We start from the raw sequence: 118,235 nt of genomic DNA on the forward strand, positions 1-118,235 counted from the left end.
GAATTACCTCAAATACTTCTTTCCATTGCCATGCTGGGTTCACCGCCGGCCACCTTCCGGTCAAAGCTTAACGCTAACCTTTCAAACTCTACCTCCCAGATCGTCAGGAGACAGCAAGGCAATAGGTAATAACATCACTGTTGGACGTGAAATCAAGTGTATCACAGTATCCAATGACAATCAAGGGTCACATTAATAACTTAATGTGTATGGCAGCACAATCTGTGCTCAGGGAGTATTGAGAATCTGTCTCTATGGTTGGTAATGAATTTAATACAGCTGGAATGGCCCCCATGAGCAGTTTCAGCTGGATAATTACTGTGGAGTCTGCGTTTTTCTTTTTTTTTTCCCCCCCTCCGCCTGCAGAGGAGAGAAGGATGTGGTGCGCTGGAAGGAGTGGGCTGAATCAGAAAACAGGAGAAAAGAATGAAGAGAAAGAGGCAGACGATCCTGAGAGAGAAGTAAAAATCAAGCATGACTGCAGCGTATGATTCTACCAATCAGCTCGACCAACTCTACCCCCATCTCCACGTCCACGTCCATCCTTTATGACATTAACAGTTTATTCAGATGGTCGTGTTTGAACAACAGCTGTCTGAAGTGGCATTCTTTGATCGCGGCACCATGACCTCATATGATGCTGAAGATGGACGTTCTTCATAGGGTGTTCGCACGGTTACCAATGGAAACGCAGAGCAACAAGATGCAACAAGCTCAGTTTACAAAAGCATTGAAGTCCAGGATTGAAAAGTCTCAAATTGTGGGACAGGATGATTAAAATATTTAGTTTTGTGGTCAAACATACCAATTCTTTGAGAACCTTTTTTGTGTTTTGTGATCTACTGGTAAAAAAAAACCCACAGAAATACCACACTGATGTTCTCTGTTGCTGGCTGCGTCATATCTGTTCAAGTTAAACTGTTACGCAAGTAAGTGCCAGTAAATACAGCACAGGTCAACGAGTGAACTACTTCCACGTAACACATTTACTGGGCTCTAACATGATTAACTACATTTTATGAAATACAAATGTGTCAGCAAAACAGCTGGCTGACTCAGACCAAGCACTGGAAAGATGACATGACCAGCGAGGCTGCTGTTCGTTGTTATCTGAACATGTTAGCACCGTACAGTACTTTGTATCATGATATAAGTCACAGTGCAGTAAGTTTCTCCTTTCCGCCTGATGCTGGGAAGTGCCACGAGATGACTTCAACAGAATAGTCAAACTGCAGGTCAGAGTATTTTGGAGTAGAAGAGACAGAGTACCCTCCTGTGCTGCAGACAGACTGACTCAGACCGGGAGGCCACAGATCTCGTCCACAGAACGTCACGATAGATCTGGGAAGAGCTGAGGACTCGCTCCCACGTAACGTGCAGCTTATTAGCTGAACCTTGTGCCCTCCATGAAAAAAAAAGAAATTATTTGGGAAACACTTTTGTTCCCAGACTCCAACGTCTTTTCAACCTGATAAGTTTTTTTTTTTTTTAGTAGTTGTATAAAGCCTAATTAACTCTACCAAACAAAAGTCTGGGCACCCAGGGTTGTGAATGCTTATTTAAGAGTTCGGCAGCCACATCACAACAAGCATTTCACGCCAGATCTGTGTTGCCAGTCTAGTTCACAGATATTCAGACAGTATTTGTGGGAAGTCAATTCCTCCGTCAACCACCGGCATGAAGCCGACGGGCCTGCAGGCGGATCTGTGCACAGCCTCCATGAAACATATTACATAAAGGCTGCCATACCCAGATTGAATGTTCTAATCAGAGGTGGAGGAGTTATTGTTGTATGATTATGTTTACGATGATCAGGCAGCGGCATCATTTATAGTGGATGACATGTTTACTGCTGCTCGGTTTCTGTCCCTCTGTAATAATCTTCGCTCTTCTTCTTTTCCTCTACTTTTATTTTTTGGTTCTCTTCCTTTTCTCTCTCTCTCTCTCTCTCTCCCGAGCTGAAGAAAACCGAGGCCCGGAGGAATGTGCTGATGGCTTAGTGTTTCATCTTGGTCTCCCATTACCGCCCAGACTGAACCTCACTGACCCAGCACCACACACACACACACACACACACACACACACACACACACACACACACAGATGCTGGTATTTGTCATTGCGCCTGTATTTTGATGCCCCCCGTCTCCAGGGTAACCGGTGTGAGCGCAAACAGCAGGATGGAAAGATGGAAAGCTGTCTTGTAAGCACAGTGGTGGTTTCTTTGGAGTTAAACCTGAGTTTATGTGACCACAGTCACTGCTTCTGATCCTCCATGCACTGCTACACGGGGAAAACTCTGAATGCTTTCTCGACTGTGCATGTTTAAAACATATCCCTAAGAGTGTGAAGGCCATTTGCAGATTAGTTCACCATTAAATGAGTGAGATCACTGTTAGTAAGCTGCATAGTTTTCCACTGTTTAGCACATATTGCTACAATCAATATTTCTGCAGTTCCCCATCAGATGTATGGACTGTTTTGGTTTAAGGGACTTGCAGTGTTTGTGTTTTGGGGCTGATATGATGAGTGTAGGTCGCAACACCACATGTTGAAAATAGGCCTCTCTGCTGATGCACTGAATTTATTCCACCTGGCCGTCAACTGTGACACAAACCATTTGCTGTTCTTTAGTACATTTTCCAACACTGATGAAGTGGTGGACTCTGGAAAACCCCCAAGTGCCACAGAGGCCGACCGAGTCATCCACAGAAGACTACATGAAGACTCACATTCCTGCCAAGCGTGTGTGTGTGTGAGAGAGAGAGAGAGAGACTGAGAGAGCTAATCAGATGTTTTCATTTGTTTCATTTTGACATTAAAGTTTAGTTTTGGTTTTCATTTCATTTTTGTTCCATAGCGGTTCAGTTTTCAGTTACAGTGAATGAAATGAATGCTGTAAATTATACATTTGATACTAAATGTTAGCTTGAAATATTCCCAGTTACATTACACTTCTTTGAATGCAAAGATTCACCAGCTCCATAGACAGATGTAATCTATCTAGCAATTAAGTCACAAACAAGCATCAGCAGAGACATGTTGTTCAGTGTGACTGCACGCGTCCAATTAGACTTGATATCGTGCAATTTTCCTCATCTTGGGAATCTCAGAGTGCATGAACACGGTTATTAAAAGTGTTTTCACGGGCAGAGATGCACTCAGTTGTTTGGTGGTTGGTTTGTTTTGAACATGATTATGTGTGTGTGTGTGTGTGTCACTTGGTGCCAGTTGGTGTGAGCATGTCCGTGCATCTGTTTGCTCGGATCGGTGGTTTTCGTGTTTTATTGACAGGAAATAACTAATGTGACAACAAGCAGTGTTTGGATAACATAATAACAGAAAAACATGTTCCATGCACAGTTTCTGGACCATAGTGTTGTTTATTTTTAATGATTGTAGGAGCGGGAAACGACAGTTTGCTGATCTCTCTCTCCCAAAGACAGATCAGGAGCTACTGGAAGATGCAGCTTTGCCTTATTGCATGAAGTGATGTGCAAAAACAGAACAGAAGAAGTGTTAAGGAGTGGATTGTGTTTATGTGCCAGATGACCCACAGGTTGTTTGTTTGTTTACTGTACACGGTTTCCAAGTATGCATTAAAGAGTAGAGTACATGTGTGCTACCTTCCAAATTATAGATTTATAGAACATGGGTCGGCATACATATAAATCTAAATTAAAATGCATTTGCATGTTTATGCTTTTGTTTATACAAACACACACGAGTCTTATGCATCTGGCCCCTGGTGTGCATGCACGTCATTTGGCACAAAAGTAGCCTTGCTGATTTAATGTTGATGCTTTGTTTAGTCCTGTGTGAAGTAAATTGACTCATTGTTTCAAAAACTTCTAATAACCTTTAAGTGGACAATCTGCCCCAATGTTGGTGGTTTTTTAAAAAGTGAACCAGCCCCGGTGCCAGCTCTGCTTTGCTCAGGGCTGAATGGATTACAGTTCTGTGATGCAAACGTGGCACCAAGAGCTGCCCTCAACAACCCCTCCCTACCTCCACACACACACACACATATCCCCCTCCTCCATGTTTCCTCCTGCTTCCTGCCAAGCCCACACGACCACGGGCCCCAGGGGCAACTTGTGTGGCACAGAATTCCCTCCCCACGTCTACTTCTTCATCTCATTCTCTCCTCACATCGACTCATGTCATGGCCTGTGATCACTTCAAAGTACTGCAGCTATTTGTGATTTATTACTCGAGCTCCGTAATTTGGTTCTCCACTGCATCACAGTGGGAAAACAACATTGTTCTCTTGTCGCCAAATGATTAGGAAATAGTGAAGAAGCACTGAAGGTGGTCCAGGTGAAGTTTAGTATCATCCAGACTGTCTCCACTGAGAGTGACTGTACATTGAAACTTTTATTACCACGCAACCCCCTTGACCAGGAAGTGGGAAGAACATGAAAGATAAACAAGGATCACAGCTTGTTCCAAGACTCACACATGGATACACACATGCACATATGGAGCTAGTTCACAGAGATCAAGACAAATAAGGGGTGGGGGCTGTTTTAAAGGGAGATTTAAAGGTGTATTTCAGTAGCATGTAGTACACAGAGATAAAGTTGAAGTGCACGTAAACCAAGATAAATAATGTTACATTTCCTTTTTCTTGATCTATCTGACTCACTCAAACATCAACCATAGCCAGTATTTTTGCGCAGTAAAAGCGGAAAAACCTGTGTCACTGCTTTGTTGTCTTTAACTGATGTCACAATCGAAAGAAAAAACACTTCCCTAAAACCTCCCATCATAAAAATAAACGCATGACACGTCCCCTATTCTGCCCCCACACCTTCTGAGGAATTTTTGGACAGTCCCTAAAGAGCTCCCAGACTTGTAAATATAGCCCAGGAAACAGAGGTGGTAACCAGCTAAGTAGATTTAATTGTGTGTGTCATTTTTGCATTGTTAGATTCTTGTAAAATAATAATTATATATTAATAAAATGCTGATGTGTCATTTATGGATTAACCTCCTTTCACTATGTGAGGTGGTTCAAATCAGCCTCATCTTCACCGGCTGTCGTTATGTTGTTATAACACACTTCAGAATTTTCACCTTTGACAAATACACAGTTTTCTTAGTGGGTACTTCCACTTTTGTGCCTTCGTTATCATTTAGAGCTGGTGCTATCACTTGTGTAGGAAAATTAAAGGGTAGCTGTATTAGCAGTGGCGTATTTGTCTGGGTGAGTATTGAGTTTGTGTACTTTATGCACCTCTGCCAGGAAGGCAGAGAAAACAGCGTGCGGCTTTTCATTGTTTTGGGGGGAACTGTGGACGCCTCAAAGTATAGAGACACTTGACCAGAGACTGGAAGGGGGAATGTCGTGACCAAAGTCTCACAGCTCCGTGGTGGGCACATAAAACCAACGGAGCAGCCAGGACACCCACAGTCTCCTGCATCTTGGCTTACATAGGATCAGTTCTCATCCCACAAATGTTTGCCAATGTGCCAACTTCCTGTTCCCACTGATCTACAGACGGCATAGTGCAGGGCTCAGCTTCATTAAGCCTCGTATCCAATTGTAATGCCTTTTTATTTTTCATGTACGGCAAGTGGAGGAGAACTCTTTGCCTCGTGAAATTTCATCTGCTGCTTCACTGCTTTACTCCAGCGGGGGATGTAATGAAGAACCTCGGGCTTGTATGACTGTTTCCACCATGTTTAAACATATCGGTTGCAACCTGCCATTGTGAAGTAGACAAGAAATGTAATTATCGATCCAACCTCCACATTAGCATCCAGCTGAGTTATATAACTGCACAGATTTTCCCAAAATGTGCAAAGTAATGCTTAGTGGGGAACGTGCCGCAGCTGAACTCGTGTCATTGGGACCAAATTTAAAGTGCAGATATGGAAACAGAGAGAGTGCTGGATTGAAATGACACGGTTGATATTTATAGTCTGAGGCAAACGAACATAGACTCAAGCAAAAGTGAAGGTGTTGTATGAGTGGACGGAAAAGATGCACATGCTGCTCTGCACAGGTGGAGCCAGTCTGACAGTATCAATTCTTTAATACCATCAGCAACTAACTTATAAGCAAGAAAGCAAATAGATGCATTTCTCTAATTGCCAGGACAAACTGGCAAAGTTCAGCTGGCTGTTTAAACCTAATGCAATCGTCACACCACGGCTTGACTGAGAGACACCAGCAGAATAAAACTCTCTGAGCGCCGGAATCCTCCGCCTGAGCCACATCGGCCGTCACACATCAACACCTACCGCAGAAAGGAAAAAGAAAAAATAAACAACACTGCAAGCTGATAGGACAAAATCCAGAGACCTTAACTGTCATCCCTCCACTACTCTCTGCCATGTCATGCGGTTTGGATGAAGCATTATGTAGGCCAGTTGTAATTAGGCTACATTGAAACTGTGTGTGTGTGTGTGTGTGTGTGTCTCAATCAAGAACATTAACTGATTTACACAGCGTGTCGTGAAAACATGTGCAGACATCAACAAATTACACGTCATGACACCACAGTTTCTTCTTTGTTTACGTGGTATTTTTTATTAAGCAGAATTACAACGTGCATCCTAACTGATAATAAAAGAGCACAGAGCGAGTATACAGAAGAAATAAACAGATAAATCACCATTTGTTTTGTTTTTTTTGCTTTGTTGCAGTTTGTGCTCCAGTTCAAATGGAACCCCTGCTGTGTGAACATGTATTTCAATTCAATTTCTGTTCATTTTGTATTAATGATGCAGGATAATATCTTAAAACTGGCCTTGACCAGCTTTCAGTGCAACATTCTGGCTTCATTTTTTGTCAGTGAGCGTCATTATTACATTACGCTGTGGTTGGACGCACATGCTGTTTTAAAATAAAACAATATGGTGAGCAACACAATCACACCGGAACACAAAAATATCACCAGCTTATACTTTAAAAACACTTTCTCCCCAGCGTATGAATGCTACCATAGTGGAATTCTTTCCATGCTTGCATCTGTGTTCCCATTTAATAATAAAGTAACATTTTCGAAACGAAAACCAGACATGATGTTTAATGTGATGGATTGCTTGTTTGGACCATGTTCCTGCTCTGCGCTTGATATTTTTTGGGCCACACTGAAATGAGTGGCTTCCTGGAAATGATGACAAAAAAAAAAAAAACAAATCTGGACACGTAAAAGCTACTGGTGTACGTAGGAAACTTAGGCTAAGTAGTGATGTTAAGTTGAATGCAGCCTGACATGGCTGTGCTCGGTGGCTGGTTTGCCACCCAAGTGGCAGCAGAGGCACCAAGAAAAGAGTTGAGCAATGAAATGTCTGTCTATCCACACTTCATCTACTCATTACCAGAACAAATGAAGCTCTAACCACCATTTGAGTTCTGTCAGTTGCTGTAAAGCATCTCGGAGCGTCTCTGTTTCACCTTCCCTGCAGTCTGACTCCTTGTGCCCCTCTAATCGGAGAGATCTGTTTCTCTGACCTCCAGGTGACCGCTGCCTCGTGTTTTTTTTTTTCCCCTCTGCTGTTGTGGAAAAATCTGTCTTTGATAGAGCTCATATCAGCGTCTAATACCCTCCTAAGCTACAGTCTGGTACAGTACAAGCCCCAAGACAGTCTGCTGATCAGAATAGGGCTATCAGGGAGCCTCCTGATTGGCTGCAGGGAAATGAGGAGATGGTTACTGCTGAGATTGAATCAGCCCCCCCCCCCCCTGCAATCCCGATGGATAAGTGGGTAGATCGAATCAGTGCATCTTATACAACATGTCTACATTAGGGCACACTTGGCCAGCTTTGTGGGGGCACAGAGGGCCAGAGTAAGGTCGGCCGGGCTCTGGCAGGTGAAGACGCTGTCTGTTGTCATCCCATGTGTAGCTGTCCATGCATGCACATGTCATCTGTGTATCTAAAAGGTCTACATCTACGCTGCTGAGTTGTTTTAATGCGTCTCCTTCTCATCTCACAGCTTATGCTTCTCAAGTGATACGGTTTTCATTTGAAAGTTGTGATCCATGACGTTGGTGCTGGTGTATTGAAAACTAGATTGGGTTACGACAGCCCTTCATATTTCCATTTTTAGTGGGTTTAAGTCCTTCATAGGAAATAAATGAGACTTTACTTCGGTTAGAGATTAAGTGGTATAGTCTCACGTCTCTCATCACTGTGTTTCTTAATGTCATGTAAATCAAAAACACATAAACATAAAAAAAGATCCCAAATCAATGTTGCAGCAAACATCCTACAGACATGAAATTCACCTAACGTGTCACACATTCTGACTCTATACATGCAAATGGCTGTTTCAAGCCTTCTCTATCAACACAACAGTTTCCTTCACACTGTATTAACCCTCTGACCTTTAATGTCTAAATCCCCCCCCCACCTTCCACCCATGCTAAGTCCAGCTCCCACCACACACTGTGACGTGGTCCGTCAGGCCATGGGGTGACCAGGTTCGCAGTTTCAGTTTACGCTAGAAGGTATTAGGTGACTCACATAAACACCACAGCATTAGCCGAGGTTTAGGTGTGCACCAGGTGAGTGTTAGGTAAGTGGATGAGAGCAGGGGTCAGGGGATTATTTAAAGCCACCATAACTAGCCCCCGGCGAGCACGCGCGTGCATGTACACGCCGGCCACACCGGCTCTGTGCTGAGAGAGGATTTGACTTCTTCATTTATTCTGGTTCCAGTCCGGTGTTATTTACAGTTACGCACAGGTCTTTCATAAACATCCTGATGACTCATAAGGCGTCCGGTTCCTGTAAGTCAGCGCAGCAGATTACCGTAGCTTCACAAACATTAAGGACACATTACGCTGAAGACGACCAACATTAGAATTAGTGGTAGGCTTTTTGAAGAACCGGACCACCATGACACCAGGAGCTGCAAAATGGGCCATAAATCTGCTAGTTACTTGCAAATTGGCTAAACTGATTAACAATTGAAGAATGAAATGATCATTATCAAATTTCATTAAATAAGAATGTTGCAAAGTTAATAAACATTAAAAAAACAACAACCTCTGATTGGTTGGAAGGGTGAGCCTCGCTCTAAAACATTTCAAATGTTGGGCCCCTGTGCGCCTTCATTGCTAGCTTTTGCAGCAGGAGTGAAACAGATAGACGTCATAATTACAGCCTATAGAAAATGGGATTTTCCAACTATGAAATAACGCGCTTATGTCTTATGGTGGGGGTGGAGAGGAAGTTAGTCAGAAAGTCTAGCTATATTTTCGGATTCCAAATCCGATTTTTCATTCACCGCATGGTGTGAGGCAGACTTTTATTTGGTAATATCAGAATTTTGTTTCCCACTCAGTAGATTCAGTGTGACGAGGCGGGTTTGTTTTTAGATTTTTCAACTGAATTGACTGATTTGATCTGACCAACAGCCAGACAGAAAGCAGAACTTATTTAGCCCTGTATATGCATATAGATATAAAATAGAGAAGTGAATCATGTATATTACTGACATAACTGTTATTTGGTACATTTGAGTACCGGGTAAAATTTCAGACAGGCAGGCGAAAGAAAATAGTCACAGACATTATGGTGATGTGGGAGTTTCATGGAATCATGAGTAAAAAAAAATCATAAGCCTGTCACAATGTTGTGACCCTTTAAACATTGTGGGTTTCTGTCCAAAGCCTCCAAAATCTCCGCTCTGGTGTCAGGGTCATCCTGGGACTGTCTGTGGGGGAGTTTTGAATAAGGCTGACTGGCCGAGTGACCACAAACACAGTGCTCCCTGTAAAATTCCACCGTCAATGGGGGCTTTTTCCAGGCCCGGTGCACCACAACCCTCCAGAGTCCCTGAGTTTAACTGTATTTGCAGAAAGAGAAAGAGAGAGAGAAGCGCACTGCTTGAAAAGTGTCCTCTTCATTTACTGATAGGATAAAATTAGCTGCTGCTTCACAAACAGGAAATGGGGATTTTTTTTTATTTTATTTTTGACAGTTCTGGACTAATTGTCATGACCCGCTGAAGCTCACCGCAGCTCTGCAGGCAAAGAAAAGAGCGCCACCTACTGAAACCCAAAGTGCTTGCAGAGAAACTTCCAGAAAGACGTCCCATTACGTTCCCACCCGCCGGTTGATTGACAGGTGGCTGCTGGGGGACTGCAGTGCAGAAACATGGCAGCAACGTGCCCTCGGAAATTTACATGGAGATGTACATATAGTGCCTGTAAGTCACTTGCAACACTTGCAAGCCATGACACGAGTCATATATGCCTCAAGTCTAATGTTCACACCCTTATTTTAAGTGCATTTTGGGAAATGTAGTAAGGAGTTTTTGCACCTCGTGCCCCATAAATCACCTTTTAACCCTCGTTGAGAAAATATGAAGATCCAAAGTTTTTCCTTTTGTTAGATAACTTCACACACTCACAACACATCCTCATTCTTTCATTGTTCATCCCACAGCTTTCAAGGAACACACATATGGTAAATCATCTGATTTATGCCTAGGAATATTTGAAACAAACAAAGTGACGTGTTTTCCATCTCCTCATGTTCCCAAGAGGGCCTCGGTTCAGCCTTGCGTTTGCCCAAGAGCAGAGCTCCATCTTGTGGTAACGAGATGGAGCATGTAGTGATCGTTTCCCATCAGAACATAATGAAATCAGGCTTTTTTTTTTTTATTATCATTCATCCGACACGGAAAAAAAAGCAGGAGGATTTTTTACAATAGTTTGATTTTATTCAACAGTTTAAAAATATGATTTAGAATGAAATCAGCATATAAATGAACACACCAAGTAGTAAAATAATTTTGTGGGTGTAATTCATCATCAAGAAATCTCCATAGAATGACCAGCTTTACTCTTTAATATACTTTTTTTTTTTTACACACATGTAGTGTAGGTGGCATAGATATTATAATAATAGAATTTAAAAAACTGTTTTTCCATTTGAGTGGTTTAGATCTGGACGTCAACAATGAAAAAAAGATGGATGTTACCGCAGTATCTTCTGGGAAATTGACTTTCTGTGTTTTTTGCCTTTTAAAGTGTAAATGACATTGTTCCTGCGCATTATGGCTTTTACTGTATATCCAGCTTAACACACTACATCACATGCTGTGTCAGTGATTTCTTGTTTTTGTCAAGTCTAATCTGAAAGTGATCAAACGAGCAGAAGTCCACATACATTCGAACGAGTGCAAAACGATGTGCGTGGCATTTTTATTGGCGATGTGGTCAATGTCCGTTTGCACTGCTCCTGATAGTAGAAAACAGCGTTGTAAATAAATGCACTGAGGGTGTAGGGAAAAATGAAAAGAGGTGAATGTCATTATCTTGATTTGTTTTCAACCACTTCTTTCAAAAAGAAACAGCTGAAACTTGCATAAGATTGTTTCGAGTGCTACGTCTACAACATCTCCCTGCTACTATTCCTGAAGCATCTTTTGAGCTTCTTGCTAATTTGTTTTCATTTAGTAGTATTTAGTAGTCACAAAAATGACGGGTGCCACTTGCACTTGCAGGCTGATTGACGTCGGTGGGCTCGAACATTTACAAGAACGTCAAGTTCAATTCACAGCTTTAAACAAAGCAAGAAGGCTGCTGAATAAAACCTCTTGTGCTGTTGCCTTTTCATTTATTGTTGACTGAGGTTAAAAAAGAGCAGAGTCCCGGCTGACAATGAGTCAGAATTAGCATCTGATTTGCTAAAGGGGAATTTGACTATAGGACTATGTGCTGCATTAAGGGCGGAGAAGAGCATTTATTACACAGGAGTGTGAGGAACAAATTTGTGAATCATCCCAGGGCTCACATATTATTCTTCACAGTGGCAAAACATTCTGCGATGTAACATTAACGACAGACGACTTCCATTTAGCTTCTTTCTTATTGTAAGAAGTCAAAATGTTTGCCCGTGGGGAACACTTTACATAACCCATCACATCCACAAGCTGACATACACTGAAGTTCCACCGAGCTACTTGAAATATTAATTTGCAGACTATGACTGTTCAGAGATGGCTTTAGGCAACAAAACAAAAACAAAACACAACTTATAGTGAAATGTCCACACATCATTTAAAAAAAAAAAAAAAAGAAAATCTCATAGCACATTTAAAGGTAAACAGTGCATCATGTACAGTAACTGTGAGCAAGTAAGCAAACTGCTAGTATTAACTGTTTTATCATGAACTGCTAATCGACAACAAGTGGGTTCCTTTTGTAGTTCTGCGAGGGAACCTGAGGGGCACACCAATGTTCCTCAAGCCCTTTAACATTTTATTAGCATGTTGCACCTTTACATCAGTGTTACTTCTTCACTTGGTTAAAAAAGAAGTCAGTCTCCGTCTATGCACATGATCTATGGGGACAGACACACATGGCTCACTAACAGGAGAGCTATTGATGAAGTTGTCAACAGACCCTGAGACTCAATGACAGCTACGACGTGCAGAGCAGAATGCTAAATGGACGCGGGGAAGTTCTGTGGGCATTTAAATATGTTGTCTGTGAAAGAAAGTTCATGTGGGCAAGGAGACTAGAATAGATTTCAAAGTGACAAAGTGAAGAGTCAACAGAAGGAGCTGATTATGTGACACAGGGATCAGACCGCAGCAGGCATGTAGCTGCTGCCTGACAACAATACTCATAGCTGGTGCTCTGTGACATCCATACAGTCAAACACAAACAATATGAGGTCTATGTCTATTGTATTGCACATACAGAGAAGATGTGTATTCAAGTTTGCATACAATGATCAGGAAATATCCTCAAAAGAGCCACTGGTAAAGGGAAGCAACAAAAGAAGATGAGTGTGATGAACTACATACTTTTTTCTTTATGTGTCAGGGTGCAGCTCAGTTAGCTTTCATTTCCTCAGTGCTCGAGGACTGTGCAACAGGAGCGAGTGAATGAAAACAGTGTTCATCAAGCTGTGCGGTTGTGTGTTGGGTGAACTCTAGACTGCCGCAGCACGGGCTGCACAATGCAGGTCTTGATGCTCAACCCCGATTTGCCTGAATCTCCATTATGGGATCAAACGCAAATCTGACGCTAATGATATACAAGTGGCAGAAGACGAGATTTGAATTCTACGTCTCGATTCTTAGGTGGGTCACTAAGTTGTCAACTTCAAAAACTCTCAGATTATCTAAACTGTACAATTTGAGCGATGGTGCGAATGCAGCCACAATTTCTTAGGGAGAATTTTTCTGGCGGGTATTTTCCATTTAACACAATCAATTTGGCTGCAAAATGCAGTGTTTGTTGCTGCACAACAAAAACTGTATCGTGTCTGCATTACTAATTTTAGGAGTATAACTGTACTCCTTGCCTTGTGCACACACATTGTATACTGTGTTTTTTGACCTAATGAAAGGTTAAATAAAAAGTCTGATGGCTATGCAGTGACGCAGAATTAACAAAATGCTGAAGGAGAAGAAGTCAGGATAACCTGAATTCTATTTTCTAATATTGCATCAAACTTTATTAGCAAAAAAAAAAAAAACAAAAAACAAAAAGAAAGAACAAATAACTCCACTGTCACTCTACTGTAAACAGGTTGTTAGTACTGCCAGACCCACTGAGAATCAACACACACCTCACTGTTTTGGTTCACTGCTCCATGTGGCCGATTCCTAATGGCTCTCACCAGCCCCCAAATATTAAACTTGTAGGGAGACATTTCTGGCAAATGAGCTCAGTCAACCCATCTGTGTGCTGGTGAAGAAAATCAGACATCTAGAAAACAAATATGATCTTTTTTTCTTTCTTTTTTTTAGTTAGTGGACTACACTGAGGATAAAAAGTGACTGAACACTGTATTTACATTCATTAGGTGGTCTAACAAGGAGCCCTATGCAACTGCACTGATTATACCTGGGTGGTGACGCTGCCCCTGTTAATCTGAGGATCAGTAAGTGGTCAACAATGCAGCTTTTCAGACCATGGTAATTTGCATTTCCCTCAACTATATGATACGATTGCTTGCAGAGCTATGAGTGGTATACAGAGAAAACAGTCCTGTCTCTGTGAGCTACGATAACTGTATTATACGGGTCAAATACATATTCCTTTTGCCCAAACACACATGCACACACCTGCCAACAACCATACACCAAATGTTCCACGAAATGATTTTAAAAGGCAGCAGTTATAGCTTGGATTGGTCTAAAGGTTCCTGAATCTACAAAAATATACGAGGCTTAGCCTAGACCAACATCAAACTAGCATCTTTCAGGACATGAACCCTTTTTTGTTTCATCGTGTAGAAGGCACACAAACTACCACAAAAGACTAGTAATCATCTTCAAATGTGCAAAAAAAGCTCAGTTTACATTATTTCCTCAATAAAAGAAAATAGGGACAAAAAGAAGTGGTTAGTATCTCACTCTTCCCCCCTACCACATCTTCACTACCTGTTGTGGAGGAGAAAGAAAAACTGCAGTGCAGACTCTAGGAGCATCCCAATAGAAATGAACACAAACAGCTCAGCTCTGGGTCTCTTCCACCGACACTCAGCAAGCATCTGTGCAGATGAAAGGTCAGAGCATTTGCGTGTGCAGCACGATGTGGTTGATAAGGCTGTACATCAGTTCTGCTTTTTATCCCCAGATGGTTCAAGATGACGAATGCTCCAAGGTTCATGTGGTGACTGGACTCACTTTAAGAACAAAGCAGACCTCAAAAATACATTGAGACACCACAGATGAAAGAAAGCAGCACGTTACAGTTTACAGATTTGTACGCCCAGAGTTCAACTTTATTCCAAAAGTGTTCTCAAAAATGATTAAGTTATCCAGCATTAGGAGGCACCGCTGGTCCTTTAGTGTCTTCCACCCACTGCATCATCCCTGACATACTCCTCCTCCTCCTCCTCCTCCTCCTCAGTTATTCAGATGCGGGTGAGGAGGCAGTGGTGGTGTTGGGTGATGGCTTGAGGACATGAAGGGCCTGCGGGTTGACAATGACTTGGATAACAAAGTCCTTCTGGATCTTAGTGTCTTGCAGCCGTGTCTTGTCCGTGAGCAGCTTGCCAGAGAAGAACCAGCGTTGGTGGGCAATGTCTATGTCCTCCTGGGCCTGCAGCTGCTTCTTAAGTTGCCCGATAGTCTCAGCCATGCTGGCACTGAGGCGCAGGTCTTTACCCGTGGACAGACGTACCTACAGGAGAGCAGGGAATGTACAACCAAACATGATGAAACAATGCTGTATTGGTTTCAGGGAGTCTGACAAATGAGGAGGTTGATGATAAAACCTTTATGTTCTTTGCAGCAAGAACAAACTACAACAAATATATTTGTCTAGTAAAAAAAGTTGGACACATACATGATTTGAGTTAATAGTCACTTTTCTCAATTAAATGAAAAGTAAAAAACGAATGAAAACAACTTGTTGATTCTCAAGCTGCCATATATTTCTGCTGGTATATCATTATCCTGCATGTTTACATTTACATTTAGTTATTTGGCAGAAGCTCTTATCCAAACTGTTAATGTGACTGTAATGAATGAGTTACATTTCTAACTAGGGTATAAGGAATTCTGGGTGACCATCAGAGGTTGCGTCTGGGCATTTAAACGTCTGAAAACATCTCAGATGTCTTGGTTTAGGGTGTCTGGGTGTTAAGTCCTAATGAAAGCAGATGAACTTGCTATGGTACCTTCAGCTGGAATTCCTTTTTGGGTGCTGCAGGCGGCTCAGGGCTGTCGCTGGGGTCCTCGTCACTGCGCTCTGAGATGAGGTTAACGGGGGGAGCCAGGCAATAGACAGGCAGCTGGTAGCGATTCCCGAGTTCATCGTAACACTCTGTGAGAGTACCTGAATGAAGGTGTTGAGCAGAAAAGGGAAAGCTAATATATTAATATATGTAAACCTCTTACTTTCCCCAGCTTCTTTACAGATATGATATGAACAACTGTGTATACTTTTCTCACCATGTGGCAGTGTGATACTAGCTCCATCCACTATAGCCTGGGCCAACTCGTGGTCATTAGACTCCAAAGCCAGTGTGGCGGCTTTCAGGGCATCCCAGATCTCCTTTCGACCCTCGAAAGCTGGTGCTGTGTCCCAGAACTCGTCCCGCTTGCTCCGTAGCTGACCCTCTGTCATCGGGTAGTCGCTCTTCCATTTGGGACGATCTTTCTTTAGCGGCTCATTACGCCCTATTATGAGGAAATAAAATTATGTTTTTAAATTACATGGGATTGTTTTTATTTATTTTTTTGTTTTAATTATTTTTTCTAGAAATCATGACAAGGTAATATCTCTTAACACACTGAAGAAACTTTTGTTCAGCAGGTGAATTTAGATGTCTATCTGAAGTAACACACTATGTATGTGTGTGAGTGTGGTTCTATCTTTGTAGAACCAGTTCATTTTTATGGTAAAAGGGAGAGGCCTCGTTGTGAAAGGCCAACACATTAAGTAAACTACATACATAAAAAGACACAAAGACACTTAGTGCGAGCATGCAGATTTTCAGGCATGTGGTTGATGAGACAACAACAGGAAGCAGACAAAAGGAGCATACAAGATTAAATATACTGCTTGGAAACAGGGGTGTGTATATGAAGTACAGAATGTCCAAAGCCTAAAAATATCTGTAACATTTACATATGTACACCTATGTGTTAGTCTAAAATACTTTAACAATACAAACTAATAATACCTGAAGACAGGCACTGATTTATATGGGAAGTAATTGTTGCTGATGTTAATTTAGTGCAAACGTGACGTTTAGTGATTTTAAAACATGAAGACAAATTTTAAAAAACTATGCTGCTGTTTAGAGAAAATGCTAAATTACAGTGTCACTGAGACCTGAAATGAATTTCTGCAGTTTAATGTACCACATTAAAGGTGACCTGAGGAGTTTCCCTGTAAACTAAAGTCAGATTTACATTCAGTGTTGCTAACCAAAACGAATCGTGTGTATGTAGAAAACATGGTGAATGCACGGGAGACTCCTAAAAACAATGCTCATAGCGTAACCAGTGGTCAAAAAAGTATTACTTTAAGTATTGATTTTTTTTTTAAATCTTTATAAAATCTATAGACTGGTTTTACAGTTAGAAATGATGAAGAATGATTTCAGAGGATATTTAATCTGCCTAACGAAGAACACGATCTTTTTATACAATTCATATCTCATGCTTTCATCTCTTAAAAGGCATAAACAGAAGAGGCAGCAACGCTAGCTGTCACCAGAGACAGAGAACGTCTCACCTCGCCCCACTGAGTCGTCTGAATCTAAAATTAGGAGGTCATTCAGAGTTTGCAATATGCATGAAGCATGTGTACCCTATATCTGTCTATGTAATCTTATCTGCGTTTCTCACCATACAATATTAACACAAAGGCCAGGAGAGCACTTGAAGTGGAGGCAAAACCTGAGGTTCTTACACTCACTTAATTCAGCATAGACCAACGTGTCTGACACTGAACAATCCTGCCGTAGTAATTTGTCTCGATGTTGGTGAAACATCTTCAACAGAACTGGCTGTGTTGTAGCTCTGTACTACACAGGGTAGATATTTTTCCAGATGAGTAGCAACTATGTAGAATAATGTTGTCAAAAAAGCACAAAGCTTATATATATAGCAAACGCCTGAGAGGCACAGATACCAGTCACTGAGTGTTGTCCTTAAAATGTGATGGGAAATGAAAACGAGCAGCAGACATTCAAGAGGTTGACGGTCTTACAAACAAATCATTTATAGTGTGGGTGGCTTAGGAGGAGTAGTTTGGAGAACATGGGGTGGTGTTGATTTAGCACTTGAAAATCAGTGAACCCCATGTGAAGCAAAAGGGCTTCTTCAATACCACTCAGCAGACGCTGTAGTACGAATATTCTTTGTTTAACAGATATCCAAAACGGTCACACTAGTTTCTGAGATTTTTAAATTATACATAAGCTGCACTGTACATCACAGAGTCGAACTCTAGTAAAATAATATCATAGTGCTGTCCTGTGAGCTACCTTGTGATTCCTGCTCTACAGTTTTAGTGACTCTCCGTTCCTAAAACGAGGTCTGACTGACAACTTGGACTGGTTATCTGTCAGTGACACATTCAGTCAATGTGATTTCTACTGAGAGTTTTTCCTCTAAAAAGTTCCAACGCCATAATAAGCAGAAGCAGATATGAGAAAGCTAAAAGGAAAGAAAAATAACGCAATGCACTACACCATGTGGTAGAAATACCACGAGGTCTTGAACCACCTATAAGGATGTAGTTTAAAAAGGCACCATTGAGGTAACATTGTATGGAAAGAAATCTGAAATGATAGATGGTGTGTATGAATGTGTGCAGGGACAAAGGGAAGTGATTCAATAAATGCCCCTGTTGTATCAACACTTTAACTGCAGCAAACCAAAACAGAGAAATGAACCAATATGAGGGTGTTTTCATCCTGCTGAGCAGATGGCATTTAATGACGCTACAGTGAAGTTGCATTCATGAATGTAAATAAAAACCACTCATAAACAAGGGTCAAGGATCACATGAGGCTGCCTCTCTATGTTGTATGCCAGGACTTAACACACCCCACAGCCGTGCAGGGCTGCAGATGTAGGTGGCTGTTACTGGATTAACTGATTCTGGGAAAAGAACAATAACGCATAATGATATTTTGGCCCTGTAAAGATATTTAACAGTCGCTAACACGCCCCTGACATGAGGCAAATAATGAATATGGGCTGTTTTCTGTATTTCCCAAAAAAAGCAGACAGCAGTGAACATGCAATGGAGCACAAAGGGGGATATAGCGGAGGTGTTCTCTTTAAATGGACACAGTGCATTTCCTCATGACACACAGGCACACACACCGATCAGCCACTGAGTCGAGGTAGCTCTCCAGCCTTGAGGATGCAAATTAGACTTTTTTTATAACCTTCAGGCCAATAATATGCATAAACAAAATTCATTAAAATTCAACAGAAATCCCATGATTGTGCATGACTCTGCATGAGTGTGTCAAGCTGAGATATACACTTGTTAGAGAGGCCAGTCAATGAGGGAGCAGGACATGATGTGACTTGTTCTGCCTACTCTAGGAGGGAGTGTCTGTTGATACCAATCTGGGTGGGATATTATCAGGAACCACAGCCAAACAAGCCAAAAAAAAAAAAATCCTGGGGGAACTGTGTTTAGGCCAGTCTGGAATGTAACAAAAAGACAAATTACTGTGAAGGTCATATTGCACTCTGGAAATTTATAATAGATGCCTGCTCTGCAATGTATCTAAGTGACTATAAGTAAAAACCGCCTCCTTCTTTTGCGATACAAAGCTGGAATAAATCTTGGTAATGTCCTGTCTTTCTCATGTAATCTGGACACTGTTCACGCTGCAGAAGACAAAATGCAAAACTTTGCATCAGTGAGAGACAAAGGGGACGGAACCTGCATCCAAATGAATAACAGACACTTTGATTTCTAAACATTCACTATAAAGGGAATTTCAGTGCTCTGGATATTCTCAAAGTGACTGCAACTACCTCGAGCTGAACCTTATGCCAATTTAACCTGATTAAGGGGGAGTTTTAACATGTCAAGAAATGAATCAGGAATGTTTCACTGGAGAGGTGAAGTGTGTGTCATACTGCCAAGTAAAATAACATCTAGCACATTAAGGTTACTGCTGGACTATTTGGGAGAACTGACAAGCTTTTTCTATCAAAGGTAAGTTTATAACAATAGTTATAAACATGTAAAGCATCTAATCAGCCAATAAACCGTAAGCATTTTACATGTCACACCATCTATAATACAAGGCCATGCTAAAAATAACTGATATTGTTGTCTGGGGTCGTTACTATGTCGATATTCCAATTCGGCAGTGCGTCATTCAGTTTAGTCTGGTTGTATATATAACATTTTCTCTTGCTAAGTGCTAAAGCAGCAATCCAGATTCCATCTGTCACCATCAAAGACTAGTGTGAAAGAACAAAACATGGCCTTTGGCCAGTGTTTATATTCAGAGGAATGTTATCTTCCGGGAAGGTAATGGACATGAATACAAGTCCCTAACGTGAATCACTGAGACATCAGCAACTTCAGCCATCAATGTAACCTCCTTTGCTTGGCAGTTACACTAAGCACGATGTTCTGCTTGGTCCCTAAGCATACAGATATGTGGTGGATACTACATATCAGACCATCATTTTAAAAGACAGTGGGTCACCAGGCAAGGTCATTGTTGTGGGATTAAGGCAAGGCTTGAAATGGCTGGGTGTCTGTCTTATATGTGAGATGTCAGGCAAGTGTAGGTGTGGTACAAGTGAATTTAGCTGACAGAGCTGCCTAGCTGCTCAACTTAAACAGCATAAGGAGTTACACCACATTGTGTGTCCTGGTAAAATATGTAAGGAACTTTCTCCAAGAAAAGACAACTGACTGGTTCATCTTAGAAGAATGTGACTCCACCAATCCGACTCCCTGTCCAAAATGTATGTTAATGTGAGAAGACCTATGGTGCACTGTGAAAGCAAATGATATAATGGTGAAAGAGACAGACCACCCAGAGTGATGTACCAAATAATGGTATGTGTCTTATTCAGCTACATGGATTTGCCTGGAGGTGTATTTTTTCTGTTTACCGGCAGTGACGGTTTCCACCTCAGAAAAAAAAAAAAAAAAAAAAAAAAGGTGAAACCCAATCACAAGTAGTTATTTGAGATGCATTTGAGTCACACTCAGACTCAGGAGTAGAATACCTTTAACTGAATGAGTCTGTCATTTTGTGCTCTTTAAATGTGCACTGGCTGTACATCCACTCCGTGGTTTTTATGTTTTGGACAGGGATCAGCACAGGAAACTTTTTTTTTTTTTTTGCTATGCTCGACAAGTGTGAACACACAGGGCAAATATATCTTTAAAAGACTGTCACACTTAACTGACAAAGGATGTAAGCAGTTGTGATGCAAGATTGATAGTTTTTGTTTGTTTGTTTTTTATAACATATATACTAGTAGGCAACTATACACTGTAGTCTTACCTCCTCGTCCACCAGTCCTGGACGAGCCTCGGCTCTGTGTGTCCTCCCATCCTTGCCAGTATCTCCCCACACATCCTCCCATGGTTAGCGGGCAGCTGATCGTTTCCAGGCGTCTCACCAGCTGAGCACGGGGTCCATCACGGAGGAGGAAGATGAACTAGGTCCGATGAGGAGGTCGGGTCGCGGGTCCAGCGTTGCAAGCCTGACAGGTCATCAGTAACAGCAAGGTGGGAATCGCTTGATTGTTTGATAGCTCTGAGGAGACCTAAATCTTTTTCACTGTGGGTTAATGTGCGTTTTCTTTCTCACCCCTGATTGTTATGACCCTACAAGATCTACAGCTCGTGGATCGCACTAACGTTACAATAAGTTGATAGCAACACGCCGCAGTATCAGATAAACTGTTTTTAATATTGTCCAACTTGTCTCTTAGCTTGGGTTAGATGTGAGTGTTGGTGTCCAGCAGTCCTCACAGCGCGCACCTTCCTGGCTAACAAGCTAACATTCACAGGGCCAGGCAGCTAGCTAACACAACATTAGTAAACATTCTAACTTCCGCGCACTCGTCGGTAATTCCCTGTAAGTTGCGTTTCGTCCAAATGCGGTGAGTTGTTACAGGTTCCTCAGTTTTCTTCGGTGAACCACTTCCATTCCCTAAAGTCGCCTCCAGACTTTTCTCTTTAAATCCCCCAAACGTTGCTACTTTCCTCTGGGCTGGTAAAAGGTGACTAGCGAGGCAGCTAGCGCCACCGAACTTTTTTACGCTCGCACGTAACCACGCAGGCAGGTGTTAGATTCTCTTACGTCAGGACGGAAAGACACTATGAATGAACGATTGCAACCGTACTATCACATTGCTATTGTTTTGCTTTGCTAATTAGTTGCTATTATTGTTAATGAAAATTACAGTAATCTATTTGCTTTATTGTTTAGTTGTTAACGGCTCATCGCGAGTAGAAAACTCCACTTTCTCTATGTTGTCCTGTTTGTAGTTTTTTAGAATTCGGACTGCCCCTGAAGGCAACACAAAAAAAAAAAAAAAAAAAAAACGACATATGCTTTTTATTATCATGAAGCAAACTTTTACATTTCATCCAACGTGCGTCTAAACGAAGTGCCACTTAACATGTTGTTCTTAAACTATCATATTTCACGAAGGGTTGTGTAAAATTTGTCACTTTTGTGTCCGCCACAACTTTTCGCGCATGCGTGGTCTCGGTAGCATTAGAGGGGCACGATGGCTGCGGGTAGCACCGCGCTGCAGTCTCTGGTGGAAGAATTTGTCTCGGGGCTGCAGGACAGCAAGGCCAAAGACACTGCAACAGGTACGAAAAGAGCCTTCGTCGCGTTTTGCTTAGTGAGTATCCAGAGCAGCTCTAGGTGAAATGAGCCCTGTCAAAGCTGTTGGGCTTCTACTTCAAGGATGCGCGACACACAGCATTTTGATGAACAAGCTAACGTTGCGCCACCAACAACATCCTGTGTGGTATTAAAACCTCATGATTAAACGCACACATTGTGACATCGGTCTACCCCGTCAGCTAACCAGCACACACTGGAACCCTATCGTTTTGTTCGACTGTCATTAGCCTTGTAGTGTGAATTAAAATGCTAGCGTGAATGTGAACAAAATAACCCCTGTCAGTGAACTCCGTACATCTGACCTCCGTCCTTGCTGCTAGTTAATCTATAGGCGACGACAGAGACTTGGGTGTGCTTGGTTCACTTCGTGTCTCTTCAGGATTTGTTTCTCTACATGTTTTGTGGTTGATTATCTTCGCACAGTCTGATTATAACTCACAAAGCCTGGTTCTTCCTTCCAGCTGTTAAAGATGGACAGTTTTCAGTACTGCAGCTGGTGGAAGCATTGGGGTAAGATGTCTTCAATTTCACTAACATCAAGGACATAAGCAAATACCTGACCACACTCAATCATTTTATCTAATGCACTCTGGTTTTGGATGTAAAACAAGCAACATAATAAAGGGGGTGCGAGTTGCATGTCCTTGTGTGTTATTTGACCAATGTCATCCAGCTGTGAACTTTAATATTGACTCTTTTAAAGTTTTTCACATTATACAGCTTTCAAATAGCTTCACTTTACCATGACAAGAGCTTGATTTGACATCGCAGGCGTCTATTAATAAGAAAAGCAACAGTTATGTTAAATTAGAGGTGCCCTTCAAATGTTATGTTTTCATTTCCACTCAAATTTCCGTCTATGTCACAGACTCAGCTTGACCAGCTCGCAGCCTCACACTCGAGCCAGAGGAGTCCAGCTGCTCTCTGAGGTTTTGCAGGAGTGCTATGGAAATCTCACAGAGAGAGAAGGTGCGCATCTTCACCTGCGTTTTGTTTAGTTCTGCCTTTCTCTCTTCTTTACTCTTTGGTCACAGATAATTGGATCAGCTTGTGAATTGTCTGTCAGCTTTGCTGTCATAGTATATTTAAATAGAAACATGATATTTGGGTCAATAATGAAAAAAGTTATCATAAACATTTACTAGTAAACTGTAGTAAATGAGATTTTAGCAGCATATCTCACTGTTCTTCTCCTCTACAGTGGAAGTGCTCATTGCTTTCTATGAAAACCGTCTAAAGGACCATTATGTTGTCACTCCGCCTGTTTTGCAGGGGCTCAAAGCACTGGTGAGTGGCTGTGTGTGTGTGTGTGTGTGTGTGTGTGTGTGTGTGTGTGTGTGTGTGTGTGTGTGTGTGTGTGTGTCTGTGTGTGTGTGTGTGTGTGATGGATTGCCATCGACAACATTTAAAAAAAATAAAAAAATAAAAAAATTCAAAGTAGCTACTGAGACTCATACTAAAATGAGACTGCACTGACCAGCATGCACAATGTGTGTTTATGCTTTTCCAGACTAGATGTACCGCGTTGCCTACTGGCTCAGCTGTGTCCATGCTGAGGTCTTTGTTCCAGGATGTTCATGTCCAGGTGAAACTTGACATAATAAGAATGTTAAAAATCCAGCAAGCAGGTTTTATATTAAAAGAAATGTGTAAGGAAGCCTGTTATTGGGAAGGGACTATTTTACGTTTGTGCTTATACTGCATCTAATTGTGTCTATAGATAGATAAACACACACCCATGCATGTACACGTAGACTTGACCACACTTCTTACAGTTTGAGATGATGTTCTTGTTTCCTCTGTGTTCTGCAAAGAGCTTCCTCCTTTGTTAAATTTGCTTGGCAGGTGAACTTGACTCATTGAAAACATTCCTAAACCACAGCACTGTGGAGCTCATGTGATCTGTGTATTTTCCCCTCAGTCTCTGATGCTGGCAGAGAGATCATGCGTCTACAGCATGCTCATCAACCTCATGGAGACCAGGGAGGCTGGTAAGAAACAGATAATGAGCCTGTTTTGGTCTGATTCACAGTTAAAACAGTTCCCTATAATGACTAAGAGCTGTGCCAGAAGAAAAAACAATATGTTGGAGACGTTAGTCTTTCAAAGTAATATCGTTGTAGCTTATGTGGGTAACAGTGCTAGTGGTTGTGTAATTCATCCAACTCTCTGGTTTGTCCATTGACAAATTTCTCACCATTCTCCAAACGTGGTGTGTCCAGTCAAAATTATTTTAATGAATCCACAGAACTGAAAGGTTTGGGAGCAGACTTTGTGTTTGGTTTTGTCCAATCAATGGACGGGGAGAGGGATCCTCGCAACTTGCTGTTGGCCTTCCAGATTGCCCAAAACATCATTAACAGAGGATACGATCTAGGTGAGCTCATGCACAGCATCTTTCGCACTGTCCCTTCCCCTGTACCTCTGTATCTCTCTGACCTTTTTCTGTCATTGTCCAGTTTGTGTACAATTCAAGCTGCCACATTTTCAGATAAATGGGTCCGTATCTATTTGGCCTTCTGTTAATTTCCTGTTTGCTGTCACAGGTAAATTTACCGAAGAGCTGTTCGAAGTGACGTCCTGCTATTTCCCCATCGACTTCACCCCTGTGAGTCCGTTTACTCAGCTGCTCTGGAGTGGGAACTGATGAAAGGGGACAGTGTAGCAGACAGAAATGTCGTCACAGACTTCCTGTGACCTAAAATGAACTCTTTAGAAAACAGTAATAAAGTCTCCACTGCTCACGTACATTTTCCATCTGCACATCACAGAGAATCACAGCTCTGGGATCATTTGTTGACTCTCTGGACCAGACCAGCACAGTGACACAGTGCTGCTGGTGTAATTTAGGGATTTTGTATGACACACCGATTCCAATATTTTCAGACTATAACAAAACACGCTCTTCAAATGATATGTAAGTTGTCTAGGTTTGTAGGATATTATTTAACGTCTTATGACAGATTTCAGGTGACGCATTTTACTTGTAATGATAAATGTTCCAATCCAACATGTCTCATCAGTCTAAACCAAACAGAGAACCGACAAAGATTGCACAACACAAATAGTGCTTTTCAGCAGACAGAGGAAGGTTTTGGTTCTCATTTGCAAACTGGTTCGCTTCAGGAACCACAAAACCAAACACCCATAAACTAACACATTTTGATGCAGTCCAAGACTTACTTCTTTTTCTTTCCAGTTTAATGGAAGTCCATATTGAAACTAAACTAAAACTAAAAGTCTAATATCTTCTAGTTTGTGCAGATTATTCGGCAAAACATTTCTTCGCTGTTACAATTCTTTTTCTATTTCATGTATACTGTTGGTAGGCAAACAGCCTTTAGGTGCATTACTGCCACCTTCAGCACTGGAATCCAAAATAATGGAGTTTAATATAATAAAACACCAAGAAAATCTGCAAATACTCACATAGTAGAAGTTGGAAACTGACGATTTGACAGTTTAGCTAAAAATCCCCTGATTAATTCATTATAAAAATACTTGATGATTTCTGTGTATTTATGTTGTAATAGCTTCTTTATCTGTTCCTGCTTTTCCCTCTTGTCCCAAAACCACCACAGCCTCCCAATGATCCTCATGGAATCACCAAAGAGCAGCTAATTCAGGCTCTGAGGGCTGTCCTCGCAGGGACCCCAAAGTTTGCTGAGGTAGTATAATAAAAGTTTACATTTAGCTTTTTGTGCAGTTTTGTGACCTGAGGACACTTGGCTGTCATGAGTGTAATGCGAGGTCATCTGGTCGTCTCTGTTGCAGTTTTTGTTACCGCTCCTCATTGAGAAGCTCGATTCGGACGTTCAGAGTGCGAAGCTCGACTCACTGCAGACACTGGTAAGATTTTTAACTCGTGTCACTCAAAAATCTTCAGTGCCTCTGACCAAAAGTTTAGCTTGTGGGGCTGGACACACAAACAGTTGGCATTTCCCAGCTCGTATTTCCAGCTCCAAGACATTTGGATAAAGGAATGTGACTAATGCAGATTTATAGCAACCACTGTGAAACTGCTTGGAGGCTAAAGGAGAGGGGTATACAGTATTAAATCATTAATGAAGTGTTAATGAAGTTCATTTAGTTTAACTAGTAAGGGATTAGATCTAGGGTTTAGAAAACCAACATGAGAGAGTAACATGTATTTTGCTCTTGATCACTGAACACTTTGTTTTTCAGACTGCTTCTGTGTCACAGTATGAACGCAAAGACTTGGCAGAATTCCTCGAGGGACTGTGGGTATCACTGCGCAGAGAGGTTTGTGTGAAACAACTTTTGCTTTTGCATGCACTGTTCTACAAAAGGTGTATATGTTATGTTTAATGTGCTTGTACGTGGTCTCATAAGCTCTGTTAGGACACATTTGAACATGACAAACAAGAGAGAGACATACTAGGAAAGAACAAGTCTTAGCACATTGGCAGTTCTGCAGCGCAGACTTTATCCCAGAAGCTGATGGCTCCAAGAAGACAAGCCAAAACATATTGTAACATGTTGAAGTGTGCGTTCAACGTGAGCGTTCTCATTCTGCTATTTTCAGTTGTCATTGTTTCACTGCAGGTGTTTCAGACATCCAGTGAGAAGATAGAGTCTGCAGGCCTCGCTGCTCTCACCGCACTCACTTCCTGTTTGTCTCGCTCAGTCCTCAACTCTGATTCTGAAGACTCCCTCAGCACCTTCCTGGATGTTGTTCTCAAAGGTGAAATGTTTTTTTTAAAACCCACTTACACACATCTATACAGAAGCACAATACTACATATCAGCATGTGACAATAATAGACGAGTTACCATTAAGGGATATAGCTGAAGAAAATACTGATTTCACAACAACCAAAAAGACTAGAACTGAAAAACTATGATACTCTGATGCAGTGAAAGGGATGAGAGTATGCAGCAGTGCTTTGGTATGCTATGAGAAGGTATTAGATACCCAAACTGCTGTTAGTTACTTTAAAAAACATCCACAACTCAGCAGCTAAACAATTAAACACAACAGCTGACTCTCCGATGTCTGATCTTTAATAAAAGTCGGTCTGGTGCGACTGTATCCACTGCACCTGTTATGAACTGAGAGTGGGATGTCGTTCCAGACTGCAAGCATCACCTGTGTGAGCCGGACCTGAAGCTCGTGTGGCCCAGCGCTAAGCTGCTCCAGGCCGCCTGCAGCGCCTCCAACAGGGCGAGTCACATCATCGCAGCCAGTGCCATGCCTTCTCTCATCGAGCAGTACAACACCAGAACCCAGGTGAATAAAGAAATCTGACATCCAGACACTCGTTCAGTTTTATATCACCAGGTTTTATTTGTGTGTGACGTTTCACTGATATATTCATGAATGCTGTTGTTGTCGTACTGTAACACAGTGGTAACAGCAGCATTAGAATAAACAGGAGAACATCTGACTTTCTCTGTTTGAGCAGTGCTCCCACAGACGAACATTACTGGAGGTGGTACAGAGATTCATCCAGTCAGTAAAAACCAGCCAGTCGCCAGGGAACGGTGAGTGCTACATTCATTACAACTCCACCTACAGAATAGTAAATGTACTATATTATCCCATTTGTTTGATATTTCAATCAGCACGTCCTTTTTTTTTTAAAGTAACATCTTAAACAAAATAAAACAAATTGCTTTGCTAAACAAGTGTGGACCTTGATAAAATCGGGATGTTTCTGTTTTATTTCAAACATCCTGTAAAAGGCAAGGAATCCAAAGCATGCTTTAGTTTAATGTCTCTTGGCTTTGAATCACAGGTTTTCCACATGCACTCTGCGTGTTTGTGTATGTTTGAACAGCTTCAGTTTGTCATATTGAAACTTGTCTTATCTGTTTTTGTGTTTTGTTTTTTTTTAACTGTTGCCGCTGCATGAACGTGGAGACTGGAGACAGTCTTTTGAAAGAGATTTGAACTCATATGTGTGTCTGTGTTTCATCCCTCCATGTTAGAAGAGAGCGTGTTTTTAGCCTTTCGTCAGTCTTTGTGCAGCATGGTGTTCTCAGCTCTGTCAGAGACCAACTCCAGTCTGCAGATCACAGCCACCTCTGTGCTCACCTCACTGGCACAGCAAGCAGGTGAGATACACTCAACTCCTACATTTGAAGCTGACAGCAGAGTCGGTGTTTGCCAGCAATATACACTCATGTTTCCAGATATTATTCCAGATATTTATATTGTGATACACCATGTCTCAGGTTTGCTGCTGGACTCTGATATTGAGCTGGCTGTAGATCACCTGACCAGACTATTGCTGACAGAAGAGGACGACAGAGTCAGGTCTGCCTCTCCTCTCCTCTCCTCCACCTTTTTTGCTTATTGCTCAGTTTATGTCTTTAAAATACACGTACAGTAGATTATATAAGTATTCACACGTCTTTTTCCTATTTTAGCCCAATTAGAATCATAAGATCTCTGTGTGTATCTGTCCCGTGTCTGCTTGCAGTCTTGCTGTGGTGGAGTGCGCAGGCACGTTAGCAGAGCTGCACCCAGCAGCCTTCACCACTAAACTGATCCCAAGACTAAAGAAGGAAATGTTTTCTGGTAAGGAATCTACAATATGTAGAACACTACACATATACTAATATTTAAACAAAATCACCTGCAAATATTAAAGACAAGTTGATTACATATTTATTATTCTTCTGTGTTTGGTCGATGCAACATTAATAGTAGTGAGTTTGTTCAGTATAAATAATCTTTACAGTGACATCAGTGACCAACCTGTTGCCCTCCTCTTCTTCTCACCTTCTCAGAGCCCATGGAGCAAGGTGACAACAGTAGTACAGCTTCTGAGCTACACTCCCGTCATGCAGTGCGTCAGCAGTGTTTGTCTGCTTTGGCTGCAATATCCATCCAACCAAGTGTTGTCCAGGAAAGCACACCCGTCCTCCTGGAGGTGCTGAGTTCGGCGCACACAGGTAATCTGCCTGGTAGAAACTTCAAATCAAATGTCAAACCACCTTGATGCATTTTTAGCTTTATCTCTGTGTGTGTTTGTATCTTTTTTTTTGGGGGGGGGGGGGGGGGGGCTGGGGATCGGGATGTGGAAACTAATTTACACGTAGGCCTTTTTTTTTAAAAAAAAGACATAAGCTCTAATGACTGTTCTGAAAAGCTGATGCTCAGTGAGGACATGAAGTATGATACAGTAACGTTACCCATCATTAGATGGATCAATGCTATTATCATTTCTTGTTTTCAGGTAGTGTCGGTTTCTCGGTGGAGGAGGTGGTACTGGCATGTCGCAGCCTTCAGAGGATAGCAGAGCAGGTTCAGGACACCGAGGAGGCCGGACGGTGCTTTCATGATGTCATCATCCTGCGCCTGCTGTCTTTGGCCCTCCAAGCAGCACTGCAGGGTAAGCAGCAGCAAATAAACTGATACCACACCATACGTCATGGCTTTAATAGTGACCTCAGGCTGTCTGACACTGGCTCATATTTCCCAGGTGAGGGGTCATCTGGTCGTCACAGTCCACTGGTAGAAGAGGTGGTCCTGTCTGCAATAGTTCCTGTCATCAGTACTTCATGCTCCAGGCTACAGCCAATGTCAGTAAAGTCTCTCTGTCATCTGTATTTTTGGTTTGTTTGCTGTTTGTGAGGTTTCATATCTGTTTCCAAGGACAGTTTAGAAATAATGATGAACTAGTTACTTCATAAACTTTAAAAGCATATCATCTCCATTGGCCTTACAGCCACTTGAAATTTAAAGAGTCATATCTATATCCAGGACCAGGCTGTATTTACCTGCTTTGAGTGTTCTTGTTAATGTTTTATCTTTAAATCAGTTTGATTTTTTTTTTCCAAGCTTGCAGGTTTAAAATCTGTTTCCTGTCTGTTTCTCACTCTCGTCTTTCTTTGTGACTTTCTTTGATTTGTCGTAAGACACATTGTTAAAGCGTTTTTCATGAGGTTTGTTGGTTTCCTTTTTTGGTTTCCACTTTTCGTGTCTTCAGGTTTGCAGGGCAGACGGCATCGAGGGCTGTGTCTCTCTTCCTGGATGGCGATGTCTCCTTTTTGCCCGACAACTCTTTCCCTTCCAACATCCAGCTGCTCAAGGTCTGTACATGTACTTGGATTTGTGTGTATCAGTGTGTTGACGTTTCTGAGGCTTGTTTCAGATACTTGCACTTCGTAAGTGGTTACTTAACTGTGCAGTTAATAGATGCATATCATGTTTTCCAGAAGCAGCAGGGGGACTCGTGGACCCAGTCTCAGATGGTTTGCCTTCTCATGGGCTGCGTGTGTTCATTACCTCGCAGTGTAAGTCGCATGAAGAGCAGCTAAACTCTGCCTTTATTCAAAGTCTGACAAATCATTGTTGCAGCTGTACGCTGACGGTGTTCTGTGTATCTTTTAGGTGGAGGTGCCCCAGATTGACCAGCTGCTGTCACAACTGGAAGAGATGAGCTGCAGCTGCAGCCACCCGCTGTCGTACACCTCTGCCGCAAAGTGCTTTGCTGCCCTGGTTAATAAGAGATCACAGGGTCAGTTGGACTCTTCAAAACCCCGTCACAAGAGCGTCACCTCATTGGTTGAAAGCTGTAGTGATGCTTTGGTTTCTTCTTCAGGTGATTCTCTTGACAGCTTCATACAGAGGACGATGAAGAGGGTGTGTAGTGAGTTGGACTCTCCGTCTTCCCCCGTACGCGTTCAGGCCTTCACACTCATGATCTGGGTAAGAATAATTCTGTTTTTAATGTCTGCTGCTGGCTGTCATTTATTCCTACAGGCTGCTATCAGCTGACAATAACAGTAATGTTTGCTTTTGTCCAGGTTGCCAAAGCACTGCTTCTACGATACCACCCTCTGTCCACAGCCTTGACTGACAAGGTGAGTGTTACTTGAAATATTTTATATTTACTTGATGCTTCTCGTGTTAAACTGGAAATGCCAGCTTTGTGAAGTTGGTTGTCATTGTCTAGTTTTTAAATGTTGCTTTTAACGTTGTGTGTTCTCGAAGCTCTTCTCTCTACTTGACGATGCTGATCTGGGTCCAATGGCTGCAGAGGGCTTCTCGTTGCTAATGAGTGACTCTGTCGACGTTTTAAACCGCGCGTGCCATGCCGACGTTCGCATCATGTACCGCCAGCGCTTCTTCAGTGAGAATTCGGCGAAGCTGGTCCAGGGCTTCAACGCAGCTCCCCAAGGTACAAAACAGCCGCACTGAGTAGACGGCATGTATTAAAAACATGTATAATCTCCAAAAGGAGTGGCTCTGTTATGATTTGAAACCTAATTTTAGACGTTATGTTGACATTTTTCATTATGTGTATTTGATTTAGAGAAGAAGTCCAACTACCTGAAGGCTCTGTCCAACATAGTCAATAAACTGCCAAAGCAGGTTCAAGTCACTGAACTACCAGCAGTAAGTAAACAGAATCCTGCAGATTGATTTTCATATATTCCTGTGTATTCCTCCAATAATTAACAAACATATAACACCTGTTGCAAAATGAACTACAGTAATGGGAAGTGTTTTTTTTTTTTTGTCTTTGCCCAGCTCCTGTCACTGCTACTGGAGGCCTTGTCATGTCCCGATCAGGGTGTCCAGCTGTCCACCCTGTCGTGCCTCGAGCCCGTCCTCATTGACCCACCACCAGCTCTCATACAGCAACTAGAAGCGTTGGTCAGCAGGTTGTTGGCCCTCGTTGGAAGTCCTGCCATGGTGAGTGAGACCAGAGAAAATTGGACATTCACATTTGTCATGATTTGTTTGATTTGAGCAGCAAGTACAAGTTTGTTTCTTTTCAGAATGTAAGGATTGCCTCACTGCGATGTATCCACGCTCTTTCCCGCTTCCCCGTACACGAGGTCAGACTCCAATTCATCCACATTTTAGATGTTGTTGATCTCAAATTTAAAGTTTGAGCAGCCCCTTACGTAAATGTCATCTGTAACATGCACCAAGAATTACATGAATTTGAACCCAAACCATTGTGTCACCGTTTCAGATCTTGCCGTTTAGGGCCCGAGTGCTGCGAGCTTTGGCGCAGCCTCTGGACGACAAGAAGAGGCTGGTGAGGAGGGAGGCCGTTCAGGCACGAGGAGAGTGGTAAGAAACTGACACCACTGTCAACAAGTGGACGAATCACCTTTCACTGCTTTGTTTCAGTGTATTTGCTCATGTGAGGCTTCATGCAGCTCTACTGAAACTATATAGAACTGTGTTTCTAGTTGATTATGTATTTCTCTCACAGGTTCCTCTTGGGAAGTCCTGGTGGGAGGTGATTTAGCTCTTCAAACACAAACCGAGTCTCCTATTCTGTGCTGTTCACGTGCCAGCTCTCCCCAGTCCCTCTCTCCTCCCTGGATCCCAGCAACTCTTATCCCTTTAACCAAAATCCATCTAGCCACTATTTTTCATTCCCTTTTTACTTAAACATTTTCTTTGTAAACGCCTTTTACCTTCACGAATGCACAAATAAGAGGACGAGGACCGACTGTGGAGCGGAGTCTAAGTGAAACGAACGACAACATCTTTCTTTCCACATATTGGAGGAAATATCAAATAGTATGACGACATTTAGTCATTCACTGTGTTGTTGCGGAGCCTTCTACTTGAAAAATACTGCTTTTTAAATCACGAATCTGATTATGTTTTATAACATGGCACAAAAAATATGGTTGATAAACAACATTGAGTTTGTTTTTCTTTTGGCAAGATCCTAAAAAATCTAATCCGCGTTTTAAGTTAAGATTCAAAATGGCTTCCGTTTGTACGAGTCAGCTCCTGCGAGCACAGCACTGAACCCAGCAGGCACCAAGAACCTTTTGTCTTCTCCTCTGGATGAATGTGTAACTGAGCAGTAACGTCTTAAGATGAGGGAAAATGTGGACGTGCTAGTGATCCTCAAGCACAGATTTCAAGATTAATTTGACCTAATAATCTATGTTGAGATTAATGTTCATGAATGGATTGTAAATTATGTCCAACATCTGCCTTGTGTTCTTTCAGTGTTTGAACAATATTGATGCAGTAAATGTCGAGTCATTTCAGAATCGTTAGCAGACTTTGAACCTCACATCAACTTATGCCAAGGACATAGACAATATTTAAAATGTCTAACTTAAGATGTCATTAAAACATTTTGTAATAATACACAAACCTCCTAGTGTCATTTTTACCACATGACAATGGAAACACGATGGAAGCAAGAATTAACAAACGCCTGGTTTATTTAAAACAAACAAGACAACTGGAGCACAGCTCCCATTGGTTACAACTGATATCACAGCTGTAGATCATGTTCCTATGGCAACTACAGATCCAACTCATCCATCACTATAGATACAAACATGTTTAGCTGATAAATCAGATAAAGAATTAAAAATCTGGAATTCACAGTGCCTCTGATCACTCATTTAAATGCCATCATTTAATAGGCTGAACAACCAAAACATCATGAAATATGATCGAATGTGTGCTGTTTTACCAAAACTGGACAGGAATCAGAAGACTCGAGTCAAGAATTCAAGACCAGTGGCTCTTGGTTTTTCTCTCTTTGGCACCTGAACATCAGTCCAAATCAGACAGTGATTCTCAATCGCACTCTCCCCAAAACACTCCTGCGAAATATTGCAGACGTAAACATTGAGTTTTCAGAAATAAGATATTCACATTCATCAAATAGAATAAAAAAAAAAATGTACATGTGATTTCTCCTCATGACTTGCCTCCCCACACGTTAAGACACAGGTACCAGTTCTTAAAGGTGCTATGTTTCTATCATCTCCGAGAAAAACAGTGTGTTGGTCAACAAGTCCGACGCTGTGATGTGTTTGCGACTGAGTCAACAACAACTGTTACACGACTGAAGGCTGGAGTGCTGGTGCAAGAAATGCACAAACATTCTTTGTCGAACTACTAATGGGAAGCAGAGCCAGGTTTGGGCTTGACAACAATGCTGTCCAGCAGCACCACTTAGAAAAAAAGAGAAAGATAAGTCCAACGTCCTGCAGCCAGCAGGTGAGGTCACAGTTTGACCTACGATTGAGAAATGAAGGGATCCTAAGAAACACACCAGCCACGCTGTAAATGGTTGAACACAGGGGGGAAAGTTGACAGTTTTAAAAAAAGGTCAGATGGCCATGGGGTCTCTCCTGGTGAAGGTGCAGTCCCACGTGATGCCGTCCCCGCTGGGCAGATGACTGGAGGGTAAGAGGACCCGTGTGAACCAGTGACTGATGAAGAAGAACAGCAAACCTGGGTTAAGGGCTAATGCATTCATATGACACAGAATGTAATTTAAATTCTTAAGAGTTGCCTCAGTGTATTCAGTTTTTGCAAATGTAAACTGTATCTTTTTTTTTTTTTTTTTAGAAGCTAAGCTCACCTCTTTTTCTCCACACCAAACAGCAACTTCCAGTTGTTCATTTTACCGTGATGATGTGGATTTCTGAACACCTGCGGAAAAATAAACCAACTGTTGACCAATTAAACCGTTTCTGAAGTTGTATTTTCTGAATTAACGGTTGCTTTAGCTTTTTGACGTTAAATGTTGATTTAATTTGTACGTCGGTTTAGGTACCTTGCCCTTCTCCCTCAGTCTTTTGGTCTCTTTGCGGTTGATGTGGCGCTCCACGCTGGTCTCTCCTCTGCTGATGAGCATGGCGTGCCACAGCGTCAGTCCTCCCAGAGCTACGGCCACAGAGCTGCAGTGAGGACAGATTAAAACCCGACTGCACTGTTACCAAACATAACACACTAACCGAATCATATGATTCTTAAGCACGCGGACGTTAGGGGGCAAAAAGCTGCTCACCTGGTCAGTACACAGAGGAAGATGATACACTTGTGCGCAGTGGTTTCACGAAAGGTGTACTCTGGAGGGGGGGTCTGATAGTAGCTCTGAAAAGGGCAGGAAACAAACTGGCATCAAATGTGGACTCACTGTCGGCTGACAGGTGTCATCTCACTGCCTTCTGTTTGTTGACCATCTGGCAAACAAATATCTTTTGAGATAAGGCCATCGTGGATCAGAAGTGAATAAGAGAGCAGAAAGCAAATATCCTTTTCAAGTCTCCTGTTTCGCTGTTTGGCCATCTGAGCCTGAATTCGGGTGTCTTAATACCATCTGGCAGCCGCTACAAAACAATTCATCATAGTTCCTCCCTAACACTTGGGAGGAAGCTGTTGCTAATTCATGCTGTTAACACCAGCTACTTAAACTGGAACACGTTAACGGACAACAACCACACACTGGTTCAAATCCTTCTTCGTTGAGAGTAATCCTGTCTCACCTCTACAGCGCTGTAGGCCTCCAGGAACAGGTTCCTGCTGCTGATGCTGCAGTAGATGCAGCCCAGGGTCATGTACAAGCAGAAGGAGAAGAAGTAACGATGGTTGAAGTGGCCCACGCAGTTGTTCAACCAGGCTGGAGACATATTCAGGTCAATACATATGTCCACAGTGTTGCATTACTGATTTAAAGGTAAAATTCATTGACGTGCACATTTTTTGAGCTTTTGTCTGTTGAAAAGGATACGACAGTGGTGGTCCATCTTCAAAACACAGCTGTAACACAACAAAGATAGTTTCATGTGAGAAATGAAAAAGACAACAACAACAAAAAAAAAAAAACAGAATAAGTTATTAAATAAAGAGTTGGCAAATTCTCTTACATGTCGCAGATGCTACAGTGGTGTGTCCTGGGTGGTTTAGGAGTTATACATTTCTTACAGATGGATACTGATGGAATATGAACTTTTTGCTGAAATAAACCATTAAAAAGGACGAAAATTAACCCAAGAGAAGTCAATCAAACAAGTACAGAGGCATTCCACCTAATGCATATACACCAGTTGCTGGTTCAGAGGTTTAAGGTGTGGATGTGGCTCTTTTCATTTGGTTAATGGCTTTGATACCTTGGGAGGGTGTCCTGGGGAGGTGGTGGTAGCCTTGTAGTAATGGAAGACCACCATAATGAGAAGCCAGTGGCCGCAGCAGAGATGCCAGACAATCCAGAGCACGGGATAGGTGCTGAGGATGGTAGGTAGAACAAACAGGTAGACGATGACCAATACTGAGGTTGTCAGGAGGATGACCAGACAGACAAACACCTGGGAGGAAAGGTGAGGAGAAGGTGAGAAAAGTGCTGAGGAGACAAGCGAAGACAAAAGAAGACGAGGAAAGAACGTACCACCCCAAACCAGCGGGTCACGTTGTCCACAATCCAGTAGACGGGTTCGAACACACAGTCCAGCAGAGTGTCAGAGTTGCTGAGGCTGTTGTAATACAGCGACTTGAGCAGCACCTTACTGTAGCTCCACAGCTCCGACGTCCTCCCACTGATCCACGGCCTGCTCCCGCCAGCCCGCCCTCCTCTCTGCGGGCGGCACAGCCGGCACCAGCGCAGTGCCAGTCGCATGGCCCGGGAGAGCTGCCACCTCCAGCTGCTGCCCATACGCATGCCACCGCTGCTGCCGCCTCCTCCTCCTCCTCCTCCTCTCCTGCACGCTCTGCCTTCCAGGCACACGCAAACACACAGACATAGACACCAACAGTTAGACACACAGGCAGCGTAAAACAGTAGCTCTTCGTAGCGCAGCCGGATCACCACCCAGTCCTCCATCGTGGTCCGCAGAGTTGTGAGAGGTAACTTGAAAACCCTTACTTTCCAACTCAATCAAGTTCAATGACAGCATCCTCTGAGCGACAAGCGTCAAAGAGAACAAGGGCCGGGGCTATCAGGTAAACAGTCCACAGCCTCTACAAATAAACTTCTCCTGTTAATAATTCACAGCAGATGCAGACCTCCACGCCAAAAACATCTTAGACAGAGGGTGGTAACCCTATAGGAGGGAAATGCAAAAGGATGAATGTCTTAAGAAGGAAATAAAGTGGCTACCTGATCCAGGGCATCATTTCATGAAAGTGAGTATTGGTTACACAGATAAGGCTTGTTCAGGCTCTCCAAAATAAAAGGGGCATAAATAATGAGGGACACCATAGAGAGACAACAACAACCTGCCCTCGTTTTCTTCTGACTTCTCTTGGTGACCACTGTTAACTCTGGTCTATATTCTGTCAGTATGTTTGTTGCGTGTTTACAGATTTTCAAAAAAAACTAGGACGTTTGTGAATGTCAGATAAGAAAGAAAGAAAAAAAAAAAAAAGAACACAGAAGACACGTGTCCCATCTGTCCATGTTGAACACGATGACACGGATATGTTTTCAGTTCTATCTGCATTCAAATGGTTTCACATTCAGTATTAATTAAACATGGCCGACAGCATTAGAGTAATCTCTCTAGACAAATGTGTGGAAGTCCAGTTTCATACGGAGACAGCTGTGATGATTAGAAACGAAAATAAATATGAAAAATGCACAAACCACTTGAGACACACACACACACACACACACACCTCTGCTTGTTGCTGACAGGCTGCTGGAGACTACACAGAGTACTAAAAACCATTCAATTCATCTCCATGCTGTGTACCTGGCAGAAGGAGAACATGAAAGAGTGGCACACAGCGGGGAACCACAGTCTCTATGGCAACCCCTCAGAAGGAAGGAAGGAGAAAAGATCACTGCACGTCTGCACGGTTATGAACTGAGGGCGAACATGTGTCCAACCACCTTCACTGTGACGGTCTCTCTTTTCATTTCAATATGATGATTTGCGCTCTTGCACTGATGTTGTCCATTAAGAAGTAATTTACTGAGAAATGCATTCAAGTATTTCATTGATTGTGATTCTGAAGAGCTGTCTTGCATAATCTACAGAGCCCTGTGATTACTTCACAAGATTGTGGGTACTGAGAAATGCCCATTGTTATGATTACTGTAATATTATTTAGAGCTAAAGACATTTGGCAAACACTTATTCAGTAATCTACAACTATTTGATCAAGTGATGGTTTTCAGTATTTTCTGCTTTTGGGCTGCTTTATTTTGATTATTGATTGATGATTATCATTTGGATTGTTGGTCAGAGACATTTAAGGAGACGCCCTAACACATGAGCTTAACCATACTGTAATATTGTGATATAACTAATATCTTTTTCCTGTCTCCAGTTATTACAGTTATTGCACCAGCAGACCTGTCATGTGTGTCTGTAGAAACCTGCATGCGACACAGATGAAACAGTGTATAAGAATACTTCACACACGTACTAAATGGCACTGCCATGTGATATAAACATATAATCAACCAACAAATGAAAGCACCTTTTCTACTTAACGTTGCAGCAGCTAGCTATAATGTGTCATGCTTTAACGTTGGCTAGCTACCTGCTAGCCCCCCGCCACGTCCCGACCGCTCAAATTAAAAGTATCTTCATTAACTATACAGCTCCCCGACTCGGATCGACCTTGACACTGACGTGAGTTACCTGGTCAGGTGAAACTGGGCGGAAAAGCGTGTGTCGCTGCCGTCAGGTCATGATCAGACAGAGATGTTAGCAGCCAGGTTAGCTAAGGGCTTCACGGGCTGCTCACAAAGATTGTCTATTAAAGACACGATCCATCCCCTGGCAGAGAAAACAGCCGGAGCGCTGGTAGGCTGGTGAGCAAATTCTGGAGGACGTTAAATACGTTGTTGTCCCTCTGTTGTCGCCTTGACCTCAATCTGAACCCAAACGTGTCCCGTAATGCCAACTCTCTTTAACAGCAACACATCACACAACGCGTTATTGTTCGCTTTCCGAAAAATCAGGTCAAAGTGGGCCCTCTTCATGCTACAGTCAATGGTCCCATATCTTTATGGCCCCTCGCTTGAGCACGCGCAATTCATCCTGGGAAATGAAGTTTTACTTTTCTGTAGCGTTTGATTAAAACGTCTCCCGGACATAATCGGCGATGCACAAGATAATAGAACAGCCTGTTACAGATTTCACAGTGGCGGTTCTTAGTGTAAAAGCCTAAATATTCAACGGACCACTTTAAATAGCGCTTAATCAGAAGCTGACATAACCAGGAAGTACTGGAGTGTCACATGATTGAAGAAAAATGGCCGCGGTGCAGTGGTAAGATGCTGTTTTCTTATTTAAAAACACCTTTTAATTAACACATATTAGTTAAACGATGTTTCTACTGGCATTGTGAGAATTGCACGAATGTAAGTGCAATTTAGATGGGTGTGTGTTTATAGCGTTCAGGGTTAATTTAGCGTCCCTAATAAAATGTCAACTTTCTTGCAGGTTTTCAACATAGTTAAATGAAGTAATAGGTTGTGGCTGTGTCACAGACTGTGGGGAAGTGTTAGCTCAGAGTGATCATTCTTATATCTTTGTTAGAAGATGCCACTTTGAGCTTTGAGTTTAATGACACCTTGATTATTATCAATTATCAAACTACTTAGATAATCAAGTAATTATTTGATAGTAATTCAAGCCAAAGCCCTACATCCATGTCATCGTAGATAGAAGTGCTCAAAATAAATACAAATAAGTCAAACTGCATCAGCTGTATTAACTGTTAGTACATGAATAATATTCTGTACAGCTGCTGCATTAGTGAACATGTTCACACTGTCTGTATGAACCCACATCATCACTCCTCTCCTGTCTGTCTGTCTGTCTATCTGTGGTGTAACCAGGCGTTCCCGTGGGCGTTACTATGAGGGGGAGCTGCAGAGGTGTCGTCCTGAGGCGGCTCCAGTCGAGTTTGGAGACTACCATCCCCTCAAACCAATCATGGTATAAGAGTCCTGCTGTTGTTCAGTTCAATCTGTCACTATCCCTAGCAGCTCTACACGCATGCAGTTAGAAACATCTTAACAGCGTGTCTGTCACAACATCACAGCATCTGCATTATAAACCTCCCACTACACAATCCATCTTATTGGCTTCTTTCCTCAGCATAGTTTCAACTAATTATGTAATAATCTCATTTCACAGAAACATACAAAACATCGATATACTCCTGTAACTGCTCTGTCCTCACCCTCTCTACTCCACGCAGGTGACAGATACCAAGACCCGCCGTGGGACTCGTAAAGGCAGCACCTCCTCTTCTTCCTCCTCTTCTTCCTCAGTGCCACCAGATCCCCTGAGCTCCATGTTGGACGGCACAGACCCTCTGTCCATGTTTGCAGCAGCCTCGGCCAGTGAGACTCCAGTGATGTCACACAGTGCCTCCACAGGGGTCAGTTCACCCAGTTCACACAGTTCTCATCAATCGCAGAGGTGCAGGCCGATATTGCTGATAAAGTTATTTATAAAGTTACAGGGAAAAAAGCCAGAAATTTAAAATGTTAGCTTTAGTACTGGTTTTAACCACAGATACTACCCTCAGTGGAGAAAGATGAGACCCTGTCTTGAATTTTAAGTGATGTGCTTCCAGGACCTGGGGAGGAAGCGGAAGGAGAAGGAGGAAGAAGTGGTGGGACCAGACTTTGAGCCCTGGTCAGCAAAGCGAGGCGAGATCCTGGCCAGGTTCACCACCACTGAAAAACTCTCAATCGTGAGTCGTTCTCCAATTTAAACTAACAACCAAGTTATTTATTTTACTGTACATTAAACATGGAGGTTCATTTAATCAGCCTTTGAGAACACAGCTGAGCTATGCTGGATAGAAATCTAATTAAAGTGTGTTGTATTTACAGAATCTTTGCATGGGCTCTGATAGAGGTAAGATCTGTGTTTCCTTTCTACTTAACACAAAGGAATATTGTGTCATATGAGGGTGAAATTGAAAATCCAATTTTGGGATAATGTATCATTTAGCAGCTAAAAGGTCAGATATTTCCCTCTGCAGTTGGTGGAGGCCAAAGCAGAGCTACTAAGCTACCTTATGTGTTTTTACAGTGTTTAAAAGCTAACAGTCCTGTGTTTTCTGTAGGTAAAGCTCCCAGTCCAGGATCCTCAGCCGTTTCAGAGAAAGTCCGCACTCGCCTGGAGGAGCTGGATGATCTGGAGGAGGTAGGTTTTCGCCTGCGTCCACATGGGCATACACAGATTTGTATTAACACTCCAGCTTATGTGCACAAAGTTGTGAGTAAAAGATGTGGTTACATCAGAGTAACATCGTTCAGATGGGAGGGTTCATTTAAAAAAGTTTCACTGTCACTGTAAAATGTCTCACAAACTGGTTACCAAACGTTCCTTTATTGCTGTGTGAACGCAAACACACACGTACAGTGGCAAGAAAAAGTATGTGACAATATGTTTGTTATAAAATGTGATCTGATCTTCAAGTTAAGAGTATTAACAAATATGATGTGGCTAAAATAAGAACACAAAAAAAGAGCTTTCATGTCTTTATTGAGGACAACTATAAAAACCTCACAGTGTGAGTGGAGAAAGTATGTGATCCCTTGCAACCCATGAAATTCACCAGTCTACAGTTGGCAAACAATCTACAAATGGAGACACTTTGGAACTGTGGCTACTCTACCAAGAAGTGGGCGGCCAGTTAAAATGACCCCAAGAGACAGCCAAAGATTTAAAGGCATCATTGGAACTGGCTAACATGTGTGTTAATGATTCTACAGTGGGTAAAACATTGAACATGCAGGGTGTCTATGGCAGGACACTACAAAGACAGCTGCTGCTTACTGCTGTTTGCCAAAGAGCACATTGACATTCCACAGCAGTGTTGCCAAAATGTTTTGTGGAGTGAACTGAAGATCAGATTTTTTAGTGTTATTATTTTAGGCACATTATTTTTGTTAATAATCTTGACTTAGATGAAGATCAGATCAGATTTTATGACAAATTAATGCAGAAAACCATAAAATTCCAAAAGCTTCACATACTTTTTCTTGCAACTGTACATTACTTACTTACTTACTTACTTACTTACTTATTGAATACCATTAGATTTTTGTGTGTGTGTGTGTGTGTGTGTGTGTGTGTGTGTGTGTGTGTGTGTGTGTGTGTGTACGCACGCTCAGGGTTCCCAGAGAGAGCTGCTGAACCTCTCCCAGCAGGATTATGCAAATCGCATAGAGGAGCTGAACCAGTCTCTGAAGGAGGCCTGGGCCTCCGACCAGAAAGTCAAAGCCCTGAAGATTGTCATCCAGGTAACACAGCAGTGGAAAACACTGATCATAAAAAACATAAAAATCCCTCCTTCAGGAAACTCAGACTGAAAACTGTGTGTGTTAACTGGCTTTTATAATACTGGTATTGATCTGTGATTTGTTTCAGTGCTCTAAGCTTCTGTCTGACACCTCGGTGATCCAGTTCTACCCCAGCAAGTTTGTTCTCATCACTGATATCCTGGACACATTCGGTGTGTGATGAAGCCCACTTTCCCTCAGTCCTGTTCCCATAGAAATAATTAGTTTACTTAACGTAGTCTTGTTTATCTGTAGGTCGACTGGTGTACGACAGGATCTGGACCATGTGTTTAGACCCCAGACCCTTACCAGGTATAGGTAGTACTGTAGGAACTTCTGGAGCTCAGTATTTTGTACAGCTTCTGGTGAGACACTGCGTTGACGTGTGCGACACTGTGCCCTCCCTCCTCAGACTCGTTCACAGCAGAAGACGTAAACGATACAGCCAAGGAGACTTGCCTCAACTGGTTCTTCAAGATCGCCTCCATCAGAGAGCTCCTGCCCAGATTGTATCCTTTACCAGCATCACTAACTTTGATCTTAACTTCACATAGACCTAGTGTGGTGTCTTCACCCTGATGATCTGGACACTGACATTAGCCTTTAACCTGCGTGAACAGATATGTCGAGGCTGCCATTCTCAAGTGTAACCGCTTCCTGAACAGATCGTAAGTTGTTGGTTCTCTTTTGGGCTTTTACCAGTGAGTGTTAGCATCAATTTTCCATTTTCTGTCATGTCTCCATATACATTTAACAACATTAGAAAGTTAGTTTCACAATATTAAATATTTAGTATATTACATCTGAGGCTCAAGCTCAGATGTGAAGGTACATTTGTAATAATAACACTTTTCTCTCCACAGTGGTATTCAGGAAACACTCCCTCGGCTGACGGCTATGATCCGTGGTATTGGTGACCCCTTGGTGGCCGCGTACGCCAGAGCTTACCTCTGCAGGGTGAGACAGATTTTCATACACCTGACTTTACACATTTCTCTTTAATATTGTTTCATGTGTTGATGTACTTAGAGAAAAATTCTTTCCATTATGCCGCCTGATCACCGGTTACACTGCTTCCTCTCTGCAGGTGGGCATGGAGGTGGCCCCCCACCGGAAAGACAGCCTGAACCGCAACTTCTTCGACCTGCTCAGCACCTTCAAGCAGATCAGCGGGGACAGCGTTCAGAAGCAGCTGGTGGTCCAGAGGGTGGAGGTGCCCGAGTACCTGACCCTCTATTCACCCGCCATCAACTGGATCCTGCAGTGCATCGCCTACAGAGCTCCAGAGGTTCACAGACACACACGTTTTATGTTAATTTAGAAGATGTCGGATAAATGACAGCCGTCTGTAGTTTTCAGTGCTGTCTTTTTTTCTTTTTTTTTATGCTTTATGTATTTCCATTTCAGCCTCTGCTAACGGAGATGATGGAGAGATGTAAGAAACTGGGGAACAAGTGAGTGTGACTTTAAAAAACACACTGATGATGATTTGAATTGAATTCCTGTTGGCAAAAAATAGGGTGTTGAGGTCATAATTTCAGCCTTGGTGTAATTTAATAATACTGCTCACAGCCATGTGGAACCAGCGACAAGGACAAGCTCAAAAGGCTTTGAACCACACAATGAAAAGTGAAAATCCAGTTTATGGATCCAGATGGAAGAAAATCAAATGCTCAGCCATAGTTAAATGTTTCACTGAGGGTTTATTCAGTGGTTTCTGGTGGTGGTGGAAATCAGGCAATGTCCCTTTAACAGGAAAACTGTGTTTCCCACAGTGCCTTGCTGCTGAATTCAGTTATGAGGGCGTTCAGGCCGGAGTTTGTCGCAGCCAGAGCCACGGACTTCATCGGGATGATCAAAGACTGCGATGAAGCCGGCTTCCCAAAGGTCCGAGGACATGAGTAGCTCTGATAAATGCGTCCGTTAAATGCAATTCATATCTGTCACATCTGTCATATATAATGGCACAATCTGCTTGTAATGTGTGTCACCAGCATCTGCTGTTCGGATCTCTGGGTCGCAGTCTGGCCTGCGCCGACCCTCCAGAAATCGAGAGGCTGACCATTCTGAACGAAGCCTGGAAGGTCATCACCAAAGTCCGCAGCCCTCAGGTACAGTGAGGTTGAACCCGGCTTTCACAGAGACTGTTCTTTCAGTGAACGTGTTCCCGAATGTCAGTGGGAATATTGATTGTGCTTTCAGGATTACATCAACTGCGCTGAGATCTGGGTGGAGTTCACCTGCCGACACTTCACCGTGAGTCAAACACATTTTATCATTCAGAATTCAACTGCTATCTCCCACTTTATTCACCATCCTGCTTCACTGTCTTTTGCTAAGAAACGGGAGATCAACACCGTTCTGGCTGACATCATCAAACACATGACCCCTGACAGAGCGTTTGAGGACGCTTATCCCCAGGTTGGAAGCTGAAATGTAACTTTTTCTTTCTTGCTGCTATCTCTTCTGTAATGACTTTGTTTTATTTTTGTTGTGTGTGTGTGTGTGTGTGTGTGTGTGTGTAGCTGCAGTCAGTGATCAGGAAGATCCTCACTTACGTGCACGATTTCTCCGTCCTCTTCTCCATGGTAACCATTCACCACTTCAAAGCACATATGAATTAAACTTTTTTAAAAACTGGAAATAACCAGTGACTTCCCTTCGTTATCACTCCAACAATTCTTATTTTTCTGTTTTTGTGTTTTGTCTCCCAGGAGCGATTCCTACCTTTTCTAGACATGTTCCAAAAGGACAGTGTGAGGGTGGAGGTCTGCAGGTCCATCATGGAGGTCTTTATCAAGTAAGAGCTGCGTCCTCCTCCAAGTTCGATAAAATAATTACGTTTGTTTGCTTTGGGACAAACAAACAAACAATATTCAGATGTGATATTAAGTAAATAAAATATTTAGTTTTCAAAATCACTTATCTCTGTCCGTGTGTTTGTCTCCTGCAGACACCAGGTGGAGCTCACTAAAGACCCTGTCATCCTCAACGCCATGCTGCACATCTGCAAGACCATGCACGACTCTGTCAAGTAGGGTGTTTTATTGTGTGTGTGTGTGTGTGTGTGTGTGTGTGTGTGTGTGTGTGTGTGTGTGTGTGTGTTATGACACTGTGATTATTGTCAGAGTTGTTGATTAATAGATGTTTGGTTGAACTGTAATGGATTTTTTTTCATTAAGGCCTCTGCTCTTTGTCTTGAAGTGCTCTCACTCTGGAGGACGAGAAAAGGTCTTTATCTCTGCTGATCATTGGCTTCATTCGCATGGTGAGTAGTTAGATTTTGTTTTTCTTTTTAAACATTATTATATTTTAAATGATGAGCTCCTGAAACTGTTTGGCACAGCAGCTTAAAGAAATCATTACTTATAGGAAAGAGGAAAGAAATGCATTTGTTGAGGTTTATTTTCAGGTGTGGATTAAAGGTGCAGTGTGTAGACGTACATTTCTACTAGCAGAAATAAAGTGTTCGTAGGATAGTTGTCTACCTTCCTCAGGGTTGGTGCTTCTGCTCCTGGTTCCCCCAGATTCCTAACTACATGTGGAAGTGTCCCTGGGCAAGACACTGAACTCGAAAGCCTTTAAATGTGGCTGCCTGTTTTACATTTTGCTCTGTCTCTTCATCAGGTTTCCTTTGGCCGCGACTTTGAGCAGCAGTTGAGTTTCTGTGTGGAGGCCAGAGCCACCTTCTGTAACCTGGAGCCAGTACTGGTGCAGCTCATTCATGTCAGTATAAACCTGCGTGTGCGCATTTCAATCACACTGTCAGTCTCCTTCATGCTCACCATGCTGTCCTTTTTTTTTTTTTTTTAAGACTGTAAACCAGCTGGCAATGGAGACCAGGAGGGTGATGAGAGGGAGTCACTCCCGGAAAACAGCAGCATTCGTCAGGGTGAGGCCACACACACACACACACACACACACACACACACACACACACACACACACACACACACACACACACACACACACACACACACACACACACACACACACGGTCCTCCAGGAAAGTCCAGCGTCAGGTTGCACTAACCTCACCAATGTTCCTCTGTCTGTCTGCTGCAGGCGTGTGCTGCCTACAGTTATATCACCATCCCGTCTCTCAGCAGCATCTTCACTCGTCTCAGCCTCTACCTGCTGTCTGGTCAGGTTGCTTTGGCCAACCAGTGTCTTTCCCAGGGTAAACAGCTGCTTGGTTGTAGATTTCTTTTCTTACCGTTTTTTGATGATTCCTAACTTTTCTCTTTATCTCTTTCCCTCTCTTGCTTTTTCTTTCTTATGCTGTTTCTTCTTTCCTACCTTCTCTTCTAACCTCTCCTACAGCGGATGCTTTCCTAAAGGCTGCAGTCAGTATTCTTCCAGAGGTTCCTCGCTCCATCAGCGTGGAGGGAAAACTTCGCTCTTCTGAGAGCTTCTTGCTGGACTTCATCAACAACTTCTTGGCCACGCTGCTGGTTGTCCCGGTAACACTCTCCATCTCTCTAATCAGCCTCCACATACAGAGTGGAAGCATTTAGTTGCGTTTTGGCTGCTCAGTTAGGGGTTCAGGTGTTCTATAACCTTCACTAAATGTGTATTTACAGGACCATCCAGAGCACGGCGTGCTCTACTTAGTCCGCGGTCTGCTCAACATGGTGCAGGATTACACTTGGGAGGACAACAGTGATGCCAAGGTGCGGGTCTACGTCAGTGCTCTGCCCTTGCTGGCCGCCATGAGCCAGGAAACCTACATTTACTCCATCTCCAAAGGTAAATGCATATACAGTCAACAATCCTCTACGTGGAAGAGCACTTGTTAGATTTTATTTCTTGCTTATGATTAGTGGTTGTCCTCTTGCTGTAGTTGCTGTAGTGGTTGATGAAGGAATGTCAGCTCTTCATCTCTGAAGTATTTTTCTAACTAAACATTTCTCCTCCTTGTCTCAGTGGATTCCAATGAGACACTTTATGGAGGAGACCCCAAGTTCCTGTCAGAGCTCAACAGGCTGTGCGAGACACTGATTGGACAGATACTGGACCATCTGAAGACACTTGGTGGGGACGAGGTGAGGACAAAGAAAAAGATGCAGCATTTTTGTTACTGTTGTACCTTTTTGTTGATGCACTCAGAACGTCGCTTCTACAAGCTCCCAGTTGGCTCGGACTGCATTGATGTGCAGACGGTCCATCATCACTTTGCCAGTTCTCCACAGCATTATGTTGACGTTTTTCTTACCCTCTTGCAGCATAGCACACGTCGTCAAGGCACTCTAGCCTTCTCCCTATTCGGTGTGCTGTTGGCTCACGGTGACTTGAGGAACAACAAGCTGAGCCAGCTGGCTGTCAACCTGTGGAACCTCAGCCACAAACACGGATACTGTGACACTCGTGTCTCAGTGAGTTAACACCCTCGAGCACATTTAACACATACGTTCCTTATACTTCAAATTTCTGGCTCGTATTCTGAGTGATCTCAGCGCAGTGCAGCCTTACTTTTTATTTCTCTTTCTGCTCCAGGTTCGGACGCTGGAGTACATCAAACATCAGGCTCAGCAGCCCGACATGACTCACCTGTCAGATACGGCACAAAGGCTCGCACTGCAGTCCCGCACCTGAGCACCAGCCTCACCACCACCAGCTTTGTGATAATGTTTGTGTACCACAGATTAGATTTAAATAGAAGAAGAGAAAACTGCCTTAATGTCAGAAGGCTGTGAAGAGACTTTCTGAAGATTTAAAGAGGTGTGAATGGATAAAAAGGTTTTTGGATACTACATGTTCACACTGAGTTTGGACCAGTGAGGAAAAAAAACACCAACACTGAGATTAAAGCTGTAGACAGTTGTGCCAAATACCTGTTTTTCACAAACATAAAAATAGCAACTATTCAAAAAATAGGGGAATAAAATATGCTGAAACCTTAAATAAGATTAATGCAAAAGTTATGTTCATTGCTCTTGGGGGTTAGGGTTAAACAAAGTAGGCTCTGGAACTTTTAAATAAACAGGCTTGTTATTGAGTTACAGAGACAGACAAGGCGATAGCACAAGTGTTTTTATCATTCCTACAGGCTTACCCTGCACCTTAAAGAACAATAAATAAAACTAGTCTAGTACGACCGGTCTCTGTATTTAAATGTAATCTTGTACCATGCATACCATCTCTGTAATTGGTTTATTAATATCTAATGTGTCTTTGTAACGTTGGTGTTCTTTGCTAATGCTGTGTAAATGATGCAATAATAAGAAAATGGACAGGACAATGTTTGTTTCAAGACGTTCTCAAACTCTTCTCAGTTGTTTATTTTTACTCAGCGAGTCATTGAAAAGGCAAACATTCACCTTTAGTTCTCAAATGAACTAATGCTTTAAAAAATAAAATCAAAAACTAAAGCAAGCAGCTGTGATGATGTTCACGAACACAGTACTATAATTAAAGGAGAATTCTGACAAAACTGACTTGATGAGACAGCGGAGATTAAAAACACGTGCTAAACAAAACACAGCTAGGACAGTTCTCACACACTGAAAAACTCTGATCAGTTGTTTGTATTGTATAGTTGATCTGGACATCTAATTCAACCAAGTTGATGATGTCTGTGATCAGGATACAAATACAATTTGTATTTTCATTCGTTTGTGCTATAAAACACATTAAATACTTTTATTTATTATCCTATCAACACCCCATTCATTCCCATTAAATGACTAAAGAGTCGTCACTATGAGTCAATTGGACTTTAATGGGGTGACGAGGACACACGTGCAAATGTCACACAAATGATGTAGTGATGCAAACAAAGTTAATATGTGCGCCATTGACAAAGTCCACGAGGAAACACTGATACTGTTGACGAGGAACCTAAAAGTCAGTTTTGCCTGAATTTCCCTTTAGATGGTCGACTTCAGTGTAACAGAATGGGCTGAGGGAAGAGCTTATCACCAGAGAGGATCCTGATTCTGAAATGGGGCTTTCTGCGACTTTAACATTTAAATACAATTCTGTTAAAGGTGAGGCGATGTCCTAGTGACACAGGAAACATTTATTTACTTGGTCCAATCTCTTGACAACTGCTGCTGTGAGCTAACTCGCAGGCCTTATTGTTGCATCTTCAAGTCAATCCTGTACGGAAAGCCAAAATGGTCAATGGTAAATAATTTAATTGCCAAAAATATTATAATATATGCTAAATATTTAATTGATTAAAAGACTGTGACATACAGCTACCATTTAATAAAAATTTGCTATTTAATATATTTTATACAAATGTTGAACTACCTTTTATTTAGTTGAGTTATAAATAATATATTGGTTCATATTTAGATTTTACACTGTTAAATAATCACATGAATCATTATAAAATGTCATTATTTAATATTGGTCATTTCGGACTTCCGTAGTCCCACACAGATGATTTATAAGTAAATAAACATTAGTGTAATTGGAAGACTGCTGGACATTCCTAGTTTCCTAGTATTTAATCCAAATGTTGACCTCACAGCATCTACAGCACAGTTGGGACTAAAAAAACATCCTTAAATTGTCAAGGCCAAGACTGATCGAATGTCACTACAAGAAAAAAACAGAAGCTAAAGATTGATGTTAGTAAGTGAAGAGGAACAAGCAGATGTGTGTTCTCTGATGACCAATGGAGTTAACAGAGAAATAGCAGCCATGAATCACACCTTCTATTGTGTACAGGCTGAACTGACGGAGTATTGATCCACCTCCAAGAGGAACTGTTTCACAGCAAGAATATGAGAACAGAAAACAGGACAAAACACTAAACCAGAAACGTTCAGGTAAGAAGCATTTTATAACACGCAAAACAAGACTCGACCCAAATAGTTTTCACAGTGACTCATTTTGCTCCTCTTTGTAAAGATCATTCTAACTGATCGACGTTACTCTAAGTGCCTCAAACACCTCTTTGCCAGAACATGTCGGACATCTGGTAACTGTAAAAAAGCCAAAGCTGGATCTGACTAGACAATTTCTCTTGGAGATGACGCAAACAGGCTCTGGTAGTTCAGCAAATGCACGATAAAGCATGAGACACCTAGACTGGAGCTACTTCTTTACAGACAGCTGTGTGTGAGCAATTCATTTGAATAGATAAATGGCAGCCAGCACAATGACCCATAGAGGTGACACTGAACAGAAAATGAAATATCAAGTTTGGTTGATATTGAAGGTGCAAGGTGACCTCTCATAATAACTTACAGAGCTCTGTAACTCTTTGTCCATACATGTGATGGACAAACTAGAGTTAAGAAACTGAAATGTGGCTTTGGCTACAAGTACAACTTATTATACTACTTAAAGAAGAGAGATGTAACGGAATAAGTTACTGAAAATGCCAACAACAGCAACAGCACACCTCTAACCGAACTTTAGAGGTTATGCGTGGCTGGCTGACAAAATAAATGGAGTAACTGTAGTGAGTTGAATGAACCCTCTTATAACGATGTCATCATCAACATAAAGAGGTGTCTGTGATTCAGTCTCTCCCCTGGGAGACTAAACCATTCCCATCTCTTGGGAGCTGGTTTTCACAGGGAGAGAACAATTAGTTAACTCTTGTTTAAAAACGACCCTAATCAGATAGCAAGAGTCCCAAAACTAACAAAAATGATGAATAAAATAAAATCATTGTACAATAATTCAACATGAAGAGTTTGCAGTTTGCCGTAGTCAGTCCAGGCTGTGCTGATGGGGATGTTTTGGTGGCCTGATACTTATTCTGATTTTGAACTCAATGGGTGGGATGTGATTTCTCAAAACAGCACGCCTCGGAAAACACAGACCAGAGCTTCGCCCCATCCCTGTTGTCGAGGTGACAAAGGGAGGCGGGGGTGGTCTTTTTTGTGTTCATTTGCTCTCATTGTCGTGGGCTGCAAGCTCAGTCCAGCTCTATGGGGCTGCTGTCCTCCTGGGCTTCTTCAACCCCGTCATCCTCCTCACCTGATCCCATCAGGCTGTTCAACAGATTTCCTGCAGGATGCAATGCAGTCACCATCATCTCATGTAAGAATGAAGTAAAATCAAGTGCATACAATGGAGTAATGTTTACACGCTTACTATGCCTTCTCTCTTTTTTTTTTTCAAAAAAGTTTAAATATTTAGGAACATTTAAAAAGGAGAAATTAAATAAATCTAAATTACATTACTCACTAAGAGTTAGATGGGTGGATATGAGTGGAAACCATGTAGCTAGAGCCAGAAGACGTTTAGCTTGACCTGAGCCCGTTTCAAACATTTTACACAAACTGTGACTGTGTATTGAGCTCTGACCACTTTCAGTGAGCAACACTGAGTAATGTGCTTGAATGCTTCTGTGTAGTCGACAAAGGACACCAAAGCTGCAAAACCTTTGTGCAGACACAGGTAACTCACTACACCTACACTAGAAACCCTCCTGTCTACCTACCTAACTACAAGACTACAGCAAGTAGCTGTGTCCAGCCAACATGTACAGTAGCTCCATATTGACTGTACAGTCAAAAGTTATGTTGATTCAACTCTTGACAAGAATAAATAAATACATTTCACAAAAACTGAAACTAGCTATTCTTACATATATCCAAAATGCAAAACATCCACTCACCTAGGAGTCCACCATATGATGGGGACTGTTTGGGTGGAACACCAAAGAAAAGCTGTCCTATTCTGTCGAGATACTGAACAGCAGCAAGACGTCCAAAGAAAGGAAGGAGAGACATGGTTGTAAATAAGACTATGTTAAACTCACGTATTCCAGCATAAAATGAATAAGAACAGCTTTTAAAAAAGGACATTGTCAACCGAAGGTAAACTATAAATACACACTGCAGTCTTGTTACTAAAGATAATCTAATGTATGATTAATTCATGATATGTGGCCATATGATGATCATAAAACAGTGTCTTAACACTCACCTCATTATACATGGGGTCCCTCTTCAGGGAAGGTTGATATTGCTCACATAACACTGTGAAAACTGTTAATTTACCCCTGAAGACACAAAGACAAAGAAAAAAAGCTGTAAATATGTTATCTTCAATTTATAAGTCACACACAAAGTACTAATTTTTAACGGTTTATTTCTGTCAACCGAGTTCAAAACAATTTACTTTGTTTTGCAACATTTGCTGGAATTTTACACGTTTTAGTCAACAGTTTTTCCTCACCCATCCACTGCCAGCAGCAGAAACCAGATAAAGTTTAGTAGAGGCTGGACGAAGGGGGGTCCCTTCTCTATGGACGGGTGCTTTTCTGTGTATGTGGTGAACACCACAGAAGCGCTGTTTTTGTTCTTTAAGCAGAGGAACCTGGAGGGGTTGTGATGCAGGAGTAGGAAAATACAGAAATAGAACAGGAACAGATAATAAAGACAAAATGAGAAGATGGTAATGAGAACATGACAGTATGACAGAGGATGAGGGGAAGCAGAGAGAGAGAGAGAGAGAGAGAGAGAAACGCAGAGATCAATGACTTCAAAGAAACTGCTGACAAATTGAAACTGATAGGTCTGCAGGCTGACATGCTGGGAAAAAAAATGCATCAGTACTACCTTGTACCACTCTATATTGAACACTACAGTCTACTGCTGCACTCGATTGAAAATAAAACATTTATGGTCAGGTTTTAAATTTAAATAAAACCGGTTAATAATTTCCAACTTTTAAAATTTGACGATATATATAAAAAAAAAAAGACAAAAAACAAAACTTTGTTGCTTTATGAGTGAGTAAGCAACAGTTAACTTACTGTAGGACGGCCTGCGCCACAAACATGTCAACCTCGCTACGGAAGCCTCTGGATGCTGAATACTCCACTAACATTTGTGCGCAGCCCTCACCGTCAGACGAATGAAGAAAGTGGTAACGCGACTCGCTGTAGTTTTGCTCTGAAACCCCAAACATATTTATTTTTAACTAATATTTGAACTGTTAAATTAGTTAGTTCCACACACAGAACAGTATTAAGAGTAATATCCTGTGTGGGTTTTTTACAGAATACAACAAACATGACATGTTGCATTTCATGCAACGCATATGCTGCAATGGTGTGTTGTAATTTTATCATAACTTCACATTTGTTATTATCCTGTACACTTCAAAAACTAAGTGATTAACTTAGTTACCTTTCCACAATGTGACAGCTAGCAGCTGGTGTAGTTTTGGGTGACCCAACTTGCCAGACCCTCCTGTGGACCATTTCAAGGCTCTGGACACAAATGCTACTCTCTCTGGAGAGTTCTGGTCCATTAGGCTGAACATCTTAGCCAGGCATTCTACCCAACAAACACAAATAAACAACCTCAACAACAATGCCTCTTCTAAACTACAATTCTAATATAATTTTCTATTAGACTGTAGAATCTTAGTACAAAATGTGTTGGCTACTTGCAGATTAAATTGTTTAAAGCCTCAAGGTTGCTATTCACCTAATATTTCATCTTCAACTTTCGCCTCAGATTTCTCCAGCACTTCCAGCACCAACATGGACAGATCCGCCGCACTGTTTTGCTGCAGAAGAAAAGCACATCCAATTGTATTGTGTTAAGGGAAAGAAGGCCTTGATTATGAATTCCTGATTACTAATACATGCACAGAAAAGTTTATTCCAGTGAGTAACTCGATTAAAGGCAGGAAAACTCATAATGAATAAGTGCAGCTTGAACTGCTATTTTATGCTTTGGTTTGATCACAAATAATCTGTTATTGTCAAACCCTTTGCACAATAAACCAACAGAAAGATTAAGCTTGTATTCTTACATGTGCTGTTTCACTAGTAAAAGACAATATTATAGTATGATGTGACAGCTGTGTAAATAGGGGACCATAAATATTCCCAAAAGGCTGCTTCATTCTTATTTTTGCAGAAACTGAGTGTAGCATGTACCTGGTTATAGCTGAAAAAGAGTAGAGCGCCATTGTACATCAGTTCCCTGGCCTCAGCATGTTTTCCTTGTGACATGTACCTGGTGAAAGACAGGAGTGTCAGCGTTACACAGGAGATGACACTGTGTGCTTATCATGACTGTCACAACCTGGTTGGTATTACTCAAGGTTTTTACGCACACGGCTGCAAGATAAGACACATGCACGCAGGATTTGTTGAGATACAAAACAAGGCAGAATCGCGAATAACGCAAGCAGCACAATTCACAAGAGCAATATTTTATATGCATGACAATACTGTAGGAGTTAACTAATGACGAAGAAGACTGTAGAGGAGCTCTTGCTTTTATTGTGTTGGAATAGGAACAAATTACTAATCAGTTCATCACCGCAGCCTGCATCATGGTTTCTGCACTGTGTTAGGGCAGGTACGTTACACCAGGTGTAACACTGCTCCACAGTTTGAGAAATCAGACACTGGAAAAAGGACCAAAGCTACTTCTAACAAGTCTTTTCCCAGATTATGCCACTTCAGCCTTTGGTAATGAAAGCACAACCATTTGCAACTCAAACCAAACCTGGAATCAAGGTAAAATAAAACACGTCTAACGTAACCAGCGTTCCCAGACTGCGACGGTGAAATATGTTGCTCTCTGGTTATATGCTAACACAGCTGGACAGCATCAACAAGCATTTTAAGTGAGTACAGAAGTTAGCAAAGCAGTTATAAACTACATTTATTTAATATCCACTTTAAGTATTATTACTACTAACACAGACACTGTCTGGGTATCTTCCATTAGCAGCACGGCTATCATTGGCTGCTGTGCTGCTAATCTAGCTAGCTAACTAGCCGTAGCGAACAGTCCCATTTTGTAACTGTATGATTGACAGCACTGCTGTCCACACACACAGACGGACCAACGTCTGTGGGTGGGTTCGTCGTAAAATTCATCCAATCGCCAATCGGCATGTATGATAGCAAGGTTGACAGCGGAATGATCTGGAAGAGCCAGGCCCCAAAGCCAAATGACAATTACACGGACGTGAAACGAGGTATTACCTAAAAAATAAAGTCCTGTACATCTGGTGTGCTTCATAGTAATCCCCCTTTTCTACGCTGGCTCTCAGTTTTCCTTCCACCCTCTGGACACCGCCTCTGTTTCTGGCACTGGAGCACCTCAGAGACTCCGGCTCCGACATTATCGTTGCTCCGCAGCAGCGCTCACCGCGAGTGTTGACACCGCCGAGAGCTGAATCGCTTTAAACAAGACGGGACCTCTGCGCTTTCCGTAGCCGGTCTGACGCGATGGTGGGAACACGGGCAGAGTTCATGGAGCTGCACCAGGAGGCAGCGTGGTTAGAATAACGATAACACTGTTCAATAAGGTTAAGATTAGGGTTGGAAAACGTAGTGGGTTGGTATGAGATTGGCATTTCGTTGTTTTGATTATATAACGTATGTATATGTAAAAATGTTCCCAAAACAAACAAAGGCACAACAACATTTAGCAGGCAGCTATGAAACAGTGTCAAAAGGTCACTTTTCAATACACTGTACAATTAATGCTTTTCATTTTTGTAAACTGCCAGGAATGTATTTATTATTATATATTATCTCTTATGTTAAGAGATGTTGCTAATGTTTTTGCCACCTCATTTACATAAATCTTGTTGTTTATTCAGCTAAAAACAACTTCCATGTGTCAAATATTTATATGCCGTCAACACTCTTCATGCCATCGCTGCCTGTTTGGTAATAATAATTATCCAAACTTTTCCAACTTTCTGTCATACAGTTTCCTTTCTGAGTGTCTTCCAGGATAATCCAGATGGTGACAACATCGGGGTTATTTTGTTCTCCAGAGCCAAAGAAGACATTAGATGATTTGTTTCTTTTTAATCAGCTGTAGCTTGAAGGTTGAACTTTGTATGTAAAGTCTATGGAGTTCATTTTTAATTTTCTGAAATTGCCCAACTCTGAATATATTTTGTTATACTCCCATCTTTTATTATTTTAGTGGACTTCGGTATTAGCCGCTAGAGCGTCTTCAAGTGATTGGGGCTCTTTAAAGTTACAGATTGAAAGACAAAAGCACAGGGGTCAGAAAATGAAGCTACCATATTCGTGGAGGCTCTGCTTCACTGAAACAGTTTTCAAATATATACACGTGTGTGTATATATATATATATGGAGGCTGCTGTGGTTCTTGTCTATAAACATTCTCAGTGATACAGGTGAAGTTATCTGGAAGTTGAGTCATGGCAGCTGGATTTCTGTCTTATTGGGATGAAACGTTTCACTACTCATCAGTGAAACTTGAGCAGACGTGAATTTTAAAAAGTCCAGTTGCATCAATAACAACTGAACTGATCGTTGTCATGTTGTGTGCTGGTCGATGGTGCAATTCTTCATGCTGCCTGCAGCGTACGTGGCGGCGCTCGTTCGTCAAAACTGTTGCGTCTCTTGTTGCCTGAGAGAGAGAGAGAGAGAGAGAGAGAGAGAGAGAGAGAGAGAGAGAGAGAGAGAGAGAGAGAGAGAGAGAGCACTTCCTCCACCGAGAGTTCCTCCAACCTTGAAAACTCTGCACAGCCGGTGTTGACACGTCCATCTACACGATCCTTGCAGCGTGCCAGGGGTTCCTCCAGCTTTAACCTCTAGCATGGATCCCCCAAGCCTGTAATCGTCCTCTCAGGCCGGTACTGTTCAGGAGACTCTGCACACCCCGTGTTGACACGTCGATCAACACGATCCTTGCAGAGCACCGGGGGTTCTCCAGCTTTGAGTGTCTCCGGAGTTTTGTGGACTCCAGAGACAGGAGGAGTCCTGTACTGAACTGATGGATTCACCTTCTATTTATAACCTCGGATTTGGGTTCTAAATGGCGTCACACGTGACGTCACTCGAGACGTATCCGCTCAATTTTCAGATGCTGTCGCGGTTGATTGACAGCTGCTACCTCCAGAGCCACAGCACCCCAACAGCAAAGTCTTACAAATAGCAGCGTACGTGGCGGCGCTCGTTCATCAACACTGTCGCGTCTCTTGTTGCGTCTGTTTTCATGAGCAGTCGATATTTTTAAATTAGAAGCAGAAGATCCTACCTGTCACTGAACCCATAAGAACCCAAAAAAACAAACAAACAATCAAACAAAATAAAGAAAGACGACAGAGGTGTGACAAACACGTTTTTGTTTCAATTTGTATTTATTCATTTTCTGTTTTTATTTAAACTGTGTCCTGTCTGGCAGCGCAGCATTCAACATGGAGCACTGTATATGTTTTTGTGCAGGATAATTAGCTTTTTCAATAGGAGTATGTGTTCTTACACAGGTATATTAGGGTCTAGTACACTCCTCTTCATGGGGTGGCCCCAACACTTCAACAAATGTGTTCCACGTGGACTATTTGGTTTGTTTCATATCACACATCATTTTCTTTCAGTAGAAATGGGTCTAGGTTGTTATGGGTTAAGCTTTACCAGGTCAGAAGTGAGACGGATGTGTGTGGCTACAGTTTAAGGTATTTGGAAACCATATTTTATCCAAATGAAATAGTTGTCTGCACACTAGTTAAGAGCCACAGAGTGTGTAATCTGCTGTAAGCAGCTCCACTTTTCATCTAAGCTGTTCATAAATGGTAGTAAATATGAAAATATGTTGTAAATGATGTAACAGTTGAAAGATGTTCGAGTTGTTTCCAGTCTTGATGTGCACTTTCTCCTCCTGGAGTCCCTCCAACTATGACCTTGAGCATCGGATCCCCCAAGCCTGTAATCGTCCTCTCAGGCCGGTACTGTTCAGGAGACTCTGCACACCCCGTGTTGACACGTCGATCAACACGATCCTTGCAGAGCACCGGGGGGTCCTCCAGCTTTGGTTGTCTCCGGGACTCCAGAGACAGGAGGAGTGCTGTACTAAACTGATGGATTCACCTTCTATTTATAACCTCGGATTTGGGTTCTAATTGGCGTCACTCGTGAGGTCACTCGAGACGTATCCGCTCAATTTTCAGACGCTGTCGCGGTTGATTGACAGCTGCTACCTCCAGAGCCACAGCACCCCAACAGCAAAGTCTTACAAATAGAGCTCATAGTAAAATGCAGCTGCAGGTGGATCACACCGCTTTGAATAATACATCGTCTAAATGTTTATGCCACAAAACTCTATTTTACCGATTTAAAATCTTTGTACAGCACATCAACCTTTTCTCTCCTTGCGGATTTTATTTCTCACCTTTGTTGTCCAGGCTACATCTACCTGAGTCACTTAACCCTGAGTACAACATGTACATTATGTCCATATATTATGTTCTTTTCACTTCTATTGTCTCAGACGTGTGGAGCATATTACTGTTTGTAATCCAGTCACACTGAAATCTCCAGGATGTATTAGTTTAAAAAATGCAGCTACCATATTCGTGGAGGCTCTGTTTCACTGAAACAGTTTTCAAATATATACACGTGTGTGTATATATATATATGGAGGCTGCTGTGGTTCTTATCTATAAACATTCTCAGTGATACAGGTGAAGTTATCTGGAAGTTGAGTCATGGCAGCTGGATTTCTGTCTTATTGGGATGAAACGTTTCACTACTCATCAGTGAAACTTGAGCAGACGTGAATTTTAAAAAGTCCAGTTGCATCAATAACAACTGAACTGATCGTTGTCATGTTGTGTGCTGGTCGATGGTGCAATTCTTCATGCTGCCTGCAGCGTACGTGGCGGCGCTCGTTCAGTCAAAACTGTTGCGTCTCTTGTTGCCTGAGAGAGAGAGAGAGAGAGAGAGAGAGAGAGAGAGAGAGAGTGAGAGAGAGAGAGAGAGAGAGAGAGAGCACTTCCTCCACCGAGAGTTCCTCCAATCTTGAAAACTCTGCACAGCCGGTGTTGACACGTCCATCTACACGATCCTTGCAGCGTGCCAGGGGTTCCTCCAGCTTTAACCTCTAGCATGGATCCCCCAAGCCTGTAATCGTCCTCTCAGGCCGGTACTGTTCAGGAGACTCTGCACACCCCGTGTTGACACGTCGATCAACACGATCCTTGCAGAGCACCGGGGGTTCTCCAGCTTTGAGTGTCTCCGGAGTTTTGTGGACTCCAGAGACAGGAGGAGTCCTGTACTGAACTGATGGATTCACCTTCTATTTATAACCTCGGATTTGGGTTCTAAGTGGCGTCACACGTGACGTCACTCGAGACGTATCCGCTCAATTTTCAGACGCTGTCGCGGTTGATTGACAGCTGCTACCTCCAGAGCCACAGCACCCCAACAGCAAAGTCTTACAAATAGCAGCGTACGTGGCGGCGCTCGTTCATCAACACTGTCGCGTCTCTTGTTGCGTCTGTTTTCATGAGCAGTCGATATTTTTAAATTAGAAGCAGAAGATCCTACCTGTCACTGAACCCATAAGAACCCAAAAAAACAAACAAACAATCAAACAAAATAAAGAAAGACGACAGAGGTGTGACAAACACGTTTTTGTTTCAATTTGTATTTATTCATTTTCTGTTTTTATTTAAACTGTGTCCTGTCTGGCAGCGCAGCATTCAACATGGAGCACTGTATATGTTTTTGTGCAGGATAATTAGCTTTTTCAATAGGAGTATGTGTTCTTACACAAGTATAATTAGGGGTCTAGTACACTCCTCTTCATGGGGTGGCCCCAACACTTCAACAAATGTGTTCCACATGGACTATTTGGTTTGTTTCATATCACACATCATTTTCGTGTCAGTAGAAATGGGTCTAGGTTGTAATGGGTTAAGCTTTACCAGGTCAGAACTGAGACGGAAGTGTGTGGCTACAGTTTAAGGTATTTGGAAACCATATTTTATCCAAATGAAATAGTTGTCTGCACACTAGTTAAGAGCCACAGAGTGTGTAATCTGCTGTAAGCAACTCCACTTTTCATCTAAGCTGTTCATAAATGGTAGTAAATATGAAAATATGTTGCACATGATGTAACAGTTGAAAGTTGTTCGAGGTGTTTCCAGTCTTGATGTGCACTTTCTCCTCCTGGAGTCCCTCCAACTATGACCTTGAGCATCGGATCCCCCAAGCCTGTAATCGTCCCCTCAGGCCGGTACTGTTCAGGAAACTCTGCACACCCCGTGTTGACACGTCGATCAACACGATCCTTGCAGAGCACCGGGGGTCCTCCAGCTTTGGTTGTCTCCGGGACTCCAGGAGACAGGAGGAGTGCTGTACTGACCTGATGGATTCACCTTCTATTTATAACCTCGGATTTGGGTTCTAAATGGCGTCTCTCGTGACGTCACTCGAGACGTATCCGCTCAATTTTCAGACGCTGTCGCGGTTGATTGACAGCTGCTACCTCCAGAGCCACAGCACCCCAACAGCAAAGTCTTACAAATAGAGCTCATAGTAAAATGCAGCTGCAGGTGGATCACACCGCTTTGAATAATACATTGTCTAAATGTTTATGCCACAAAACTCTATTTTACCGATTTAAAATCTTTGTACAGCACATCAACCTTTCTCTCCTTGCGGATTTTATTTCTCACCTTTGTTGTCCCGGCTACATCTACCTGAGTCACTTAACCCTGAGTACAACATGTACATTATGTCCATATATGATGTTCTTTTCACTTCTATTGTCTCAGACGTGTGGAGCATATTACTGTTTGAAATCCAGTAACACGGAAATCTCCAGGATGTATTAGATTAGAAAATACAGATATCATATTCGTGGAGGCTCTGTTTCACTGAAGCAGTTTTCAAATATATACACGTGTGTGTATATATATATATGGAGGCTGCTGTGGTTCTTATCTATAAACATTCTCAGTGATACAGGTGAAGTTATCTGGAAGTTGAGTCATGGCAGCTGGATTTCTGTCTTATTGGGATAAAACGTTTCACTACTCATCAGTGAAACTTGAGCAGACGTGAATTTTAAAAAGTCCAGTTGCATCAATAACAACTGAACTGATCGTTGTCATGTTGTGTGCTGGTCGATGGTGCATTCTTCATGCTGCCTGCAGCGTACGTGGCGGCGCTCGTTCAGTCAAAACTGTTGCGTCTCTTGTTGCCTGAGAGAGAGAGAGAGAGAGAGAGAGAGAGAGAGAGAGAGAGAGAGAGAGAGAGCACTTCCTCCACCGAGAGATCCTCCAATCTTGAAAACTCTGCACAGCCGGTGTTGACACGTCCATCTACACGATCCTTGCAGCGTGCCAGGGGTTCCTCCAGCTTTAACCTCTAGCATGGATCCCCCAAGCCTGTAATCGTCCTCTCAGGCCGGTACTGTTCAGGAGACTCTGCACACCCCGTGTTGACACGTCGATCAACACGATCCTTGCAGAGCACCGGGGGTTCTCCAGCTTTGAGTGTCTCCGGAGTTTTGTGGACTCCAGAGACAGGAGGAGTCCTGTACTGAACTGATGGATTCACCTTCTATTTATAACCTCGGATTTGGGTTCTAAATGGCGTCACACGTGACGTCACTCGAGACGTATCCGCTCAATTTCAGACTGCTGTCGCGGTTGATTGACAGCTGCTACCTCCAGAGCCACAGCACCCCAACAGCAAAGTCTTACAAATAGCAGCGTACGTGGCGGCGCTCGTTCATCAACACTGTCGCGTCTCTTGTTGCGTCTGTTTTCATGAGCAGTCGATATTTTTAAATTAGAAGCAGAAGATCCTACCTGTCACTGAACCCATAAGAACCCAAAAAAACAAACAAACAATCAAACATAATAAAGAAAGACGACAGAGGTGTGACAAACACGTTTTTGTTTCAATTTGTATTTATTCATTTTCTGTTTTTATTTAAACTGTGTCCTGTCTGGCAGCGCAGCATTCAACATGGAGCACTGTATATGTTTTTGTGCAGGATAATTAGCTTTTTCAATAGGAGTATGTGTTCTTACACAAGTATAATTAGGGGTCTAGTACACTCCTCTTCATGGGGTGGCCCCAACACTTCAACAAATGTGTTCCACATGGACTATTTGGTTTGTTTCATATCACACATCATTTTCCTTTCAGTAGAAATGGGTCTAGGTTGTAATGGGTTAAGCTTTACCAGGTCAGAACTGAGACGGATGTGTGTGGCTACAGTTTAAGGTATTTGGAAACCATATTTTATCCAAATGAAATAGTTGTCTGCACACTAGTTAAGAGCCACAGAGTGTGTAATCTGCTGTAAGCAGCTCCACTTTCATCTAAGCTGTCATAAATGGTAGTAAATATGAAAATATGTTGCACATGATGTAACAGTTGAAAGATGTTCGAGTTGTTTCCAGTCTTGATGTGCACTTTCTCCTCCTGGAGTCCCTCCAACTATGACCTTGAGCATCGGATCCCCCAAGCCTGTAATCGTCCTCTCAGGCCGGTACTGTTCAGGAGACTCTGCACACCCCGTGTTGACACGTCGATCAACACGATCCTTGCAGAGCACCGGGGGGTCCTCCAGCTTTGGTTGTCTCCGGGACTCCAGAGACAGGAGGAGTGCTGTACTAAACTGATGGATTCACCTTCTATTTATAACCTCGGATTTGGGTTCTAAATGGCGTCACTCGTGACGTCACTCGAGACGTATCCGCTCAATTTCAGACGCTGTCGCGGTTGATTGACAGCTGCTACCTCCAGAGCCACAGCACCCCAACAGCAAAGTCTTACAAATAGAGCTCATAGTAAAATGCAGCTGCAGGTGGATCACACCGCTTTGAATAATACATCGTCTAAATGTTTATGCCACAAAACTCTATTTTACCGATTTAAAATCTTTGTACAGCACATCAACCTTTTCTCTCCTTGCGGATTTTATTTCTCACCTTTGTTGTCCAGGCTACATCTACCTGAGTCACTTAACCCTGAGTACAACATGTACATTATGTCCATATATTATGTTCTTTTCACTTCTATTGTCTCAGACGTGTGGAGCATATTACTGTTTGTAATCCAGTCACACTGAATCTCCAGGATGTATTAGTTTAAAAATGCAGCTACCATATTCGTGGAGGCTCTGTTTCACTGAAACAGTTTTCAAATATATACACGTGTGTGTATATATATATGGAGGCTGCTGTGGTTCTTATCTATAAACATTCTCAGTGATACAGGTGAAGTTATCTGGAAGTTGAGTCATGGCAGCTGGATTTCTGTCTTATTGGGATGAAACGTTTCACTACTCATCAGTGAAACTGAAGCAGACGTGAATTTTAAAAAGTCCAGTTGCATCAATAACAACTGAAACTGATCGTTGTCATGTTGTGTGCTGGTCGATGGTGCAATTCTTCATGCTGCCTGCAGCGTACGGGCGGCGCTCGTTCGTCAAAACTGTGCGCTCTCTGTTGCCTGAGAAAGAGAGGAGAGAGAGAGGGGAGAGAGAGCGAGAGAGAGGAGAGAGGGAGAGAGGAGAGAGAGAGAGAGAGAGCACTTCCTCCACCGAGAGTTCCTCCAATCTTGAAAACTCTGCACAGCCGGTGTTGACACGTCCATCTACACGATCCTTGCAGCGTGCCAGGGGTTCCTCCAGCTTTAACCTCTAGCATGGATCCCCCAAGCCTGTAATCGTCCTCTCAGGCCGGTACTGTCAGGAGACTCTGCACACCCCGTGTTGACACGTCGATCAACACGATCCTTGCAGAGCACCGGGGGTCCTCCAGCTTTGAGTGTCTCCGGAGTTTTGTGGACTCCAGAGACAGGAGGAGTCCTGTACTGAACTGATGGATTCACCTTCTATTTATAACCTCGGATTTGGGTTCTAAATGGCGTCACACGTGACGTCACTCGAGACGTATCAGCTCAATTTTCAGACGCTGTCGCGGTTGATTGACAGCTGCTACCTCCAGAGCCACAGCACCCCAACAGCAAAGTCTTACAAATAGCAGCGTACGTGGCGGCGCTCGTTCATCAACACTGTCGCGTCTCTTGTTGCGTCTGTTTTCATGAGCAGTCGATATTTTTTAATTAGAAGCAGAAGATCCTACCTGTCACTGAACCCATAAGAACCCAAAAAAACAAACAAACAATCAAACAAAATAAAGAAAGACGACAGAGGTGTGACAAACACGTTTTTGTTTCAATTTGTATTTATTCATTTTCTGTTTTTATTTAAACTGTGTCCTGTCTGGCAGCGCAGCATTCAACATGGAGCACTGTATATGTTTTTGTGCAGGATAATTAGCTTTTTCAATAGGAGTATGTGTTCTTACACAGGTAATTAGGGTCTAGTACACTCCTCTTCATGGGGTGGCCCCAACACTTCAACAAATGTGTTCCACGTGGACTATTTGGTTTGTTTCATATCACACATCATTTTCCTTTCAGTAGAAATGGGTCTGGGTTGTTATGGGTTAAGCTTTACCAGGTCAGAAGTGAAACGGATGTGTGTGGCTACAGTTTAAGGTATTTGGAAACCATATTTTATCCAAATGAAATAGTTGTCTGCACACTAGTTAAGAGCCACAGAGTGTGTAATCTGCTGTAAGCAGCTCCACTTTTCATCTAAGCTGTTCATAAATGGTAGTAAATATGAAAATATGTTGTACATGATGTAACAGTTGAAAGATGTTCGAGTTGTTTCCAGTCTTGATGTGCACTTTCTCCTCCTGGAGTCCCTCCAACTATGACCTTGAGCATCGGATCCCCCAAGCCTGTAATCGTCCTCTCAGGCCGGTACTGTTCAGGAGACTCTGCACACCCCGTGTTGACACGTCGATCAACACGATCCTTGCAGAGCACCGGGGGGTCCTCCAGTTTTGGTTGTCTCCGGGACTCCGGAGACAGGAGGAGTGCTGTACTAAACTGATGGATTCACCTTCTATTTATAACCTCGGATTTGGGTTCTAAATGGCGTCACACGTGACGTCACTCGAGACGTCGCCGCTCAATTTTCAGACGCTGTCGCGGTTGATTGACAGCTGCTACCTCCAGAGCCACAGCACCCCAACAGCAAAGTCTTACAAATAGAGCTCATAGTAAAATGCAGCTGCAGGTGGATCACACCGCTTTGAATAATACATTGTCTAAATGTTTAGGCCACAAAACTCTATTTTACCGATTTAAAATCTTTGTACAGCACATCAACCTTTTCTCTCCTTGCGGATTTTATTTCTCACCTTTGTTGTCCAGGCTACATCTACCTGAGTCACTTAACCCTGAGTACAACATGTACATTATGTCCATATATGATGTTCTTTTCACTTCTATTGTCTCAGACGTGTGGAGCATATTACTGTTTGAAATCCAGTAACACTGAAATCTCCAGGATTTATTAGTTTTGAAAATGCAGCTACCATATTCGTGGAGGCTCTGTTTCACTGAAACAGTTTTCAAATATATACACGTGTGTATATATATATATATGGAGGCTGCTGTGGTTCTTATCTATAAACATTCTCAGTGATACAGGTGAAGTTATCTGGAAGTTGAGTCATGGCAGCTGGATTTCTGTCTTATTGGGATGAAACGTTTCACTACTCATCAGTGAAACTTGAGCAGACGTGAATTTTAAAAAGTCCAGTTGCATCAATAACAACTGAACTGATCGTTGTCATGTTGTGTGCTGGTCGATGGTGCAATTCTTCATGCTGCCTGCAGCGTACGTGGCGGCGCTCGTTCATCAAAACTGTTGCGTCTCTTGTTGCCTGAGAGAGAGAGAGAGAGAGAGAGAGAGAGAGAGAGAGAGAGAGAGAGAGCACTTCCTCCACCGAGAGTTCCTCCAATCTTGAAAACTCTGCACAGCCGGTGTTGACACGTCCATCTACACGATCCTTGCAGCGTGCCAGGGGTTCCTCCAGCTTTAACCTCTAGCATGGATCCCCCAAGCCTGTAATCGTCCTCTCAGGCCGGTACTGTTCAGGAGACTCTGCACACCCCGTGTTGACACGTCGATCAACACGATCCTTGCAGAGCACCGGGGGTTCTCCAGCTTTGAGTGTCTCCGGAGTTTTGTGGACTCCAGAGACAGGAGGAGTCCTGTACTGAACTGATGGATTCACCTTCTATTTATAACCTCGGATTTGGGTTCTAAATGGCGTCACACGTGACGTCACTCGAGACGTATCAGCTCAATTTTCAGACGCTGTCGCGGTTGATTGACAGCTGCTACCTCCAGAGCCACAGCACCCCAACAGCAAAGTCTTACAAATAGAGCTCGTAGTAAAATGCAGCTGCAGGTGGATCACACCGCTTTGAATAATACATTGTCTAAATGTTTATGCCACAAAACTCTATTTTACCGATTTAAAATCTTTGTACAGCACATCAACCTTTTCTCTCCTTGCGGATTTTATTTCTCACCTTTGTTGTCCAGGCTACATCTACCTGAGTCACTTAACCCTGAGTACAACATGTACATTATGTCCATATATGATGTTCTTTTCACTTCTATTGTCTCAGACGTGTGGAGCATATTACTGTTTGTAATCCAGTCACACTGAAATCTCCAGGATGTATTAGATTAGAAAATACAGATATCATATTCGTGGAGGCTCTGTTTAACTGCAGCAGTTTTCAAATATATACACGTGTGTGTATATATATATATGGAGGCTGCTGTGGTTCTTATCTATAAACATTCTCAGTGATACAGGTGAAGTTATCGGGAAGTTGAGTCATGGCAGCTGGATTTCTGTCTTATTGGGATAAAACGTTTCACTACTCATCAGTGAAACTTGAGCAGACGTGAATTTTAAAAAGTCCAGTTGCATCAATAACAACTGAACTGATCGTTGTCATGTTGTGTGCTGGTCGATGGTGCAATTCTTCATGCTGCCTGCAGCGTACGTGGCGGCGCTCGTTCATCAACACTGTCGCGTCTCTTGTTGCGTCTGTTTTCATGAGCAGTCGATATTTTTAAATTAGAAGCAGAAGATCCTACCTGTCACTGAACCCATAAGAACCCAAAAAAACAAACAAACAATCAAACAAAATAAAGAAAGACGACAGAGGTGTGACAAACACGTTTTTGTTTCAATTTGTATTTATTCATTTTCTGTTTTTATTTAAACTGTGTCCTGTCTGGCAGCGCATCATGCAACATGGAGCACTGTATATGTTTTTGTGCAGGATAATTAGCTTTTTCAATAGGAGTATGTGTTCTTACACAGGTATAATTAGGGTCTAGTACACTCCTCTTCATGGGGTGGCCCCAACACTTCAACAAATGTGTTCCACGTGGACTATTTGGTTTGTTTCATATCACACATCATTTTCGTGTCAGTAGAAATGGGTCTAGGTTGTTATGGGTTAAGCTTTACCAGGTCAGAACTGAGACGGATGTGTGTGGCTACAGTTTAAGGTATTTGGAAACCATATTTTATCCAAATGAAATAGTTGTCTGCACACTAGTTAAGAGCCACAGAGTGTGTAATCTGCTGTAAGCAGCTCCACTTTTCATCTAAGCTGTTCATAAATGGTAGTAAATATGAAAATATGTTGCACATGATGTAACAGTTGAAAGATGTTCGAGTTGTTTCCAGTCTTGATGTGCACTTTCTCCTCCTGGAGTCCCTCCAACTATGACCTTGAGCATCGGATCCCCCAAGCCTGTAATCGTCCCCTCAGGCCGGTACTGTTCAGGAGACTCTGCACACCCCGTGTTGACACGTCGATCAACACGATCCTTGCAGAGCACCGGGGGGTCCTCCAGCTTTGGTTGTCTCCGGGACTCCAGAGACAGGAGGAGTGCTGTACTGAACTGATGGATTCACCTTCTATTTATAACCTCGGATTTGGGTTCTAAATGGCGTCACTAGTGACGTCACTCGAGACGTATCCGCTCCATTTTCAGACGCTGTCGCGGTTGATTGACAGCTGCTACCTCCAGAGCCACAGCACCCCAACAGCAAAGTCTTACAAATAGAGCTCATAGTAAAATGCAGCTGCAGGTGGATCACACCGCTTTGAATAATACATTGTCTAAATGTTTATGCCACAAAACTCTATTTTACCGATTTAAAATCTTTGTACAGCACATCAACCTTTTCTCTCCTTGCGGATTTTTTTCTCACCTTTGTTGTCCCGGCTACATCTACCTGAGTCACTTAACCCTGAGTACAACATGTACATTATGTCCATATATGATGTTCTTTTCACTTCTGTTGTCTCAGACGTGTGAAGCATATTACTGTTTGAAATCCAGTAACACTGAAATCTCCAGGATTTATTAGATTAGAAAATGCAGCTATCATGTTCGTGGAGGCTCTGTTTCACTGAAACAGTTTTCAAATATATACACGTGTATATATATTTATATACATGGAGGCTGCTGTGGTTCTTGTCTATAAACATTCTGTGATCCAGGTGAAGTTATGGTGCAATTCCTCACGCTGCCTGCAGCGTACGTGGCGGCGCTCGTTCATCAACACTGTCGCGTCTCTTGTTGCGTCTGTTTTCATGAGCAGTCGATATTTTTAAATTAGAAACAGGAGCAATTTAAAACGTCTTTACAGCTTATCAACCCTTTTTCTCCATGTTGAAAACCTTTTTTTTTCATTTTTGTTACGAAACCCCTAATTCTCCATGTCACTGAGTACAACAGGTACATTATGTTCATATGTTCTATTCTATCCTCTCAGATTTTTGCTGCAATTTTACCAACTTAACAGTAGACAGATCGGATATAAACAAATGAGCTTTGTGAATTTTTATTTTACAACCCATTTGACTTTCTGTTATACAGAAAAATAATTTGGAGAAAAAACATACACACACTTGAATGTACATGGAAACAGATGATTTAGATATAGAGGTTTTGGTGAAAGTTGTGATTCATTAACTGACTCATTTTGTGTGCAGGGACTGAGAGAACAGCACATAAAAATATCCTGATGTTAATGTAGTATCATCACCCACATGGAAGTGAATGTCAATTAATGTTAGGTTTCTCATGAGCAGCCATGTTACTTAAAAAAAGCAAGTGACATATGTTTTCAAATGTTCCACCAGTACAGCACTGAGTGCACACATCTTTTATTTTTCTACTACAGTTCTGCTTGTGTTGAAGTAAAACTGACTAAGGCGTGGTAAATATGTGTTTTATACATCGTCCCTGTGAGTAACAAAAGGAGTGTTTTTGAAACGCCATCCGAGATCTGAACTTTGCGTATAATAAACACTTCTGACATTTGACCTTTGAGATTGTCGTAATGATCAGAAGGAATGGGCAGGGTTTAAAGATTTTGCTGGAGAAGAAGAGGGATAATTATTGTGTTCTGACACAGGATTAAATATGAGGAACATTTCTGTAGTGGTTCTCTGTACCCTTTTGACAATAATAACTGTGACGCATGTTATGAACCTAAATTCACTGAACAGTAATTAGTCCGATGTCCACTGAATCCCACAAGTTGCACTAAGTCGACTGGCATCAGAGTTATGAGTAATCCACTTTCTTTCCATGTCATGTACAGTACTTGCATGATTCCCTACACACGATGACCATTATTACCATGATTACCATTTAGCACTGTTTGACACCAAAGTTTACATTCTCTTCAAAAATGAGCTATGTGAAAAACGAAACTTTGGACCACAGATCAGTCATTATGTTCCATCATCAACATCAGCCTGGCACTTAGTCTGGAGTATTCTAAAAATATTTAACACTTAGAAGTCAAGACATTACTTAAATCCAAACTGTAAGCTAATGTAGATTATGGAGCAAGCTCCCAACAGTCTTCACCCTCCTCCTGAGCCAACAATTCTCTTCCCCGTCGTTTCCCTCTGAAGGATTCTCCCCTTCGCTCCTCTTCCTCAGTGCTGCAGCGACTTCATCCTGTTGAGAGCAGAGCCTGCCCGGAACCATTCGATCTGTGTCTCGTTGAAGCTGTGGTTGAGCTCCAGGGTCTCCTCAGTGCCATCGCTGTGCTTCACGACCGCTGTCAGAGGCTAAAGAGGGGCAAAGGAATGTTTACACTGGACATGCTTTTTATTAACTGCTGGAAAATAAATGTTAGAAAACAAAATGTAAGCTAATCATTTTGCAACTGGTTTGCACCCTGACCTTTCCTGGAGTGAATGTCTTAAGTCCTCTAATGGAGATTTTGTCATCAGGGCGGATCTTGTCATAGTCTGACGAGTTGCTGAAGGTCAGTGGGAGCAGACCCTGCTTCTTCAGGTTGGTTTCTATAAACAAGAAGGAGACATGTTTGTTAACTGAAAGGCAGACTCAACACAAATCCCTGGACATCCATAAATAACAGCTCCACAGTACCGTGAATCCTGGCAAAGCTCTTAACAATGATGGCTCTTCCTCCCAGATGCCTGGGTTCCAGTGCCGCATGCTCCCTGCTCGAGCCCTCACCGTAGTTGTCATCTCCAACCACAACCCACGACACACCATTGGCCTGCACACATCAATATCCAAAACATATTAGCTAAGACATCTAAAAGTCTGTGAACCTCAACAGCTCTCTAAATCAGAGTAGAGCTGCTAAAGAGGAGCCGCTTCAGGTCAACAAACGAGCTCCTGAAGCCTCCTCCTCCACGTTCCTCACCTTGTAGTGACGGGCCACATCAGGAACCCCTCCGTACTCTCCATTCAGGTGGTTTTTAATCTTGTTGATGGCATCATTCTCGCTGTTGACGGCGCCGATCAGCATGTTGTTGGAGATGTTGTCCAGGTGACCGCGGAACTTCAGCCATGGACCTGCAGCACTGATGTGGTCTGTGGTGCATTTTCCCTTCACCTGCAGGGACAGAGGAGCTGAAGGTAAAACAGGTTCTGTTCTCACTCCAGTGATAGTGAAAAGGGTTCAGACTGCAGCACACTGGTGTCACGCAGGTCAACTCACCTTGATAAGGACCTGCATGTCCTCCAGGTCGTTTCCGCTCCATTTGTCAAACGGCTCCAGCAACTGCAGCCGGTTACTCTGAGGGTTGACGTCCACTTTAAGGCTGGTGCCGTCAGCGGGTGGGTGCTGGTATGTGTCCTGGCCTGGGTCAAAGTCCTTGGAGGGGAGTTCATCTCCAGTGGGGGGCTCCAGCTTGAACTTCTCACCATTAGGAGCGGTGAGATAGTCGGTCTCTGGGTTGAAGTTTAATGTGCCAGCGATGGCGAGGGCTGTGACAATCTGAGGAAGAGGAGCAGATCCAAAGCAAGAGCCATTAAAACACAAGCTTGTGTACTTTGTGTACATTGTTTAACCAAATGGACCAAATGTTGAACATCTAGTAGTGTGGCTTCCTTTTACCTCGGGGGAGGTAACGAAGGCGTGTGTTGCAGGATTGGCATCATTCCTGGCAGTGAAGTTTCTGTTGAAGGAGGTGACGATTGTGTTCTTCTCACCCTTTTTCACATCACGCCTGAAAACAAACACACACACAAAAAATACAATAAATTACACAAAACACTCCCAACAAATCAAACTTTTGTTTTGATATCATAAATCACTTCAAACACTTCCATAGTTATTGTTTTACCAACCTGTCCCACTGTCCAATGCAAGGCCCACATGCGTTTGCCAGGACCACGCCTCCAACATCTCTAAAGGTCTTTGCCTACAAGAAGACACAAATTGCAGATTCTATTACTCTACCCAGAGTTAACTTATCAGGACGGGGAAGGTTCAACTATTTTTTGTTTGTGTGCTGGCACTCACATATCCATCTCTCTCAATGGTGGCACGGATCTGCTCAGAGCCAGGGGTGACTGTGAACTGAGCTTTGCACTTCAGGCCTTTATCCAAAGCCTGCTTGGCCAAAGAAGCAGCGCGACCCATGTCCTCGTAGCTGGAGTTGGTGCAGCTGCCAATTAGGCCTAAAAGAGGAAAAGAACCAGAGACAATCAAAGCAGAAACTCAGAAAGGCTTGTTGACTGTATCAATCCATGATCAGTTCTTACCAACTTTAACATCCAGTGGCCAGCCGTTCTTTTCAGCCACGGCACCCACTTTAGACACTGGGTGAGCCAGGTCAGGAGTGAAGGGTCCATTGATATGTGGCTTCAGCTAGAGAACGAAGCAGAACCGTGGCCCAGAAACCCAGTTATTCTCAAACTCTTACAGTTATCCAAAGTGAAGTTCTCACACAGACACTGCAAGTAATTTATTACAGTTGTGTTGAATTGAAATGATGCAATATATATATATTTAAAGATGTAGAGACAACTTCTGACAACACTGGGATAACAGCATCACTCAGAGGTGTCATGATTGCACTACTTCTACAAGCACCCTGATCTCACAACCTTTGTGTCCTGACTCAACAGAACAAAAATCAAATCTTAAAAAAAAAAAAAACACACCAACCTCATCCAGATTGAGCTCAATGATCTGGTCGTACTCGCAGCCTTCATCTGGTACCAGCAGGTCTGAGTATTCATCAGCCAGGGCAGCGATCTCTGAGAAGAGACAAACACTGTGTTAAGACACTAATAAGTCACTAAACCAACATGTATTACAGACAAGACTTCCAGAAAGAAATAGTAAAAAAACATACACAGTCAGTTTAGGGTGCCAGCACACACACTCTCCTGTACTATTTGTTAGTATAATGAGTTGTGAACATACGGCCACGTCCAGTCTTCTCCAGGTAGGTCCTCATGCGGTGGTTGTAGGGGAACACAGAGGTTGTGGCTCCGATCTCTGCTCCCATGTTACAAATGGTGGCCATTCCTACAAAGTAAAAAACTGACTTAGTTACACTGTTTCGTTTCTATACATTAGCTCTGATTCCAAAACACTGAAAGAGGTTTGCTGTAGTGTTATATTACATAAGAACCAATCAGCTGAGAAGGAAAATACAAGTTATATCAGTGGGGGAAAAAGTTATTTTTTTCACTGACCAGTGCAAGAAATGGAGTCGACTCCTGGTCCGTGGTACTCTACTATGGCTCCAGTACCTCCCTTCACAGTCAGGATGCCGGCCACCTTCAAGATGACGTCCTTAGGAGATGTCCAGCCAGAGAGAGAGCCTGTGAGCTTCACACCAATCACCTTAGAGGAAGAGATAGAGAAGTAAATTGTAGTTCAGAGATGGCAATAGAAACAAGAACTACTACTACTGCTACTACTGCTACTACTGCTACTACTGCTACTACTGCTACTACTGCTACTACTGCTACTACTGCTACTACTGCTGCTACTACTGCTACTACTGCTACTACTGTGGAGAGAGAAAAACAATGGAATACTGTAACTGCAGTAATCTATTTTGCTAACCTTGGGACACTTGAGTTCCCAGGGGATCCCTGCCATGACATCTACAGCATCAGCTCCTCCAACTCCAATGCAGATTGCACCAAGTCCTCCACCATTAGGTGTGTGGGAATCTGTACCAATTAGCATCACTCCCGGGTAGGCGTAGTTCTCTAGGATGATCTGTTTGGATATGAAATGTCAAGATTACCAAACTGAAATTGGTTCAATTTCCAGGACAAAACAAGATCCTGAAATGAACTAACAGTACCTGATGGATGATTCCAGAGCCTGGTTTCCAGAAGCCGACACCATATTTAGCTCCAGCACTGGACAGGAAGTTGTAGACCTCTTGGTTGACGTCCTAGAATAAGAACAATGATGTCAGCTCAGGTTATGTTTTTATCTTTATCTTTTTACATTTTAAGAAGAACAAATCAATACTACACTGCCCGTCCAAAAAAACAGTCACCACCTAGATTTAACTAAGCAAATAAGTAAGAGCCTCCCTGTAGCTCTCTCCACAACAACACAGACACAAGTGGATTCTTTAAAACAGGCCCTTATTGCTTGCTTTCTCTGATGTCTTAGTCACACAGTGACAACTGTATATGTGAACAGTATCCAGTGCATGAGGTTCAGCAACGTTATGACAACATGAATACGACATGAATATACTGAATGATCAGGTTATTCCCTCAATGGATTTTTTTTCTTCCCTTGGCATATTTCAAGATTCCACGGTGAATGTGTGTCATAATTAAAGCTAAAGGTGGTCCAACCAAATATTAGCGTGTATAAACACATAATAAAGTTAAATTAAACAAGCCAGGCTCCTCACCTTTGCCCTGGCCAGATCCTGTGCTCCGCCAATCTGGGCCTCGATCAGATGGTCGCAGTGGATGGTGGACGGCACTGCCACCTTCGGCAAGCCACTACTGATAAACTGGAGCATCGCCATCTGGGCTGTGGCGTCCTGCATGGCCACGCGGTCGGGACGCAGCCTCAGGTAGGTGCGACCGCGGTCGATTTCCTGGTTGTGGGGATCATCGAGGTGGCCGTAAACAATCTTCTCGGACAAAGTGAGTGGCCTGTTGAGTCTGTAGAACAAGTATAAAACAGCATTTTATTGACATTTATGGTCACAACCATGTAAGAGTTATATCAGGGAAAAAACTAAATATAGACATAATCATTAGAAAGTAAACTAGAAGTGTGATAATGCAGATAGAATATGCTGAAAAAAACTCTGATGTCAGAGGATGACAGATATAGAAAGAAGTATATAGTTTTATCCAAAGTATATACTGAAGCTTTCATCTTCTGGTTCAAGTTAAATCATTCACATTTTTTTCCATTTTACACTTGGGCAAAATGACATGTTACCATTTCATCCATATTCTCCTCATTATTTTTAATAACTGGTTTAAGCCAGTCTAAACCTCTGGAGTGATTACAGGGCTGAACAAGTAGAAGTCACTGAACAAAACTGCACAACATGTTTCCCCCCTACATGCACACATGTAGGGGGGAAACAGCGCTTTGAACTGAAGTGCTGAGAGGTTGAAACTCTAGAGCAAAGGTAACGTCAATGAAAACCTGTTGTAAACACGACAGTTCAAACATTGACACTGATAAAAGAGAGCTGGACAAAAAAAACAGGGATGTGAATCAGAGCAAACAGTAGTAGTAGTAGTAGTAATAGTAGTAATAGTAGTAGGGCACTGACCTTTTTCGTACAATGTCAACGTTGGACTGGAGGTTCTCATAGTTGACGAAGGACGTGGGTTCAAAGCGGCTCATAGCCACTTTGGCCTTGGCTCTGTAAGCTGCAGATACATGCAGGCGGCGTGCACCTTGACCCAGGGCCAGCTGGAGACAGCAACAACAACACAACAACAAAAACGTGAGCATAAACACAGAGATGCAAACATAACCACAAACAGAGAAAACAAACAAACAAAAAAAAAAAACAACAACCCTGCAACAGTTTGTCCGTTTGTAAATGATGAGTCAACTTAGTATTGTTCTTTTAAAGGTCTATTCAGGAAACTGTAGTCCAGTGTCAAGTGTCTGACTTTGAATGCCCCTTGACAGGACACTGAATCTCCTCCAGTGAAGCTGCATGAGATGACTGAGACACCATCAGTAGCTCTGTTCAATATGTAATTCAAGGTTGTATTGTGTAAAACAAAGCAGAGTTTTCAGAGAAGACAGACAAACAGCAGTGAAACTGGAGGTCTTCTCTTCAATGGCCTCACTCCTCCTGACTGAAGGAAAGACAGCAGCAGCTGCCGGCACACGTCTGTTATGGGCTGAATACAAGGACTTCGCTTCAAACTAAACTGCATGAGTAAGATTATGTTTGTTGTTGTACTATTTATTATAATTTAACAAATAGTCGTCATGCTCCTCGCCGTGTGGCTCCTGGGAGCTCTAACCTTGTGCTTAACCTTGCTATTTAAATCACAAGATCCACTCCTGAAAGCAGCCTAGCCTCGCCCATTAAAAAGCTGAGCATACTTGCAATGAATTATTTAGTGTAAACTGACAGATTGACCGTGTTTTACTGAAACAGGGACATGCTAGTTGTTGCTCTCTAAATGCGATGGTGCAGCACGATGACCTGTCCACCCAGTGACTGCTTTACAGCCTTTTTATCAGCAGTCACCGTCGTCAGCCACGTGATTTGGCCAGAATCCCATTATTTTACATTTATACAATACAAGGTAGCGTTGACATCCCTCTCTGGCTTACAGATATAATAAGATCGGCTAATTTTGTCGCTTACCTGAAGCCGGGCGACAGTCAGACAGTAGGTTGCCATTTTGTTCACTGACAAAGATGTGTCGGTCACGCTGTGACGTCACGCTTTTGTACGCCGAGACCGCGCAGGTCCTTGAAGGACAAAATATTCAAAATGTTTTTGCTGTCTTATCTTTTTTTTTTTTTTACTTTGTTTAAAAATGTCATTTTAACTTAGATTCCTCGGTCGAGTTGTTTTTTATCGTTTAATAAAATAAAAAGTAATATTATATCCCATAGAAAGAATTTATATACTTTATTGACTTCTACTAAGCTGTAAGGATGCAGATATGTTTTTACGTCCACTTTTTACTTAACAAAGACAAAAACATGCAAACAAATCATTTTATTGTTTGTAAAATACAAAGAAGGGCCATTGAACGAATTATCATAACGTTACACTCGATCATTGTTTTTCTTACGTCCTTTTGTTTTTTGATTTAGAGACGATAGGGGGCGGTAGCGCCAAAACAAAATTCTTCGTACAGAGTTTAAAGTTCAGAGGTGAAAGTTTAACCAAACCAGGAGCGCTTGCCTTACGTTAGCCGACAATGGCTAAACATCATCCAGATTTGATATTTTGCAGAAAACAAGCCGGCGTTGGTATGTTTTTATCCATTTTTACTTGTTATCTAAAACTGGTATTGTGGTTCAACCTCTTGTATCTCATTGCTGCCAGAGATAACGTTAGCTGCCATGCTAACGAGTACAGCATGGGTTTTATTGAGCGTATGTTAGCCGTAGTGTTAGCTTAGACATAACTATCGTTACAAGTATCAAACGTTGATAACTAATCTAACTATAGAATATACTACGATGTGTTTTTGCATTTTGCTTTAAGCAAGGGGAAACTATAGCTTGGTTACTGAAATGTAATTGGGCGAAATGACTTTATAGCTCGACTCCACACTGAGCTCTTTGTTTTCATTCCTCAGCTATCGGGAGACTGTGTGAGAAATGTAAGTACTTCCATCTATGAAATCCATAACAAATTAAGTGTCTTAATCCTCGTTCACATTTCAGGTATCTTTTGCATATCTTTTTTTTTTATTTCAATGTTTAATACGTTAACAATCTGAAAGAAATATTCACACTAACGCCACCTCAAAACCTAATCATGCTTTTTTATGATACCATTCACTACATATTTATTGGAGTCGTGGTAACGTAATCTATAATTTTCTACTTTTGCATTGTTTGACTCTTCTCAGGTGATGGAAAGTGTGTCATCTGTGATTCCTACGTGAGACCATGCACACTGGTGCGCATCTGTGATGAGTGCAACTATGGTTCCTATCAGGGACGCTGTGTCATCTGTGGAGGGCCTGGAGTATCTGATGCCTACTACTGTAAAGAGTGCACAATCCAGGAGAAAGATGTAAGCATTCTTAAGCATTGAAGGATATATAAAGACCATATGTGTTAGGTTTACTTCTTAATACACAATGACTTGTAAGAAATCATAATTTCTAAACCTGTGTCCAGCTTTTTTAAGATGAACATGTATTTACTCCTCTTTCTGTTGTCGTTACAGCGTGACGGCTGTCCAAAGATCGTAAACTTGGGCAGCTCCAAAACAGATCTGTTTTATGAAAGGAAGAAGTATGGCTTCAAGAAGAGGTGAAGATGATTCACCTCAGTCCCTGTTTTAGTTCTTTGGCTTTTGCAGATTTTCTTTGAAACCTCAAGAAGCTTTTTTTTTTTTTTTAACTTCTCAATAAAACTCTTTTATATGTCTTTCTTTATATTTGTGTTTATTTTAGATTTTTCAATTAAAGCTTTTGAAAATCTGCTCCAACAATATTCACTATTTATATTTAATCAACTAGACATGAATAGCATGTATTTTGTCATATGATACTGTCTAAACTTGCTCCTAGAGTTCAGCAGCTTGAATCGTTACAGTTTATCTGACAAACTAAACGTGAACTAGTGCAAAGGGAAGAGCTCTAACACTGTCAAGATGATCCAGCTTTTTTCAGTCACTCTGCTTCTTCCACCAGATAGCAATATTTCAAAATGTTAGCTGTATGTTTTAGTCACACCATCATTACTCTTTATAGTGTAACTTTATGTGGAGAACAAGATTAAATGATGCTATCATGAACTGTTTAGAGTTGTGCTGAGCCACATCTTTTCATATTAATGATCGTAGAGTCGGATCGCTGCTCAAAGTCTTCTTTAGCACATCCCAAAGATTCTCAGTGGGGTTAAGGTCTGGACTCTGTGGTGGACAATCCATGTGTGAAAATGATGGATCCTGCTCCCTGAACCAATCTTTTACAATTTGAGCCCGACGAGTCCTGACATTGTCATCTTAGAATAGGCCTGTGACATCAGGGAAGAAAAAATCTAATGATGGAATAACCTGGTTATTCAGTATATTCAGGTCATCAGCTGAACTCATTCTTTGGGTTCATAGCATTGCTGATGCTAACTGCATCAGTTAGGGTTAAATAACTTCTGAACAGCTGAAACATATTCATTCATGCAGTAATTATCCAGTGGGATTACCTTATCTATTTGTTTAGTGTGGAGTGGACAGATTTTAAGCGCCAGGCTGCTGTGCTTGACTCCTCAAAATAACATGCATTTGTAGCTTGAAGAGCCGCTTCACCACAACTGACACCTCATCCTCAATCACACAAGAATTGTACTTGTTTTTTCTAGCAGCAGCTTTAACGTATTTGGGTTTGACTGAGTTTTGTCTTCAGAATGAACGGATCACTGCTAAAACCTAAACATCTGGATAGGAAAGAAATGTACACCTTAAGTGACTTTCTCAATAAGGCTTTATTTATAGATACTGTATATACAAGACAAAGGTTATCACACTTAAAATGCCAGGATGTTTCTTTACAAAGAAATACAAAGGTGGAAACAGGAAGGTTAAAAACCCTCACAGTTCACAAGTTGACCTGTTCTATAAAGGTTGATGTAATCTCTATTAAAGCTTAGAGCATTAGAAAATATTAAAATGAGTCAAGAAACTCATTGTCATTCATGTCAGAATTCTACTAAAAATATAAATGACACCATAGACTTTTATTATTGTGGATAAATGTGACAATCCTGAAGTAGTTTTTCTCTATAAGAAAGAATGCAAGAACAAAGCTGTATTTACTGCAGGTTGCAATGATAAAAAAGGAACCTGTATTAGTTAGAGAATAGTATTTTCTCCTTGAACATAAAATAAACTCTTTACCAAAAAAATACCACAGTATTAGATTTATCTGGGAAAAGAATGTGTGGATGGAAGCCCAGCAGCAAAAAACACAGCTTTCCCTTTTTATCAGAACTGGACAGAAAAATAATCCAGGTTTGTTATTTTATTTTCAGACGTTATATTACACAATATGCCCCCCTGTAAACTGGCAGACTGCACACTGCATTGAAATGGCTTTAAACATAGAGATTTTGGAGTCCCTTATTAATGGAAGAGACGGCCCGATACAGTCTGCATTCACAGAGACTTCCTGGTGTGTCCAAAAATTGTCAGAAAACACGTCTCGGAGAGAGAATCTCTAAATTTGATAACAAGTTAACAAGATACAAGCTAAATGTACATACATTCCAGTCCAAGGTTTTAAGTACCATCATCTATTTTGGCTGTTTACGTCAAGCAATCTAATTGTAGACCTGCTGTAAGTTTGACTTAATAGACGACGTATTGTTTCACCACCAGCTGCCTTTAACAAAGCACTAACCATTACAGTGCCCATCAGCGTCTAACAGCATGCCTATAACACAAATAACTGACACACTCAGCTGATTAAAGGGTGTTCCACTGCTTAATATCTATAACAAAACTAAACAAGGCATGTTCAAACACTGGAGCTGCATCTGAGCTCTGACTGTATGTCTTGAGATAATGAGCATGTCTAGAAAGTCAATTTGCAGTAGATGCAACAGTGGATTAATCTCATAACACTTTCAAATCAACATAAATGGACAGGTCTACGTTACAACATGTGGAGAGTCAAGCAGAAGTCCTACGAACACGATAGCGACAGCGCGACATCCACTCAAACTGGGAGAACGGAGCGTGTGCACACAGCTCTGTGCTGCTGGTAACAAGTTTGTGTACACGCAGAGGTGCCAACGTGGCTGCGCTTTATGGCCACATCACTGTAGTCCCCTGAAGAAGCTTAAGTAATTGGAAATGTCAAAGACAATCACAGCTCTTCACTGACATGAAATAATCTCAATGTGAAAATAAAAACTCGACAGATTTAAGAACTTAAACGTGGAAAGAACTGGAAGCAACCTGCAGTTTTTTTTTTATTCTACAATACCAACATAATAAATTCCTAATCTAATGTAAAAAATAAAAACCCAGTTTCTCCAACATAAACATCACATGATCTCTTCTGACCAAAGGCATATAAAACATGATAAAAGTACACTTCACTAAAGAAGAGTACTGAAGAAGCACTTGAATATCCTCCCCAGCTGATCTTACTCACATGGATAGTAACTGTAATACAGTAGAAAAAATAAAACAAAAACCAGATGTCGGGTCTTAACATGCTATTGCATCTCCATGTAGACAGATCTCACTCTTGCATATGCCCTCTTCCTCCTCCTCTTCCCCCTCGTCTTCATCTGAGCGGTTCTAGTGTTCTCTAGTACCAACCCCAACGGTTTTGATTTATTTATTCATTTGAAAAATAAATGAATAAATCAGGTGTTGCCTATTGGTCTTCTGGCGCAGCACTTGAAAGAGAAGAGAACAAGGATGAATGACAGCGGGGAGGGGGGGGTGGGGCTTAATTGTACATAAGTCTCTCACACCTGAGGGCACCCTTCATACAGCAGAAGCCAATAAAATGCCATTCTCCATGTCATGTTACATTATATTCCTGTTCTTAAAGTCAGAGTACATCTCTTCCAACTCTGGTGAGGGTTGAACTCAGGTCAGCCACCAACATAGATTTGCCCCACATCACCCTCTTGGTCTCAAAGGGGTTTTACTGTCTCTTCACTTGTGTCTAATACCATCCAAATACAACAGAGCGGTTCATGATCAAAAGTCAACAACATCTGTCACCTCACTTTTTAAAACAGAGTGACTGACACGGTCTGCATTATAAATGTCCATTTACAGTTTCACATATTTGATTTGTCTGCTGCCTTACAGTGGTCCAAATTTGGCTTCGTAGCGGCCTACAACGTTCTTGAAGCGGCCGCACTCCTTCCGTAGCTCTGCCACCTCCGTCCTCAACGCTGCATTCTCACGCTCCAGGAAAGCTGCCCGGACCGTGATCTGGTTCTCCTTTAACCTGCGGGCATCACGTGAGCGTTTGGCAGCCACGTTGTTCTTCTTCCTCCTCTGCCAGTACTTCTCATCCTGGAGAGGTGGAGAAGAAATGATTGCAAGTTTGAACTGAGTCGAAGAAACACAACACCAAGTTTTTGCGTCGTATTACTGCCACATTAGCCCAAATCTGAACTCTGGTAATTCTGTAATGTGGCCGACAGCCAAGCTTTTTGGGGCGTGTAAACAACAGTGTTCTCGGGTGAAATGAGGAGGAAGGAAGACTTCAATGTGAAAAATATAAAAACAGCCGAGTCACTGTGAGTAGCGAGAAGCGATTCACGATGACACTGCTGCATTTCTCTCCTGTATCAACTTGCATTTCACAAGGAAAATTTTGAAATTATAATTGGTGCAGTAGATTTCCCCTCCCGTTTTTGTCCTTGACCTAAATACCCACATTCCCCTACCAAGGTCACATTGTTCGTCATTGTTCGTCTTTAGTCTACAGAAGCAGTTTTTTAATGTTTTTTTTTTACTGTTTACATATTTCCTAAATTATATATATATATATATATATATATATAAGTCTCTTTATTATATTAAAATAAAGAGACTAATAGATCAATATATATGTGGTCATAATAGCATTGTCAATACAAGAAAACTAATGGTTTTTGCACAGTACTGTACATTGATATGTGCCTATACTAATGTGCAATACTACCTGCACATGTAAATTAGCCAACACACTTTACACTTCACTACTCTAATTTGTATTTCCTCTGCTTTTTCAACTGTAAAACATCTTGGAGAATAACGTCAGCAAACGTCAACTATAAAATTCATTTTACTGAAGCTCTAGATGTTGTTGCTCTTGTTTATGCTTCAGTTTGTATGTCTTGTTTTATGTTTGCCATCAAACAAACTGTGCACACACTCCTCCTCTCTTCTTGCATACCTTCTGCTCTTCTGGAACAAACACCTTCTTGGCTTTTTTGATCATAGGCTGTGGCTTAAGCTCGTCTTCCGTGAACTTGTGTTTCCGTGGGTTGAACAGCTCCCCTCCAGGCACACTTGATAGGACCAGGTCTGTGGGATCTGGCTCGTAGTTGATGTCAACGTCAATATCGTCAGGGTTGATCGGTTCAGGGGTTACTCTGTCCTTTTCAGTGGTCACTTCTGAGCAAACAGAAAAAGAAATCAGTTATTAAACAGTGGTAGTTCAGACTGAAGATCAGTGAGCAGCCACACATCAGTGCAATCAGTAAGTTTAGAGCTGACGTTGGTTTAAAGGTGAAATGTACTTAAGCTACATTCCTTATGTGGGATGGACGTGTGTCCTGACATTTCAGCATGTACAGACTGTTGCAGTATGTAGTAAACATGTTGTAAACTCTTTACACATTATAATTACTATGCAGCGGCATCTGTTGTTGCTGTCTTTCACTACTTTTACAGCTTGCTTCAGGAAGGAATGAGATTTTGAGATCACTTCAGTGTCACCACATATCATGTCTGATGTTTAATATCTGGACCAAATAAATTCACATAAGTGTAAGAGTGAAAAAACTCACCTGCAGTTACATCACAGATGATATCAGATTCACTCTTGGTGATGATGACCACTTCCTCTTCACACTTGTCCAACTCCTGAATAGACAGCAGAGAGACTGGAGACACTCCTGTTGGCTTGGCGGTCTTAGGTTTCTCCGTCTTCTTGGCGTCTCCTTCTGTGCTGCTCTTAAGGCAGTCCTCAATAGGTGAGGCAGGGATACCATTCTCCATAAGGAACTCCTCCAGATCCATGTACTCCAGGTGGAAATTCTCACCATCATAAGGAATAGTCTTTTCCCAGATAGCAGGGGTCAAGGCGGCTGAAGGACCCATATCACTGCCTCCCACGCCCAGGTCAACACTATCTCCCAGACACAGCTTTTCCTTATCAGTGTCTGTAACACAAAAAAAGAGGTTCACGTATATGGTTAGGTCAATCTGCTGTGACATATCAAGACGCACCTTGTTTAAATATACAGAGCCTGACAAGAAACAGATAACCTCTTCTTAATAGCACCTCCACTTTGCAGAAAACATTTAAAACATTCAACCAAAGCGAGTTTGATGACCACGCACGAGAATCTGTGAATAAAGGCCTAATAACCACAGTGGAAACATGGATCACATGAAATAACTACAGCATATATGTTAGCTAGCAAGTAACAATCACCTTTTAGCACAAACCTTAACTGATCCACACAACATACTTTCATAGCAATGAAGGAAAAGTGCCGTTTGTCAACAAGAGCTCCATTTAAAGTCAGAGGCGTGTCTAGAAAAGTCTGGATTGGGAGGTGGGGAACAAACTGAGGAGGGGCCGGGCCTGTAGCATCAGCATACGGTGCACACAAGGGGATCGATGCACTCTGCTATCTATCAACAGACTACACTCAGTCCTACATACTATAATTACTAAAGCTTGTTTTTAACCTACATCTTAGTTTTTTCCTCCCCTCCACTTTATTGCACCTACCGTCGTCTCCGTCCAGTATGTTCGGCGGAGGCATCTCCATTATTTTCTTCAGCACCACCGGGAGTGTGGTCGTGTTCCCGGCTTCTGTCGACAGTGTGATGACTATTGGCTCCGCCGACATGTTTACTCCTTGTTGTCGACGCCGACCACACGGTAACTGACCAAGAAACGAACCCGGTGGCTGTCCTGTTAGCTCGAAAAACACCAGCTAGCTCACGTTCGTCGGTTTCACTGCAGCTACTGACTGTCTCTAGCTAATGTTTTTATTCCAGACAAAGTGTAGCAACGACAAAGACCGCGGCTCCGCGACCGCTCCTCGCTCCGCTTCCTGTGGAAATAATGCAGTGTGGAGGTTTGACGGTAAGAAGAGGCCACGCCCCCGCTCACTAATATCCGCCCTGCCTGCTGCTGATAGGCGGACTGTGTCTCGTCCTCATTAATATTAACTACCATATTGACCAAGAGGCGGGATTTTAGTGAGTAGCCAATAGCGATGGTCGCTCGCCGCCAGCTGAGCTCTCATTGGTTGACCGACTTACATATGGTCTACTAAATATATATATTATGAATATATATATATATATATAGAAAACGTGGCACGAGCAATGAAACAGATATACACATACTGAATCTACGCTATTCCTGCAGTCATCTCATGTCCTGATTTTAAAAACTTGCCACTGTTCACAAATAGACACTGACAAACGCAGCGTTTACAATTTGCAGTAACGTTTCAGTAAAGCGATCTTCGCATTCGTCTTCAGAAACACACATTCGTACACAACTGCAACTTGCAGCTTCATTCCCTATTCAACTTCCTGCAAAAGCACTGGCCACGAAGTTTAACCAGTATTTCACGATGCTTATTCTGCTGCGACGACGCTGCTTCGCTCACATGCAATAACATGTGCGGTCGCCGCTCTTACATATCGACCGACACCGTCCAATGAAACAGCACCGTGACTGAGTCTCACACGCACAAACGTGCAGCGAGGGCGGCGTCGAGGAGCCCAAGGCCACCTTGAGGTTGATGCAGTACTTGCAGCTGAGCAGACGCGCATTAATAAAATGCGTGTTTTACTTTTATATCATGTAGCACTAAGATGCATGATAAAGAAACGTCCAACCCTTTCCTCATATATTAAAAAATAGGTAAGAGCCTCTTCTTTCTTTGACAGACTAGTATTTCTTCCAATGATTGCAGGGAGAGACTAAGTTTTGAAGATCAGCTTATTTACTCACTAAGTGCATGTGTGCTTGGTGAAGAAGTCACAGTACTTTAATTTGAAAATTGATCTATCTGATAGCCTCTCTGGTTGTGTGTCCAGTTATTATGAAATCCTGTGAAATGGGGCCAATAACAATACGACTTTCATTGTAATGAAACTGCTTGACTGTAATCTGATTTATCTAAATATGGACCAGAGAAGCTAAACAGGGCCAGTTAGTAATTCAATCATAGATCTACAAAGCGTAACGTCCCTGTCTCCACACACAAACACACACCAAGATGAAAGGACCCGTCCACCATTTGTTTAATTGAGTAGTGACACAGTAGGATACCTTGTCACTGTGCAGACTATGCTCGCAGTGTGTCTGGAGATAATTAGAGCCGCATAATCAAGAGACAGATAAGATATATAAAGAAATCCTGTTACCAATCAGTTGAAAGTGAGACAGCGTTTAAAAAAGGCGGAATAGAAATAATCAACAGCCTGTTAGAATATCAATAACTGCATTTCCCTCCACCTGATCAGTGTCACTGCGCAACTTTCCCAATGTACTTTTATTTTGAAAGGTGCGCAACAAGTAATCTATGACTGCGTTGTATCTAACATCGAGCTGCCCAACAACGCAATAGTCCACTTCTTCTGAAGAACTTTGATTTAATTTATCTTGCTAACCTTTGCATTGCAACTAAACTCTGTCAACAACCTCTGAAATCCAGCAGACGGACACTAATTCTCGTCAAGTGACAGGGATTACGCAACAAAAAACAGTTCTGTTTGGAGATGTGTCAGAAACAACTTGACTCAACTTCATTTTCATAAAAACACACGCACAGTGCTGCAAGCAACTTGAATCAGCCCGTCACTGTCGGATTTGTCAGCCACTTACCATTATCATCAAAGTTCGGCAGAGTAAATGGAAGCTCAAGAAGAGCCTTGAAAATTTCCGGGATCTCTGTAGACATGTTTCTTTTTAAAATGCAGTAAGAGTAACAACTGTTGCAGAGCTGCAGCAGCTCACATGAAGCAGTGACTCACTGACAGCTCCGGAAAAATGCAGAGAATCCAGACAATTTGACAGGACCCACATTATGACCCGTTCACAGGTTACTTAACCCAGCCCGCCCTCTCAGCTCCCCCGCAGCCAATCGGCAGAGCGCTTTCCCCTGGCAGTGGACGGAAAGAGCGCCGATTGGTCAACGTTTGTGTCCGTTACGGCGGTCAGCCAATCTCCAGCCTTGTATAGATCAGAGTGGGCTCCACTATTGATTACCTAAAGTTAAAAAAAGCGTGGACCCTAAATACACAGTGAAACAATCAGTGCAACATAATGAACAACAAATACCAGCTGTAGCTTGTCATAGCGTGTCTGCTTTTAGTAAAAGAAACTGTAACAAACAATAAGTGGGTTTTAAAAAGACATTATCCAGCTTTTTTACTAAAGTGATAATGAAGGAGGTATGAAAACCTGATTTATATGTAGCAAGATTCATTCAATTACTACTGACAGAAAGGTGTGTTAAAATGTTCCTCACCCTTGCCTGTAGGTATAAAGTGCTCATATAAGTAGAGTCAAAGGTGTGTGTGAGAGCCCTGAGAGTATTTCCACGTGCATGTTTTTGTAAGAGCTTTGAAGACACGTGTGAAGAAGATCAATGACCCCCGAGCAGACAGGCAGGTCTCAAATGATCCCTTAAGATCAGTCATATTTAGACAGTTTTAGAGGACAGCGTGACAGTGAGGGGGTAGTGTGGCTGAACACTTTAAAGATAATCTAGAGAAAAATGAACCACCCCTCGACACACTGCAGTAAACAGATAGTAGACGTTTGCAGACAGAGCAGCTACAGTTTTAAGAAACATATGCTGCTCTGCATTTTTCACCACTGTTTGAATAAACTAGAGTAACTACCTCACAGCAGTAGGTACCTATTACTATTGCTTTCCCATTGAAGAAGCTGGAAACTTATTTTTTAGCATTTTTTCTGGAAAATTTACTTTGATATTCAATTAACTGCTGATGCACAACGGTAGCAAATAAAAAATGCTGTGACTAGGGTTAATAAAAGGTATTTCTATTGCAGGTAACAAACATTTGGACACACAAGAGGTTTTAACCTCCAAACAATGAAAAAAAAAACCCACTAAAAATAAGTCATGTGTGTTCAAAACCAAACAAGTCAACAGCACGTTACTAATGTCAATGTCTTCCACCGACAATCTGAATTTGTGTGCTTTGAAAAACAAAGTGAAACACATTGTTTTCTAAAACATTCGGTTTATTAAATTCTTTCAAGAGATTTGGTCCACTTATGTGATCATGAACTTCCAACCAGGGAGGAGAAAAGAGAAAACAAAGTCAAGAAGATAAATCAAAACATAAAACAACAAAATGTAAAAATACAGTACAAAAAAAAGAGGCCTTGTTTTTCCCCACTTCTTACGACCCTGGTTTCTTCATCTGAGACATTGAAAACAAGTCAAATTATTTTCTAAACCAATGCATTAAGATCTTGTTGTGGCTGTGCGAGTGTGTTGGTAGTGCAGATGAAATGACACAAACTGCAGGAAGGGAGGGGAGGGAGGAGTCACGTTAACATTTCACAGCTGAGAACCGTGTCATCTCGTTAAACTGCAGCAGGAAGAGATGATCAGAACTGATGAACTAACCCAGGATGAAAGTCAATTTAGTCAGAGAACAGCTATCCTTTATGTCAAGCATCCTAGAAACGTTTTTCTTCATGAATGCGTTGATAAATAGATTAGATGCATTTTATTTCATTGCGTTATGCCTGCTTCACCTAGCACAGAGGTCCAACATCCACAGCAGAAAAAATAAATGCCCCAGTGCCTGAGGACTATCACAATAAATGAATAAATACCATAAGCAACGAGAGCCAGTCTGAGGAGGTTCCATCACTTTATGATAGAGATCAAATAATGTCTGCATTAACTAAGATGATCCCTGTTATCAATGGACTAGATACTGCAGGTATGAGAAATGTAATTAATGTTTCAGTCACGTTACTTCACTTTGCACTAGTCCACGTCAGGAAGGACCTACAACACTCACAGTCTGAATAAATCGTTCAGCTTCATCAACTTATATTTCGGAGAGATCGGGACGACATAAAGATAAAGTTTAACCATTTGATATCAAACTATTTGCACAGGTATGGATCCTATTTATCTCTTTGCAAATGCAAAGTGTTACGAGTCAAACTTTGGGTTTTGGACCAGGACCAGTGTCCACTGCCTAACAAACTCGTTTAATAAACTCAACATCATAAATCACAAGCGGCCATGTTTGCTAAGGTAGACCGACACTGTGGAACATCATAACCATGCAAGCTAAGTTTGTGTGAGACTAAAAAAGTCTAAATAATGCAGTGAAAATGAAAATGATCCAGTTTATGTGTACAGCTACAGTAACAGGAACCTGCCTTCCTTTTCATTTGTGTCATGTGTCACCTGCCTTTAACCACACACACAGAACATGCAGCACAGATTTCCAGTTTTCTTTTTTTTCCCGTATTTGTCAGTTACATCATCAGTGGAAGGAGCCTCCCCTCAAATGCTCTGTTTTTGCTGAAACAAGTTCCACTTCAACAGGTCTTGATGGCCGGCACTGAAACCGAAGCCATATTCACCATTTAACGTGACCAAATGGTACTGGTAATGAATTTCAAAATCACTCCACGCCAGCTGTTTGTCAAATATCTGGAACTGACAACAAAGAAGAGCATTTGAGTTCTAACAACATGTCCTCTATCACGCCTTGAAAAACAAGATGGGAACAAATTACTGACCACAGCAAACTCCTCCACAGCCACAGAAGAAAAAAACAGCTCCACCAACTCTTATCTAAATTACCTTATAAGGGTGTCTACATATTATAATAGGTATCAGGTATCATATACTGTATATAGTAAGCAGGATAATACAATAAGGGGTATGTATCACCTCATAGGTGTAGTATATAGAATAAGGCGCTATACGGGAGTATATAGGCCTCTATGTATGCTTTTGTTTCCAGAGCTGTCCTGTCTGGTGAATCGACTTAAACAAAAACACGCAGCACAGGCAGTGAGCAGAGAGCTCCGATTCCAGGTCAACACTGAAACACTGCGACCTGCAGCCGACAACTTGTTGAGCTGCCCGCTGTAAACCTTACAGTAAGTTGTCTGCTCACTGCCTCCCAGACAGAGCTGTGCTCTGCTGCATACACAGACGCATATTTACTGTAAATTATTATATTCATACATGGATACATATATAAAGAGTGAGTTATACAATGCAATTAACATACATACTATATCAATAGCATATAGAAGAGAAATAGAAATAGTCAATAGATAGCAATCATTATTGTCATCATATTCATCATAATACTAGCAGTAGTAGTAATACGATCCCTCAAATAAGCTAATACCTGGGCTGTTCCAGACAAGGGCTCATTAACATGATGGAAACGGCTGCTGAGTGACCAGATCTGAGGAGCTGGATAATTGAGACACTGCAGCCTTTGGTGTTGCAACCATTTCCCTGTTAATCCCCATTTATTCCCCTGACACATGTAGGGACTGCAGACTTAACATCACAAAATAGATATAGACTCATCTGTCATTTGACAAACTCATCTGAAGGTGTAGTCACTTCTCTTCGTCTCTTTCTACTTCTTAATATTGAAAGCTAATTATTAATACATAATTTGGGAACATGGGAAGCTACTTGCTGAACTGAGCTGAAGTCACTAAACATATACTTAAAACTTGAAGTGCAGCTTCTACACAAGTCTCTCCACTGTGGAGGACATTTGATACTGGATCATATTCTTCACATTCAGTTTAGCTGCTGCACTTGTGAACCAAGAAACTAACGTTTCTCACCTCCTACCGTTCTGCTCTCAATGTAAAGATAATCCACGTATTCAGCCCTGAAACTCAAATCAACCTCTGCTGCAATCCCGTCACACAAACCCTGTCTGGAACAACCCACACAGGAGGAAAAATTACAAAATAAAAGAATAATTTAAAAAAAAAAAAATCCACTATCTAGTTCAGCGATACATGTCATATAGCAATACCTCAATAACAAGAACTTCTTCTATGTAATCAATACAGGTTTTCAGGTTATATATTTATTAAGCTTAACCGCTAAGTTATCAATTAATATTAGTAGTATACCATTATTTGTAAATATGTATAATATGTGTGTATACGTATCTGAATATAGACATACCTCCATCGTGTTTCCGTCCACATTAAAGGCTACAATAAGATGGCAACAGATATCCTGCCTCTGTCTGTGTGTGTGTGTGTGTGTGTGTGTTGGTGTCACATGTGGATGTGTTGTTTATAGGCACAATATGTGGCGCGAATTGTTTCCCTGTCTCAAGCTAGCAGGTTTATTTTCGGGGCTACTGTTAACTATCAGGAAAAAACTAAAAAAAAACTAAAAACCTTTTGGTGCATATGAGGAACATAAGTTTCTACTCGAAGGCTGTGGGAGCGTTATTGGTTTTCAGTGAAACAATGACCGCAGTTCAACTGAAGAAACAGCTATTTGCCCTTACACTCAAATTATTTTCAATACTCTAACAGCTGGCTATAGAAAAATATATTCAAAAATTGTCACCAACATGTCTTTAATCATCATCTCTCAGCTTCTTAGTCTTTAAACAATATTTTTCTCTTCATTATTACTACGCACAGTTTTTTTTTCTTACCACAACTAAAATCTTCTTCTTAATAGTCAGTACTTTCACTGTGCTTCAGTCCAAGTGAGGTCATCATTGCTCAACGGGCAGCTGCAGTCTGAACTGATCTAATGCTCAGAGCAGCTCTAGCCACGAGTCTGTGTAACCCCCCCCATCACATCACATCTCTGTCAGCTGCTTACCAGCACAGTTTACGCATGACGGTGAATAGCTGCTTGGTTACTTTGGCAACAATCATTTCAAGTCATTAGCTTTTTTTACTTTAGCCACAGGTGTTTTAAAAGTTTTTCACCAATCTATTCCAGTCAAGCACGTACAGATTGACTGACAGCAACTACAAGATTCATTTGTGAGACTAGTTATGTGTCTGTGTCACACGTGGGGACGGCTGGCGGGCGCGATTACATGACGACTTACTCCAGGGTCCTTTTTCTATCGAGAAAGAGGAGGGCGGGCATGTGAGTATATTTTATATTCCACAACCACAGCAACGTTTTTTAAATCACTAATGTCTCCTCATTTTTAAAGGCCCATGCAGGCGTTACATTCATAGTGTTCTACCAATATGGCAGACAATATAACAAAGAAGTACAACTCCTCTTGGAAAAAACAAAACACTCAAAATGATTAATCTCCAGAAAACGTATTTTCACCCTCCCACAATAATCCCATGAAGGAAGGAGAGTAGGATTTGGTTCTTACACCTCTTTAAGAGGAGAGTCCTCCAAGAACCTCTTTTAATAACGCGTCAATGTTTCCACAACACTGAGAGCTTGGCATTTTTGGCACTCTAATTTTAAAATAGCAACTTTTTGTGTGAGAGCGCCAAGCTTCCACTGAGTTCTGAATTGTCACCAAGCAATATTTAAGAGCTGCGACCAGCGCACCCAAACAACAATCGTTTCAGTGCTGTGAGGACTAAAAGAGGTGCCTGGCGGACGCTCAGTCCAGAGAGCACTAGGGAATACTAGTCGATTATTTTAGTTGGAGCAAAACTAGCTGTCTGTGGAATTTCTGTGATATCATCTGCTGGAGGGGAACCTAAAGGTGCTGTGTGTAACTGCGGCATTATAAAACAAAACACTAAAGCTAAGTATGTATTTCGCTTTACGTTAATCAGTGCCTGTGGTTTGTGTATCATGTGCCGAGTGCATGTGGTTCTGTATGTATGTGTGTGTTTCTATATACTGGAGCGGGGTTAACTTCTCCGCTGTGTGTCCATCTGCTCTCACATTGCTGGCTAGAAGCTAGAGGAGGTCACACTGGTAAGATGACAGACTGTTCAGTTGTAGCTGGTGTGGCAGGCCTGTCTCATCAACACAGCAACACTCAGAGGTCATCCCCGTCTGACAACCGCCGGCCTCCCTGAAACGACACACAGCAGCACTACTTATAATTCACAAACAATAAGGGCCACTTGAGCCGAAAGAGACAACTTGAGCAAACCTTTGTACCTTTGTATAGAAGGTTCTGTGGGCAATTTCTGGAAGCAGTGTCATACTTTTCTGCATTTCTCAGGCTGCTTTTCTGCACTGAGCACATTTCTCAGGGACTTGTATCATTTCAAACAACCTCAATTGGAAATATGATTCATGTCTAGACTCTAATACAACTATCTACTTCCCTCAACAGTCATGACTTTAGTCTCTAGTAATACACTAAGATGCAAGCAGCAGCAGAATCCTCCAGTGTGTATTACTCTATCAACATTTTACTAATAAATTATTCCTGAAACAACACAGCCATATTCAGCCAATACAGAAGCCGCAGGAAAGAGCAGCTGCAGGTTTGACTGCTGTTGATGGTGTGACAGTGTAACCACTGACCATGCCATCTGTGTAATCTGCTGTTATGGTGACCTGCTTGTCCTCCGGAGGCGGGGTTACGGCGGAGCTATCTGTGCGTCTGTTCTGATTGGTGAGCTGCAGCCACAGTTCATACATCTGTTGCATGTCTCTCACTGCGGAGGGGAGAGAAAGAGGGAAAGGAGACATAACCTCAGTAACCCTGAAGACAATGTGTTATGTAAACACTGTAACAAGCACGAGTGGGGTGCGGTCAGCTTAACAAAAAAAAAACAAAAAAAAAAGGTGGTATTTATTGTGGCTGGAATGATGAAAAACAGACACGCACGAAAGGACAAACACATGTTCACGAATGTTTTGTTTTTCTTCTTTTTCTAAATTGATTTCAGGAAAGCAGCAACACGATGATTAGTGTGCACAGCTCAAACTTCACCACAAACCTCTGTGGTTCTACAGGGAACCAAAAGCTTACAGTTGTTATTCTTCATGTACGTCCAGACGTCCCTCTCCTCAAGACTGTGGGCAAATGAGCAGTTCCCAATGTAGTGGCACTTCTTCTGCTTCATCACATGCACGCACATCTGGGTGAGACACAAAGAGAAGACTACTGATTGACCAGAGATTCACTACCACAGTCATCTCGTCGTCTCTTCTGCTTTTACAAACAACCACATACCAAGAAACAAGAACAGTATTTCTTTTGTATCCTCCATTGCCCCTGTGTGTTTTAGCAGTTTCAAGGCAGTTTCGGACCAAATGATTAAAGAGGGACTCACGTCATATTGCTGTGGATAGGTGCGGGAAAAGGGCAGAGGCCGAACTACAACCCACTTCTTTTTCTCAAATGATTTCACCAGCAGAACCCGACGCTCCTTTGTCCAACTAAAGAGACCAGACATAAGTTCAAAGAAAGGAAACAAGCCTAAAAAGAGGCAGCACAGCTAACTAAACAAGAAACAGGAAGTCCATTTTAATAATCTAGTATGGGTCAAAGTGAGCGGGAACATGCAACTTTTATAATCTGTATTTTCAAAATCTCATTCACCAAAGTCAGTATTTGGACACTGCAGTAACTCCCTGTCTCATTGCTTTGAACCTGAAGAACACAGATAGGGTGAGTACGACAGGCCTCACCTGTGCCGGGCTTTGGCAGTGCAGTACTTGAGGTTCTTGTCGGGCTCGTTCACCTGTCCTTCTCTCCAGCACTGGCCACACACAAACTTCATTTTCAAATTGAGAGGCCGTCCCCTCCCCGCTACTGCTCCCAACCCTCCCACTGGGCCCACACCACCACCACCACTATTTAGGGCATCTCCCCCGGGTCCTCCTCCTCCGCACCCTCCCACCATTCCTCCAATTCCTGCTGCAGGTAAGCTGCTGCTCGGATGGATGTGGATAGGCTGAAAGAAACAACAAAGGTTAGTATATTCCTTTTTGCTCTACTGTTTTGCCAGAATGATATGATGAATATAAACTAAACAAATTCATTTTGGGTGAAGCTGGATACAGAAAGGTGGCCTGCATAATAACTGAAACAAAACTTTGTGACAACAATATTGTAGTCTGTGTACATACACTTGATTGTTGGACCATAGATTGCGCAGGTTTTGACAGTATTTGGTATTTTGTAATATTATAATTCCTAAATATAGAACAGAAAATGTCCGACCACCTCAATTCTCTTTTCTGCCTGACCTTTTGCTGCTTCTGTGCATTCTGCTCCAGCCTTTGCCAGTGCCTCTTGGACTCCTGCACCATCTCTTCATGGGTAATACCTGAATGAAACAGCAAAAACAGCTCAGCGACAATCTTTTATTTTATTAGATACTCTTGTTAATATGTAAATTTCTGTTGTAAATGTTGGCTATTCTCATCTTGTTTACTATATCAATATCTTAAAAATACAGCAGATATTTGGCAGATCTTTTGTATTACAATACTTTCAATTACACTGGAGTTCAAATATACAGATGTGTGTGTGTTCTACCAACCAGTGTCCTGCTGTAGGACCCAGCATTTCAGTTCAATGACAGAGTGTGCAAATGAGCAGCTGTCCTCCCGCTGGCAGCCGTAGCGAACTTCATGACGACACACGTCAAACTGGCAGAGGGGGTGCAGTGGACGCACCTTACTGTAGCGCACGTTGGCGGACCTCACCACATGCACCAGGCACCTGCATTTGGCAGAAGTAAAGTAAAATTCACTTTGAAAAAGACAGATAAATAGTTCTATCCAACAAATGCATATAAAAAAAATACTATTTGAACAATATCAAACTAATGCAAAACACTATATACTCACTTGTTATCGTCGAATGGGTGTCGAGCTGTGAGGTTTGAACAGACTGCTAAGTTTTCTTTGCTGCGTTTGCTGATAATACGAGGTTTACTGTCAAAACATTCCTGTAGAAAAGATACAGATAAGTCTTGTTCCGCCGAGCCAAATGTGCAGATAAAAAAAAAAAAAAAGACAAAGATAGGAATGTTTCCGAGGCTGTGACCTCACCTCACAGAGGAACATGAACATGCCCATGTGGAGCTGCAGCAGTCTGGTGACACTGAGAGCCCGTCTCTCTGTGCTGCCCAGTGGATCAAAAAGCAGCTCTCGGCTCAGTGCTCCCTTCCTTTCCTGCGTCCACACGTCAATCTCCTCCTGGCAGTAAGCAAATGTACAGTTCTCCCCGTATTGGCACTCCTGACGCTCCTGCACCTCTGCAGGACCCAGAGAGGACAGAGACGTGTAATTATCTGCTAATAATTTACTTATTTAAAATAATTTTAGCCGCTATATGTAGAAGGCAAGGAGGGGCGGTGTTGTGGTGCAGCATAAAGTTGTTTTCTGACGACTGTCGAGTTTAGCCAGCTATCTGAGGCTTATGCTAATATTATTATTAACAACAACAATAATATAATTAATTCTTCGTGGCCCTGTGAGGCCACAAAGGTTCCGGCTTCAGTGTCTTGTCCAGGGACACTTGTGGCCAGGAATCAGAGAAGGGAAGGGAAGCCACCAATCCTGGGGTGTGTACACGTCTGTAACTGAGCTACAGTCACCTCTTAAACAGAACATTCACAGTAGAGCTGCTAAATCTCTGTTGTCCTTTAGGACCAGCTATGCTTAATTAAATCATAGTCAACACAAAAGTGACAAGCTGTATAACCCGGCATCTTCAGAGCATCAGGAGCTGGATGTTAGTGAACAACATGCTACTCACTTCTATCATGTACATAAGGTAGGATATATTTATTATCTTATATAGGTACATAAGTACTATATGTATGTAAGTACTCCACCATGAGGAGACTGGGATATTGATGTTCACTAGATAATGTTACAAGATGTTTACTGCCCTACAGTTAATCCAGCACATTGAGTCAGATTTTTTTGTCTTTCTTATTTATCTAACTTGTTGTTAACTAGAACAATTCTTTAAATTGTTAATTTCCTGATTTTTCTGGCAAACATCAGCGGTTGAGAACAGATTTATTAAAATAACTGTACATCAATAAATGTTAATGATTAATAATAGTAATAATAATAATAATAATAAAAATAGATGATAGAGTTAATGTTGTCATCTATTGAATGAAAGTTTGCCTTATTAGTGCACACACCTTTACACAGTACAAATGCTCCCAGAAAGTTGTTCCGTGCAGGACGGGGCCGGATCCTTTTCCAGGTGGGATCATCTGTGTTTTTGAGGCGACACAGCAGCACATCTCTCTTGCAACGATGTGCTGCCTCTGGCTGATACTTGTAGTCCATCACTCGTGGACCTATAAGCAATAGGAGGAAAACATTATCCGTCATATTATTCACTGACTGGGGCTAATAATGACTAAATACAGCATAAACACAATTTTGGACATTACACGATAACTAAGCATGCTTGGTTTATGGGCTTTGGAAAGAAAAACAAATAAAAAGCTAAGGAGTAAGTGACCTGAACCAACCTATTCGACTGTAACAGGCGTGACAGGCCTGCCGAAACTCATGTGAGGCTGCCAGAGGATTCCTGGAGAGCAGGGAGAGGTTGGTTCCTGCTGGACCATTCTGAAGAAAAAGAGAATAGTTAGCTCTAATATAAACAAAAACTTTACTTAGCAGCCCAACTGCATGGACAGAGAAGATGTTAATTGAACAGTACCGTTAACAATTCATTTAAAACCAGTCTGACCGGCAAGAAGAATGTGTTTTATCACTCACTGCATGTGCAGCACTGTGGTTGCGTAATCCAGGAATGAAGCTGTGACACACTCGTCCCCCTAAAGACCAGAGACACGAGGTCAGACAGCATACTGTAATGGTGCTGACTCACACTGTCTGCTGTAGACGCAAGTGTGCAAAGACATTGAACTGGACCGAAATAATTCAAATCATATTAAATTATATCTGAGTCTGCCATTTAGATCTAATGATATACTAGGGCAAATTACAAATTAATCAATGCTGGATTTAGTTTCTTGCATTAAGATGAAAACAAAGACTTTTACCACTCAGCTCACCAGGGAGAGTGTACTCAGACAACGAGTCCAGCCCTCCAGCAGCAACTCCTGCCTTCCCTTCTCCATCTGTAGAAAACCCTCCCAGTGCGTCCTGCGCCTGGGTGGAGCCCTGGTCCCGCTGGGCCAGCGGCGAGTAAGGCTCCAGAGCGGGCATATCACCGAGGGAGGAGCTGAAGAAGGCTGTAGGAAGCTGTGTTGACGGGGCGGGAAGGTTGGGGGAGTAAGGAGGCCGGAGACCAACTGCTGTGTTGGGAAGGTTGGTGGGGATAGCACCCTGGACTGGACTCTGGAGCAGAAAACAGACAGAAACTTCATTTAGATAAACTAAATAAGAAAATCATTGCTGCTGAAATATTAAAACAGAAACAATGGTTGTGCAGTAAGGGTATATGGCTTGTTTATTTCTTGTCTGCCCTTCAGTCACCTCACTGACTTTCTTGGGGATGCACTCCAGAAGACTGTCTAGTTCGCCTTTGATGACACTGCTGCATTCATCCATGTGCTCCGACACTGGGACAGAGTACGGCATGGGAGGCAGGGCTTGGCTGGGGCTCTCTGACAGGTCAGTGCACGGGGTCACCACAGGGGTTGCTGGTTCATCACTGACTGGGATGGGTGTGGCCAAAGGAGCAGGGATACACTGTGCACTGGACAGGTCCGCTGCGGAGAAAAAAAACAGCAAAGGAGAAGAGAAAATAAATGCGTGAGTTGAGATTAGAGTCTGGGTGTAGGCAGATGTGTTGGTTGGTTGGACTGGTTTACCAGTCTGCCATACCTGGCCCAATGTCACTCAGAGATTCCAGTCCATTGGAGGACATCTAAATAAATAAACAAACAAACAAACTCAGGTATCCTCCCTTCCAAGATCGCAAGATCCACAAAGTGACAACAGCACTTACCTCTCCAGTAGGTTGGGATGTTTCCCCAAGACCCTCCCCTTCTGTGGGTGTGGATTCTGTCTGAGGACTGACGTAAGCTTTACGGCCCTTCAGACCCAGTTTATTGGCCAGATCCTGAGCAAGCTCACTCACCTGTCGGTCCTGGAAGATGAATTGCAAAAAGAAATGGTGCCACCTTTCAAGAATAGGTTTATTTAAGGTGAACTACAACGAGAAAGACAATATAGTCTCTGTGGTCAACAAGCAAATCATATTTATGGCTCAATATGTACACCGACAGTGACATTCACCATTTCCTGTCCAACTAGATTTGACTTATATTATTAGTATTGATGACTTACATGTGGAGCTGTAAGGAGACATTTGGTTCCACACTCATAAGCCTCTCTGAATCGTCCCAACTCCCTCAGACAGAGTGCTTTGCGATACAAAGCCCTGCGACTGCCATCTGATACGTACAGAGCACTGTCACAGTCCTGAACACCACGCTCATATTCCCTCTGATGGTGAAAAGAGGCACATTTGAGTATTATTTAGTATGGAAGAAAAAAGAGTTGAACCACTGAACTTGCATGAAAGGATTACTGGTACTAACATAGATTATATTAACATTTAACATTAGGAAACATCATTTTGAGATAGTGAGTTGTCAAATAGTAAGAATAATATTTGTGCAAGTTTAAGTGCTAAAAGCAGTTTTTAAACAAACAATACAGAATTTTCAAACCCTGTTGTTTACTGTCACATAAAGCATTTAGGCTCCAGACACAGTGGGAATTAAACTGATCAGAACAAAACACAGAAACATTATTGTAAGTTCTCATAACTTGTGGTGATATACACTCAGTACTGTGTATGAATAAACTCTGAATTCAATATTAGTATTGGTCTAATATACATCATGAATATATATCCACTGCTGTGTTTTCTATACAACTCCTTGAGCATCTTCAGGTGACACCCCCTCCCTCCTCCCTCACCGTCTGGTAGGAGGCAGCAGCTCTATTCACATAGAGGCTCTCCAGAAGCTCATGAGGGATGACGAGGGCCTCAGCCTGGGCGTAGCGGGCAACACTGATCCCCTCCCCATATTGCTGGCTGGCCTGGCGCCAGTCCCCATCCCGAAAGAAAGAGTTACCCTCATCAAGCAAGTTACAAACCAACTGGGTCAGAAATGCCTAAAAGGGAAATGTTTAAAGAGATTGTAAAGATGAAAAAGCAAGCTTGAGAAGTAGTGTGACTGAAACAATTATGAGCAAAGTAAAATAGACTAAAATGTAACTATGGCCATGCTGGAGTCTGCAAGTAAATAGTGTAGGTACTGCAGGCTGATGACAAAAAGTTGTAAATGACAAATCTGAAGCTCAAAACAAACCTCATAACTCTCTGGCTCTGGGAAAGGCAATGATGACCTGTAAACAGAACACAAGACACTATCAGTCTTCTACATTTACAGATCATCTGCACTTTAGTCATGACACCACTGTTTAGCTGTAAAAAAAAAAAAAGCCACTGATAGTCAGTAATAGTAGTTCACTTACTGGATGAAGCTCATTGCTTTCTGAATCTCCTCTCGTCGCTTCTGTCGTTCAGAGTCCATAGCCTGAAGGCGAAGACAACGTTTATCTGCTGCAGTTTCAGACTAATAACCGTTTCAAGAGTTGCGAAAACGACTGTGAAAATATCCACACATCAGTTTCGTATCCTGATGTTTACCGTTATGATGTACAGCTGGTAAAAACGAGTTCAACGCTGCTTAATACTTGCAGTCACCTTAACAAGCTAAGGCCTCCAACACACGCTAAGCAATCCCCGGACTATCGTAAATGAACCACCGGTTAGTTAGCTAAGTTACAATAACAGCTCCACATATCTGACGATATTGTAATTTAGTTCAAATTTAGGAGGGATTGGGAAAATGTGGTGGAAAGGGAACGTAATATACCCGTTAGCCCTAACAATATTGGAAGATGATTAGCTAACATCGTGTGAAATTAGACTTGGCTGCGTATAACGTTAACTGTTATTGAACGCCATCTGCAATCATCATGATGGATGTAAAATAAATAACTTGAGCTACATCGCGTTAACTGCTAATGGCGTTAGAGTAAGTTACCTTAGCGCTGCTACCTGAGTTTGCATACTGGTGGTTAGGATTAGCCAGCTAACACTTCTTGCTCACTTAGGCTAAATGCTAATCACTGTATCATTAATTTAGCTAACTTACGTGGTGTTGAAGCAAATAAAGGAATCATTCAAAGTGTTTGATTGTGTCGTGTAATGTACAGTTTACAAATGTTAAAGGCGGAGCTGACAGCTATGTCAGCTAAGGTTACACTGCACATAAACTAGCTTCCAGGTAAGTTAGCGAAGAATTTACTAGTGGAGTGCCAGCCCACACTTAGCTAGCAAGGCAACTCACCGAGAGTTTGCTAAGTCACTGCGCTTTTCAGATCTGAGATAGCTTCACAGAACGTCGCCGGTAATGATCGGAAGAACCACCCAGCCAAATATCAGTCAATATCCAGGCGCATATTTGTAAGTTTAGTGTCCCTGTCATTGGTGAGTGGACGGAGCAGTAGTTTCTCTGCGATACGGTTCCTGCTTGGATGCTGGGACGCTAACGTTAGCTAGCTAGTGGCTAACTGTTTTGGCCAGTGCAATATCGCAACAAGTAGCTAGGAGAAGCCTGACCACAAGAGGACAGCAAAAACTGTGTCACAGTGTTAGTTGAGTTGCGTCTACGTCCATAATACTGGTAAAATATTAAATCATTTCCTTACGTAATTGTAGTAAAGAGTATAAAACAGTATAAGCACTAAATAAACTGTATAACATAACGTAAGCACAAATATTCGTTGTGCAGGGTGACCATTTTATTATCACAGTTGCAATAAAACTAATTATCATTTTGTGTTACTGTTATGTTTTTGCTCTTGGAGTTTGTAATCTATGGCAATGAGTATTGTGCAAGATGATTTTATGGTTGTCAACTCTTAATGGGAAAATTGATCTCAGGTCAGATAAATATGTGCAGTAAAAAGTATTATATTTTCTATGTAAAACACTAATTTGTCTACAAATTCGTCAAAGTAGTAAATAAGGGTATAATAGGAACACAAGCTATCAACATATCGCCACACGAAAAACTAGTTGAGGCAGTGACGGCAGATGGCGCTAAAGCAACTGTTGACGATTAATTGTATTAGACGTTATTAGAATCAACGAAGAAGAAGAAGAAGAAGAAGACGAGCGGCATGACGTCACATGCTTCAGCAGCCGGCGCGCAGCGCGGAAGGAGCGGCGTGTGTTCGCTGTTATTTTACTGGAAACGACTTTTTGTGGTAAATGTCCATATTAACAGCAGCTTTCTGTCTTCCGCTGAGAGCTTCATGACTTCTCCAGAGGCTGAGAAACACGATAAGTCATTTTAGAAAGTTAGAACTCCGGGTCACATCGTTAGTTTAACTAATGGTCAACGTTTTCCTATGTTGCGCACTATTACTAGCTAGCACCGGTGAAGCTAAAAAGCTAATGCAATGGTTGTTGATTGGTCGTTTAAACGAATGATGTTAGAAAATACTCTTAAAGATGTATCACTGTACTATTTACTAATTTGGTAATAATGGTACTAAAATGTAGTCCCGCTTTCTGTGATCTGACTTCAGTATGTCTCTATAGAGTCATTATGGCCTCAGACGACATTGCTCAGCTGGCTGATGCTCTTTCCAAAACCCATGTCGGAGATGGAGACTTGAGCTATAAAGGCCTGGGTCTGAAGCTGGATAACGCAGAATCAGGTCAGAAGCAAAGAGTCATTTAGTTTTGGTAGACAAAAGGTACTGTTCACATCAGGGAACAGGTCCCTGTCCATTTCAGACCTCATAACTTGATAACTGTGCTTTCAGTGGAGGAGCTGGTCCGTGAGATAGAGCTGTACAAGGATCTGAGAGCTTTGCGCCTGGAGGGGAACACTCTGGGAGTAGAGGCAGCTCAAGCCATTGCCAAGGCTCTGAAGAGCAAAGACCAGCTCCAGGTACTCTTTAATTCATAATTAGAATTAGCTATGATCTAAAGCCATACATAACCCGAGGCCAGCTAAACTGTCAGTGTATTACTGGTAATAACATTTGAATGTGGAGACATTAATATAATAAACAGTACATTATCATGGATTTAGGCTGATGTTGTAGATGGCTGAAGCTCACCCATAAATTGTGCAGTGCACACCTTAACTCTTTCTCACTATAACTAGATATTCAGATTTGTTTGATGAATGCTAATTAGTGCTTTCGTGCATGTAGTAGCGCAGGTTGATGCTTTACTATAGTTTGTTTTCACACCAGTCACTATTTTCTTAACAACTCTTTGCTTTTACAGAGATGCTATTGGAGTGACATGTTCACTGGAAGACTGCGCTCTGAAATCCCAATAGCTCTGGTGAGAACATCAGCCACTGTTCATTGGATTTTCAAGATTTGTGATAAAATGATTTAATATACAGTACATCTTCCATGAATACACATTTCACACATCATGTAACACATGTTTTAGTCACTTCATGTTTTGTTTTTTTTGTAGTAATTTTAAGAATACATTTAACATTTCTCTAACTAGCGGTCCCTGGGAAGTGCAATAATGAGTGCAGGAGCCAGGCTGACCGAGTTGGACTTGAGTGATAATGCCTTCGGGCCAGATGGTGTGAAGGGAATAGAGCAGCTGCTGAGGAGCCCTTCCTGCCACACCTTAAGGGAGCTGAGGCTCAACAACTGTGGTATGGGGATTGGTGGCGGAAAGGTGTGTTTACAAACAACAAATGAAAGCCTTCAGATAATAAAGACAAATAGTATAATACTTTATACATGTTCCACACAGAATTGGATTTGTTGAAAGTAATGGTGCTGTTTCATTTGTGTAGATCCTGGCTGAAGCTCTGACCTGAGTGCCACAAAGAGTCATCAGCCCTCGGAGCTCCACTCAGACTGAGAGTGTTCGTTGCGGGAAGGAACCGCCTGGAAAATGAAGGAGCCAGCGCCCTAGCCAAGGCTTTTAAGGTGGGCCTACCAAACACTAATAGATACAAATTGATTGATATGTGTTTTAATACATGAACTAACACTATAAAACTACAGTAAGTCTTTCAAAGTTGTTAATTTGATGTTTTGATGCTAGCGTGAAGTAAGAGCAGTAACACTCTTTAAAAGTTGAGAAGTCATGTATTACAACATGTATTCAAACTCTTAACTTATATATGTATTTGTGTAATTGTGATTCACGATTGTTCATTACATTTTATTACATTTCTGAGACATTTCAAACTTGTAGTGGCATTAATTTTGTATTTGTACTAAAATTATGTGATTACAAAGAGTAAAGATGCATAAAGAAGCCACTTAGGTACAGTGTTTTAACTCTTTAGTTTTTCTGGACAAGTTCATAGGCAGCCTGGAGGAAGTCCACATGCCACAGAATGGTATCAACTACTCAGGTGTGGTGGCATTAGCTTTAGCCATGCAGCACAACCCAGAACTCCGTGTCCTGAACTTGAAATGACAACACTTTCTCAAAGAGAGGAACACTGCCATGGCACAGGTGAGGCTTGTTTGTTTCCAGGTATCTAGTGCATTTGAGACAAATTATTTCTAAACATGGCTTCTGCCTGTCCATCATGTAGGCTCTGCGGGTCCTGAGGAACATACAGGTGATCAACTTTGGTGACTGTCTGGTCCGCAGTGAAGGAGCCATCGCCCTCGCTGCTGTCCTGACAGAGGGACTGCCGATCCTCAAGGTCTGTTCACATTTATGTTTTGGGCTTTGTGTTTGTCTGTGTCTGGTTTATAAACAGCCAGATTATATTTGTCTGTTATAAACCTTGTTTCCAGGAGCTGAATCTGTCATTTGGTGAAATCACAGAAGCTGCTGCTCTAGTGGTGGCTCAGGCTGTCGTGGACAAACCTCACATGGAGAAGGTGGATCTGAACGGTAGGCACGCTGCTGGTGTCAGTTTAGCTGCATCTGTTACCTGAGGTGTCATGTGGTCTTGTGGTAATTTAAAAAAAAAAGAAAAGTTATGGAATTAGTTTAAATGTAAACAAAAATGGGGAAATTATGAAGATTTTAGATTTTTGTAAACCAGAAAATAAAATGAGAAATTTGTGACTCTTAACAGGTAACTGTCTAGGAGAAGAGGGGTGAGGCTTTGAGAGAAGCTATGGAGAACATGGACAAAGGAGACATGTTGGCATCACTTAGGTAATTTACATGATAATTTACATTGTTTGTGTGATGTAGAGTAATCCAGTGACTCTGTCCTGAAGCTATCGTCCACTTTCTTCACTACAACAACAAATTGTATCTCTGATGAGCAACTAAATGATGACTGAGCAGAAAAAAAATGTTTTCACTGTAGTGATGATGAGGGAGAACCTGATGAAGAAGAAGAGGATGATGACGACGATGATGATGATGATGCTAGTGATGAATGTAATGAAGACCACGAGGATGACTATGAAATTGTGAAGGAAAATGGAGTGACAAGAAAAGAAGACAGCCCTACTAAACCTCAGTGCTCGGTATGATACAAGATATATTTTATGTACTTTTTTATTTAGTTATTTTTATTTAACTAGTGTCATATTGTGCTTAACTTGAAAGCCTGAACAGTATTTTCACTTTATACAATTTTTCTTTCATTATTACATTAATTCATAATGTCATGACATACTCAACAACATTAAAACTAGATTCTTTCCATGTTTCTTGTGACTTGTGTCCATTCTCAGGTAGAGATAATGTCTTTCCTCAGCTGCCCCTCTGCAGAGAAGCTTATTCAGCTCGGAGAGATGAGGACAAATCTGCACCAACAGGTGAGAATTTTTTGAAGTTACTTTTTTTTGGTTGTATAATGAAAACGATCGATTTTTGATGTTTACATGTACAAACTAAATTCTTTTGCATCTCCTGTCTCTCCAGGTTGAAGAGTCTGACCCAAACAAGGCAGCTGATATTTTTCTGAAAATTGCTTCTTTGTACAATGAGGAGCCTGAGAACAAGGCAGCTGTCCTTGAAGTTATTGGTGAATAAAATGCTACTTTAACGCATGTTATTGTTGAACTGTGTAGCGTACAGTATCTGACAAGTTACGCACCCAGTGGCAGAAAACAGAAAAATACTACACTGGTGTTGAACATACAGTTTTTTGACGCTGCATGAATTGTTACTTGCTGTGTCATTCCACAGATGCTGTGTTGAAAAAGCTTCTCTCTGGCACCACCCTTCAGTCGTATTGCTTCCTCTCCACGCTGCTGGTCAAGATGGGACTCCTTAAGGTACAGTGCTGCTGTATGTGATGAAGTTCAAGAAATAAAATAAAGTACACCTCCCTGAAAGACAGTCAATCACAGTTAAGACATGTAAATCATGAAACTAATACATTTAACGTTAGGGAAACTGTATATTTTGGTGGTGAAAAAACCCAAGTCAGTGGATGAGCGAACCGTCAATTTGGAGAATCTGTTCTGTGTTTCAGGGAGAAGGGAAAATGAAAAAGGTGCGCTGGTCTCAGGTCAGCTGTTGTGTTTGGAACATGCTGTCCAGCAGGACTACTTCTCCCTGCACCACGTCTCACTGCTTCACACCTTCGTATCCAAGTAAGAACATTTTTCTAACTTTTAACTCACGTCTCTGAGTAGAATCTCCTCGCTGTATTATGCTATGACTGGATGCTTGTTTTCTGATTCTATTTACCAGTGATGTGCAAATGAAGCAATGAACCAGTATTAAACACTTCACTAGTTGTCTCGAAAATGGGTTAATTCATTCAAACAAAGCTTTGTTTCAGTGACATCAGTCTTGCACTGCGAAGAAGTATGAAATGGATTGAACCAGTCACTTGACACTAATAACTAATATTTGCCACAACCAGACACAAACAATGGTCTGTTTTTATAAGTTGTTCATTTTTGATGGAGGAGAACTCAGATTTCTGTATGTATGTGCAGAATCCAACCAACCAGATTGTTTAAGTGCATTTAAATTCAGCTTTCTCTGAGTAACCTGGTTACTTGCACATGTAAACTCATTTAAGAAAAGTAGTTCACTGATAGGAAGTGGGATATGCTCTTATTTGTTTGTACTGATTAATGCTGTTGCCTGTATTATCACAAATTTCCCTAAAATATCGTTCTATAATTTTGAGTCTCGCCCATAGTGTCATGGCTCGAACAGTGAACATGTTAGCAACTATATTCATCTCAGCCTGATCGTCAGAGTGGTCTCCCACTATTGCTTACATAAAGTTAAAAAAAAGCGTGGCCCTAAAACAGTTAAACAATCATGCCAATAATAACAACAACAAATAACCGCTGTAGCTTGTATAGGTTGTCTGCTTTTAGTAAAAGAAATTGTAACCAACAATTAGTGGGTTTTAAAAAGACATTATCCATGCTTTTTTACTTAAAGTGATATGAAGGAGGTATGAAACCTGATTATATGTAGCAAGATTATTCAATTAATACTGACAGCAAGGGTGTTAAATTTCCTCACCCTGCCTGTGGGTATAAAGTGCTAATATACGTCGAGTCAAATGGCCAAGGTGTGTGTGAGAGCCCTGAGAGTATTTCCACGTGCCTTTTTTGTAGAGCTTGAAGACACGTGTGAAGCCGATCACTGACCCCCGAAGCAGACAGGGCAGGTCTCCACTGATCCCTTACAGCTCAGTCATACTTAGACAGTTTAGAGGACCGCGTGTACAGTGATGGGGTAGTTGGCTGCACCACTTTAAGATAATCCATAGAGAAAAATGAACCACCCCCCCCCCCCCCCCCCCCCCCCCCCCCCCCCCCCCCCCCCCCCCCCCCCCCCCCCCCCCCCCCCCCCCCCCCCCCCCCCCCCCTCGACAACTGCCGTACAAACAGATCGTAGACGTTGCAGACAGAGCAGCTACAGTTTTAAGAAACCTATGCTGCTCTGCCTTATTCCCCAACTGTTTGAAAAAAACTAGAGTACTGAGCTGCTCCCAAAACAGCAGTAGGTAACCCTATTATATTGCTTTCCCATTGAACGAGTGCGAAACTTATTTTTAGCATTTTTTTCTGGAAAATTTACTTTGATATTCATTAACTGCTGCTGCACCAACGGTACGCAAATAAAAAATGCTGTGACTGGGTTAAAAAAGGTATTTCTATTGCAGGTACAAAACCTTTTGGACACACACGAGGTTTAAACTCCAAACAATGAAAAACAAAAACACACTAAACATAAGTATGTGTGTTCAAAACCAAAACAATGTCAACAGCACGTTACTTAATGTCAATGTCTTCCACGACCATCTTATTTGTGTGATTTGAAAAACAAAGTGAAACAACATTTTGTTTTGTTGGTTTTTCTAAAAACATTCGGTTATAAATTCTTTCCGAGATTTGGTCCACTTATGTGATCATGAACTTCCAACCAGGGACGAGAAAGAGAAACAAAGTCAAGAAGATAATCAAAAACATAAAACAACAAAAAGGTAAAAATACAGTACAAAAAAAAGAGGCCTTGTTTTTCCCCACTTCTACGACCGGTTTCTTCATCTGAGACATTGAAAACAAGTCAAATTATTTTCTAACCAATGCATTAAGCATCTTGTTGTGTCTGTTCGAGTGTGTTGGTAGTGAGATGAAATGACACAAAATGCCGGAAGGGGGACGGAGAGTCCCTGTAACATTCACAGCTGAGAACGTGTATCACGTTAACTGCAGCAGGAAGAGATGATCAGAATGGAGTGAATAACCAGGATGAAGACAATTTAGTCAGAGCAACAGCTATCCTTTATCGCAAGCATCTAGAAACGTTTTTCTTCATTGAATGCGTTGAAAACTAGATTTTAGATGCATTTTATTTATTGCGTTATGCCTGCTTCACCTGCTCCCAAGTAGGTCCAAATCCACCGCAGAAAAAATAAATGCCCAGTGCCTGAGGAATATCACCAATAAATGAATAAATACCCATAAGCAACGAGAGCCAAGTATGAGGAGGTTCCATCACTTTATGATAGCGATCAAATAATGTCCGCATTAACTAAGATGATCCCTGTATCAAGGACTAGATATTGCAGGTATGAGAAAGTAATTCATGTTTCAGTCACGTACTTTCAATTTGCACCTGTCCACGTCAGGAAGGACCTACAACACTCACCGTATGAATAAATCGATCTAGCTTCCATCCACTTATATTTCGGGGATCGGGACGAAATATAGATAAAGTTTAACCATTTGATATCAAAACTATTTGCACGGTATGGATCCTATTTTATCTCTTGCCAATGCAAAGTGTTACGAGTCAAAACTTTGGGTTTTGGACCAGGACACAAGTGTCCACTGCCTAACAAACTCTTTTAATAAACTCAACTCATAAATCACAACGCGCGGCCCATGTTTGCTGACGGTAGACCGACACTGTGGCACATCATAACCATGCACGTAAGTTTGCTGTGAGACTAAAAAAGTCTAAATAAGAGTGACAATGAAAATGATCAGTTTATGTGTACAGCACGTAACCGGAACCGGACTTCACTTTTTCATTTGTGTCATGGTCAACCTGCATTTAACCACACCACACATAAACTGCAGCACGATTCCCGTTTTATTTTTTTTCCCGATTGGTCAGTTACATCATCAGTGGAAGGAGCCTCCCCTCAAATGTCTGTTTTTGCTGAAAACATCGTTACACTTCAACAGGTCTTGATGGCCGGCACTGAAACCGAAGCCTATTCACCATTTAAATGACCAAATGGTACTGGTAATGATTCAAACACTCACGCCAGTGTCTTTCAAATATCTGGAATGAAACACAAGAAGAGCATTTGAGGCGTTAGTTCTAACAACATGGTCCTCTTCACGCCTTGACAAATCCAAGAATGGGAACAAATTAATGCACAGAAAACTTCCTCCACAGCCACAGAAGCAAAAAACATCAGCCCACAATATTATCTAATTACCTTAGAAGGGTGTTACATATTATAATAGGTATCAGGTCTCATATTACTGTATAGTAAGCAGGATTACAATAAGGGTTATGTCTCACCTCATAGGTGTAGTCTATAGGAATAAGGCGCTCTACGGGAGTATATAGGCCTCATGTATGCTTTTCGTTTCCAGAGCTGTCCTGTTGGTGACCGACTTAAACAAAAACACGCAGCACAGCAAGTCGAGAAGAGCGCTCCGATTCCAGGTCCACACTGAAAACACTGCGACCCTGCCGACCTACAACGTGTTGAGATGCCCGCTGTATCCTTACAGTAGTGGTCAGCTCACGCCTCACCAGCAGAGCTGTGTCTGCTGCCTACCACAGAAGCATATTTTTACTGTAAATTAATGTATTCATTACCTGGATACAATATTAAAGGTGGTTAACAATGCAATTAACCTACATTAATAATCAATAGCCTCTAGAAGAAAATTTAGAAATAGTCATAGATAGCAATCATTATTGTCATCATATTCATCCTAATACTAGCAGTAGTAGTAATACGATCCCTCAAAATAAGCAATACCTGGGCTGTTCCCGACAAGCGGCTCATTACCTGATGGAAACGGCTGCTAGTGACCAGCTATGAGGAGCGGATAATTGAGACACTGCAGCCTTTGGTTGTTGCAACCATTTCCTGGGTAATCCCCATTTATTCCCCTGACACACATGAGGGACTGCAGACTTAACATCACATAAATAGATCTAGGATCACTGTCATTTGACATAATCAGTGAAGGTGTAGTCACTTCTCTTCGTCTTTTCTACTCTTAATATGAAAGCTAATTATTAATACATCATTTGGGAAACATGTGAAGCTATTGATGAACTGAGCTTGAAAGTCACTAAAAACATATTACCTACAACATGAGTGCAGATTCTTCCCACGTCTTAAATGTGGAGACATTTGCTACTGGATAATTTCTTTACATTCCGTTTAGCTGCTGCACTTGCTGACCAACGAAAAACTAAGTTTCTCACCTCCTACCGTCTGCTTCAATGTAAAGATAATCCCACGTAGTCAGAACTAACATCACAAAGCAAACCTCTGCTGCAACCTCCGTACACAAACCCTGTCTGGAACAACCCACCACAGGAGGAAAAATTACCAAAATAAAATAAAAAGATCTGTAAAAAAAAAAAAAGCCACTATCTAGTTCAGCGCATACATGTCATATAGCAATACCTCAATAACAAGAACTTCTTCTTGTAATCAATACAGGTTTTCAGGTTATATATTTATTACGCTAACCCTAAGTACCAATTATATTAGTAGTTTACCATTATTTGTAAAATATGTTAATATGTGTTCTATAGTATCTGAATGATTAGACATACCTCCATGTGTTTTCCGTCCACATTAAACGGCACAATAAGCTGGCAACACGATATACTGACCTCTGTCTTGTGTGTGTGTGTGCGTGTGTGTGTTGGTGTCATGTGGATGTGTTTGTTATAGGCCCTATTGGCGCGAAAATTGTTCCCTGTCTCAAGCTAGCGGGTTTATTTTCGGGGCTACGTTAACTATCAGGAAAAAAACTAACAAAAACTAAAAACCTTTTGGTGCATATGCGGAACATAAGTTTTACTTGACGGTCTGTGGCGCGTTCTTGGTTTTCCGTGAAACAAGACCGCAGTTCAACTGACAAGAAACAAGCTATTTGCTCCATAACACTCAAATATTTTCAATACTCAAAGCTGGCTTAGAAAAATATATCAAAAATTGTCACCAACATGTCTTTAATAATCATCTCTCGCTTCTTAGTTTTAACAATATTTTCTCTTCATTATTACTACGCACAGTTTTTTTTCTTACCACACTCAAATCTTTTTTAATCGTCGTACTTTCACTGTGCTTCAGTCCACGTGAGGTATAATTGCTCAAACGGGCAGCTGCAGTCTGAACTGATCTAATGCTCAGAGCAGCTCTAGCCACGGTTGTGTAACCCCCCCCATCACATCCCCTCCTGTCAGCTGCTTACCGCACAGTTTACGCATTGACGGGCATAGATGCTTGGTTCCTGGCAACACTCCTTTAAGTTTCATAGCTTTTTGTATTTAGCCACAGGTGTTTTAAAAGTGTTACCCAATCTATTCCAGTCAAGCAGTACAGATGACTGACAGCAACTACAGATTCATTTGTGAGACTTGTTAGGGTCTGTGTCACACGTGGCATGGCTGGAGGGCGCGATTCATGACGACTTACTCAAGGGTCTTTTTTCTATCGAGAAAGAGGATGGCGGGCATGTGAGTATATTTTAGATTCACAACACAGCAATCGTTTTTTTTAAAATCACTTCATGTTCATCATTTTAAAGGCCCATGCAGGCGTACATTCATAGTGTTCTACCAATATGGCAGGACAATATAACAAGAAGTACAAACTCCTCTGGCAAAAACCACACACTCAAATGATTATCTCCAGAAAAGTATTTTCACCCTCCCACCAATAACCATGAAGCAGGAGAGTAGGATTGGTTCTTACACCTCTTTAAGAGGAGCGTCCTCCACGAAACTCTTTTAATAACGCGTCATGGTTCACACACTGAGAGCTTGGCATTTTTGCCACTCTAATTTAACATAGCAACTTTTTGTGTGAGAGCGCCAAGTTCACTGAGTTCTGATTGTCACAAGCATATTTAAGAGCTGCGACCAGGCACCCAAACAACAATCGTTCAGTGCGTGGGACTAAAGAGGTGCCTGGGGACGCCACCCATCAGTCCCAGAGAGCCACTAGGGAATACTAGTCGATTATTTTCGTTGGGCAAAACTAGCTGTGTGAACATTTCTGTGATATCATCTGCTGGAGGGGAACCTAAAGGTGCTGTGTGTAAACTTCGGCATTATAAAAATAAACACTAAAGCTAAGTACTGTATTTCGCTTTACGTTAATCAGTGCCTGTGTTTGTTTCTCATGTTGCCGAGTGCATGTGGTTCGTCTTTATGTGTGTTTTTTCTATATACTGAAGCGGGGTAACTTCTCGCGTGTGTCCATCTGCTCTCACATGCTGGCTAGAAGCTAGGAGGAGGTCCAAACTGGTAAGATGACAGACTGTTAGTTGTAGCTGGTGTGGCAGGGCCTGTCTCATCAACACAGCAACACTCAGAGGTCATCCCCGTCTGACAACCGCGGCCTCCCTGAAAAGCCACCACAGCAGGACTACTTATAATTCACAAACACATTAACGAATAAGGGCCCTTGAGCCGAAAGCGACAACTTGAGCAAACCTTTGTACCTTTGTATAGAAGGTTTCTGGGGCAATTTCTGGAAGCAGTGTCATACTCTTTTTGATTTCTCAGCTGCTTTTCTGCTCAGCACTTTCTCAGGGCTTGTATCATTCAAACAACTTCAATTGAAATAGATTGCTGTCTAGACTCTAATACAACCATCTACTCCTCAAACAGTCATGACTTTAGTATCTCGTATTCCACTACGATGAAGCGCAGCAGAATCCTCAGTGTGTATTATCTATCAACATTTTACTAATAATTATTCCTGAAAATACCACCGCCATATTCAGCCAATACAGAAGCCGCAGGAAAAGAGCAGCTGCCAGGTTTGACAGCTGTTGATGGTGTGACAGTGTATCCCATGACCATGCATCTGGTAATCTGCTGTTATGGTGACCTGCTTGTCTCCGGAGGCGGGTGACGGCGGAGCTATCTGTGCTCTGTTCTGATTGGTCGCTGCAGCCACAGTCCTACTCTGTTGCCGGTCTTCACTGCGGAGGGGAGAGAAAAGCGGGAAAGGAGACTCTACCTCAGTCAACCTGACGACCAATGTGTGATGTAAATCACTGTAACAAGCACGAGTGGGGTGCGGGCAGCTTAAACAAAAAAATAAAACAAAAAAAACGGTTGGTATTTATGTGGGCTGCATGATGAAAAACAGACAAGCCGAAACGGAAAAACACATGTTCACGAATGTTTTGTTTTTTTTTCTTTTTCTCAATTGATTTCAGGGAAAGCAGCAACACGATGATTAGTGTGCCAACCCAGCGCCAACTTCACCACAAACTCTGGGTTTACAGGGAACCAAAAAGTTACAGTTGTTATTTTCTGTACGTCCAGAGTCCATTCCTCAAGACTGTGGGCAAATGAGCATTCCCCATTTAGTGGCACTTCTTCTGCTTCATCACATGCACGCCACATCTGGTGAGACACAAAGGAAGGACTACTGATTGACAGAGGATTCATACCACATTCAATCCTCGTGTCTCTTTGCTTTACAAAACACCACATACAAGAACAAGCACCGTATTTCTTTGTATCCTCATTGCCCCTGTGTGTTTTCGCAGTTTCACGGCCGTTCGGGACCAAATGATTAACGCGGGACTACGTCCTCTTGTGTGGATAGGTGCGGGCAAAGCGGCAGAGGCCGAAACTACACACCCCCTTTCTTTTTTCAAATGATTTCCACCAGCAAAACCCGCCGCTCCTTTGTCCAACTACAGAGCCCAGCCTACGTTCAAAGCAAGGCCAACACGCCTAAAAAGATGCAGCACCGCTACTCACCCATGAACCAGGAAGTCCCTTTTACTTAATCTCGGTAGGGTCCCAAGTGCGCGGGAAACATGCAATTTTATAATCTTATTCAAAAATCTCATTCACCAAAGTCAGTATTTGGACACTGCAGTAACTCCTGTCTCATTGCTTTGAACCTGAAGACCACAAGTAGGGTAGTACGACAGGCCTCACCTGTGCGGGGCTTTGGCAGAGCAGTATTGAGGTTCTTGTCGGGCTCGTTCACCATGTCTTCTCTCCAGCACTGGCCACACACCAAACTTCATTTTCAAATGAGAGGCCAGTCCTCCCGCTCCTACTCCCAACCCTCCCAATGGTGCCCCACACCACCAACCACCATATTTCGGGCATCTCCCCCGGGTCCTCCTCCTCCGCACCCTCCCACCATTCCTCCAATTCCTGTGCAGGTAAGGCTGCTGCTCGGATGGATGTGGATAGGCTGAAAGAAACACCCAAAGGTTCGTATATTCCTTTTTGCCTACTGTTTTGCAGATGATATGATGAATATAACTAAACAAATTCATTTTGGTGACGCTTGGATACAGAAAGGTGGCCTGTAATAACTGAAACCACACTTTGTGACAACAATATTGTGTCTGTTTACATACACTTGGATTGTTGGACCATAGATTGCGCAAGGTTTGACAGTATTGGTATTTTGTAATATTATAATTCTAAATATAGACAGAAAATGTCCCGACCACCTCAATTCTCTTTCTGCCTTACTTTTGTGCTTCTGTGCATTCTGATAAGCCTTTGCCGTGCCTCTTGGACTCCTGCACCCATTCCTTCATGGGTAAATACCTGAATGAAACAGCAAAAACCAGTCAGCGGACATCTTTTATTTTCTTAGATATCTTGTTAATATGTAAAATTTACTGTTGTAAATGTTGGCTATTCTAATCATTGTCTTACTATATCATATCCTTAAAATAAGCAGATATTTGGCAGCTCTTTGTATTACAATACTTTCAATTTACACTGGAGTTCAAATATCACGATGTGTGTGTGTTCTTACCAACCAGTGTCTGACTGAGGACCCCGCATTTCAGTTCAATTGACAGGAGTGTGCAAATGAGCAGCTGGTCCTCACGCTGGCAGCCGTAGCGAAACTTCATGACGACAAACGTCAAAACTGGCAGAGGGGGTGCAGGGACGCCCCTTACTGTGCGCACGTTGGCGGACCTCACCACAGGAACAGGACCTGCTTTGGCAGACGTAAACGTAAAATTCACTTTGAAAAAGACCGATAAATAGTCTATCCACAAATGCATATAAAAAATCTTATATTTAACAATATCAAACTCATGCAAAACACTAATACTCACTGTATCGTCGAATGGGTGGAGCTGAGGTTTTAACAGACTGCTAAGTTTTATTGCTGAGTTTGCTGATATACGAGGTTTACTGTCAAAACATTACTGTAGAACAAGATACAGATAAGTCTTGTTAAGAGAGCCAAATGTGAGATAAAAAAAAAGAAAAAAAGACAAAGATAGAATGTTTAGAGGCTGTGACCTCATCATCACAGAGGAAAATGAAATGCCCATGTGGAGCGAAGCAGTCTGGTGAAACTTGAGAGAACGTATTTATCTCTGTGCTGCCCAGTGGATCAAAAAGCAGCTCTCGGTCAGTTGATCCTTCTTTCCTGCTCCACACGTCAATCTCTCTGGCAGTAAGACAAAGTACAGTTCTCCCGTCTTGGCACTCCCTGCGCTCCTGCACCTCTGCAGGACCAGAGAAGGACAGAGACGTGTAATATCTGACTAATAATTTATTATTTAAAATATTTTTTCGCCGCTATATGTAGACGCAAGGAGGGGCGGTGGTGTGGTGCAGCTAAAGTTGTTTCGACGACTGTCGCGTTAGCAGATATCTGAGGTTATGCTCTTATCTATTAAACAACAACAATAATATACTTAATTCTTCGTGGCCTGTGAGGCACATGTTCCGGCTTCAGTGTATGTCCAGGGCCACTGTGGCCGAATATGAGCAGGGACGGGAAGCCAACCAATCCTGGGGTGTGTACACGTCTGTAAACTGAGCTACAGTCAACTCTTAAACAGAACCATCCACAGTGAGCTGCTAAATCTCTGTTGTCCTTTAGGCCGCTATGCTTAATTCAATCATAGTCAAACACCAAAAGTGGACAAAGCTGATAACCCGGCATCTTCAGAGCATCAGGAGCTGGATGTTAGGAACCACATGTACTCACTTTATCCATGTACATAAGGTGGATATATTTATTATTTCTATATGTACATAATTTAACTATATGTATGTAAGTCCTCCACCATGAGGAGACTGGGACATTGATGTTCAACTAGTTAAATGTTACAAGATGTTTTAATGCCCTACAGTTAATCCAGCACATTGAGTCAGCTTTTTGTCTTTCTTATTTATCCTAACTTGTGGTTAACTAGAAAATCTTGTAAACAAAAAATTGTTACTTTCGATTTTCTGGGCAAACAGCAGCGTTGCGAACAGATTTATTAAAATAAACTGTACATCAATACAAGTTATGATTAAATAATAGTAATAATTCATAATAATAATAAACATAGATGATCGAGTTAATGTTGTCATCTATTTGAATGAAAGTTTGCTCTTATTAGTGCACACACCTTTTACACGTAAAAATGCTCCCATGGAAAGTTGTCCGTGCAAGACGGGGCCGGATCCTTTTCCAGTTGGGATCATCTGTGTTTTTGATGCGACACAGCAGCACATCTCTATTGCAACGATGTGCGCCTCGCTGATACTTGTAGTCCATCACTCGTGGACTATAAGACTAGGAGGAAAAACATTATCCGTCATATTATTCATGACTGGGGGCTATAATGACTACCCAGCTACACAATTTGGACCTTACACTATAACTAAGCCATGCTTGGTTATGGGCTTGGAAAGAAAAACAAATAAAAAGCAAGGAGTACTTGACTGAAACCAAAAACCTATTACTGTAACAGGCGTGACAGGCCTGCGAAACTCAGTGAGCTGCCAGAGGATTCCTGGAGAGCAGGGAATAGGTTGGTTCCTCGCTGGACCATCTGAAGAAAAGAGAATAGTTAAGCTCTAATATAAACAAAAACTTACTTAGCAGCCAACTGATGACAGAGAAGAGTTAATTGAACCGTACCGTTAAACAATCTTTAAAAACAGTCTGACCGGCACGAAGAAGTGTTTTATCCCTCACTGCATTGTGCCACACTTGGTGCGTACTCCAGGAATGAAGCTGGACACATGTCCCCCTTAGACCAGAGACACGAGGTCAGACAGCTACTGTATGGTGCTGACTCACACGTCTGTGTAGACGCAAGTGTGCAACGACATTGAACTGGACCGAACTAATTCCATCATATTAACTTATATCTGCGCTGCCATTTAGATTCATGATCTACTAGCAAACTCAAATTAATCACTGCTGATTTAGTTTCTTGCATTAATGATGCAAAACAAAGCGTTTACACTCACGACTCACCAGGGCGAGTTGTACTCAGACCAAACGCGTTCCAGCCCTCCAGCAGCAACTCTGCCTTCCTTCTCATCTGTAGAAAACCTCCAGTGCGTCCTGCGCTGGGTGGAGCCTGGTCCCGCTGGGCCAGCGGCGATTAAGGCTCCGAGCGGGGCATATCACCGAGGGAGACTGAAGCAGGCTGTAGGAAGCTGTGTTGACGGTGCGGGCAGTTGGGGAGTAAGGAGCCGGAGACCAACTGCTGTGTTGGGAAGGTTGGTGTGGATCGCACCCTGGACTGGACTTGGAGCAGACAACAGACAGAAACTTTCATTTAGATAAACTAAATAGAACACTCATGCTGCTTGAATATTCAAACAGACACAATGTTTGTGCACCGTAAGGGATATGTCTTGTTTATTTCTTGTCTGCCCTTCAGTCACCTCACTGACTTTCTTGGCGGTGCACTCCAGACGACTGTCCTGTCGCTTTGATGACACTGCTGCATTTCATCATGTTGCTCGACACTGGGACAGAGTCCGGCATGGGAGGCAGGGCTTGGTGGGGCTCTCTGACAGGTCAGTGACGGGGTCACACAGTGGGTTGCTGGTTCATCCAATTGACAGGGATGGTGTGCAAAGGAGCAGGGATTACATTTGTGCACTGGACAGGGGTCCGCTGCGGAGAAAAAAAACGCACAGGAGAAGAGGAAACTAAATGAGTCGATTGAGATTAGCGTCTGGGTGTTGTAGGCAGAGTGTTGGTTTGGTTGGACTGGTTTCCCAGTCTCTGCCATACCTGGCCCAAGTCACTCAGGATTCCAGTCCATTGGATGACACTAACTAACTAAACAAACAAATCAGGATCCTCCCCTTCCAAGTCGCAAGCTCCACAAGTGACACCAGCCACTTACCTCTCCAGTAGGTTGGGATGTTTCCCCCAAAGACCCCCCCCTCGGGTGTGGATTCTGTCTGAGGGACTGACGTAAGCTTACGGCCTTCAGACCCCAGTTTATTGGCCATATCCTGAGGCAAGCCCTCACTGCGGTCTGCCTGGGAAGTGAATTACAACAAGAACTGGTGCACCTTTCAAGAATAGGTTTATTAAGGCGTGTGAACTACAACGAGGGAAGGAAAACATATGTTTCTCTGGTGGTCAAAAGGCAAAATCATATCTATGGCCTCAATACTTTTACCCCGCCCGAC

The 118,235-nt window shown here is 42.1% G+C and overlaps 9 protein-coding genes and 1 pseudogene across 15 annotated transcripts; 4 read left to right on the forward strand and 6 right to left on the reverse strand.

Annotated features, from left to right (window-relative positions):
• Positions 1 to 13,721: 13,721 nt before the first annotated feature.
• ubtd1b (ubiquitin domain containing 1b) lies at positions 13,722 to 21,704 on the reverse strand. Its single transcript, XM_026351249.1, has 4 exons — positions 20,946 to 21,704; positions 15,886 to 16,113; positions 15,612 to 15,769; positions 13,722 to 15,112 (listed from the first exon to the last, which is right to left on the reverse strand). The coding sequence occupies exons 1-4, from the start codon at positions 21,025 to 21,027 to the stop codon at positions 14,840 to 14,842; spliced, it is 741 nt and encodes a 246-aa protein (XP_026207034.1). The 5' UTR covers positions 21,028 to 21,704; the 3' UTR covers positions 13,722 to 14,839.
• Positions 21,705 to 22,182: 478 nt separating this feature from the next.
• Positions 22,183 to 33,390, forward strand: mms19 (MMS19 homolog, cytosolic iron-sulfur assembly component). The gene is made up of 31 exons (XM_026351242.1): positions 22,183 to 22,270; positions 22,769 to 22,817; positions 23,176 to 23,276; positions 23,509 to 23,594; positions 23,818 to 23,892; positions 24,229 to 24,298; positions 24,556 to 24,684; positions 24,854 to 24,915; positions 25,889 to 25,975; positions 26,082 to 26,156; positions 26,493 to 26,570; positions 26,874 to 27,012; positions 27,404 to 27,558; positions 27,734 to 27,812; positions 28,260 to 28,385; positions 28,506 to 28,587; positions 28,754 to 28,851; positions 29,064 to 29,228; positions 29,513 to 29,668; positions 29,759 to 29,858; positions 30,266 to 30,368; positions 30,495 to 30,572; positions 30,670 to 30,796; positions 30,881 to 30,987; positions 31,086 to 31,142; positions 31,273 to 31,459; positions 31,595 to 31,677; positions 31,813 to 31,977; positions 32,064 to 32,123; positions 32,264 to 32,364; positions 32,510 to 33,390. Exons 1-31 carry the CDS (start codon positions 22,183 to 22,185, stop codon positions 32,538 to 32,540), a joined length of 3,099 nt encoding a protein of 1,032 aa, XP_026207027.1. The 3' UTR covers positions 32,541 to 33,390.
• Positions 33,391 to 33,470: 80 nt separating this feature from the next.
• On the reverse strand, positions 33,471 to 38,776 carry zdhhc16b (zinc finger DHHC-type palmitoyltransferase 16b). Of its 3 annotated transcripts, none has more exons than XM_026351245.1 (10): positions 38,652 to 38,776; positions 36,452 to 36,774; positions 36,177 to 36,371; positions 35,934 to 36,022; positions 35,798 to 35,826; positions 35,553 to 35,686; positions 35,075 to 35,160; positions 34,841 to 34,964; positions 34,646 to 34,716; positions 33,471 to 34,493 (listed from the first exon to the last, which is right to left on the reverse strand). In XM_026351245.1, exons 2-10 carry the CDS (start codon positions 36,719 to 36,721, stop codon positions 34,391 to 34,393), a joined length of 1,101 nt encoding a protein of 366 aa, XP_026207030.1. In that variant the 5' UTR covers positions 36,722 to 36,774; positions 38,652 to 38,776; the 3' UTR covers positions 33,471 to 34,390. The 3 variants fall into 3 exon arrangements, with proteins under 3 accessions (XP_026207030.1, XP_026207031.1, XP_026207029.1); XM_026351246.1 differs by having other exon boundaries at positions 36,452 to 36,770; positions 38,652 to 38,749; XM_026351244.1 differs by lacking the exon at positions 38,652 to 38,776 and having other exon boundaries at positions 36,452 to 38,635.
• A 422-nt stretch (positions 38,777 to 39,198) lies between these two features.
• On the forward strand, positions 39,199 to 48,413 carry vps35l (VPS35 endosomal protein sorting factor like). Its single transcript, XM_026351243.1, has 30 exons — positions 39,199 to 39,284; positions 39,857 to 39,956; positions 40,222 to 40,404; positions 40,603 to 40,722; positions 40,865 to 40,889; positions 41,101 to 41,180; positions 42,155 to 42,283; positions 42,411 to 42,495; positions 42,578 to 42,634; positions 42,735 to 42,831; positions 42,943 to 42,990; positions 43,186 to 43,279; positions 43,410 to 43,610; positions 43,730 to 43,776; positions 44,098 to 44,209; positions 44,317 to 44,433; positions 44,525 to 44,578; positions 44,663 to 44,743; positions 44,848 to 44,910; positions 45,037 to 45,122; positions 45,276 to 45,356; positions 45,527 to 45,590; positions 45,950 to 46,048; positions 46,137 to 46,214; positions 46,388 to 46,502; positions 46,646 to 46,785; positions 46,906 to 47,071; positions 47,249 to 47,367; positions 47,548 to 47,697; positions 47,819 to 48,413. The coding sequence occupies exons 1-30, from the start codon at positions 39,268 to 39,270 to the stop codon at positions 47,915 to 47,917; spliced, it is 2,907 nt and encodes a 968-aa protein (XP_026207028.1). The 5' UTR covers positions 39,199 to 39,267; the 3' UTR covers positions 47,918 to 48,413.
• A 152-nt stretch (positions 48,414 to 48,565) lies between these two features.
• Positions 48,566 to 55,471, reverse strand: get4 (guided entry of tail-anchored proteins factor 4). The gene is made up of 9 exons (XM_026351248.2): positions 55,251 to 55,471; positions 54,189 to 54,267; positions 53,731 to 53,812; positions 53,428 to 53,577; positions 53,052 to 53,190; positions 52,472 to 52,612; positions 52,220 to 52,295; positions 51,909 to 51,981; positions 48,566 to 51,295 (listed from the first exon to the last, which is right to left on the reverse strand). Exons 1-9 carry the CDS (start codon positions 55,388 to 55,390, stop codon positions 51,204 to 51,206), a joined length of 972 nt encoding a protein of 323 aa, XP_026207033.1. The 5' UTR covers positions 55,391 to 55,471; the 3' UTR covers positions 48,566 to 51,203.
• Positions 55,472 to 69,085: 13,614 nt separating this feature from the next.
• LOC113156592 (aconitate hydratase, mitochondrial-like) lies at positions 69,086 to 76,151 on the reverse strand. The gene is made up of 17 exons (XM_026351826.1): positions 76,086 to 76,151; positions 75,024 to 75,166; positions 74,136 to 74,394; positions 73,566 to 73,658; positions 73,319 to 73,477; positions 72,943 to 73,093; positions 72,668 to 72,772; positions 72,407 to 72,498; positions 72,001 to 72,106; positions 71,759 to 71,916; positions 71,584 to 71,657; positions 71,351 to 71,462; positions 70,952 to 71,230; positions 70,655 to 70,846; positions 70,372 to 70,504; positions 70,162 to 70,283; positions 69,086 to 70,046 (listed from the first exon to the last, which is right to left on the reverse strand). The coding sequence occupies exons 1-17, from the start codon at positions 76,119 to 76,121 to the stop codon at positions 69,912 to 69,914; spliced, it is 2,349 nt and encodes a 782-aa protein (XP_026207611.1). The 5' UTR covers positions 76,122 to 76,151; the 3' UTR covers positions 69,086 to 69,911.
• Positions 76,152 to 76,564: 413 nt separating this feature from the next.
• LOC113156435 (PHD finger-like domain-containing protein 5A) lies at positions 76,565 to 77,836 on the forward strand. The gene is made up of 4 exons (XM_026351584.1): positions 76,565 to 76,702; positions 77,035 to 77,058; positions 77,311 to 77,477; positions 77,634 to 77,836. Exons 1-4 carry the CDS (start codon positions 76,651 to 76,653, stop codon positions 77,721 to 77,723), a joined length of 333 nt encoding a protein of 110 aa, XP_026207369.1. The 5' UTR covers positions 76,565 to 76,650; the 3' UTR covers positions 77,724 to 77,836.
• A 1,037-nt stretch (positions 77,837 to 78,873) lies between these two features.
• LOC113156367 (thyrotroph embryonic factor-like) lies at positions 78,874 to 86,186 on the reverse strand. 2 transcript variants are annotated; one of them, XM_026351469.1, is made up of 5 exons: positions 86,005 to 86,186; positions 82,934 to 83,308; positions 82,318 to 82,538; positions 81,238 to 81,449; positions 78,874 to 80,815 (listed from the first exon to the last, which is right to left on the reverse strand). In XM_026351469.1, exons 1-5 carry the CDS (start codon positions 86,078 to 86,080, stop codon positions 80,794 to 80,796), a joined length of 906 nt encoding a protein of 301 aa, XP_026207254.1. In that variant the 5' UTR covers positions 86,081 to 86,186; the 3' UTR covers positions 78,874 to 80,793. The 2 variants fall into 2 exon arrangements, with proteins under 2 accessions (XP_026207254.1, XP_026207253.1); XM_026351468.1 differs by lacking the exon at positions 86,005 to 86,186 and adding an exon at positions 83,887 to 84,263.
• A 1,719-nt stretch (positions 86,187 to 87,905) lies between these two features.
• Positions 87,906 to 100,716, reverse strand: LOC113156233 (zinc finger CCCH domain-containing protein 7B-like). Of its 4 annotated transcripts, none has more exons than XM_026351231.1 (21): positions 100,465 to 100,716; positions 99,584 to 99,645; positions 99,418 to 99,454; positions 99,023 to 99,220; positions 98,384 to 98,542; positions 98,043 to 98,183; positions 97,919 to 97,961; positions 97,577 to 97,803; positions 97,132 to 97,429; positions 96,845 to 96,903; positions 96,592 to 96,691; positions 96,253 to 96,414; positions 95,144 to 95,349; positions 94,940 to 95,040; positions 94,630 to 94,811; positions 94,334 to 94,413; positions 93,773 to 94,038; positions 93,415 to 93,520; positions 93,111 to 93,219; positions 92,660 to 92,793; positions 87,906 to 92,198 (listed from the first exon to the last, which is right to left on the reverse strand). In XM_026351231.1, exons 2-21 carry the CDS (start codon positions 99,640 to 99,642, stop codon positions 92,163 to 92,165), a joined length of 2,703 nt encoding a protein of 900 aa, XP_026207016.1. In that variant the 5' UTR covers positions 99,643 to 99,645; positions 100,465 to 100,716; the 3' UTR covers positions 87,906 to 92,162. The 4 variants fall into 4 exon arrangements, with proteins under 4 accessions (XP_026207016.1, XP_026207018.1, XP_026207015.1 ...); XM_026351233.1 differs by having other exon boundaries at positions 92,693 to 92,793; positions 97,568 to 97,803; XM_026351230.1 differs by having other exon boundaries at positions 97,568 to 97,803; positions 100,465 to 100,715.
• A 599-nt stretch (positions 100,717 to 101,315) lies between these two features.
• LOC113155927 lies at positions 101,316 to 105,716 on the forward strand (annotated as a pseudogene).
• Positions 105,717 to 118,235: the final 12,519 nt, after the last annotated feature.

The sequence above is a fragment of the Anabas testudineus genome, chromosome 19 (assembly GCF_900324465.2).
Source record: "Anabas testudineus chromosome 19, fAnaTes1.2, whole genome shotgun sequence".
Lineage (NCBI taxonomy): Eukaryota > Metazoa > Chordata > Actinopteri > Anabantiformes > Anabantidae > Anabas > Anabas testudineus.

Coding starts and splice junctions, on each gene's coding strand:
- ubtd1b (XM_026351249.1), bottom strand. CDS start 21,027: ATGGGAGGATGTGTGGGGAGATACTGGCAAGGATGGGAGGACACACAG. Junction 15,770..15,885: donor TAGTATCACACTGCCACATG/GTGAGAAAAGTA, acceptor ACCTTCATTCAG/GTACTCTCACAGAGTGTTAC. Junction 15,113..15,611: donor AAAAGGAATTCCAGCTGAAG/GTACCATAGCAA, acceptor GCTCTCCTGTAG/GTACGTCTGTCCACGGGTAA.
- mms19 (XM_026351242.1), top strand. CDS start 22,183: ATGGCTGCGGGTAGCACCGCGCTGCAGTCTCTGGTGGAAGAATTTGTC. Junction 25,976..26,081: donor GGACCCCAAAGTTTGCTGAG/GTAGTATAATAA, acceptor TCTCTGTTGCAG/TTTTTGTTACCGCTCCTCAT. Junction 32,365..32,509: donor GTTCAGGCACGAGGAGAGTG/GTAAGAAACTGA, acceptor TTTCTCTCACAG/GTTCCTCTTGGGAAGTCCTG.
- LOC113156435 (XM_026351584.1), top strand. CDS start 76,651: ATGGCTAAACATCATCCAGATTTGATATTTTGCAGAAAACAAGCCGGC. Junction 76,703..77,034: donor CAGAAAACAAGCCGGCGTTG/GTATGTTTTTAT, acceptor TTCATTCCTCAG/CTATCGGGAGACTGTGTGAG. Junction 77,059..77,310: donor CGGGAGACTGTGTGAGAAAT/GTAAGTACTTCC, acceptor GACTCTTCTCAG/GTGATGGAAAGTGTGTCATC.
- zdhhc16b (XM_026351244.1), bottom strand. CDS start 36,883: ATGGAGGACTGGGTGGTGATCCGGCTGCGCTACGAAGAGCTACTGTTT. Junction 36,023..36,176: donor CCCCAGGACACCCTCCCAAG/GTATCAAAGCCA, acceptor GGTTTATTTCAG/CAAAAAGTTCATATTCCATC. Junction 35,687..35,797: donor GAAGATGGACCACCACTGTC/GTATCCTTTTCA, acceptor ATATGTCTCCAG/CCTGGTTGAACAACTGCGTG.
- get4 (XM_026351248.2), bottom strand. CDS start 55,390: ATGTCGGAGCCGGAGTCTCTGAGGTGCTCCAGTGCCAGAAACAGAGGC. Junction 53,578..53,730: donor AGTTGAAGATGAAATATTAG/GTGAATAGCAAC, acceptor TTTGTTGGGTAG/AATGCCTGGCTAAGATGTTC. Junction 51,982..52,219: donor GGGACCCCATGTATAATGAG/GTGAGTGTTAAG, acceptor GCTGCTGTTCAG/TATCTCGACAGAATAGGACA.
- LOC113156233 (XM_026351230.1), bottom strand. CDS start 99,642: ATGGACTCTGAACGACAGAAGCGACGAGAGGAGATTCAGAAAGCAATG. Junction 96,415..96,591: donor CGCCTGTTACAGTCGAATAG/GTTGGTTCAGGT, acceptor TATTGCTTATAG/GTCCACGAGTGATGGACTAC. Junction 92,794..93,110: donor GTACATGAAGAATAACAACT/GTAAGCTTTTGG, acceptor TCCCCTCCGCAG/TGAGAGACATGCAACAGATG.
- LOC113156367 (XM_026351468.1), bottom strand. CDS start 84,007: ATGTCGGCGGAGCCAATAGTCATCACACTGTCGACAGAAGCCGGGAAC. Junction 82,539..82,933: donor CATCTGTGATGTAACTGCAG/GTGAGTTTTTTC, acceptor CTGTTTGCTCAG/AAGTGACCACTGAAAAGGAC. Junction 80,816..81,237: donor GAAGCCAAATTTGGACCACT/GTAAGGCAGCAG, acceptor TTCTCTTTCAAG/TGCTGCGCCAGAAGACCAAT.
- LOC113156592 (XM_026351826.1), bottom strand. CDS start 76,121: ATGGCAACCTACTGTCTGACTGTCGCCCGGCTTCAG. Junction 74,395..75,023: donor GTTGACATTGTACGAAAAAG/GTCAGTGCCCTA, acceptor CTTGTTCTACAG/ACTCAACAGGCCACTCACTT. Junction 71,658..71,758: donor CCATTGAGAGAGATGGATAT/GTGAGTGCCAGC, acceptor GTCTTCTTGTAG/GCAAAGACCTTTAGAGATGT.
- vps35l (XM_026351243.1), top strand. Junction 46,215..46,387: donor AAACAGCAGCATTCGTCAGG/GTGAGGCCACAC, acceptor TGTCTGCTGCAG/GCGTGTGCTGCCTACAGTTA. Junction 47,698..47,818: donor ACTGTGACACTCGTGTCTCA/GTGAGTTAACAC, acceptor TTTCTGCTCCAG/GTTCGGACGCTGGAGTACAT.